We start from the raw sequence: 101,017 nt of genomic DNA, 5'->3' as shown, positions 1-101,017 counted from the left end.
GGGTGGGGGCTGAGGAAAAATTGGAGGGGAGGGGGCAAGAATCCTGGAGGGTGGGCGGGTACAGGCAGGTCCTGAGAGGTAAGATCCGGTGAGGATCTTGGGAGAGCGGATCTGGAAGCCTGGCTCCTGGCTCCATTTGATGAAAGATGGGTGCTACTCTAAGGCTGATGGATGGAGAGGAGCAAATCCCTGGCTTGGATCCGCGGGGAAGGGAGTCTCTCCAAGGGCAGCCTAAACAGTAAATCGGCCAGCTCGTGCAAAGTCCAGGCTGAATCTTGGCCAACATGGAGGAGGCAATTGTTGGGGGGTGGGGTGGGCAGGGAGGGTAGACAAGTCTGTATCTGGATTCTAGAGGAAGGAGACTGGCTGAGGATGGGGAGAGGGGCTAGCCCTGTCCTCTGGTCTCCAAGGAAGGAATACCTTGCCCCCCTAACTTGGCTCTGAAGAATGGGTGACGAGTAGGGAAAGTGTGGAAGTAACAGGGTTGGGGTGGTAAATACACAAAACTTGGGGCATGCTTGGATGGGAACTGTGAATATCTAAGAACGCTGAACATCTGGAAGTGAATTAACCTGTCCTCTAAGAAGCCCTTCCAAGAAGCAGGTCCTGGTGGCTGAATTTAGGAAAAGGCGAAGACACCAGACTTCTAGGCTGGCTGGGTAACTAGGGGCTACATCTATGGCCTCCCCTTTCCGCTTTCTGTGGACAGCCTTCATTTCAGGACTAGGCAGGGATTCTTACAGCCTGGACAAAATTCGGCCCCTAAACTTAAGGGGTGGAAAGTGTAGGTGGACTATCTTCATTCCTTCATCATGCCCAGGATTCCATGGCTGCAGCTTGGGCCTTTAATCTAGGTGACCAGGCCCATAAGCTGGGTCTGAGGGACCAAATGTGTATGAAATAGAGGTGGGTGGGTGCAAAAAGGATCCCATCCATCTGTGGTTGGTGCTGTACAGGGGTGGGGGGATGGGAGAGGTTCCATCTCTTCACATCTCAATTTCCCATTTTGAGATATCTCGACACCACCTGGTAGGACCCATGGAAGGCTTTGGGATGCTGGGGAGACAGGGCGGTGCCATGGGGGCAACCAGGACACCCTCCCCTATGTCCACACGGCCAGGCTTCTATAAACCCAGAAGGACTGAAAGGGGGAAGAATGTGCAGTTCAGGGAAAGCTGAGCATCTCCAGAGTCCTCTGGCTCTAAGCATCTTCCCACCACCCCACCTTCCAGCCCTGAGCAGTCCACCCACCTCCCTCTGTGGAGCGACCCTAGGAACCTATGAGTGTGCCTGGGAGATTGTTCTAACTTGCATTCTTAAGTGGCTGCGAGAGGGGTGTCTTTAACTTATATGAGGGGAAGGGGTAGCATGCTTTAAGGACTCCCCTCCCCCTACCCGGCTCAGTTTGGAAAAATCCCGGCCAGGACCCCCTCCCGGCCCCTCCTCTTTCTCCCAGAGCCGGTGGTCAGCGGAGCGCCCCTGGTTATGGCCGGGATCGGTTCACTAGCCTTCATTCTATCCCGGCCCTCTGGCCTCGCGGGCTCACGAGGCGAAGAATCAGTAAGAGGCTGGCTGCGCGAAAGAGCTCCAGCGCCCCTTCTCCCCAAGACCCTCGGCTGCGCAGCCGCAGTGGAGGCCGCGCCAGCAGCTCGGCTCTGGGAACTAACACGTCCGCGCGCGCGCAGTCTCGTCCCCGCCCCGAGTGCCCAGTACCGCGAGTGTCGGTACCCGAGCCCAGGACGCCCTACACCCTACTCCCGGGGCGCTCCTCGCTTTGAGCATCCTACCTTATGCCTCGGGATTTCTACGCCCAGCGTAACCCAACGTCCTGTGCATACCACCTTTCCGTGCACCCAGTGCCAGAAAACCCCCACACCCAGGTTGCCCCACGCCGAGGACACCTCACGTACCGATCCCCCGCCGTCAAGGGGACCCTTCAGTCTGAGCGTCTAGCGCCTAGAGCACCCTGGCCTCAGACCTGATAGCTCCGTTCACCGTGCGCTCTGCCCTCTTCCTGTGCCCTCCATGTGTTGTGCCCACTGTTTTCAGGCCCCTATGCTACTGTTCTGGTGCTACGCTCCCCGCCTCATCCCCTGTCCGCAGTGCTCTGAGTCCTCTGCCACAGGCCTGGTGCCTTCAGTCACGGGTGTCCTCCCTTGGGTTCCCTTAGGTCTTGAGGAGGAGGGGAAACCTGGAACACGTGGGGGGGGGGTAGTTGGGGTGGGGATGAAACAGTTTCTGGGCTAGAGGAAACCAGGGCAACTCTACTGCCCAGAACTCCACTGCCCACTGGGCCCACTGGGCCCCTTCTCCCCTTGACCATCGGCTGATTCTTCCTAGAACCCACTAGGCATTCCTGTCCTCATGGGTAAGGCAGACGCAGAAAGCATGTTGGAATTAGCCCTGGAAAGGGAGCAAGGTGTTAGGGGAGTGGATGGTGAGCCTGTCCAAGCCTTGAGAGCTGGGTTGGTGGGGTTCTGTGTGCCCCTGGCTCCCCTGGAGGCTCCCTGTATCCCCATCTTGGGCAGTGTCTCAGCCCCATCCCATCCTATGCCCTAACCTAATTAAAAAGCCAGGTAAAGAAGTTTCAGAACTGAACTGGGAAGATACTGTGTGGGCAGGGATTCATTCCAACTGCTGCCTTTGGGGCAGAGTGGTGGGTGTGCAGTCAGTGATGTGTTGAGCACCTACTGTGCGCCAGGCACTGTGCTAGATGCTGGGAGCACAGCAGAGAACAAAGCAGATGAGTTTCTCTGTTCCTGGGGCTGACATTCTAATCAGGAACACAGATGAGAAATCAGACAAAAGATACAGGATGTGAGATGTTGATAAGTGCTATGGAAGAGAATTAAGGAATGAAGGCAGAAGACGTGGTGATGATGGCTGCAATTTAGATAGAGGAGGTCAGGGAAAAACTCTCTGAGAAGATGGTATTTGGATAAAGACCTTGAAGCAACGAGGGAGGAGTCATGGGGAGGTCTAGGGGAAGGGGGTTCCAGACAGAGGGAATAGCTCATGTAAAGGTCCTGAGGCAGAAACATACTGGGTGTTCAAAGGATCAGTGAGAGGGCTTGTGTGGCTGGAAGGAGTGAGTCAGGGCAAAAGGAGGAAGAGGTGAGAGTCGGGAGGTGATAGGCCAGGTCATGATGGCCTGGTGTGCTGTGGGGAGAACCGGTTTTTGCTCAGTCAGCTGGGAGAAATGGAAGGTTCTGAGCAGAGGGAGGAATATGCCCTGACTCAGATGTTCACAGGTGCCTTTTGGTCATTGTAGGGGAACAGAGTGTGGGGGTCAAGAGCAGAAGCTGGGGGACCAAGGAGGAGGTGACTGCACTGGACCAGGTGCTTAATGCTGGGGTAGGACCAGGGAGGTGATAGTGGAGGCGAGGGTAGGTGAATTCTGGGTGTATTTGAAGGTGGAGCAGATCTATTGGAAGTGGGATGTGAGGGAAGGAGGCAAGTCAAAGCACTTGGAAGGATGGAGACCCTGGAGGGAGGGGCGGTTGTGGAGGTTAGATCCAGGAGTTCCACTTGGTTTAACAAATATTCAAGGGGAGGTGTCAAGTTGGTGGCTGGGGAGAGAGACCCAGGCTGGCTGAGAAGTGATCCGAGTTAACATTACGGGTCTCATTTACTCTTTATGATCACCCCAGGATGTGCTTACTTTCTCCCCATGTTATAGGAGGGAAATCTGAGGCTCCATAACTTGCCCAAGTAGTTAAAATTGGAGTCAGCTTCTGAGCCAGGACTGCCTGACCCAGGACCTCGCTTGGAGCTGCTGCCCTGCTGAGCTAGTGTTGGCGGTTGCCTGGCTCCCAGCTTCCCTCTGGCTCAGCCATTCATCCTCAGACACCGACAGATGGAGGGAGAGAATCCGAGGTTCCAGGCAGGGCCGGTGCTGGGGTGAGGCGAATGAGGCACTTCCTGGGCCACAAAAAGAGGACACCAAAAACCTCAGTGATCAAGAGAAATGATATTGCAGTGCAATATTTTCTATTGTTATTTGCAAGGCAATACTTCAGAAACCACAAATTTCATGTAAGAAATCCACATGGACCAAAATAATCAACTTTTAAAATAAAGGCAGGATCAATAAGAGTGCCGTGTGGAGCCACGTTGAAGCCTGAGGGGAAAATGAAAGTTGGGAAAACGGATGCTGCCTTTTTCTTGAAGATTTTGACATTTGGTTGTTCATCATGAATTTTCACATGAATTTTGATATTTTTAAGTATTGCATTAAAATATGATTTCTCCTAAGGGCTGAGGTTTTTGCCTCACCCTGGTCCTGGTTCCAAGCTCTGTTCTGGAAGCTGAGGGTCTGACAGTGAATAAGAGACACAGTCATCGTCCTTCTGGGGCTGACACTTTATTGGGGAGGCTGATGATTCACGATTAACGAGAAGAAAATTTTAGGGTGTGATCAATCAATGAAGGGAAAAACAATGAGGAATCATGAGGTAGGATGTGGATGAGTATGATTTAGGCTAGGATGGCCAGAGGTGGTGGTGGGGTGTGTGTGGAGACATTTGAACAGGGACCTGAAAGCTGAATGGAGCTCAGCATGTGAAATCTGGGGGAAGGGTGTTCCAAGAAAAAATAACAGCATGTGCAAACGTCCTGTGGTTGTAACAGATGGGAATATCTGAAGAGCAAGAGGGCCAGCTTGGTGGGACCACCAGCCACAGCCTGAGAAGCTGTGGGAAGGGTCTGGATTAGATTTTCAGTGACCTGGGGAGCCAAGGGAGGACTATAAGCAGGGGGATGGCATGTTCTTATTTGAATGTTTAACAGATTATAGGAGCAATTCCTCAATAAATACAACACAGAATTACCCATATGACCCAGCAATTCCACTCTTAGTTATGTCCCTAAAAGAACTGAAAATGGGTACTCATACACCAGTGTTCACACCACCATTCACATAAGCTAGAAGACGGTAACAACCCAAATATCCATCAGTGGTTGAACAGATAAATAAATGTTGTATAATCATACAAGGAAATACTATTCACCCATAAAAAGGAATGAAGTTCTGATACATGCTACAATGTGGACGAACCTTGAAAACATTATTATGCTGAGTGAAAGAAATCAGACCTAACAGGTCATGTGTTGTATGATTCCATTTATAGGAAATGTCCAGAATAGGCAAATCCATAAAGACAGAAAGCAGGTTGGTGATTGCCAGGGGCTGGGGAGAGGGGAGGAAGAGTGACCGCAACTGGATACAGAGTGGCCTTTGGGGATGAGGAAAATGTCTTGGAACAAGATAGAGGTGGTGGTTGCACATTTTAACATTGTGAATGTACTAGATGCTACTGAATAGTTCACTTTTAAATGGTTCATGGTTAATTTTATTTTTATGTTATGTGAATTTTACCTCATTTAAAACAAAATTACAGGGAGGATTTGGGAGGTAGCCAGGAGACTGGGGAGATGGCCTCCATAATCAATCCAGGTGAGAGGCGATGGAAGCCTGGAACAGGATGCTGGGGAGAAGTGGTCAGATTTGAGGCATATCCTAGGGACAGAGCCAATATGACCCCTTAACTTTTGCACCCCTCCCGCCATCAGGACTGCTCAAGTGTCCCCTCTTGATCATACTACTGAAAACTGCGAACACTCCACCCTCCTCACTCCCAGAAAGCAAGAGTCCAAGAAGCCGCCAGGGTCCAGTCTGAGGAGCAGCAGGCAGGCAGGAATGAATGGTGGTCCATTCCCAGTTGGGCTGCGCTTCCCGCCCCAGCCGCTAGGGGCCGCTGCCCTGCCGCTCTGCGGCCGCCAGGTGAGGAGGCCCCGCCTCTTTCCTCCCCAGGTGCACTGGAAGTGCGGCCGCGGGGCTAGGGGAGTGGGGGGAAGAGCGCAGGGCTAGGTGAGCGGTTGGGGGTGAGGGGACGAAGTGGGGTTGAAGGGTGAGAGCTGGACGTGTCCGACGTGGGGGCTGCTGAAAGGGAGAAGGAAAAAAGCCCTGCGGAGTTTGGAGAGGTGAGGAGGAGAAGGAGATGGTGGCTGGTGCTTGGGAGAGAGAAGGGGTGAGGAGGGAGAGCTGAGGGGGCTGGCAGAGAGAGGAGGTGGCATGAAACTACCGAGGGCACAGAGCAAAGTTGGGGGCGGGAAGACAGGTGAGCAGGTGAGGAGTCAGGGGGAGTCCTGGACGTGAAGGGGATGAGACTGGGGGACATTTGGATGTTTGGGGGGTGGGCCTGGCCTGTGGGAAATTAAGGATCCCAGGGAGGGGGCCCTGCACTTTGCCAGCCTTGGCTGGTAAGGACTGTGGGGGGCGGTGCTGGGAGGATAGTTTCTCAGGCCTTGACTGGTTGCGCCAGCAATGGGGAAAGAGCTTATGGGGAGTGAGGTGTGCGTGTTAAGCTCCCAGCAGCCCAGCTTGCTTCTGCAACCTGGCACGAGGGCTCACCCCTCTCTCTCCTTCATGCGCAGGCCTCATGGCCAGTAGTCACTGTGCATTGAGCTGGATGCTGGGCACGTGGCAATGAATGAGACAGATGCAGTCTGGTTGACTGGACACTGGCATGAATCCACGATGTGAGGGGTGGAAGACAGGTAGTGGCTGTTGGAGAGTTCAAGCGGGAGGTCCTCCCCAGCCAGGGGCTCAAAGAAGGCTGCCCTGGGGAAGTGACTTGTAAGCAGAAAGCAGGAACCCACCGGCTGAAGACAGGAGACCCTGGTGATCCCGGCAGAGAAGAGGTTCTGAGGGGATTCCAAGAAAAATCCCAGCAGGGCCCAGGCTGCAGCAGGGGAACAGGAAGGTAAAAAGTGATTCCTGACCTTGCATGGGCCCAGGCTGCAGCAGGGGAACAGGAAGGTAAAAAGTGATTCCTGACCTTGCATGGGCCCAGGATGGGGGCTGCAATGCCAAATGCCATCCAGGGAACAAAACTGGAAATGGGGCAGGTGTGAGGCAGCAAGGAGGCAGGGTGACAGCTGTGGGGAGCTGGAGATGCACCCCCTTTTAAGCCGGCAGCCGCTTGCTACTACTCAGCTCCAGCTGACAGCTACCATGTGGGAAGTCAGGCTTGGAATAGTCAGCATGGATTCTTTAAGAGAAGCTAGAAGTTGGGGGTTTGGGGCAAAATTCCTGGAGCTTTAACTCTCACAGACTGATCTACCTAAAGTTCAATTGCTCTGACCCAGAAATTCCATTCCTGGGTTTATTCCCAATGGGAATGGGCACTTACGCCACCAAAAGACAGGTACACGGATGTTCATAGCAGCTTTACCGTCGCCTGATGCCGGATACCAGCCAAGTGGCCATCAACTGGCAAACGGAAATCAATTGGGGTCTATTCATTCAATGGAATATGATGCAGCAATGAGAAAGTACGAACGCATACACAGCCCCATGCAGCTAAGCGTGATGCACGCAAGACACAGATGGGATGCACTGCGTGATCACATCCCTATGACATTCAAAGGTGGGCAGAAGTAATCTGTGGAGCCCAAGGTTTCCTAACTATGGACCATCGACATTTAGGACTAGACGTGTCTTTGTTGTCGGGGGCCTATCCTCTGCATGGAGGATGTTGAGAAACATCCCTGGTCTCTCCCCACTCAATGCCAGTAGCATTTGCCCAGTTGTGACAAATGTCCCTTGTAGGGGGCAGTGCACAATCACCTTCAGGTGAGGACCGCTGACTGGGAAAGTGATATTTTGGGGCAGGACACTCACCAGGAAGTGGCCTTGGGAAGGTCCTGAGGGACTGGAATATTCTATATCCTGAGCTAGGTGGTGGTGATCAGGGTGGAGCATATTTTAAAAATTCACAGAGCTGTATTCTTAAGAGGTCTGTGCTTCACAATAAAAGAGTGAACCTTGCAAAGTGGATGACCCTCAGAAACATGATGCGGAGTGAGAGAAGCCAGACACAAAAGGCCACATATTATATGACTCCGTTGATATGAAATGTCCAGAACAGGCAAATCCATAGAGACAGAAAGCAGATTAGTGGTTGCCGGGGGGCGGGGGTGGAGGGGGTGGGTAATGGAGATTGACTGCTAATGGGTACGGGTTTCCTTTGGGGTAGTGGGAATGTTCTGGAATTAGATACTGGTGAGAGTTGCATAGCACTTGAATATATAAAAATGCACTGAATTGTACACTTTAAAAAGATTTATCTTAGTTGAATTTTACCTCAAAAAAGAAATTATTAAAAAAAAAAAAAAAAGAGTTAACCCAAACAGGCAGAACAAGACTGGTCCCTGGGCCAGCTTGGCCACTTTGCAACGGAGGGAGGGGATGATGGGAAGTGAGGTGATGGCGGGCCTCTGTCTGTCCGGAGAAAGTGCAGAGGAGAGCTGTGGGCCTTCTTGGCGAGGAGAGGGCTGAAGCAGCTCGGAGGCAAAAAAGTATGTCTCGGCTCAGGGGAGCGCTCCCTCTTAACCCAACCTGTCAGCCCTGGAAAGAAATCGCAGGCAGGTCAGAGGCCAGCCTGCGAACTGTTGAAGGGAGTGCAGAGTTCTGACGTGTGGAAGAGAAATGACAAGCGCTCAGCCCAGCCTGACGCCACGGAGGGATGATAAACACCCCCGCAGTGCTTGCAGCAGGAAGGGGGGTTCTCTTCGAGCTGGGGGGAAGGTGGGGGCTCACCCCAGCTTTTTGGCAGCTCACAGAGGAGCAGGTTTCCTGAGGGCTCGGCCTGCACTGGAAATAGAGAGCTATCAGGTGACATTTGGACCTATGTTCTGCCCCCTCATTCCCACCTCCAGCCTTGGGGCGGGTGGGGAGGTGGGAGGACCATCCACTGTGGGCCAGGGGCTGGGCTTCTGGGGTCTGAGTCTCCACAGGCTTCCACAAATTGGATGAGTGAAGAGAGAAAGCAAGCTGGTGGGCCAAAGGAGGGCCCCCACAAGATACGTCCACAGAGAACCTGGGACTGTGACCTTATTTGGAAACAGTAATTAGGGCTCTTGCGATGAGATCACCCTGGATTAGGGTGGCTCCTAAATCCAAAGACACATGTCCTGAGAAGAGAAGGGGCGAGGACAGAGGAGAGGAGGCCATGTGCAGATGGAGGCAGAAACTGGAGCCACAAGGCCACAAGCCAAGAACCACCAGAAGCTGGAAGAGGGAAGGAAGGATCCCCCCCTTAGAGCCTTTGAAGGGAGCACCGCCCGGCCAACACCTTGATTTCAGCTTTGGCCTCCAGAACAGTGAGAGAATAAATTCCTTGTTTTAAGTGCTCCCATTTATAGTCCTTTGTAACACAGCCCTAGGGAGCTAATACAGGCCCCGATATTCAATTCTCCAAACATTTATGAAGGCACTGGAGGGGCTCGCAGTCCAGTGGGGAAGGCAAATACATGGACAGATCACTTCAGCATGCTGGGGTCACCATTCATGGAGGACAGCATGGATAGATGGACATGTGGTGGGGTGGAGGAGGGCCTGGGAACTTTCGACAGCAGAGGTGACAACACAGAGCTGAGCCTGGGGCACATCACAACCAAGAGAGGACAGCAGCCAAGTCAAGGAGATGACCATGTCAGCAATGGTGCAGGTGACCTTCAGATGGGTGTCGGGGGGGGGCATTAAGGAGTGGTGAGGACTGTGGCAAAGAATCATACTAATTGTTGACATTGATCAGCACTTGCTAAGCCCTCTCCTGACACCGTATTAATTCATTTATCCTCACACCAACTCTAGAGGCAGGTATTGTTCCCATTTACGAGGTGGGTCAACTGAGGCAGAGAGGCTGTATCACAGTCAGGGCCCCAGGCAGGAAACAGATGGTACATTCAAGTTGGGTAATTTGAGCAGAGTTCAGTGAAGGGATGGATTTACAAAATGGGGACAGATGGTAGGGAACCACAAGGAATAATACCATGCCTTGGGCTAGTAAAAGTGGGGAGTCCTGAGCACCCCAAGGCCTGAAAGGCAAGGGGAGGGAGCCATTGCCATAACCTGGAGACACCGCAGGCTGTGTGGATGGGAAGACCTGTGACCTCTGACAGGCATGCAGGTGGCCCACAGAGGCCACAGGGTGGGGGGTCCAACTGGGAAACGAATATCCCCCTCAGTCCCCCACCCCCACCCTCTGCACTGGCTAAACCCAACCTGAGCTGGAGGACCCGGAAGCCTGTGGGTGGGGTCCACCACAGCCCAGCCTCCCGGGACACCAGGCTAGGTGCGCAAGCAGAAGATTCCAGAACAGGAAAGCTGAGTGATTCTGTGTGGGTCCAGAGTCCCCTTAACTACTCACCACATGAGAATGGGCAAAGCTGTGCCCTCTCCTCAGGGTGGGCTGCCCCTCTCACTGGGCATGTGCCCTCAGCTACGCAGAGGCTGCCACTCTTGATGGAAAGCCAAGAATACAGATTTTCATGCAACAGCCGCCTGATATTTAAAAGCTGACAACTCATTACCATTTTTTAAAACGCTGCATGGGCCAAACAAATCACCTCTGTGGGCTGGATTGGGCTCTGGGTGTCACACCCTCAGGCTCCAGAGGTGGACACGGAGGGGTCAGGGCATCCAAGTGCCGAAACTGCTTGCTTCAGAGAGGAGGCTGCACAAAGAAAGCATTGTGAGTGAGATGAGGACCAATGATCAACCAGCAGGTTTGACTGGAAAGCGCCTGGGGCCCAGGCAGGTGTGGAGTGTTGGGATGAAACTGAACAGGTGTTTTGGGTCCACACTGGGAAGGGCCATTGGAGCCACGCTAACAGGTTTCAACTTTGAAGGAGAGAAGTCACTGATGGCTTTTAAACAGCCAAATGACTCAGTCACGTTCGTGTCTCCCCCCACCCCAAAGCTGGCTGTGAATCAGGCTTTCTTTAGGGGGTAGAAGGACCGTGGATCCATAAATGAGTGAAACAAATGAAACAGCCCCCTGCTTTGCGTGTGCTCACAGCTTGGTGGGGAGGGCGGGGTCATAAATACCAATGTCAGGACACGGTGCGCCGAGTAATAGCGGGTTAGCCCACGTCTGCAGATATTTGAGCAACTGCTGTGTGTTCCGTTCTGGCGATGAAGGCACAGGATGTGATACTGCCTTCAAGGAAAGGGGCAATGGATGAGGGAGGAAATAAAGGAAGAGGGAAAATCCAGGTGGTGATAAGAAAACGTAAAGCTTAAAAGAAGTGGTTGGGGGAAGGGGCTCAGATCCGGCGGCCCAATCACCCAGGTGACAGAGCAAGAAGTGGGCAGAGGGACAGGGGATCCTGGGTGGGTCCCAAGCCCCTCTCTGCTCCCGGGGCCCAGCAGCCTGACAGGGCCTCCTCCCAGAGTCACCCGCATCACATGGAGAACAAACCCAGGGCTGATGTGGATTCCTGACTCGGAGCCTGAGCAGGAGTGGAGAGGAGAGAAAAAAAAACCACCCATCTGTTCTTCCTCTGATGGAACGCGATTCTTCACCCAGTGCTTAAACCCCACGCTTCTCCTCCCATTTCCTGTCGGCAGCCGCGGTGACACGATATAAATCGCTGCAAATGGGTTCCCCCAGCGATCACCGTGCTGTTTTAATAATGGTTCATTTTCTGCCCCGGGTGGGGGGAGGAATCCGTCAAGAAATTGGGGACTAGGGGCTCATTCTGAGTGTGTGCGCATGTGTGCACGCCCCATGTTCCCATCACCTCAGAGAAGACTCCAGAACATCCACTGAGACACCAAGTCACCTGTCTGGTTGGGTGGTGACCAGCATATCCCCCTGGACAAAGGCATTCCTTCAGAAACTTGGGCATATTTACTGAGCACCTTCTGTGTGTGTGTGTGTGTGTTACACCTGAGCTAGGTGCAGGCGACACAGTGGTCTCCCAGGCCCACATTCTAGAAGGGGGGAGATTGACATCTGAAAATAATTGTGCAAATGAACTTATTTTCAAAACAGAAATAGACTCACAGACATAGAAAACAAACTTATGGTTACTGAGGGCACAGGGGGTGGGAAGGGATAAATTGGCAGTTTGAGATCTGTAGATACTAACTATTATATATAGAATAGATAAATAAGTTCATACTGCACAGCACAGAGAACAATATTCAATATCTTATAGTAACCTATAATGAAAAGAATATGAAAAGGAATATCTGTATGTGTATGTATGACTTAAACCGTACACTGTACACCAGAAATTGACGCAACATTGTAAACTGACTATACTTCAACTAAAATAAGTAACTCTGAAGTGAAAAAAAAATTTTAATCGTGCAAGACTAGGTAATTACAATTATGGAAACCGTTTGGGAGAGTGTATGGGGTGATAGAATGGATAATGGAATCTTGGCATAACTAAGGCCCCACCCACCAAGGAAGAGACCCTCAAGCTGAAACTGGCAGGAGGAAATGTCATCCAGGTTGGGGAACTTTCTAGGCCAACATCTTGAGGTTTCAAAGAATGTGGTGCAGGCTCAGACCCAGGAGAAAAGTCATGAGGTCCAGTGTAGGTGAGGGCCAGGTGGGTGCCAAGGAATGGCATGTATCTCGGGCCTGGGTCAGTGGCCACAGACCTGGGGGCATTTGCCCTGTTTCTGGGCAGAGAGGGTTTCTCTTGTATTGAGACGTGGCCGTGACTATTCCATGTTTATTCAACCTCTTAGTCTCAAGGCCAGTGACAGTCCTTGTTTTGCTGATTTGGAAAAAGCAGCTCTGAGAGGTCATGTGGATTGTCTAGGTCACCCCCTCATCCCTCCCCACCCCCAGCCCTGTTCCTTTCCTCCCTGTAATGGGTTGAATGGTGGCCCCCCAAAAGATATGTCCAAATTCCTTCTGTCAGTACCTGCAGATGTGACCTTATTTGGAAAGAGGGTCATTGCAGGTATCATTAAATTAAGAATATTGAGATGAGATCATCCTGGGTTAGGATGAGCTCTAAATCCACTGACAAGCATCCTTGGAAGAGAAGAGGAAGGGAGACAGACACAAAGACATACGGGAAAAGGCCACGTGAAGAAGGAGGCAAAGACTGGAGTGATGCAGTCACACACCAGCCACCATCTTGGTTGCAGCTCTGTGGGAGACTCTGAGCCAGAGGCACCCAGTTAAGCCACATTTGGATTATTATTCCTGAAATAATAAGTTGCATGTTGTTTTAAGCCACTGGGTTTTGGAGTAATTTGTTACATGGTGATAAGTAACTAGAAATGCTGAATGCCACAGGGACATAGAAGGCACATAAACAGAGACCATATCTACCTGATCCATCTAGACTCCCCCTTTCTCTCACCTCTTATGTCCAGTCCTTTAGCAAACCCTGCCAACTCCAACATCTATCTTGAATCCACAGACCTTTCTCCATCTGCACTGCCACCAGCTCATGCCAAGCTATCCTTGTCTTTGCCTTTCATTCAAGCAAGGATCCCTCTTCCCCACCAGTCTCCATCCAGCTGATTCTCCACAGCCAGAGAGGGCTTTTAAATCATAAGTCAGATCCTGGCGCACCAGTAATGATGGAGTGAAGTCAGGTGTCAAGTCAGGCTAGACTGGGTCTCTCATAACCCGTAGGTCAGTCAGCCCTTTTGCCTTCCTGCACCTGCATAAGGAAGGGAATGATATAAAAGGATAGTTCTTAGGCCACTAGTGTGACCCTTCTGGCCCCTGGGGGCAGCCTGCTGGCCTTACATCTTCCTCCATGCACACATTCAGCCAGTGCTGCCCACCTGTGCGTGGCACCAACACTCACTAAGAAATTCTTCCTGTGCCTCTGACTTCTGAGTATCTGACAGGCATGATTTAACTTAATTCTTTAAATGAGCTGGAGAAATCCTGAGAAAGAACAAAGCTGGAGGCATCACCCTATTTGATTTCAAACTATATTACAAAGCTATAGTAATCAAAGCAGTATGTTACTGGTATTTAAAAAAAAAAAAAGACACATAGACCGATGGAACAGAATCGAGAGCCCAGAAATAAGCCCATGCAGGTAGGATCAACTCATATTTGACAAGGGAGCTGAAAAGATGCGAGGGAGAAAAGACAATCTCTTCAATAAATGGTGCTGGGAAAATTGGGTATTCATATGCAAAAGAATGAAACATACACTACTGGCAAAAACGAACTCAAAATGGATTAAAGACTTAATCTTTGAAATAGCACTCTAAGGTAGGGCTGTTCCCCATTTTACAGTCAGAGAAACTGAGGCACAGAGCAACAAAGCCACTTACCTACAGGTGACTCAGCCAGTCCGAAGCAAAACTGAAATTTGAACCCAGGCAGTTTCAGTGAAGTCTTCATTGAGATTCGGCTCAAGTGTCCCACAAGTGAATGCTCTTGCTTTCCACCAGATGGGGCATTTCTGAGTGCCTGAGACCTAAGCAGGTTTGCATACCTTGGTTTTGTCCAGAAGAGGGTTCTGTCATGCTGGGCTGCATTGATGAAAAGGCCATTCTCTGCCTTCAGGGATCTTCCCGCCTTGCTGGGGAGACAAGGACATCGATAACCTTAAATCTGCAGCAATGACAGCAGCCACCTAAACCTGTGCTGAGGGCACCTGGGATGTGTTAGTTCTGCCTAGGGAGATTCTGGAAGTCTGGAAGGGCTTCCAGGCACGTGGAGTGATGCTGTATCTGTGGACCAAGGACCCTTGTTGTCCCTCTTTGTGTCCTGGGCCTGCAGAGGGTGATAAATATAACAAATGCCCCGAGTGGACAAATGATTTGCTCCAGGTCACAGAGCTGAAAACCAGAGTGAGCCTCCTGCATTAGTTTCCTAGGGCCAGCCATCACAAAGTACTACAAATGGAGGGTGCGGGGGTGTGTGTGGGGGGGTGCTTCAAACCACAGAAGTGTATTGTCTCACAGCTCTGGAGGCCAGAAGTCTGAAATCAAGGCATGGGTGGAAACATGCTCCCTCTGAAGGCTCGAGGGGAGGATCCTTCCCTGCCTCTTTCAGCTTCTGGTGGTTGTCAGCCATCCTTGGTGTCCTTGGCTTGTAGACACATCACTCCAGTCCATCTCCATCACCACATGGCATTCTCCTGTCGTGTACCTGTGTCTCTTTTCTTATAATAAATTTATAGCTCAGACATATGGGATTAAGGTTCCACCCTTCTGCAGTATGTCATCTTAACCAAACACATCTGCAACATGGAAGGCTCTCTCCAGAGATCACATCCTGAGGTACTGGGGGGTGGTGAGGAAGTCAACATATCTCTTTTGGGGGACACAATTCACCATGTAACACTCTCCCTCCCTGATACACAGTCTGTAGCCACCTCTCCCTGGGCTGCACGGGGGCCCAGTTAAATGCATCCACTTTCCCATTTTTTAATGTTGCAGTGCCTGAGCCTCACTCCGCATTTTGTTAACTTAAAAAAAAATTAATGAACAGCTACCCTAGGCTGAGCATTTTTGGAGATGCAGAAAAATTCAGTATCATCATTTGGGAATGCAGTGGGCTGCAAGTATCAGAATAACCTGAGCTGCAGAGGCTTAGACCAAAAGGTTGCTTTTTCCTAAACAATCTGGAGTTTGGTGCCTGGTGCTGCTGCAAGCCAGTGGTCAGACGGCATCAAGGCCAGCACCACCCAGGTCCCCATGGTCACCTAGATACCCCTCGAGACCAGTGGTGTGCTCCTCACCCCAGCTGGTTACTGGTTTTAATCCCCATTTTATAGATAAAGCAACCAAGTCTCAAATAACATGCTCACCCTTCCCTGAATCCCCCAGCCAACTTCTGTGTGGATCTCATTGACCAAAAGTCTGTCACTCAGCCACCACTAGAAGCAAGGACACATCTCCATTCAACGAGCGAGTGCTCTATTAGCAAAAGAAGCAAGCAAGAGAGAATGTTGGAGGCAATAAAATGTGTCTCCCACAATTATCCCTGTCTCTACATCTAGGTCAAGTACATTGAGCATCCTCTAGGTACTAGGCAGTATGGAGTAGGCTCATTGTGAATTATTGCTAAAAATAGTAACACTAGTACTTATTTCATGAAATCATCGGCATCTCTGAAGTACATGCTATTATCATCTCATTTTACAGATGAGGAAACTGAGGCTCAGACAGGACCTCATTTATCCATCCCTTTAACAAATAATTATTGAACATCTATTGTCTACCAGGCCATTTGGACCGTGAGAATACGGCTGTGACTAAAAGGAATACTGGGCCCTGAAGTTTTAACCCTCAGGAGGGCCTACATTCTAGTTGGGGCTGGGGATTGGAGGGAAGGGGAGAGGGTACCCAGAAATAATAGAAACAATATTGGTTCTAGGGATAACACCTAGTGTGGGCCAGGCACTGTTCGGAAGGCTTTCCATTTACTAAGTCGCTTATTCATCCCAACAGCTGTGAGGTAGGTTTTATTACTGTCCCCATTTTATAGATGAGGGAACTGAGGCTCAGAGAAGTTAAGTAACATGTCCAAGATCACACAGCCAATAACTGTGAAACCATGATTTGAAGCTAGACCTTTGCATTCCAGGCCTAAGCTCAGGTAAGTAATAAAATGTCAGGTGGCAATAAAATAGGTGACAGTAAACAATGTGGTGATCACTAAGTGGCCAGGGAAGGGGCTTCTGAAGAGGTGGCAGACTAGCAGAGATGTGAATAAAGGGAGGAGCGAGCTGTGAGGATATCTAGAAGGAGCCAGGGGTGAGAAGCCCAGAGGTGGGAGCATGCTGGGTGTGTTTGGGGCTTAGTGAGGGGCTGATGTGGCTGCAGCAACAGGCCTAGGGATTCTTGTACCCACTTTGCACATATGACCTCCTTTCGGCATCATAAAAGCCTCATGTCATAGGTTTTCATAATGATCCTCATTTGACAGGTGGGGAAACTGAGGCTCTGAGTGGTTAACTGAGCTGCCCAGGGGCACACAGTCAGAAAGAGGGGAGGCCTGGATCTGAACCCAGGTAGACTGACCCCACTGGCAAACCCCAAGGGAAACAGTTGGGGGCCAACAGCAGGCTGGGAGGGCTGCTTGGAGGAGGTGTGCGTCACCAGGACCCAGAGGGGCAGGAGAAGCAGGGAGTGGGGAAGGGAGGGTCCTGCATGAGGACCCCCACTGAGCACGGAACCTGAATCCATCGGGGGCAGTTCATCGAGGACAAATCTCCAGGCACGTTCTGGCATGGTCGGGTCCCCCTAGGCTGGCTCTGCTTAAAGAAAAGGCAGCGACAGGAGCTTCATTAGCACCTTGGAAGCCCCAGGAGCCCCTGGGGTGGGGGATGAAAAGGACCTGAGAAGGGAGCCATCCTAATTTTGGCACACCTGGCAGGGGGCACAGGGACACTGAAAAGGAAGCAGCTGGGGCCGGCTGGGCAGACCCGTCATTGTTCCAGCCGGATCCGCTGTCTGGGCTTCAAATGTAAAACCAGAGTAAAGGGGGAGTGGGGGCACCAGTGGCCTCTGCTCCTCCTTTAATAGACCAAAGGACCCTGGCGGCTTAGCTCTTTTTCCTAATTTAAAGATATTTTCAGGCGTTCAGGAGCTCCCCTATGGAGAAGCAGGAAGGTTGGAGTGGGGAGGGGGGGCTTGCAACTCTCATCGTGGTTGTCAGGGAGGATGGGGGAGTTGGCTAGGGGGAGGTGGCACTGAGGGTGGTATGGGGACCAAGGGCAGGACCCTTGGAGGGTAAGGAGACCATACTGAGTTCTTGGCTCGCTTCTGCCTCAGTTTCCCCTTTCTGGAACCTTGGCATGCCTCTCCTGAAGGTAGGACGGATGCTGATGGACCCATACATCAGTCCCTGCTAAGGAAGGCGGAGCTCCTTGGGGTCATCCCTGGAGACCTTGAGTTGGGAGACACGGGGGGTACTGTCCCTTGCCAGCCCCCGGGCATGGACGGGTGGAGGAGGTTTGGATGCAGAGGTGTTTCCTCTCAGTTTGGCACTCCTGGTGCCAGGATGGGAAGGAGGGTAGGGTGCCAGGCCAATGCGGCGCAGCCACCTCCATGTGGGGCGGGGCTGGGAGTGGGGTGGGGGCTCGTTCCTTTGCTCATCTTCACCGGGGTTGGTGCCCAAGAACCAGGAAGGAGCCAGCGAGGGGAACCGGCTGGAGGGCGGGGTGGAGCCCAGCGGCAAGCTGGGGGCGGAGTTGCCCCTTCCCTCCAGTCCGGGCTCCCCTCACTGCCTTTTACTCCGATTTTCCCTGTCTCTCTCCTTCCCTCGCCCCTCCCACTCCAGCCTGCCTCCCTTCCTGGCTCCCTGCCCTCCCACCTCCTCACCTCTCCCCTGCCTCCCTTCCACCCACCCCCACCCCTGGCCTGCGCTCCTGCCTCTCTCAGTGCCGCCTCCTTGGGCTGCCTTTCTCTTCCCTCCTCCGGGTTCCCAGCCATCGCCGCCCCCCTCAACCCCCGCCAGCCCCCCCCCTCCCTCTGACGGGTTCCCGCCTCCCCATCATTCTCCCAGCCTCCCAACCCCCTCTTCCCTCCCTCCCTCCCTCTCTCCCTTCCCTTCCTTCCTTCATCCCAGCCTCTCATCCCACTTTCCCCAGCAGGAGAGAGGGCCGCACTTCCCCCCTCCCACCCCCTCCCCGGGCCGGCGGGCTCGGCTCCGCGCCCTCCGCTGGGGCCGCCGCCATCTTGCAGGATGCAGGGGAGGGAGCGGCGAGCGTGCAGGCGAAACAATGCATCTTTTATGAAGCGTCCCCCCACCCCCGCCTGGAGGTCTTACATTAACGCGGCATTGATTTCCCTCGGAACAGAGGGGCCTCGCGGCCCCCCCACTCCAGGGCTCGAGGGCGGGGCAGGACTTGGAGGAGAGAGGGGGGCCACCCCAGGGGTGGCGGTAGTCGTCGTTCGAGGCCGAGAGCCCGGCCGCCAGGACCCTCCCACCCCCAGATCCCCGAGCTCCGAGGGGCAGCCCCCGCAGGTGGACTCGCTCCGCAGGGGGACGCCGTGAGCGCGGCAGCCAGCCTCGGGGTTCCCAGAAGAGGTTTCGGGCTTGAGCTTTTCTAGCAACTCCTGGACTGTGAGCACCGAGCATCGGCCTTGACATTGGCCAGAAAGGGCTCAGAAGACCCTCGGCTGCCCCTGGGGCCCGCTCTCTGTGGCCAAGCCATCTGGGACACGTGTCTTCCCCACCCTTAAATCCGCCGTGACTCCGCCTTCCTCCCAGCCCGGTTTTCTTCCCCTCTTCTCTTCCATCTTGCCACCTCACTCCCATCCTTTCCAGTTTCCGCCTCCCTTCTCCTCTCTCGTCCTCTCCCGGTCCCCCCCTGCTGACTGCTCCCTCCCCCCCACCTTCCCTGCGTGCTAATGGCCCGGTGGCAGGCGACTCCGCGGCTGTTTCCGGGGGAGTTGAGTTTGCAGCCAGGGGAGATGCTGGAGCGACTGGGGAGGGGAGAATTATACACATAAACCTGGGATAATGACGGTGGTGCTAATGGGGCTGGCAGCCGCAACGCCGGAACCCCCCACCCCCTCCCCACGCAAAGACCAGCCAGGGCTTCCAGGCTACAGTGAGGACCCATGGTCCCCGTCATCTCTCCGCATGGGCCACGCTGGGTATACCGGGTCCTGGCTAGTTTGGGACACCTCTGATGCATCTCCCCGCTGGATCTCAGTTCAATGTGCAGCTTGCCACTTGTCTGCCGTGCAGTCCAAGGGCCAGTAGGGACCAACAAAGGGAACGGTGGATTTTTCTGGGTCTCAGGCCCCCTCCCCCTAATACTCTACCACCACTCTGGATCCCCACATCTCTAGGTTTCCTGAGGTCATGCCACCCACAACAGGATCTCTTGCATACAACTGAACAGTCAGACTTGGATTTTCTTGCCTTTTCTCCCGTTTCAGAACTATGTGACCTTGGACAAGTCACTTAACCCCTCTGAGATTCTGTTTCCTCTACGTTTAGGATGATAACAACCATCTGCAAAAAGAACCTGAATTCACACGCTTCTGTGGCCTCTACCCTAGTCCTGCCCCCGTCATGGCTCACCTGGATTACTGTGGTTAGGTTGCCTCTGCCTTGAACTCCTTCCTTCTGCCTTCACCCCTCTCAGGGCTGAGTATTCAGGATGCTGCGATCCATCCATTCCTATGGCTCTTAGATTCAATCCAGATCCCTCACTCAGCCTCTTCTGGACCCCTCTCCCCATTGCTTACTCCACTCCAGAGCCACTGAGCCTTTCCACTAGCTGTTCCCTCCTCTGGGAACACCCTTCCCCCTAGATCTCACATGCCTGGTTCTACCTCCCTTCATCAAGCCCCTGCTCCATGTCACTTCCATGGGCTCTTCCCCACCACCCCTGGTCACTTTCCATCCACCACCTTTCCAACACTTCCCACCTTCTGTATTGCCTTGTTTTCTTTGTTTTGGTTTTTGTGGGGGGAGGTAATTAGGTTTATTTATTTATTATTTAGTTTAACATTGTGCATACTAAGCATGTGCTCTACCGCTGAGCTATACGCTCACCCCCTGATATTGCCTTGTTTTTGTGTCATGTTTGCTGCCTGCCTCACCACTCCCCACTAGGAAGACAGTCTCTTTTTAGACCCTGATTCTTGTTCTCAGTGTGTCCCACAATATCTGGTATCTATTTGCAAATATGTGTTGAGTAAGTGGACTCAATAATTGAGTGTTGTGACTATGTAAGGGTATGTCTGATGTAAAGTCCTTGGCATATCACAGGTATTCAATAAACCAGGGCACCTTGCTTCTTCGTGAGGTTGGAACCTAAAAAGGATAATCTGGCTGCATGCTCTGTGGCCATTCCAGTCCAAAACCTGGGGAGATAATTTGCAGTAGGACATATTCCCTCAGAAGGAAAATGTTTGCAATATATCTGACAGGTATATCTGACAAAGGAGTCACATCCAGAACATATAAAGAGCACTTACAAGTCAATAAGAAAAAGACAGCCAAATTTATAAAATGATAGAAGCCTTGGACAGTTATCAAAATGACCAATAAGCACATGAAAAAAAAAAAGCTCAGTGTCATCAGTCATCAGAGAAATGCAAATAAAACCACAATAAACTATCAGACACACCCACCAGAATGGCTAAAGTGAAAGGATGCTGATACCAGGTGTTGCCAAGAGCAACTGGAACTTGTATGTACTGCTGGTGGGAACGTAAAATGGTACAACCACTTTGGAAAACTGGCAATATTTCGTAAAACTACACATAGACCTGCCTCGTGACCCAGCAGTTCCAATCCTGGGTATTTATTTACCCAACAGAGAACATGAATTTGTGTTCCCCAAAAGTCACATGCAAGAATGTTCATAGCAGCTTTAATCACAGTAACCAATCACTGAAAACAATTCAAATCTCCATCCACAGCAGAGTATGTAAACAAATTGTGATTCATCCCTACAGTGGAATACTACACAACAAAGAAAAAGAACAGGCTAATAAAACTTGCAACAGCAAGGATGAGTCCCACAGGTTTAATGTAACATGAAAGACACCAGACACAGAAAAGGACACACTGGATGGTTCCATTTATATGAAATTCAAGGACAGACAAAACTAATCTGTGATGACAGAGTCAGATTGGGGAATACTGACTTCTAGGAGAGAACACGAGGGAACTTTCTGGTGGGATGGACCTCTCTTGATCTGGGTGGTGGGTACACAGGTATATAACATGCAAAAATTCATTGAGCTGAAACTTAAAATCTGAGCCCTTTACCATATGCAAATTATACCTCATTCGAAGGAAAAATAATAAAAGGGAAAAACAGAGAAAAGAAAACATCCCCTAGAGCAGTATGTGACTCAGATGCTGGGTCAATCCTGACACTTCCCTCCTCAGACATTTCACAGCAGTCTTCCAGTGTGGACAAAAGTTGGAAAATTTAAGCAGCTGCCTCAGATTCAGGAGGGAAGTCCAAGGGTGGGCGTGCCCCACCCCCATGTCCCTGCGGTGACTTGAGCCTCTAGTCTCCAATGGCCCTAGGTGGTCCAGTCTGAGGGCAAAGGGAAGCTCTTGAGGTCTCCTTTCTTCTACTTCCTCATTCTCTCCCAGCCCAAGCTGTGGGTCCAGGCAACTCCTGTACCAGAAACTGTTAGTGAGTCTGGTTGCCATGGTAGCGGGGCTGTGAGGCCCCAGGAACCCACTGCTCAGCCTCCTTGTCCTTGCATGGGGAGCTTTTCCCCCTTAAAAGTGAAATGGGACAGGGAGGGTATAGCTCAGTGGTAGAGCGCATGCCTCACAAGCACAGGGTCCTGGATTCAATCCCCAGTTCCTCCATTAAAATGAAGAAAGAAAGAAAAGCTAATTATCACCGGCCCCCAAGAGTATACAGTGCTGTATGTCAATTATATCTCAATAAAATCTGGAAGATAAAGATTTTTTTTAAGTGTAATGGGAGCCAAGAGAGGAGTACCCCTTCCCTCTGATCTTGAAGATGCTTCCCCCACCTGTTTTGCCACAAAACTCCTCTAGTTTGGAGACAAGGGTCTGAGTGGAACCCAGACAGTGGTTAAAAATGGAGAGGGAAGGGGTACATCTGATCCCTGGGTTTTACCAGCCCTCGTAGGTCCTAGAAAACCCCCTCAAGATATATCATTTTTTTCCCCAACTTTGACGTCCTGTTTGTTCATCTGTTTTTTTTTTTTTTTTTTCCTAAGGGAGATGGTGGGTGTAGGTAGAAAGGGCATTGCATTTGGAGTCAGAAGGAAAGAAAGGTCAAGGGTCCAGCAGCCTCACTGTGTGGATTCAGCTCATTCCCTAACCTTTCTTTTTCCTCTTTTATGAAGTCAAGACAATAATTCTACTTTATAGCATTACTGTGAGGACTTAAATGGATTAACACATGAAAAGCGCTTAAAACAACTTCTAGCATGAAACTGTCACTCGATAAATCTATTATTGTTTTTATGTTCCTGGTCCTGTGCCAATCACTTTCATGTGTAATAATGTATGTAACCTTCACAATGGCTTTGTAGGAGAGCCATTATCATACCCATTTCATGGATTAGGTAACTGAGGCTCAAGTTCCCTCAAAGATGAGAGCATTCTCCAGGATCCCAGAAATTCTGGACCCTTGAACTATCCAAGCTTTCAGCTCAGATGTGAAACGGGCTGGTGGCTTTCCACTGAGGATACAGAGCAGGAAATACACTCAGTATGTACCCAAAGACAGTAAAGTTTGCCCACATTTCCAGCCTTAAGGAAATCCCTGTTGATTTTTAAGTGTTTATCCTTCTAGTCTTTCTCAGGGCAGGACTTTGGGTCAGGCAGAACTGGGCTTAAGTCCCAGCCTGACTACTATATGCTATGTGATCTCGGGCAAGTTTCTTAACCTCTGTGAGCTTCAGTTTCAGCATCTATTTATGGGGTTATCATAGTACCCACTTCATTGGATTGCTGGGAAGGTACAAATACCCTGTCAGCTCTTATTATGTATATCAACAGTAGTTTTTCAAATACCTATTCAGGCTTTCTGTAGCTAATGGGATGTCAGCCCTCCTTTATGTGGCAGAAACAAGTTCTGATCTCATTCCAATAGTCCTAAAACCTCACAAGGTTGTTTGTAGGCTGCCATGCTTTTCTGAGAACTTGTATCTGTTTTTCTAGTTTTTCCATTGGCCCCCTCGCAAATTCAAGTCAATGCTTAAGTTATCTGAGCACAGGCACCATGTTAAACTCTTGACAGACATAATTTTCTGTAACCCTCATAGTAACCCATTTTATTGCTGGAGGAATCAAGGTACAGTTAGTAAGTGGTGCAGGCAGGGTTTCTTCCCATCTCTTGCCTTTGTCACTGTTGGTTTATCCACCTTGAGTAGCTCCCTGTACCCATTTAACAGAAACAATTACTATGGTAGTTATTATTGTGTCTAAACTATGGGTAAATAGGCCATAAGTAAGGCCCACACCCATCAGTCCAATTCAACTACACAAAGATATATTGACCATGATATATTGACCAAGATATACATGCCAGACATAATGCTTCTCCAGACAATATGAATGGGATCCCCATCTTCCTGGAGCTCACAGCTGATGCATAGACTTTGTGGAATGTGCCTCAGTGTATAGATGCTTTTTCCTTGCATTGGGATGCTCAGTTGAGTTCCAGATGGTTAAAGGTGCCAGAAAAATGATGGGGGACAATATGGTGGTGTTATGGGTGTTACTTTGTCTAGGAGTTGGGGCAGGTCACGGGGTGGGGAGAGAGCAGAAGAAACTGTAGTCCTGAAGGGTGAGGGCCCAAGCTTTGGACCCCAAAGGCCTGGATTTGAATCCCAGATTCGTCTTTAAAGAAAAAAAATTTTATTGTAGTATAGTCAGTTTAAAATGTGTCAGTTTCTGGTGTGCAGCATCATGTTTCAGTAACACATATACATAGATTTGTTATCAGATTCTTTTTCATGATAGGTTACTACAAGATATTGAATATAGTTCCCTGTGCTAGACAGAAGAAACTTGTTGATCTATTTTATATCCAGATTCCCCATTTACTTATGATGTGACCTGAGACAGGCGGCATTATTTTTCTGGGCCTGGGTTTCTCCATCGGAGAAGTAGACCTGGTGAGAGCAGCCTGCTTCCCAGAATTGTGGTGAGAGCTATGCAGCTAACTAAAGCTTAGCGGCACACAGCAAGCACTCAATAAATGACAGTGACTATTTCAATGATCCCTCCAGACTCCCGGGGGAGTCGCCAGAAGAGAACCCAGATTCTAACCCTGCAGGGCTGGTGTGGAGGAGGAAGAGGGAGCCAGGACTCCAGCCCCAGCTTTGGAGGGACTGCTGGGTACAGGGCGGGGGTGGGGGGTGGGGGGCTCTGGCCCAACCCCAGCAAGCCTGTTAATTACCTCTCAGGGTCATGGGTCTTAAGGAGCCCCTCTGAGGGGATCTTGGAGCAGCCCTCTGAATATTGATCTCATCTAATCTCTCAGCAGGCGGGCGGGTCTCTAAATCCTCCTTAACTCTCCTTTCCTGCCCTTTCTGGGCGGGGAGCCCCAGGCAGGGTTTAACTCACAGGAATGAGGGCTGGGAAGCGGAGCGCTCCGTGGGATTTCTCGGGCCCCCCGGTAACAGAGGAGGGGCAGTGTGTGGTGGGTACACGGGGACATCCCCCTGGGGGTGAGGGCCAGGCTGGCACTCCTTCCCCACTGCCTGTCAGAGCTCCAGGACCCCACTGCCCATTTCTCTCCCCTATTTGGGAATCTGCCATTGTGGCTATGGAACCCAGGTCCCTGGCCCCTCCTGGCCAGGCCGGCCGTGGCCTCCCACCAACCCCACTGGAGCTGGATGAGGATTTGGGAGCTGGCAAGAAGCCAAAGCTGCGGGAGGAAGCCGCCTGGCCTGGGGCCTGGCTGGACTCTGCTGGGGGAATTAGGCTGCGTCCATGGAGGACACCTGGACTTTCACTGGAGTTGCCAGTGCTTTGGGGGCCCTTGTGACGTTGATCATTCTTGGCAGGGGGTGAAGAGCTCCCTGGGTTCCTGGGAGGCCTCTGTTCCCACCTTTGAAGAGCTCTCTGGCTGGGTGATGGGAAAACCGGGAGCTCTGCAGGGCTGCCTGCTCCCGTGGGCTGGGTCAAGGGGGAAGTGTGCTTGTGGGAGGGGGGTGGGACAGGTGGGGAGCACATGGGGGGCACAGAGGCAGCCTCAGAGAGGCCACTGGGTGACATTTTGAAAATCTCTGAAGACAGAGCAGCCTGGGTTTGAATCCTGCCTCCATCACTTCCTGGCATTCCCACACTAGAGCATTTAATTGTGCACGAAATTTCCAAACTCTTACTTCCTTCTGGCGTGACAGCCAACAATGATTCAGAACATTCCAGGATGCGAATGCTTCACTAGTGACTGTGATGAGCAAAGCCTCCCCCCAGTAACCCTAAAGGGATGTGAAGCATGAGTGAGAACTAAACTTTGTGACTTTCAGCCACTGAGATGTTAGGTTTCTTTGTTTCTGCAGCCCAACCTGGTCCATACTAACCAGTAGAAATTACACACCCATTTTACAGATGGGAAAACTGAGACACAGGTACTCAGCCCTCAGGCACCCAGCTAGTGACTCTGACAGAGTCAGAGTTAGAATCTAGGCAGTCTGATTCCAGAGTCTCTGCTCTTATTTCTAAACTCTTTCTCTGGGTGAGACACAGTCAACCTGGGAGCCTGGAATGTATGGAAAATTCATAAACTGCAGTGGATTCTGAGTGTGGTGGGTTTCTCCTATCCTGTTTCCTCTGACTGGGGCTCTTCTTGTTTGTGGCTTTTCATTTCTTTCTCTTTTTAAAACTTTTTTGTGGGGAGGTAATTAGGTATACTTATTTATTTTTTTAGGGGAGGTACTGGGGATTGAACCCAGGACCTCACACAAGCTGAGCATGAGCTCTACCATTTCAGTTATACCCTCCCCCCTCATTTCTTTTTCCCTTGAGCACTGGCTTTCCTGGAAGGTTTTTCTCTATCATGTCCTCTGGGGGAGACACAACAGGCTGAATGAGGGGACCAGGAAACTTTCTCCTCCCGCAATCCTCACTTAGAAAGTTTGATTTATTCATTGCAGCCTTGACCTTCTGAGAGACCAGTCCCTCAAGTCCTTGCAGACCTCCACCCCATTTCCCAGCTCCTCTGACACCCTCCTTGTAGAAGTCCCAACCCCTCCTCCACTGCTGCCTCTAAGAGCCAGAGGTCAAATATGACAAGGGAGGAAAACCCCCAGGCCAGACAGCGGAGCCCTGAGCTGAGGTTCCAGAAATGTCTTTTCACCTCTTCACCCCAGGCTGCTTCCTTTCATCTTCCAGGGTCTCTGAGGTCCCCCTGCTGTCTCCAGAGAGCCAAAACCATGCCCCTTACCTGCCCTCGCTGGTTCCCAGGGAAGACTAGCCAGGCAGGGCCCAGGACGCCTCCACGCAAACCTCAGCAACTCCTGCCCTGACCAGTTAACTTGACACTTACTCTACGTTAAATACCAATTGGGCCAATTTTCTGCTGTAATTAAAACCTCTGCAGATGTGTTCCCTGCTCCTCAGTGATGAGTTTATTAACCTCCAGCTCTGAAGAAATGTGGGGCAGGGAGGAGAGAAGGACAGAATAGGGCTTGCTCTGGGACAGGGAGAGTGGATGCTGGGAGAGCCTGGGTTGGGAACAATCCGGTTGTCTTCTCTGGCGCCAGGCAGGGGGCAGGTGGCCATGTTTACAAAAGTTTCAGCAGCTCTGGGTTTGCTGCTTCTACAGTGGGAGACTCAGAAATATCTGCCCTGTCACGCTGACCTGCCGTAAACTTGGACCTGCCATATAACTGTCTTTTGAAAGTCCCATTTTCTGTTTGCAAATGATGCGACTAACAAGGGCTTAACTTCCAGAATATACAAACAGCTCATACAACTCAACAACAAAAAAACCCAAATAACCCAATCAAAAAATGGGCAGAAGACCTAAACAGACATTTCTCCAATGAAGACACACAGATGGCCAATAGGCACATGAAAAGATGCTCAATATTGCTAATTATCAGAGAAATGCAAATCAGAACTACAATGAGGTGTCTCCTCACACCAGCCAGAATGGTCATTAAAAAGTCCACAAATGATAAATGCTGGAGAGGGTGTGGAGAAAAGGGAACCCTCCTTCACTGTAGGTGGGAAAGTAATTTGGTGCAGCCCCTATGGAAAATGGTCTGGAGATTCCTTTAAAAACTAAAAATAGACTTACCATGAGATCCAGCAATCCCACTCCTGGGCATACATCCAGAGAAAACTCCAGTGTGAAAAGATACACACACCCCCATGTTCGCAGCAGCACTATTTACAACAGCCAAGACATGGAAGCAACCTAAATGTCCACTGACAGATGATTGGGTAAAGAAGATGTGATACACACACACACACACACACCCTGGAATATTACTTAGCCGTAAATAAGAATGAATGTCATTTGCAGCAACATGAATGAACCTAGAGATTATCATACTAAGTGAAGTAAGTCAGACAGAGAAAGACAAATATCATATGATACCACTTACCTGTGGAGTCTAAAAAAATGACACAAATAAACTTATTGACAAAGCAGAAACAGACTCACTGTCACAGAAAACAAATTTATGGTTACCAAAGGGGAAAGGGGAGGAGGGATAAATTAGGAGTTTGGGATTTGCAGATACAAATTACTAGATACAAAATAGAACAACAAGGTCCTACTGTACAGCACAGGGAACTATATTCAATAGCTTGTAACAATAACTAAATCACTATGCTGTACACCAAAAACTAACACAACATCATAAATCAATTATACTTCAATTTTTAAAAAGTTCCATTTTCTTGATTACTGACAAGCAGCATGTCTGGAACCTGGAAACACAGCCTTTTCTAGCTCAGCAAGCTGGGCTTATTTGTTATGTAGCATAACCTAAGCTGTCCTGACTACTACATATTATATCCCCATTTATAGATGGTGAAACCAAGGTCCAGTTTGCTTACTAATCTAGGAGAGACCAAGGTAGTTCTTGCCAAGGGCATTCAGGTATTGGAGACAGATCCTCGACGTTGATAAGGGAAGCAGGCCAGGCTAGTCCCCAAGTTTGCCCAAAATGAGAAGTTCATGGCTGCCAGCCGTAGGGCCTGGAAGCTCAATGCCTGGTACACCCATGGCAGCTCAAGCAATCAGCTCATTCTATTCATCAGAGAATACCTGCACATTGGAGCAGGATCCAGCCCCAAGCAGCCACTAGTTACTTTTTTTTTTTTAATCAGTAGATTTTATTTTTTAGAGCAGTTTTATGTTTACAGAACAGAGTACAGATAGCGCAATTTCCCTACCTCCCCAATTTCTCCTATTATTAACATCTTGCATTAGTGTGATACATTTGTTACAATTGATGGACCAACACTGATCCATATTACTAACTGAAATCCACAGTTGACAGGAGAGTTCATGTGGTGTTGCACGTTTCATGGGTTTTGACACCTGCAAGATTTCATGGATCATCATTACAGCATCATACGAAATAGTTTCACTGCCCTGAAAATCCCCTGTGCTCCACCTGTTCATCCCTCCTTCCCATCTCCTCCCCTATGCACTCCTGGCAACAGTGGTTCTTTTGACTGCCTCTATAGTTTTGCCTTTTCCAGAATGTCCTATAGTTGAAATCACGGTCTATAGCCTTCTTGGACTGGCTTCTTTCACTCATGCATTTAAGGTTCCTCCATGTCTTCTTGTAGCTCATTTCTTTTGACTGTTGAATACTGCTCCATCCTTTACTTTAAAAGATCCCCTTCATCAGCAGGGCTCAACATTGTCACCTAACGTCTGTTGCCTTGTAGGGAAGGCCCCAATCTAAGAGACATCTGGGAAGGGATAACCTCATGGAATAAGGGGGCTATTTGGGACATCTGGAGCGGGGTCCAAGTCCCACCATGGCTCAAGATCACTTCCAACCTCTCCTTGCCCTGAGTCCTTCTGGCTACCATCTCCACGTTTCACCCTTTTGGGTGTGCTGAAGTATCTGCTAGCAAGTCTGCACCTCTAGGAACTACATGTCCAAAACTCTGTTGTCAGCAGGGCTATAGGGTGGAATCTACAATTAAGAGGCATTCATGCAAGATTTATCAGGCAGAAGAGAAACAGAAGCCATCATTGTTCTGGTCCATGGAAAGCAGAGAATCAGGCCTTGGCAAATGACGGTTGTAAAGTTTGGCTGACACTTTCTGGGCACCATCCTTCAAATTGCCCACTTTGATGTTGAGAACTGGGAGTTGAGATAGCCAACAGGAATTCTTCATGGTTCCTGTATGCTCTGCCTTCTTGGTTGCTGGTGGGACGTCCCTCAGACCTCCTAGTGAGTTTGCAGGCTCTGATTTCCCTGCATTAAATCCCTTCCTGTAGAAATACCTAGGGTGGCTTCTGTCTTCCTAGCCTGAGCCTACCCAATACTATGGGATTCTGGGGAGGAATGGAATATCAGGCTACTGAAAGGAAGATCTCCAGCCTGGCCATGTGGACTTTCACCTGCTCTCATCTCTCAGTTCCTGGCTCTTGTCTAGGGTCACCTGTCCACTGCCTTTAGCAGCCATCAGACCAATGCACAGGAAAGTCTTAGCATTCCCCCATCCCTACCTTTACAGTCTACTTTAGAGGGTTATTATCTACCCAGTCACTAAACATTGGGTTTGTGGCTCTCCACCAGTGGTTAAGTCATGACTGCTATTTTCCACATATTTCCAGTCCTCCTCATTCTGGGAAGAATCACATTTCCTGGCCCCCTTGTAATTAAGTGGTTACATGGTTTCTGGCCAATGAATTTTGAACAGAACTAACACGTGTCACTTCTGGGTTAGATCATGTTATTACCTGTCTCCCTTTCTCTTCTTTTATGAGAATAATTGTCATTGGATTTGGAGCTGGCCCAGGCAATCCAAGATGACCTCATCTCGAAATCCTTAACTTAATCACATCCACAAAGATTCTTTTTCCAAATACGGTCACATTCATAGGGTCCAGGAATTAGGACATGGACATATCTTTTTGGGGCCACCATTCAACGCACTATTATTAGCTCCATTTTACAAGTGAAGAAACAGAGACAGACAAGAGCCCAAGCATCTTGTTAAACATCTCACAGCCTGTAAGAGGGGAGGGCAGTATGCAAACTCAGGCACTCTGTTCCAAAGCAGGGGGTCACAACTACCTCTCCTGTGAAAGGAAAGCAGAATTAAACCCCTGCCCTAATGGACTTTCAATTTTGGTGGAGGAGGTGAGAACAAATAAGCAAATAAGTGGACATATAGCATCAGGGAGAGCTGTGAAGAGAAATCAGGCAGGATAAAGAGCATGAGGAAGAGCTATCTCTTTAGCTAATGTGGTTAGGGAAGGCTTCCTGGAGGAGGTGGAAAGGGAGCAGAAACCTGAATGAAGCATTGGAGGGAGCCATACAGCTATATGGGTAGAGGGACAACTCAGAGAGACAATAAAGCAATAAATGAACCAGGAATAACCCTTTCTCAGACTCCTCTGTGTCCCCAGTACCAACAGCAGGATCTGGCATCCAGACAGCGTGGACAACTGTTTGTTGACTGAATAAATGGAAGTGTAAAGTCTTTTCCACAGACCCAAATATCATTTCTTTAACTCCTTAAACACATGATCTAGAGACAAAAGCTCCAGAGCAGCCTTGTGCAATAGAACTTTCTGTGATGATGAAGATGGTCCATTTCTGGGCTGTCCAACTGAGTAGCCACCATGTATGGCCACGTGCAGCCACTGAGCTCTTGATACCTGGCTAGTACAACTGAGGGACTGGATGTTTAACTTTGTTTCATTCAAATGAATTTAAGGATAAATAGCCACATGTGGCTTGTGGCTACCATACTGGGCAGTACAGCTCTGGACCAGAGGTTTGCAAACTAAGGCCCCCAGGCCAAATCCAGTGGGCCGCTTGGTTTTGTAAATAAAGCTTTATTAGCACACAGACACGCCCATTCCTTCCCGGGTAGTCTATGGCTGCTGTCAGTCTACAATGGCAGAGTTGAGCCTTGCAACAGAGATCCTATAGCCCGCAAAGCTGAAAATATTTACTCTCAGATCCTTTACAGAAAAATCTCCCCCACCGCTCGGCTGTTCTAGACTCTTATTTGGTCATTCCCGTGACTAATAAGTTAGCTTTATGATCTGGAGCAAAGTCTTCCTTCCTCTAAGCCTTTTCTCATCAGTCAAATGGGTGAGTGCTTCCTACTATTGCATGAGCGAGCTGGGCAATTAAAATTGGATGCCATGGGCGAAGGGGCTTTGAAAGAGGTACAGCCCCTGCCTGGGGTTGTAGCACCCAAGCCTCCCGGGGACCCCCCCACCAATGCCTTTCTCAGTGCTGCCCCTAATTTTCCTTTCCTCCTGTTCATTTTTTTCTCCACCCCCCCGCCCCTGCTCCCTCCCCCGTCTTTCCGTCTGTTCTCTCTTCCCGTCTTCTCTCACTCACCCCTCCCCTGCTCTCCACCGCTTTCTTGCCCCAGACATGGGGATGTGAGAAAGTTCCGGCAGAAATTGCAATCTCCTCTCCTCTCATGTGGCTCCTAGATAAGACAGTAAAAATCCGATTTTCAGCAATTTGCTTCATTTGTGAGCTCTCCCGCGTCTCCCTTTCTCCCCCTGACACCAGCTTAGCAAAATTGCCTGGGCGGAGTGGATATTTTTAACCACTTAGTAGTCAGGGGAGGTTCATAAAAAGTTTGGTGAGAAACTGGCCCTGGTCAGGGCAGCTGGATGCTAGCCGTATGCTCACTGCATTAGTAGCGGGGAGTTCAAGGAAGGGACAAGGGCAAGTTGAAAGGAACCAGGCAAGAAGGGGCACAGGGAGGAAACACCATAACCAGAACCAGAAAGAGAGAGTGAGCTGTAGGGAGAGGGTCCGCCAGATGGGAGCTGTGGCTGCAGAGGAAGCCAATCTGGGGACAAGGCATCTTGTCTGGAAACAAAAGAGATACCAAAGGCTTTTCCCCAGGCAGTTTGGGAAGGAACATCTCCTTTCCTAACCAGAGGCGGTGGTGGTGGTTGGTGGGTAACAGTGAACATTTATTGAGCACCTACTATGTGCCTGGCACGTGCTGGGTGCTTTACATGTGTTCCCTCATTGAAGCCCCTACCATAGTCAATGAAGGAAGCAGTTTTCTTTTGTGGGTATTAGCTCAGGTAAATGTTAGGCTGCTGTAACATCAAGCCCCCCTCCACCACTGCCGGTTCCCTCACTGTCCAAACGTTTGCTGTTGGAAAATGCAGTCTTGATCACTGTCTGAACTTGCCTTCCAGACTCTTGCCTTCTGAACTCAGGAGCTGAATGGATATAGAGAGTGAAGGAAACATTGCTGTAGCTTAAAGGACACCCAAGGTTATTTCTGACTCACATAATAGCCAGAGCTGGTGCATGACCTGTTTTCCACAAAGCCAACCCCTCTCCCTAGAGCTGCAGGCTGTCTTCAAGGATATCACAGATGGCAGGTGTCTCAGTCTGTTGGGGCTGAGAATACCACAGACTGGGTGGCTTATAAACAACAGACATTTATTTCTCCCAGTTCTGGAGGCTGGAAGTCCAAGATCAAGGCGCTGGCAGATTTGGTGTCTGGTGAGAGCCTGCTTCGTAGATGGCTGTCTTCTTCCTGTATCTTTATACGGTGGAAGAGGCCAGGAGCTCTCTGGGGTCTTTTTCAAAAGGGCACTAATCCCATTCACAAGGGCTCCACCCTCATGACTTCATCACCTCCCAAAAGTCCCACCTCCTAATACCGTCACATTGGGGATTTGGTTTCATCATCCGAATTTGGGGGAACTCACACATTCAGTCTATATCAGCAGGCTTCCTAAAGGTTTTATCCCTGCATAACAAGAGCCGTCAGCTTCCCAGCCTGTCATAGCCAAGTCCTCCCCAGCTGCCCACTTAGTAAGGAAATGCCATGTATTTTAGGTTCTGTTACCAAATTTGTGTTAGTTCCAATATTATTTTGGCTGCTGGAACAGAAACCCAACATTACAGTGGCTCAAAAAGAGATAACTTCAGGGAGGATATAGCTCAGTGGTAGAGCTTGTGCTTAGCATACACAAGGTCCTGGGTTCAATCCCCAGTACCTCCATCTAAAAAAAATAAGTAAAACCTATTTACCTCCCCACCCAAAAGAGAGAACTTCATTTAGCACTCAGTTAGTAATCCAGATGTAAATGGTCCAGGGCTGGAATGGTTAGCTACATTGTTGGGGGGGGGGGGGAATAAGGCTCTGTCTTCTGATCTTCCATCTCTAACGTGGGCCAAGATGATTCCTCACATTCACCTTCCAGCCAGCTGGAGGGGAAAGGTCAGGTGAAGTCTCTGTTCCTTCCCCCTCAAGGGCATTGCCCAGAAGATGCACACATCACTGCTGCTCACATGCCATTGGCCAGAATGCAGTCACATGGCCACAGTTTCAAGGAATGCTGGGAAATGTAGTCTTTTTCCTGGATGGCTGTGTGGTCCCTCTTAAAAATGGAGTTGTCCTATTAATACAAAAGACAAAGAAAATGGAGAGGTGGATGGGAAGTCACTACTTAATGAATGTGGGGTTTCCATTGAGAATGACAAGTTCTGGAGCTAGACAGTAGGGATGGTTGCACGACATTGTGAATGTACTTAATGTGCTAAAATTTTACATTATGTGTATTTTATCATAATGAAAAATAATTGCTTACCAAAAAGAAAAAGGAAAATTTGGAAATGTTCTGTGCCCCAAGCAGAAACTTGAATGAAGAGAGAGAGCAAGCCCTGCAAATTCCAGGGGGTAGATTTTTCCTGTTGGGAGGGAAAGCATATGCAAAGGCCCTGAGGCTGAAACTCATTTGGCATGTTTGGGAAACACCAAGGGGGCTGGAGTGAGGTCAGGGAAAAGGACAGTGGTAAGAGATGAGGGCAGGGAGGCAACGGGGTCTTATAGGCTGTGGGGAGGGGCCCATTTTTTTCTAAGAGTGATAAGAAGCCAATGGTGGGTTCTGAGCAAGAGAGTGACTGGGTCCAATTTAGAGTTTAAAGCAACCACTCAAGCTGCAAAATTTTGGGGTGATCTTGGTCCCAAGCAGGTTGAAGTTCAGGTTTCCCCAGTCTCAGTCTTCCTGGGAATAGATCAGGCCACTCCCATGATCCCCACCTTCCCTCCCTCATCCACTCTCCCTTCCCCTCTGCAGGCTTTCTGCAGCTCCATTGGCTGTAAGGAGCAGTGGGTAGTAGCTTGGGTTTGAATCTCTACTCTAGCACTAAACAGCTCTGTGATCCTGGGCTATCGACTGAATGTGTTAACCCCAAATTCATATGTTAAAGCCCCAATCACCAATGTGACTGTATTTGGAGTCCAGGTCTTTATGGAGATAATTATGGTTAAATGAGGTCATAAGGGTGGAGCCCTGATCCAACAGGATTAGTGTCCTTTTAAGAAGAGACAGGAGAATGCTCTCTCTCTACAACTTGTGAGGACACAGCAAGAAGGTAGTCATCTACAAGCCAGAAAGAGAGCCCTTACCAAAACCCAAAGAAGCTGACAACTTTATCTTGGACTTCTAGTCCCCAGAACTATGAGAAATAAATTTCTGTTGTTTAACTCACCCAGTCTATGGTATTTTGTTATGGTAGCTCAAGCTGATTGATGTACCTTATTTAAGTGGCTTAACCTCCCTGTGCTTCAGTTTCTTTATCAGAAGGATAGGCTTATTAATAGACCATGGGGTATCTTGAGGACCCTAAGGAAATAAAGGGCTTGAACAGTGCCTAACACTTACAAAATTCTCAATAAATATCAAAGTATTAGTCAGGACAGGCTGGATGAACAAACACCGCGGGTGTCCTGCTCATGTCCCCCTGACATTGCTGTGCCAGCACTGCCAGCGCCTGCCACTCTCTGTCTGAGGGCTTTTTCTCACGAGAAGTCACGTGGGAGTTAATGCCCTTGGGAGAATTCTCAGCCAATGACAGATGAGAGTTGGAGCATAAATACCCCAGCTCTATCACATCTCGGGTGGAACAACTCTGAGGTGCATTGTTGCAAAGTTTAAGAGTCCCCAAGACCACTCTCACTTCTACCAGTTGCAAATATTGGGGTCCCCCAAACCTCACTTCTACCAACAGCAAGTTTGGGGTTCCCAAGACTTCCTTCAGTTTTGATCATTCTCACTGAGAGCTCTCGTACTCATGGTTATGGTTTATTACAGGGAAAGAACAGATTAAAATCAGCCAAGGCAACAGGTGCATGTTCTGTTAATTTTGCTCCTGAAACCAGAAGCAAACATTCCATTGTTCCCTCCCAGTGGAGTCAAGCATACAGTGCTAACTTCTCCCAGTGTGATGTGGGACAGCACCCATGGTATACTGCCAACCTAGGAAGCTCACTCCAACATCAGTGCCCAGAGTTTTTAGTGGGTCTTGGTCACATAAACATGGTTGACCATCTATATGGCTGAACTCAGTCTCCAGCCCCTCCAGAGGTCAAGCTGATACTGGGTGGTCCAAGGCCCCCACCATAGATAACACTGTTACTATCCAGTGTGGCTTAAGCCTCTGAACATAAATCACAGTGTTAGCATCAACTATCTGGCATCACCAAGGCCCCCAGATAAACAAAGATACTCTTATCAGGCAAGACATTCCTAGGGCTTAGAGGTCACCTACTGGGAGCTAAGGGCAAAGGCCAGACTTGTCTTTTTGGTGGATGGGGGGGGGGTGTTGGGGAAATAATTAGGTTTACTTATTTATTTATTTTTTGAAGGGACTGGTGATTGAACCCAGGACCTTGTGCGTGCTAAGCACGCACTCTTCCACTAAGCTATATCCTCCCCACCAAGGCTTGTCTTTGGTTGAGGTTAATCCTTTACTGCACAGTTCCACACTCTTTCCCAGAATTCTCCAGTAGGATTGAGCCTCAGTTGTCCATGGCAGTAATCTCAGTAACATACCCATTCTTGGTTTCCCCATTTCCTCACTCTCCTTCCCGGAGTCACTTCCCAAATAAACAATTTTCACCTGAATCCTGGCTTCTAGGGAACCCACTGTTGTAGGCTGAATGATAGCCACCCAAAGATACTGGTTCCTGATCTCTGGGACCTAGGAATGTGACCTGCTATGGCCAAAGAAGCTTTGTGGATGGAACTCAGTTAAGCCTCTTGGAATGGGGAGATTATGCTGGATTAGCTGGGTGGGCCCCAAATGCAATCACAAGTGTCCTTATAAGAGGGAAGCAGAGGGAGATGAGACTACAAAAACAGAAGAGAAGATCATGTGACAATGAAGCAGACAGAGAGAGAGCTGACGATGCTCTTCAGCGGGCTTTGAGGATAGAAGAAGTCTCCGTGAACCAAGGAATGAAAAGGACACGGCTCTAGAAGCTGTTAAAGGCCAGAAAACAGCTTCGCCCTACAGCCCCTCAAAGGAGCAGGGTCCTGCTAACACCTTGGTTTCAGCCCAGTGAGTATTAAGCCATTAAGTCTGCGGTGACTTGTTACAGCAACCATGGAATTCAAATATACTAAGTGAGATGCTAGGTTATGCTACAATAACAAACAACCCCAACATCTTAGTGACTTAATAGTTTCTTTCTTGTTCATGCTACATGACCATTTGGGGTCACCTGGGGTCTCTTTTTGGGTCACCCTTCTGGCAGGACTCAGGCTGATGAGGCAGCAACTCTCTGGAATGTTCCTAGTCATTGTGGCGGAGAAAGAGAGCGAAGGGTCTTGCACCCGCAATTAAATGCTCCAGCCTGGCCAGTGACATCATCACTTGTGCTTGCAGCCGATTGGTCAGAACTCATCACATGGCTCCAGCCAATCACAAGGCAACCAGGAAGTGCCACCCATCATGTGCTCAGAAGGTGGAGAACTGAGAATATTTAGGGGGCAACAACTGTGATCCTCAAAGTTGGATATTACTAGAGTAACAGGATGCTACTAAGATGGACGTTTTCACTGAGTCCTGAAATAAGTAGACACAGCCAACAGTGGCAGGTGCCAGACCACAGAGAAGATTTCTAACATTGATGGATCCCAGTGGGTTTCGTGCCTTTTGCCTTGACCAGGGTCTGAAAGGTTTGGGGAAGGCAGGTTTGGAGAGGATTTCTTCAGAGGGGACTGTGCTATAAGTCTCATGCTCTCCCCCTCAAGAGAAAGGGGACAGGCCCGGGTGCCTCCCTCACCTCAAGCCAGGGTAGGAAGGACGTCTAGCAGGATGGCCTGGAGAATCTACTGCGGGTCCCCTGGACTTTGGGGACTTCATGACCTGTGAAGGGCTGGAGAAAAGTGACTGCTCTGGTGGATCCAAATATGGGGTGCATCCAGGAGGGCTCCCTGGAGGAGGTGTTGGGACTCCAGTTTCCAGTATATGACTGGTTTCCATGAGGGAGAGAGTCACACTGAGCAGAAAGCAGGTCTCAAGGGAGTGCCAGGGGCCAGGTCAGAGGGTTCCTTCAAAGTATATACAAGAGAAAGGCTCCACTCTGAACACCTGCTAGGCCCTGAAAGGCAGTGTCATTTGACAGCAGAAGCAGTTCACAGGAACCATCTGACCCCAGGAAACCAGGACCATGAACAACAAGAACGTATTCTCTCACAGTTTTGGAGGCCAGAATGTGAAGTCAAGGTGTCTGGCCAGCACGTGCTCCCTCTGAAGACTCTAGGGAAGAATCTTTCCTTGCCTCTTCCAGCTTCTAGTGACTCGGGCGTTCCTTGGTTGTGACTGGATCGCTCCAATCTCTGCCTCTGTCTCCCTCTGTGTCTGCTTTCTTCTCTTCTGTCTCTTCTAAGGAGGCTTGTCACAGAATTTAAGCCTGCCCAGATAATCCAGGAGGATCTCAAGATTATTAACTTAATCACATTTGCAAAGACCTTTTCCCCAAATAAGTTCATAGTCGGAGGTTCTGGGGATGAGGGTAGGGTAGGGCGTGGGCATATCCTTTGGGGGACCACCACTCCCCTCCCCTCCCTGAGCTCAGATCCTGGGTCTTGACAAAGATTGTCTCCTTGACCTAACTTCACTCGGGCTCCTCTGAGCGATCTTTTCAGCTAGGCTTTGAGAAAGGACCAGGGTCCTTCCTTGCAGAATCTAGCTTTCGCAAGAATCCAACGAAGTCACTGGAGCCAGAAGCCCTGCTACCTCTGACGTTTCCTCTTAGTAATTTTCCAGCCACTGCCCCCGACCCTGCTCCTTGGCTGCCAATCCCCACACGCCCAGGCTGTGCTCTGAACTGAGCCCACCTCTATACCGAGGTCTCTTTTCCTCTCCTGCGAGAGTTGTTTTAAAAAATAAAATGTATCTTCACCACTTTGTGCATCAGGCTCTGGTTTTCTTTAACAGTGTGACGGGAAAGATGAGGAAGGGCAGAGGTGAGGATGAAGCCAGCACCACTCTGGGGACCCAGAACCTGGCCCTGGGGATGGGGGAGAGTATTTAAATCTAAACTCCATCGCTCTGGGCTTGGGTCTGAACATTCTGAATCCTGCCCAAGCTGCCATGTGACCTAAGGCAACCCCAGGAGCATCTGTTACCTGAGATGAGCGGGGGAAGCCGAGAGGTGGAGTTTATTTGGTGGTGGCAGGCGGGGGAGGTGCTCCGCCCCACCTCCCCCAACCTAAGCACATTACAGGGGCAGAAGTAAGCCAAACTAGGGTTGCGATGGATCTCACAACGCGAGTAGGACTGATCCGTGCTGGTTCATGTTCATTACAGAGTTCTCTTGACCTCTAGGATTTTTCAAGGGCTCATTTTTGCTCTGCCCTCCCTCATACTGACCCCTCTTGACCTGTCTTCCTGCCTTCCACGGGGCCCCTGAGTCCCTCTCTGAGCTGGGGCCCTGCCTGCCAACCCTCATTCACTCAACGAACTCTCATTAAGCACCTGCTGTGTGTCAGGGGCTGGAGTGGGGGTAGAGGGCGTTGAGGAGTCTGCAGGGAACTTCCCAGATGGAGCTGATACTGGAATGAGGGAGCCAGACAGGTGCCAAGACAAATAACAAGTAAACATCCTCAGCATATCCCTGGGTGGTGAGTGCAATGGAGAAAAATAGAGCAGTGATGGGAATCTGTGGTGGTTGTAAATTGGGGCGAGGGGGGTTGTGTGTGTCAGGGAAGGCTTCCCTGGGGAGAGGACATGTGAGGGGACACCTGGAGGGGGCGAGGGTGGAGGCATGTGGATATCTGGGACAGGAAGATACAGGCAGAGAAAACAGCCTGTGCAAAGGCCCTGAGGCAGGAATGTGCCTGGCAAGTTTGGAGAACAAGGAGGCCCATGTGGCAGGAAAGAGGGATTAAGAGGGAGAAAGTGGAGGGAGATAAGGGGAGAGAGGTGATGAGGGCAGAGTGTACAGGGCCTCATGGCTTCAGTCAGGACCTGGGATTTTGCTCTGAGTGAGGAGCTTGGTAGACAGAATAATGCCCCCTCAAAGATGTCCTAATCCCTGGGACCTGTGAATATGTTACCTCACCTGGCAAAAGGGACTTTGAGGATGTAATTAAGTTAAGGATCTTCACACAGAGTTATCCTCATTATGGTGTGGGTCCAATCTAACCACACAAGCCCTTAAATGTGGAAGAGGGAGGCAGAAAGGGAATGAGAGAGACGCCCTGTTAGAAGGACTCCCCTTTGTTGGCTTTGACGATGGAGGGAGGGGCCACCAGCCAATGAGTGCTGGCTCGGACAGCCAGCTAGAAAAGGGAGACCTCACTTCTACAACTGCAAGGAGCTGAATCGTGCCAATACCCGAATGAGCAGTTAACAGAACCTTCCCTAGAGCCTCCAAGTCGCTGTCACCTAGATCTTAGCCCACTGAGACCCGAACCAAACTTCTAACCTCCAGAACCTGAGATACAGGTGTGTTGGCCATGGAGGTGGGAAGAAGTGAAGTCCAAGGTTTGGATGAGAGTGGACAGAGAGAGAGAGAAAGGAATCAAGCCAAGGGTGACCTCAGGCTTCTTTCTGAACCCCCAGCCGCCTCCAGCTTTCAGCTTCGCCAGCATGCGCCTCCCTCCCGTGTCTCCCCAGCCTCCATCAAGCCTTTTCAGGTGGAGGCCATATGCTGCCTTCTCTGAGTCTGTGATCCTGCCCTGAGGCCCCTTACTCAATGCATCTGAGCTCTCCGTTTCAAGACAGGAAGTCAGATGGAGGCTGGAGAGGAGCTGGGAGACCCCAGCCCCCAACAGGATTGGGACCTGCCTCCTCCTTTCATGTGAGCCCAGCCCAGCTTCCTGATCTGTGCCTCTCTTTCTCTCTGAAATTTTCGTTCTCTTTTCGGTAACTGAATTATCCCGTCTCTGCCTCTCACTGGGGGCCCTCCTGCCACGGCATGGGCGAGAAGGGGCCCGGGTCGCAGTGTGAGATATTAAGCCATCAATCACCCTCCAACGCTGACTCCCTTGAGCGGGGGACCCTCCGCTGAGCTCGGCCCCTCCCTGAGCCCCCGGAAAAGAGGCAGCTCCAAGGCAGGAATGGAGGCCTGGGGACCCCCATCGAGGTCTGGCCTTGGAAGAGGCTCATAGACCTCACCCACATGAATCTGCACACAGGCGTCCTGAGTTCAAACCCAGATCAAATCCAAATCAATCCTGCCTCTTGTCATCTTGGCCAAGACAGTTCATCTCTCTGTGCCTCAGTTTCTGCACTTGAAAAATGGAGATAACATTTTTGATGTCATTGGGGTTCCCTGTGAGGATTAAGTCACAAGAGCAAATTAGATAAGACTTCTTGTCTTATCTGCCACCCTATTCACTCATTTAATAAAAAATGTTATCCCCATTTTTCGAGTGCAGAAACTGAGGCACAGGGAGATGCTGTTGCGACTATTGTCCTGGTCCTGGCATAGACTGTGGATCATGGACCTCTGATATAAATGCAAGACTTTTGGCTTTGGGGGAGATTTGATGGCATCATGCCCCTTGGCACTAGTCTTTCATTTCTCACTGGTCCATGATCCATAGTCTATCCCAGGACTTGTACCCTTGTGCAGTGAACAACCTACACAGCTGTTCATGGCAACCCTGCCTATGTGGTGCATCACCTGAGCAGTCAGGAGGTAGGGACTATAAGAAATCAGGAGTTGTACCCCCTGACCTAGGCTTTCAGATGGCCATTCCCCAATCTCCATGCCCCAATAACCCCTGTGGAAAATCTGCCAGAAAACTGGGCCACTCTGGGTGGTGCCCCAAACTCTCCCTTCCTGTTTCCCCCTAGCTATGCAGCCCAGGCCCCTCCAGACTCTGGGGGCCCTCATCTTCCCCAGCCCCTCACCCCATCTCCCCTCTGCACGTGTCTCCACCTACCTGGAGTCCCACACCCGCCTACCTTTTCCAGCCCTCTCTCTGTCTCTCCAGCACAGTGGCTATTTTTATTTTTCCTTCTTATTAAATTTCCAACTTCTGCAAACACCATGGCCCATGCCTCGCCGCACCCCCCGCCCCTTTCCCTCGGAGCGGATTTGATTCACTTGCGTTTTATTAACAGATTAAAAAAAAAAAAAAAACCCGCAGCTGCCACCACACTCTGCTTTCTTGGAGGTTTAGGGAAACTAGAAGGAGGGGAACTAGGCTGCAGTTTCCCTCTGGGGGGGTTAAATTCGCTCTCCTCCCCACACCTGAGGATGTCTGGACCTTTCCATCGCAGCCTTAATGGGAGGGGAGGGGCTGGGGAGTGAGCTTGGGCCACTGCCTGGGTTTGGGAAAATCTGATGGATGTCAGGCCTCCTGTGCTGTCTCCCAGCCAGTGCCCTGTCCCAAGGAATTGGAAATAAAACTGGAAAAAAAAAAAAAAAAAAAGGAATCCATATGGAGGCCCAGCCCCTCTCCCGCCAACGAGGGGTGTAGAAGGCTTAGGGTGGGGAGCACGCAGCTGCCCTGGTGGGCCTCAGAATTGAGGGCTTAGATTTAGAAACCTCCACATCAGAGCCGGAGATGCCCTGGACCCCTCTCCCTTCGGATGGCTGGTGGGAGCTACGGAAGGCTCCAGACTCCTGGACCCTACCCTGGTCGGGCTCGCGCTCTCTCTCTGCTTTTTCCTCCTCAGGAGATGCTCATTAGCGTTCTCCCCCCAACCCCCTGCTTCCCAAAGCTGAGAGCAAATTGCTTCTTCATGCCCCCAGGGTGTTCCCCCCCAAATTCTTTGTGGCAGTCGCCATGGCAACCAAGAACCCAGCTGCACTTTATTTCCCCGGGATAAAGGATGGGGGTAGGGATGGGGAAACTGACTGGGTCGGTTCAGCTGGGACCTTCCTACTCTACTCGCCCTTCTCTTGGTCCCCCTCCCCTCCGCAACAGGGCCTGGTCCATCCTTGGTCCACAGAAGCCAGGCTGTCTGTCTGGGTGGGTTTCCCTCTTAGGTTGCTGGGTTGCAGCTCCCCAGGGTCCCTCATCAGTTTGAGGAAGGCCCTTCATTTCATCAGAGGGCTAAAGTTAAAAAGTGCCCTGGTTCCCAGTGGAATTCCTTTCTCCTTCTTTTTCTCTCCCCCTTTCCTCTCCAATCCCCTAATCAGGGCTGGCTGGTATGGTTGTGCAGGTTGGACACTGCACAAAAGGGCACTGAGCGAGCTCAAGCCATGCTGCAGGGCACCCTATGGACTAACTTCTGCCCTGCCGTAGCTGACACCGACTCTCAGTTCACTATTAGGAGAGCCAATTATGTCAGTAAAAAAATCCCAGTTCCGGTCATACCCCAAAGTGGAGGAGGAAGGGAAGCCTTGTCAGGAGCATGGGTTTTGAACAACACAAGCTACAGATCCTTCAGGACCTTAGAGATTAAACCTGGGCAGGAAGAACTTCTACAGGGGCCAAGCCTGGGGGCAAGGACTGTAGACTGACTTGGAATGACCAGGGAGGGACAGGGAGTGATTATCAAAAACTCCCAGAGAAGAAAGAGGGGTGGTGTGGATTAACTGCAAAACGGACCCAGTTCTACGCCCCTACTACCCTTGTTCTTTGCTTCCTCATTGGGTAGCTCCTCCCATTGGGAGGAGGAGCCTATTTCCACATCCCCTTGAATCTTGGCTGGCCTTGTGGCTTGCTTTGGCCAATCAAATGCAGCAGAAGTACTAAGGCAGTTCTGAATCTGGGTATTAAGAGATGCTGCCCGTTTCTGCTTGCTGTCTGGAAAACCTTGCTTCTGTCACATATCCAAAGCTGGGGCTAGCCGGCTGGAGGATGAGGGACATGGAGGAGAGACCTATTAGCCCAGCTGAGGCATCCTAGACCAACCAAGCCCCAAACATGGGAAGAGCCCGACATGGGTAAACCACGTATGCCTCTCGCGCCCACAGCTGACCACAGACTCATGAATGAGCCCAGCCAAGACCAGAAGAACGGTCCAGCTGACCCATGGACGGTGGAGCCATAATTGATGCTGATTGTCTAAACCTCTGGATTTGGGGGTTGTTTGTTATGCCGCATAATGGGCAATAGGTAACTGACTGGGGGTCTGACTGGTACACATGTGCGTTGGGCACAACTTGCCCCTCCTCATGAAAGAGCCAGATTCAAATCCTGGGGCCTCTCTTTTCATTTAGCCACATCAGCCTCCTGGCTGATCCTCACACTTCCCAAGCTTGTTTCCACCTCTGGGCCTTTGCACCTGCTGCTCCCCCTGCCTGGAACCCTCTTATCCCAGATCTTCCTGTGGGTCCCTCTCTGGCCTCCTTCAGGCTCTACTCACATGGTCAGTGCTCCCAGAGGCCCTTCCTCGCTCAGACAGGTATGCTGCCCTCTGATCCCTCACCAACCCCTTTAACTTCTGTTGTTACTCACAGGACTTACCCCTACCTGAAACTGTCTCCTGCCCTCTCCTGTCTCACTTCCCTGCGCACCTCCTGGACACCTCCCAAATAAACTACTTGCCTGCAAATCCTTGTCTCAAGGACAGCCTCTGGAGGAACTCAACCAAAGACAGCTAGAGAAGATTCTAGATTTGACGCAAGGACACTTGGCGGTGCAGGATACCTTCTGCTGCTCCCACCAGAAGCCACTTCCTGTCCAGCTGTGCCACATTTAGGGATGCTAAGGTCGACCCAGGGCCTCAGATGGGGGCAAAAGAGCCCTCCACGAATACGTTCCTCATTTGCCTCTCCCCTAATGATTTCCCCGTCCACAGATGATCATGTCCCAGAGCCATGATTTCACTACCAGTTGCATAATAGTGCTATTCCCAGTCTATCAGTGCATTTCCCAATTTATACAGCTGTCTTCTCCACCAGGCTGGAAATCTCACATTGCCAGAGACAGAGCCACCAGATACCACGGAAACATTTGCTAAAAGAATTTGAATTCAGGAGATGGAGCCTGAAATTTGGGAAAAAATAAAACAAATAGGTATTTATTATTTAGGGGAAAGGAACAGGGCTCCACTCCTCCTGCTTCTGGGATCAGAGACTGCCCAACTTCAGCCTCCTCTGGACTCCAGTCTTGGCCAAAAGTCCCAGGACAGAGCTTGGCCCTCCGCCCATCTCCATCCCTGGAGTCATCTGATGGATGGGCTCAGGAATTGATGGGGGCTTTGGGGAGAAGAAAGATCATCTGTCTATAGGTATCAACATTGCTTTCCTTTAAATTTTTTTTAATTTTAAACCTCCCTACAATTCAAACGTTTCTCTTATTATCTTCTGCCGAGGGAAAAAAATTAGTAATATGGCGCAATATAAAATACTAAATTAAAGGCATTTTGGAACCAGCAATTATTTCATAAGCTTCTCTTTTATTGCTGTGCTAATGTGCCTAATTGCTGTCTTAATGAGGACATTAATTTCTTGCTAATGTGATGTTATTATAGAAATTGCAGTCAATCTCTTAAAAAGGGGAAAGTGCTGGAAAGCTGTCCCATGAGGCAGGGGTTCTGGTCACCCTGGGGCTGAGGGGCAAACGAGAGAGGAGGAGATGGCACTGGAACCTAGGCTGGGGGCAGAGGCACCTGGGCGCCAAGGAAGGAGGAAGGCAGGGGACTCTCGCCTGTAGCCTGTAGCAGGCAGTCTGGGGAGGCCTTGGTCACAGAACCAGCTGTTGCCATGCCTGGGGACCTGGGAGATGAGACCAAATAGGGGAAAGTGTTAGAACAATAGTAAAACCTAAAACATCAGTGGCAGGCAGTGTTGGAGCATTTTATATCTTAATTCTTCCAACAACCCTATGAAACAGATAGCATTGTTATCTACATTTCATGGACAAGTAATCTGAAGCACAGAGAGGTTAAGTAACTTACTCAAGGTCACACAGCTCATAAATGGGGGAGATGGGATTTGAATTAGCTCTTCTGGCTTAACCACTGAGTTACATTTCCTCTTGGCCAGTGTCCCACCGCCATCAATGATATGTTAATAATCTCAAACATTTATTAAGAGTTTATTCTTTGCCCAGCACTGCACCAAGCCCCTCCCACATCAGATGAGGGTGGGTTCCTTTTAGAAGAAGAGCGGCAGGTCAAGGCACATGTGCACACTGCCTGATACAACAGGAAGATGAGGCTGGGGTCTAGGGCTCCCAGGAAATCCACTGTAGAGCGAGAGACCTCAGGGATCAGGAAGGAGAAATTTCTTTGTGCTGAGTTTCACCTTCTGGCAGGTTACTGTGGTGGGTCAGAGTGGGCTGGGTTAAAAATTTATTTTTCTCATCTCCTGTGTGATCTGGGGTGTGTGGCTGACCCTCTCTGTGCCTCTGTTTCTCATCTCTAGATCAGGGATAACAATGGATCTTACCTTAGAGGGCTGTTTTGAGGATTAAACAAGTTCAAATATTGCATTAGCCAGAATAAGTCCACTCCAGTGGCTGTGACAACCAGTCCCCAAGTCCTGACAGCATAATGCACCACAGGCTTATTTCTCACTCACATGGCAGGTGACTCTGCTCCACTTGCAAACCCAGCCTCCCTGTGAACTGCAGTACCATCTCCTTCCAGCACCTCAGAACCTTCCAGGGGACCCTCTCTGTCCAGCCAGCAGGTGACAAAGGAAGAGAGAGCACATGGAGAGAGGAAGTGGTGGGGAGTTTTGGAGGCCTAAATGTAGAGTGTTTACAGGCCACTTCCAGCCGGACAGAAACTGATGGGGAAGGAGAGGAGGAGTGGGTGTGAGGGCAAAGCAGCCCAGGTCAGAACCCCAGTGTCCCCCAAAGTTCAGCCACTCACCTCCATCTTCTGCACATCGTCTTGTCAAGCACACGACAGGCACAGCCTGATGGATTCACCTGGTGAAAACACAACAAGCCATTTAAAAATTCTAACAGTTTATTGCTTAACATGAATAGTGAAAGGAGGAGAAGCTCCTCACCCCGCCACCAAAGCCCGTATCCCACATTCCAAAAAAAAAAAAAAAAAAAAAAAACAACAAAAAACCAAGAATGAAATAAAAAGGGGCTGATTCTCTGCAGTTCCAGCCTTTGCCGGCACGACCAATGGAGATATGTTCAAAGTCGCCCAGGCGCCATGGTGGAGACGTTTGATCAAACATTATTTGGGATGTTTCTATGAAGGTGTTTTTGTTGTTGTTGTTGTTTTTAAAAGAGAATTAAGCCTTTATTTCCTTGTTTCACAAAGAAAGCTGGCTGTGTTGGTTGTTTTTGGTGATTAGTCAAAGAGACCAAATCCCATATCCTTGTCCGACTCCTCTGACTCTTTCTTTGCTTCAACCTTGGCTGGGGCTGCAGTGGTGGCAGCAGGAGCAGCAGCCACAACTGCAGATGGATCAGCCAAGAAGGCCTTGACCTTTTCGGCAAGTGGGAGGTGTTTTTTGAATGAGGTTAACATTTAAATCAGTGGACTCTGTGGAGAGCAAATGACCCTCTGTTATGTGGGTGGGCCTCATCTAATCAGTTGATGGCCTTAAGAGAACAAAGACTGCTGTTCCCAGAGTAAGAAGGAATGCCTCTTCACACTTCTAAAATTTTATTTATAAAATTGACTTTACTTGGTCTTAAGCTGAAACTAATTCACTCATGAAAGGAAACTTCTCTCTGGACCCACTATGAGTGGGCACAAATACAAAGTGTAAAACAAATATAATAAAAGCTAAAGAGTGTTGTCAAACTCTCCCTAGGGATAGAAAGTGTCCTGGATCTCCAAAGGTCCCGAGTTATCATTCCCTTCTGTGGGCCTCGGTTTTCTCATCCATTAAGTGGGGGTAATGGGTTGATGCAGACTAGAGAGACAATTTATAAAGTTCTGCTGTATTAGTCAGGGTTCTCCCGAGAACAGAACCAACAGGAACATATATATTGAGACAGAGAGAGATTGCTAAGAAATTGGTCCACACAATTGTGGAGGCTGGCAAGTCCAAACTCTGTAGGGTAGACCAGCAGGCTGGAGACCCAGGGAAGAGTTTCAGCTCAAGTTCAAAGGCAGTCTGCTGGCAGAATTCCTTCTCGCTCAAGGAAACTCAATCTTTGTTCTCTTAAGGCCTCCACATTATGGAAGGTCATCTGCTTTCTGCAAAGTCCACTGATTTAAATGTTAATCACATCCAAAGACACCTTCACAAAAACATCCCAAATAATGTTTGACCAAATATCTGGGCACCATGGCCCAGTCAAGTTGATGCATAAAATGAACCATCACACCTGCTCAGCTGTGAACTTATTTTCTATTATGGTGTCGCCATTGTGGTAGGTGCTCTTTCTATGTCCCTGTGGCCCAAACCCTCCTGGGTTTCTCTGCCTGAGGCTTTTACACAAGCATATATGACCTGCAGGCAGAAAATGCTGGGAGCTGCCATTTCCAGAAATGACTGTCATCAACAAGAGACAATTTTAGAGGATAAATACCTCAGCTCTCTCCCCCATGGGTGAGATGGCTCTGAAATATGTGTTCTCTTCCACCTCCCAGAGGTCCCCAGTGGAACTGCATGCCTGTTTGCCCACATTGGGAACCTGCTCAGCCACACACGCTGTACTGGCTGCCTTCTCTTCCCTGCCTCACTCCACCTCTCTCCCACCTGTGTTCCTTGGAATCACCTGGCAGATTAAACTTCTTGCACCTAAATCCCTGTCTCAGGGTCTGCTTTGGGGTAACCCAGCCAAGATCTATGGGATTCTCACTTTAACCTCTGTCCCAGCCCTATAGCAACAAAGTATAAGTGGGAAAATGAATAGACTACCTTTTCTCCGAAAAGCAATACACGCTCATGATAAAAGGAAAAGGCATTTGAGCCCTGTTGAATGGGGAGCATGTTGAGTTGAATCTCCCTCTGTGCTGCTCCCTTCACCCTGATATAGCCCTGCTAAGACCTGCCCAGTGTACCCACCCAGACGTTTTATATTCACACGCCAGCTTCTGTATGAATAGCCTCTCTTTTCCTTTCACAAATGGGGATTGTTGCAGATGCCCTGCTCCACACTTGCTTTTTCTCCAGCTAATTATATACTTTGGACACCCTCACCACATTGGTACATCCAGACCTGCCTCACTCTGCTTAATGACTGCAGAGTATTGGAAGATGTGCTTTAAGAGAAAAAAGGACTTGTCTGGAATGCTCCACCTGGGAAGTCCCAGACCTGAACTAAATGAGATGGAAGACCACACTCCAATGCCTCACATCTTTTCTGTCTGGGGAACCTCCAAGTTCTCTGGCCGGTCCCACCTGAGCGGGACAGACAGGCTGTGTCTGGGTCAGAGTGAGAGGGTCTCAGGATCTTGCTCCAGCCACCAACAGTCTGTAGAGAAACAAAGCCAAACTAAACTCCAGAGATGGGTATCTGCTCTGTGGGCCTTGTCACTGTGGGTAGTTGGTGTATTTTTCTGGCCTTGCCCATCCCTGACTCACAACAATCTAGGAAGGTGCAGGGAGGCCAATCCACTTCCATTTCGAGTCGTCATGTGCTTCAGAGGGCTTCCCTCGATTGGTCCAGATCCATCAGGCACTCCCTTCTCCTTACTGATGATTGGTCGGGCATCTGAAGCATCTGAAGCCATGGGCACCCTATGTCCACTCAGCACTGAGTCCACTCAGCCAATGCAGTTTTATTGGCATGGAGCTGTGCTCATGATTTACATATTGTCTATGGTCGCTTTTGCACTACAATAGCAGAGTTGAATAGTTGCAACAGAGATGGTCCAATCCGAAGAGCTGAAAATCTTTACTATCTGGACTTTACAGAGTTTGCTGCCCTCTGGGCATATGTATGCTGACAGCATTCTTAATTACCTGCAACTCTCCCCCTGGGAGCTTTCTCCTGACCTACAGGCAGCATAGGTCAGAAGTAGCCCAGTAGCAGCCTTCAGTTTATGATGGATGGGAACAGGAGGATACATTCCCCAGCTCCTTCTCCACCTGGGTGCGCCATTCCTGAGGTGTGTGTCCTACACAGTCTCTGCAGCATACCCCAGTGGGATTGAGCCCTCATTGCTGGCAGGAACTACTCATTTACACTTTGCATTAGTTGCCTTCCCTTGATCTCACTTCCCTTCTCTCCATCAGTTTTTCCTGGAGTTACTTCCCTGATAAATTTCTTGCTTTCAAATTCCTACCTCCAAGCGTACTTCTGGAGGACCCCAAACCAAGACCACATGTGACAGATTTCAGGTTAGGGGTAACCAGGAAAGGGTTCTTTCCTATTGAAAAAAGACACATTGAAGACAGTCTTTTCTTCTACTGGAATCTGTTATTTCTGCATGTGATGCCTGGAGATGTGGAAGCTATCTTGGGACCATGAGGAGAGTCAGCCTCAGGACAAAGCTGAGATGTGAAGAAGGCAGAAAGAACCTGAGTTGATAATGTCATTGGGTGACTGAATAACCAACCTAGGAGCTACCCTGGCTCTGAACGTGTTGTTCAATTAGATGGTGACTATTGTTATATTGCCTTAAGTGGGTTTTTTTTCTTTTCCCTTTCAGATAGTCAGGGAGACCTGGTTTGGGAGTGGGGCTGGTCATTCTATTGGAATAAACACTAGGCTATCACCCTTCTGGTTGGGTGAGGTCAGAGGACAGGTCTTTGCAGCATCTAGAACATTTTTTGTTTGTACATAAGAGAACTCTTAATTGCCATAACAAATTTAGAAAGGAAAAGACATTGGCTCATACAACTGAAAAGCACAACAGTAGTATAACTTCAAGCATGGCTGGATCCAGGCACTCAGATTGTGTCACCAGGTGTCCAGTTCTGCCCACCTCTCACTCAGTTTTCTCATAGTAGCCTCTCTCTCAGGCAAGCTCTCTACAGATGGTGGCCAGATAGTCCTCCTCGTTCCTAACTCACATCCTAGCAGATAGAAAACATCTCTTTCTCAACAATTGCAGCAAAAGTCTAAGGGCTGACTCTCACTCACCCATCTTGGGTCACAGGTCCATCCCTGAACCAGTTGGGAGGGTGGAATGTTCAGATTGCCGCTTGCTTAGGTGAAGTGGGGCTAGTATTTCACCCTGCTGGCTGAATCTGCTCCATCTGGGAGTGGGCTCTACCACCCAGGACGACTGGCCCCAAGGAGAGGGATAGGCCATCCCCACTCCACACCCCATATCCTCTCTCCATGCATGCAAATTATGTGATTATTTATTATCATTTATTTCAAATTTTAATTATTTAAGTTTTTATTTTAAAATAATTTATTATTATGTATTTGCTTATTTATCATTATTTATGTATTGATGAGTGCTGAACAGGATAACATGGATAAAATACCTGGCACTTAGTAGGCTCTCTTGAGATATGGCAAATACAGAGTCATGGTCTGAGCAAACCTGTTTCCTCTTCCTATACACCCAGGAAGACTACATTTCCCTTATGGCTGGGTGGGGTCATATGACTGAGTTCTGGCCAATGGGATACAGAGGAAGTGATTGTTCTACTTTCAGAACAGGACCCTAATGTATCCTTGCCAGATTCTCCCCTCCCCTTCTCATCATGCATCAGCCAATCAGCCAATCACATGTGGAGGATGCAGGGGAGGACTCTGAGGCTCTGGGGTTTGGGGAGGAGATAGTTGTCTCTGGACCTCTATATCCTCATGCAGAAAAGAGGATAATAATAACCTCTACCTCATAAGACTATTTTGAGGATCCAATGAAATGAATTAATATTTGAAAATTGAAATGAATTCATTGCACTCTTAATTCATCTCCCTAATAATTGAAAAGTGAAATCAATTCATCTGAATTCAGTGGAATCCACACTTGAAAAATGCTTAGATTAACAGGGGTTCAGGGCTCTCTAATGTGTTCAACATATTTTAAAAGGTATCATTTAATAAATACACACCTATATACCTGCAACCCTGGTTAAGATATAGAATGTGACTGATAAACCAGACACTGATGAAATAAATACCCAAGTGACACAAATTTGTCATTAATAAATTGTGATAAGTGCCTCAGAGAAAAAGAACAGGGAGCTAGGAGAATAACCCTGGGGGCTCATTTAGATTGGGAGGGAAGTCAGGACAGACCTGTTCAAGACATCGAGTTTGAGCTGAGGTAAGGGGAGCTAAGGGTGAAGGAGGGAGGGCGTAGCCTTCAAGGGGGTGACAATGAGTGGAAAGCCTTGAGATGGGCTAACATGTGGCACATCCATGGAAAATGGTCCGAGAGCCATGAGGAAGGGAAGGTGGCAGAGATCAGGGATGGAAAAGGCCAGCAGAGGCCAAATGTCATGTTGGTTTGGACTTTATTTGAAAAGCCACAGTCATAAAGGCCTTTGGTCTGATTTACATTTTGGTTGATGGCTCTGCCACCAGAATCCCACACACTGGCAGTGGGAGGGTATATGATAAAACCACTTCAGAAAACTGTTTGATTACATCTACTAAAGCTGAATAGTCACCTCCTTCATGACCAAGCAATTCTGTTCCTGGATAAATAGCTCCAAACTGGAAACCAGCCAAATGCCCATATTAGTAGAATGGATGGATTGATTGTGGTGTAGTCAGATCATGGAATATTACAGAGCCATGAAAAAGAGTAAACATCACTACCTGCAACAACATGGATGGATCACACAAACTTAATATTGAAGAAAAGGAGAAAATACAGAAGAAGACACACTGTCTGATTCCGTTTGTATGAAGTTCTTAGAACAGGCAAAACTATTCTGTGGTGACAGAAATCAGGATAACAAGGGGGGAGGGTATAGCTCAGTGGGAGAGCATGTGCTTAGCATGCACAAGGTCTGGGGTTCAATCCCCAGTACCTCTATGTTTTAAAAAAATCAAGATAATGGTTATCCTTAGACAAGGACGCAGGGGCTGGAGGGGAACATGGGGTAGCATCTCTCAGGGCTGGGAATGTCCTGTTTTTGATCTGGTGCTGGTAAAACAGGAGTATTTCTTTCATTAAGATTTATCAAGCTGTATGCTTATGATACATGTGCTTTGCAGTATATTGGTTATGCTCCCCCCAAAAAAGGATTTTTTTTTTAGTTAAAAAACCAAAGATGGCTATGGCCACTTTGAGGAAAAAGGATGGGGAGGGGCTTCTATTTTCTCATTGAATCAAGAGGTAGGGGTGGAAGGTCAGATGTCGCCAGTGCAGGAGCTGGCTCCTAGGGCACTCAGCCCTTCCTAGCACTATGTTCAGTGACATCACATTGGCTGGAAATCATCCATGGCAGGAGTATTTACATCATGGAAATTGGCAAAGGCTACAATATCAGGGCATTTTTGATTTTTAATTACGAGCCAGTTTAACATAGAAAACAAACTGATGGTTACCAAAGGGGAAGGGGGTGCAAAGGGATAAATTAGGAGTATGGTATTAACAGAATTAAAGTAATTAAGAAAAAAGAGTCAGTTTACACACCACTCATGACACCACTGGCTGTAGATAACATGATGGGTGTGGCCAGGGCATGTTGTCAACCATCTCTATTTGTGCTGTGTCATGCCAGCCCTGAATAGAAACCTGAGGACAAAGAGCTGAACAAGACTCACAGAGAAGGCCTCGGCAAAGTTCATAGACTGCTGGGGGGAAGAGACAATTCAATCTGCTCAACAAAAGAAGAAAATATCTAGTAGGTGTTCCAGGAGAGTTTGGCTTTGGGTAATTTCTGGGTTTTGCAGGATGAATAGGAGTTTTCCATAAGATTAGGTGGGCAGGCCAGGCAGAGGGAAAAGCCTGTGTAAAGCCTTGGAGTTTTTAAAGGGTATGTCAGGTTCTTCGAACTGTAACTCAAGTGGATTGCAGAGGCTGTGAACTGGTCCAAACCAGCCCAAAGAGGTGCTTTAAGAGCTATTTGGACTGACTGCCAAGATCTAAATAGTTAATGGTTTCGGTTTGGTATAAAAAATCCAGATTTCTGGGGGTGGTCATAGCTCAGCGGTAGAGCTCATGCTGAGCGTGCATGAGGTCCTGGGTTCAATCCCAAGTCCCTTCATTAAAAACAAACAAACAAAAATTAAAAATCCAGATTGCTGGCTTTTTTTTACAAAAATCGGCACAGCTGGGGAACTCTGGGCCTGCGTTCTCACAAAACATGATGGAAATGTGTTCTCTGGTTCTCCATCGTCCCCACCACTCCCCCTTGTCTGCCAACACAGCGGCCGAGGTCCCACTCCCATCTTACTGTCTTACAGCATTTGCTACTTTCCTTACAGTAGAGCAAGATCTAGCCTTACACACGTCTCCATTTCAAAAGGGAAAGTTTTTACAGAACGGGAAAGGAGGTGGGGAGGGATAAATTAGGGGTTTGGGATTAGCAGATACAAACTGTTATACATAAAATAGATAAACAACAAGGACCTACTGTGTAGCATGGGGGACACTATTCAATAGCCTATAATAAAGCATAATGGGAACGAATCTCAAAAAGGACATGTATATGTATGTTTAACGGGATCACTTTGATGTACACCAGAAACTCACACAACATTGTACATTGACTATACTTCAATTAAATAAATAAATGAAAAGGGAAAAATTTTAAAGTACAGGGCGACTACACCCTTGACTGGCTTTGCCCTTTGTCTTTCCTGCCTAGCGGCTTCTGTAGATATTTGAGTTTGTCATCCCTGGTGCAGCATCGGGACGTGAAGCTGGGTCACAGTGGTTTTATGTGCCAGCTCAGAAGTGTGGGTTTTGTCCTTTAGGCTACGGGAAACGATTGAAAAATTTCTATTCAATTATTCAACTAATAGTTTGGAGCAGAAGCTATTGATGCCCCATTCATATCCCTCCGGCCTTACCATTTCAACAGGCTCCTGCTGCCGTCCAGCTGCTGCAGTCAGCAGCAGCTCTTGGCCGGAGGGCTTTCTCCAAAGCTTTGGAAGGCTTCTCTGCCCTGAGGATGGCGGGCTGGGAGCGCCAGGGAGTGATCTCCCTCCCCCAGGAGCGCCCCGCAACCTGATGAGAGAGTTGGCGGAAAAATGGGCCACCTTCTTCACCTCCACTGCCTCCCAGAGGGTCCCTGGCACGACTGAGCTTCGGTCGTGTGCGCAGTGATCACTGATTGGATGACACACCCATCGCCAGCTGTTTCCCTCTCCTGCTCCCCCACTGGCATTTCCTGGGGTCACCTCCTAGACAAACTACTTGCCTTTGAACCATTATCTCAGGCTCTGCTTCTGAGAAACCCAAGCAAAAACCTAGTTCTTAAGCAGGTGTTCTGTGCTGGGGAACAAAGAGGACAGTTTCTGCTTTGGGGGAACTTATACTGTAGCTGTAGACGAGAGAGCCCACAAATAAGGAAATACATACATATTAGGTGACTATATGAGAAGAGAATAAAAATACCACAGGGTGTGTGGGGGGGTTTATTTGCATGTTTTGTTGACGTCTAGTCAGTTTACAGTGTTGCGTCAATTTCTGGTGCACAGTATAGTGTTTCATTCAAACATATACACACATAGATTCGTTTTCACATTCTTTTTCATTATAGGTTACTACAAGACATTGAATATAGTTCCCTGTGCTGTACAGTAGAAACTTGTTGATCTATTTTATATATAGTAGTTAGTATCTGCAAATCTTGAACGCCCAATTTTTCCCTCCCCCCCCTTCCCCTCCAGTAACCATAAATTTGTTCTCTATGTCTGTAAGTCTTGTGGTGATTTTAAAATATGTCCCCTCACTCCCATTTCGCCCCTGGATGAAGGTAGTCAAAATGTACAAACTACTAGTTATAAGATAAATAATTCCTGGGGGTGGAATCTCCAGCACAGTGACCAGAGTCAACAATAACATATTGTATACTTGAAAGTTGCTAAGAGAGTAGATCTTAAAAGTTCCCCCTCACACGCACACACACTTTTTAACTTGTGTGGTGATGGATGTTAGCTAAATTATTGTGGTCACAATACCTGGGTTGCTTACGGCATTTGGATGTAGGGGCAGGGGCACATAACACCCCACACTGTAACAACCCGTCACAGATCATGAAGGACTGTCCTGCCAAACATGCCCAGATCAAGGCTTAGGAGAATTTTGAGCAGGGCAGCCCCATGATCCTAGTTATTCTTTTAAAAGATTTATCTGTGCAGAACAGAATGTAATGTCTACTACCTTATTTGAAAAAAAAAAAAGGAGGGGACAGAAAAATCAGAAAATATATTCATGTGCATAAAGACATTACTGAAAAAGACATGTGCCTCTGACAACAGTGAGCATCTGTGGGGGGCTGCAAAGTGGGCCAGCGGGGGCTTGGGGTGAGAAAGGAGATCTTTCAAAGAACTCCTCTTTGTATATTTAAACGTTTTGAACATGTGAACATATTACTGATCAGATAAATAATTAGAAATCAGTAAATCGATTACCTCAGTAACAATTTTTTTAAAGATTAAAAAAAGGGCTCAAAAAGGATCATTTTGGCAAGCAAGAATTCAAAGAGGATGAGGGCGGGGGGAATTGTGAGTTGGAATAGTGGGGGCCTTGGGAGGTCAGCTCAGAGCCGGTAAGGGGTGGGGTTCAGTTTCGGGCTGGCATTCAAGCTGGTGTGTGAATAGCTGGCTTTGCGTAGGAAGGTGACCATCTTATGAGGCTAGGTTCCCTGCTGTCCTAGTCAGTTCAGGCTGCTATAACAAAATACTGTAGATGGGGTGGCTTAAATGACAGACACTTATTTCTCACAGTTCTGGAGGCTGGGAAGTCCAAGATCAAGGTGCTGGCAGATTCAGTTCCTGGTGAAGGCTCTCTTCCTGGCTAGCAGAGGGCTGCCATCTCCCTGGGTCCTCACATGGCAGAGGGAAAGGGAGTGGGAGAGGGGGAAAGGGAGGTGGAGGGCAACAGAGACAGAAAGAAAAAGAGAGAGACAGCAAGGGAACTCTGGTCTCTTTTTCTTCTAAGGACACTAATCTGATCGCAGGGGCCCCACACTCATGGTCGTATCTAAACCTAACCACCTCCCAAAGGCCCCACCTCTGATTACCACCCCATTGCAGGTTAGGGCTTCAACATACGACTTTGGTGGAGGGACACATATATACAGTCCAGTCCATAGCATCTGCCTAGAAGCAGAACCTGAATGAGGACTTGGATGCCTATAGTTGGGGTGGGGGGAGGATTCTCAGGAGAGAGAGAGAGAGAGAGAGAAGCAGGATGTGACAGAGGAAGGGGCTAAGGCAGGATGTGGGTTCAGCTGGGTCCAGCTCCAGCCTGATCCCTTGGTGGGCAGGGAGCTCTGCAATGTGAATTGCATCATTCAGTTGTCTCAACCAGAGGCAAGAGGGCTGGCCTTTAGCACCCCCATATCAGACAGCCCCTGGCTGTGGGCTGCACGTGGGGGGAGTAGCAGCCCCCCTTAACACCCCCACCCCCACATCTCCAGAGAAGGGGACACTCACGAGCACAAGGCATTCTCCAGAGAAGGGGCAGGTGAGAGCCACTGGTCGCCATCGAGGAAGCAGGAAGTAGGTGAGTGTGCTGGCCCAGAAAAGGGGATGTGGTCTGGGGTGGGGGGGCGCTTGCAGTGGCTCCAGAAGAGGCCAGCAGCCCTATATAGCTGGGAGGGGCGTTGCTGAGCCCCATCATTCGTCTTATTTTTGTTTAGCAAACACTTACCTACCATCTTCAGTTTGCCAGGCACTGTTGTAAGATCTGTACACACTGAAATCTTCACAACAGCCTATAAAACAGGTACTGCTTTACCACCACTCGCGACCACAGTCTCAGGGACCCCCCTCGCCCCTGCCAGTCACCCCCATCTATCTTGCGGCCCAGCGCCCCCAGCTCTCACTGACTCCGCCTGGCAAATCCTCCTTCCCGCTCTTAATTGATTCTTAATCTGCAGCCTTGGGGCAGCGCTGCTGAGAAGGCAGGTGGAAATCATTTCCTTCAGCGCCAGCGCTGCTTAGGGCATCTGAGCGGGAGCCCCCACCCCCTTTTTTTTTGCAGTCCTGGTCCTGCAGCCCCTGCCAAGCCGGGTCCCACTCCCCCTCTGTTCCCCTACTTACTCTCCTGGCCCCAGGGGCTTTGGGGGAGGATGTGGCAAAAAGAACCCTTCCCCCAAGCAAGGACCAGAGCTTTCTGGGGATACTGGGGGAGAGTTCTGGCACCCATCCAGGCCTGCTTGTCCCCCAGGTCCAGAGGTGCTCAACGGGGCGATTCTTCCCCCCAGGAGCAATTTGGCAATCACAGAGCCATATTCGGTTGTCACAACTCAAGGTGTGGGGGCTACTGGCACCTAATGGGTGGGAGCCAGGGATGCTGCTCGACACCCTACAGAGCAAGGGACCGTCTGGCCCCAACTGTCAGTGATTCCGAGGGTGAGACTCTACTTCCAGATTCCGGGTACAGCCTTCCCACTGGGATGCAGCGGGGTGGGGGGCCAACAAGACACCAGAGACCTTTTGGAGGTCCCCCTGTTGCCTCCAATGTCAGCCGCAGGGAGCCACGGGGGGCCGCGGAGGGAGGGTGGGTTTTCAGGGTCCCGTTCCCCTTTCCTCATCTGTCAGCAGAGGGCGGGGAAGAATCTGCGGGTGGAAAGAGTCCCACAGCCCCGGGCTTCCGTCTCCTTCCACCTCCCTGGTCCCCGGACCTCCAGGGGTGCAGAGGACTCCACAGTGCAGAGCCTCCCCACCCTCCTGGGAGGGGGGAGGTGATGGAGATGGGGGATGAGGCAGACACAGACCCCAGTAGCTCAAGTGTGAAGTCAAAGTGCAAAAGTTAAAAGAAGGGAATAGGCGATTGGGAGGAGGGAAGAAGACCCGGGGAGAAGGGATGGATTTAGGGAAGGAGAGGTGGCAAGAAGGGAGGGAGCCTTGTGGGTCGTTCCAGAGGGGCCGAGGCTCAGGGTCCCTGGACGTCCTGAGCAGGCAAGTCACTTCGTCCCCCAAACACAGCATCACACACCCAGTCACATATGCACACACACTCACGCTCATAGTCACACACTTACACCCCCTCACGTTTCCATGCAGTCCCACATTCTCACACGCATTACACACACAGTGACACCCTCACACACTTCTAATTCTCACAGTCACACATTATCACAGTTTAGACATTCACACGTACACACTCACACAATCACACAAACCCACAATCACACCCTCACACAAATTCTCATGCATCCTCACACACATTCACACACTTACACCCTCAAATTCTCACAGTCACACAGTCTCACAGCTCTGCGCTCACACACATCCACACACAATCACACACCCTCAAATTCTCACACCACCCAGTACAGGCAGGGATTTTTATCCCATTCACATGGGTGCCCAGAACTGGGTCAGACACACAGGAGGTCCTTGGCCAAATATGCCAAAACTCACACAGCCTCCAGTTCTCACACATCACCCTTTCACACACATTCACCCCAGTTCTCACAGTCCCACATTCCCACACTCTCACGCCATCGTACCCAGTCACGACCCTCTCACACGCTCAGCATCCTCACATGCGCACGCACGGGCTCTGCAAACACCCGCGGATCCCCCTGCCTGGGCCCCCCACCCCGCTCCGCCAAAGCCACCCTAAGACTCTGTAAATGTCACCGGCTGCGCTGCTCTGGCCCAGGCAGAAGTAGGCCGGGGGAGGCCCGGGCGGGAGGGGAACAGTGAGCCGGGCCCTGGCCCCCTCAGCTCCCCACAAGCTTGATGATGCCCAGATCCCTCTGCTTTAGGACCCGGCAGATTTAGAGAGCGAGCCACCCTTCTGGAGCCAGAACCCACCAACTTCAGCACCCCGTGGGCCTCAGGGGTGTGACGGAGCTGGGAGAAGCTGGAAGGAGGACCAGTCCTGCGGATGGAGTGATGAGGACGACTGAGGTCCTCTGTCATTGTTCACTCACAGATTCATTTTGCATATTTAATTGAGCACCTCTGGTGTCTGACCCCATTCTGGGCTCTGGGGGCACCCAGGTGAACGAGGTAAAAATCCCTGCCAAGTGGGGCTGACATCCCGGAGAGACAGACATTACATAAACACGTGTGAGTCTGTGAGGTCGCCATAAGGGATATTAAAGAAAAATAAAGCCAGAACAGAATGTGATGGAGGGAAGTAGGCTGAGATCCGAGTGAGGAGAAGCGGGGAAGAGCCACAGGCAGGAGGGACAGCACAGACAATGGCCAAGAGGCAGGTGTTCAGGTGGCCACAGGGAAGCCCATGTGTCTGGAGCCAGAAGGAGGGACGTGTCGGAGGAGGCCCGGGCACGGCTGAAGGGGGGTAGCGGGGGTGGGCAGGGGGGTGAGGGGCACAGCCTGGAGTCAGCCCTTAATTCTAAGTGAGCCGGGTCTGTGGAGGGTTCTAGAAACAGGGGCTTCCTGGGGCTGCTGTAACAAATGACCACAAACCATGTGGCTTAAAACAACAGAAATGTATCCGCTGGCAGTTCTGAAGGCCAGAAGTCCAAGATCAAGGTGTGGGCAGGGCCGTGCTGCCTCTTCCAGGTCCCGGTGGCTGCAGGTGCCCCTTGGCTTGTAGCCACGTCACTCCAGTCTCTGCCTGCGACCTCACCCCACCTCTTTCTCTCCGTGTCTCTCTGTGTCCAAAGATCCCTCTCGCTTTTCTATTCAGGACACAAGTCCTTGGATGCAGGTCCCCTTGTTTAAGGATCTCATCTCCAGATCCCTAGCCAATTTCATCTGCAAAGACTATTTCCAAATAAGGTCCCATTCTGAGGTCCCCATATGATAGGAATTTGGGGAGGGAGGGAAACCATATTCAATCTGATACACTGGGGTTGAAAGAGTGGGGTCCCACTCTCAGGTTGGGTGCACCCCTAAGGGGGGTCTCCCTCTCTGATGGTCTCCTTCCACCCAATCTGGATTCCCTGCCTGGGGGCCCTGTCCCTTGAGGCCCCAACCTAGACCATACCCAGCCTGGTGGGATTCAGCCCCGTGGTTCCTTTTCCTTTCAACGCTGGACGCCTTCTGAGTGGGCTGCACCCCATCCCACAGCCCCCACCAGGAAGGACCAGGGGCACTTCAATCCTGTTCTCCACCCCAGAGACTTTGCTGGAAAAATTGCTAATTATACCCTTCCCGTGCAGCCGGTCTGGTGGGGCTAGGGTGGTGTTGGGTGAGCATGCCCTGTGTCCGCAGCCAGCGGCCCCCGCGCCAACACACAGAGATTTCTATATATTTTTAATTCCACAGCAATACTTTGATTAGAGAGCCAATGTGTTGTGTACGACCTCGGGGACCTCATTATTTTTCTAACTCAAATAAATACGGCGTTCGGAAAGCAGGGAGGGTGGAGGGAGGTAGAGGAAAGGAAAGACTTGGGAAACCTCATCTATAAAAAGAATTCAGGCCTTAATGAGCTTTTAAAACTTGCCAGCCCCCCTCCCCACTCACTGATCTATAAACAGAAGATGAAGCTTATGGCTTCAGCTGTGGGATTTACGGGTGCAGGGTGGTTACAGCAGGGGATGGGGCTCAGCTGGGTATCTAAGATTTTGGAGCGGTTCCCAGCTGCTGGGAGGATGGAAGTGGCCCAGTCCGACGTCAGTGGGAATCACCCTGTTTGGGCACCCAGCTTTACCAGAGCGCTGATCTGAGAAAGTTCTAGAATTTCCTGATCCCTTGGGCCCACTTGGGCTGGACCCTCACTGGTATGAGGAGGAACAAGGGAGAGGTGGCATTGTATCGTTCTTGTGTGTCAGGAAATTCCTCTCCAAAGCCTCCTCCAGGAGAGGCTGGGGTGAGCAGATGGGGAAACTGAGGCAGGGCAAAGCGAGGAAGGCTGGACCATGGTTGTGTACTTGGTACCCTTCCCAATCCACTCTCAAGCTTGGACAGACAAGCCTTGGGTCAGCACAGTGGCTATTGGGGAGGGGGGATACCACCAGCCTAAGAAGCCCCTTCAGTTGTTGTGATACTGGGATAGATGGAGTGAGACAGTGACCATGTAGACCCCAAAAGTGCAGGGTAACCTTCAAGTCACTGTCATATGTGTCCTTTCCAACAGGAGCAAAGAGGCTTCCCAGAGCAGGCAGCAAAGCCAATCTCAGGTGAAAGATGAGTTCTTTGGGTGGAAATGAGCTTGGATCTGGCACATTTCTGTGTGATAAAAATTTCAGGGAGCAGGACAGACCCAGGGCATCTGTACAAGGGCTTTGAGAAGGACCCGGGGGTGGGCAGAGGAGGGGAAAGGGTTCAAAAAAAAAAAAAAAAAGATTCAGGGCATGCAAAGACATGTGTGGCTGATGGGGGAGGTGTGGGATGCAGGAAGATGCAGGGCGGGTGGGGTGGAGCTACATAAAGGGCAGAAAAAGATGCTCAGTCTAAACTAGTAGCCCCTTATATACCCAGAGGAAGCTAATTCAAAAAGATAGATGCACCCCAATGTTCATAGCAGCACTATTTACAATAGCCAAGACATGGAAGCAACATAAATGTCCATCAACAGATGATTGGATAAAGAAGTTGTGGTATACATATACAATGGAATACTACTCAGTCATGAAAAAGAATGAAATAATGCAATTTGCAGCAACATGGATGGACCTAGAGATTATCATACTAAGTGAAGTCTTTCTGATGGAGAAAGACAAATACCATATGATATCACTTATATGTGGAATCTAAAAAAAGACACAAATGAACTTATTTATGAAACAGAAACAGACTTACAGACATAGAAAACAAACTTATGGTTATGAGGGGGGAAGGGTGAAGGATAAATTGGGAGTTTGGGATTTGCAGATACAAACTATTAAATGTAAAATAGATAAACAATAAGGTCCTACTGTATAGCATGGGGAATCATACTCAGTATCTTATAATAACCTATAATGAAAAAGCATATGAAAAATAATATATATGTATAACTGAATCACTATGCTGTATACCAGAAATTAACACAACATTGTAAATCAACTATACTTCAATTAAAAAATAAAATAGCAGCCCCCATCCCTCACTTTCTCCTTACCCACTGTTGTTTTCTTCACGACATTTCTTTTGTCACTCTCTGACACGATCTTTGTCATCTGCCTGGTCCACCAGGCTGGCCTCCTGCCTTGCCCCCCTGAGGGTGAGGGGTTTTGCCTGTCTTGAATCGTGGGTGAAAAGGTGTCAGCTAGGGTGGCCGTCCTGAGTGTAAGCAATGATGTGTGGGGAAACCAGCTGGGGTTTGTAATGTTTGCTGATTTCCATGGTGTAAAGTCTTCTACTTTGGTCAGTTTCAAGCTGTAAAAGTCATGTCACTGAGGGGGTGAGGGGGATGCTAGGGACTGAATGTTTATGTCCCCCCAAAATTCACATGCTGAAATTTCAACCCCCAAGGTGACGGTGTTTGGAGGTAGGGCCTCTGGGAGGTGATTAAGTCATAAGGGCAGAGCGTTTGTGAATGAGATTAGCGCCCTTATAAAAAAGCCCCCAGAGACATCCCTCACCCATTCCTTCATGTGAGGACAAGGCCCATTTATGAACAGGAAGAAAGTTCTCACCAGACACCAAATCTGCCTGTGTCTTAATCTTGGACTTCCAGCCTCCAGAACTGTGGAAATAAACGTTTATTGTCTAGGAGGGTGGGTATGGGTCAGTGGTAGAGCATGTGCTTAGTATGCATGAGTTCTTGGGTTCAATCCCCAGTACCTCTGTTAAAAAATAAAACAAATAAACCTAAATACCTCTACCCAACAAAATTTAAAATAAATAAATAAATAAAAATAAAATTTTAAAAATGTTTATTGTTTATAAGCCACTCAGTCTACAGCATTTTGTTAGAACAGCCCCAGTGGACTGAGACAGGGGTGTGAGGAGGTATGTGTAAGCCGGAGTGTGCTGGCAAACCAGCTGGGGCGAGGGGACCTGATTTGTAGTGTTTGCCAATTGCCACGGTGTAAATTCTCCCAACTTGGTGGATTTCAAGCTGTGAATGAAATATCCCTGGGCCCTGAGCTAGGAAGAGATGTGCACAACTGGCTCTTGTGAGCCAGTTTGATCCAACTCGAGAACACCCCTGGGTGTAATCTCCTGGCCTGGAGTTGGTCCTTTTGCAATTCTGGCTCAGGAAGAAGGGCGGAGAAGGAAGGTGAAGCAGGCTTTCCTGCCTTCCTTCCATTCCAGGGCCGTCGCAATCACTGTGCCCTCACACTCACTGTGCCCTCACCTGGCATGCTCTTCCTCCAGGTAATAACTGAGTCTTCCCAACCCACTCTGGGCAGACCCCATCCCACCCTCCTGCCAGCCCTGCCCACTAAACAGCCCAGCGCCTCTGGGCCCTCTGCAATGGCTACCCATGCCTGCATTACTGCCATGGCCCCATTTTATGAATGGGGACACTGAGGCACTGGGAGGTGAAGCTATAGGCTTTAAAGTCACAGAGCCAGAGAGTGACAGGCTGGCAGCTAAATCTGCCTGCACAACCACTGGGTTTTATTACCACCCACCTCAATTCTCCCCAGTACCCCGTGGGCACTTTTTGCCGCTTTGTCTGCTAGAGAGCAGTGTGAGCACCAGCTCTGCTGTCTGAGCATAGCCAAGTCACGTCCTCTCTCTGAGCCTCAGTTTTCCTTTCTGCAAAATGGGTACAGAATAGTACCTACCCCCGACGTGGTGGTGTGCACCTTCACAGAGGGAATACTTGGCTCACGTACCTCTAGAGGAGGGTTTCTGGACTTTGGCAACACTGACGTCTGAGGCTGGGTCACTGTTCGCTGCAGGGTCCTGCCTTACGCATTGCCAGATGTTCAGCAGCATCCCTGGCCTCCGTCCATTAGATGTTGGCAGCATCCATTCCCCAAGTGTGACAACCAAAAATGTCTCCTGGGGACCGGAGTGGGCAGAGGCCCCTCTGGTTGAGAAACGCGCCTCTAGATCAACGACTCTTCAGCCTGTCTGCACATTAGAATCACCTGAGAGTTTGAAAACTCCCCAAAGCCAGCTTCACCCAATTGCCTTAGATTCTCTGGGGGTGGGTCTGGAGTCAGCATTGTTGAAACTCCCCAGGTGATCCCAGTGGGAGGCTTAGGTTGAGACCAGTGGCTGGGGACAAGTGATGCACCCAACACGGGCCAGGGAGGAAGCTCAGTAGAGGTGTGGGCCACCTCCAGGGAAATCCACAGGGGTGGTGACGTACCCCTAGGCTGCCAGGAGCTGGGGCTGTTACCACCGTCTTCGTCAGCTCGGGCTACCATAGTAAAGGGCACGTTGCTTAAGCAACAGGTCTTTATTTCCTCTGTTCTGGAGGCTGAAAGTCCAAGGTCAAAGGGCCAGCAGCTTTGGTTTCTGACGAGTCTTCTCTTTTTGGCTTGCAGACGGCCACCTTCTCACTGTGTCCTTACGCGGCCTTTTCCCTGGGTACGTGCCGAGAGAAAGATCTCTGGTGCTGCTGCTGCTTCTTTTATAAGAAGGGCACCAGTCCTATCAGATTAGGGCTCCACCCTTCTACCTCATTTAACCTTAATTACTTCCTTAAAGGTCCTGTCTCCACCTACAGCCACATAGGGGATTAGGGCTTCAACATACGAATTTGAGGGGAACACGATTCAGTCCATAAAGAAGGCACACATCCAGACTGGGGCCAGACTGTGAGCTCCAGAGACACAGGGTGTTGGGCACGCAGCCGTTTTGTGAATGTGGGCTGTTGACTGAGGGCAGGAGGGCTGAGTGGGGCCTGCTGGGCCCTGCAGTGGCTGATACAACTTTGGACGGGGAGTGGGGGACTGACTATCAGAGGTCCCTCCAAAGTGTGATTCATGCAGGACAGGGTCCCAGAGCTGATGACCACACCCCCAACCCACACACGGGTTCCCAGATCCCTGCCCCTCAAGGCTGGCCAGAGACAGCTGCAGAAAGGGACAAGGGACCGGGCCCAAGCCAAGTTCTCCAGCTCTCCAAGTCCACACTCAGTAGACAGAGATGAATGCGGTCTGGTCCCATATTTGAGCAGGAAGGGGGTTTCCCATCCCTGAAAAATTCCTGAGAAGTTGGGAAGATGGGAAAGGCAGGAATGATATTCATACTGTTCCACTCAACAGAAAGATGGGGGACACCCAGGACCCCAGCCCATGACATCTGACTGTAAAACCCAAAGCTGATCACCAAGCCCCACCCCCAGGGGAACAGGATGCCACAGTAAGTGTATCTTTGTGTGTGTGTGTTTAAATACATATAACATAACATTTACCTTTTTTGGTAAATGTCTGTTTGTTTGTTTTTTCTTGTTTTTTTTTTTTTTTAGAGGAGAATTAGGTTTATTTTTATTTATTAATTTTTAATGGAGGTACCGGGGATTGAACCAAGGACCTTGTGCATGGTAGGCATGCATTCTACCACTGGGCTATATCCTTCCCTCCCCAACACTTACCTTTTTTAATTGTAACCACTTTAAGGTGTACAGTTCAGTAGTATTCAGTGTGTTCATGCTGTCGTGCATCCATCACCACCATCCATCCCCAGAACTCGTTTATCTTGTAAATCTGAAACTGTATCCTCATTAAACAGCAACTCTCAATCCCCCTACCCCCCAGCCCTTGGCAACCGCCATTCTCTCTTCTGTCTGTATGATTTTGACTAATCTAAGAACCTCGGATAAGTGGACTCATACAGTATTTGTCTTGTTGTGGCTGGCTTATTTCACTTAGCATAATGTCCTCAAGGTTCATCCAGGGTGTTGCATATTGCAGAATTCCCTTCCTTTTTGAAGCTGAACAATATTCCATTGTATGAATGCACCACATTTGAATAATCCATTCATTGGTCGATGGACACTTGTGTTGCTTCCGCATTTCAGCTATTGTGAGTAATACTGCTGTGAACATGGGTGCACAAATAATCTCTTTGAGGCCCTGCTTTCAGTTCTTTTGGGTGCACACCCAGAAGTGGGATTGCTGGGTCAATAGTAGTAGTGTGTTTTTAGATCTAGTGAGACCTACTATGAGCCCAGCAGTGTTCTAAGACTGAGGATGCAGCAATGAACAAAACAAACAGAGGCCCTCGTCCTCCCAGAGCCAGTGTTTCAACAGAGAGGGGGAGGCAGTGAATTAGTTCAATAAAATAGAAGGTGGTAAGTTCTAGAAGGAAAATAACGTGGAGAAGAGGAATGGGGACGGGTTGCAATTTTAATTGGGTGGTCAGGGAAGGTCTCATGGAGAAGTTGACTTTTGAGTAAAGAGCTGAAGGAGGTGAGAGGGTTACATGAGTTATGTATTGCTGCATAAAAAATGACCCCCAAAATCTAGTAGGTCTAAACAACAACATGGATGATCTTGTGATGATTTGGGGTCAAGAATCTGGGTGCCACTTAGCTGGTCTTCTAACTCATGAGGCCACAGTCAAGGTAGCCACTGGGGCTATGGTCATTTCAAGGCTCAACTGGGGAGAATCTCACAGAGGGCTGATGGCAGAATTCAGCTCCCCACCGGCTGTTGGCTAAAAGCCACTCTCTGTTCTTTGCCATGTAGACCTCTCTGAACGATGGCTCACCTCATGGCCACTGGCTTCACTAGAGCAAGAGACAAGAGAGAGTGCCAGCAAGAAGGAGAATCCAGCAGGACAGCAGTCCTGGAAGTGACATCCCATCATTTTTGCCGTGTTCTACTAGGTAGAAGTGAGAAGTCCAGCCCACATGCAAGATGAGAAAATTATACAAGGGCATAAAAACCAAGGGGCAGGGACCATTGGAGACCATCTTAGATGCTGCCTACCACAGGAACCATGCAGTTATCTGGGGGAAGAGCATTCAAGGTGGCAGGAACAGCATATGCAAAGGCCCTGAGGCAGGAACAAGCTTAAACTTTGGTGGGGAAAAAGGACAATGTGACTGGAGCAGAGACTAAGGGGAAAGAGTAGAACATGACGGCAGAGACCTGCAGTCATCCCAAGGGCTGTGGGAAGAAATCCTACATTTTTTCTAAGAGCCATGAGAAACCAATGAGAAACTGGCCAATTTCAAGGCAAGACATGAGCCATCTGATTTACATTTTGAGAAGATTCCTATCATACTTGCTGAAGTAGTTTGATACCTGGGGTTTGCTTTAAAATATTCCCTTAAAAAACAGGTTGGAACCTAATTACTGCCCCTCCTACCCACCCCCCAAAAAACACAAAAAAACAAGTTGGAAGGTGAGAGATGAAACAAAATGGCCAAAATGTGGATTATCATAAAAGTCAGGCAATGGGACCCATATAGGCTTTGCACACTGTTCTCTCTACTTTAGCATGTGCATGAAAATTTTCTATACCAAACAGGGAAATCTTACAGACAAACCATGTATCTAGTTTCTGAGGAGTGAAAGAGAACTGTTGGGGAGCCAGGGCAAAAGCAGGGGTTCAAGGTAGGGGTGACAACAATGGTCCAGGCTATAAGACACCCACATGCCCAGAATTAGAGGCTGACGATACCAAGTGTTGACAAGACATGGAGGAACTGGAACTCTCATCCACTGCTGGTGTGCATCAAACAGTCTGCCAGGCTGGTTTGTTGGTTTTTATAAAGTTCCATGCTCACCACACAGCCCAGCAATTCCATTTGTGGGTATTTACCCAAGAGAAATGAAAACATGTCTGCACAAAGATCTGCTGGCAAATGTTCACAGCAGCTTTATTTGTTTTTGAAAAAACAAAAAACCAAAAACCCAAACTGGAAACATTCCAAATGTCTAGGACAAGAGAATGGATAAACAAATTGAGGTCCATTCATACCAGGGAATACTCTGCAGCAGTAAAAAGGAACAAACTTCCAACAGAGTTGCTGGATAGAGCTCTCAGAACACTCAGTGTTGAGAAGAGGCCGCCCTGTGTGGTTCTATTTGTACAAAATTCTCCGAAAGGCTGCGCTAACCCATGTGGATAGAAGTCAGACTCAGGGTTGGGGATGAGAGGGATGGAATACTTCTGGGAACTTCTAGAGGGAACGTTCCATACTCTGACGGGGTGGGGCCCAGGGCCAGAGGCAAGTGCAATGCAGGCGGACATCTGACCTTACAGGATGTAAATGATCTCTCAACAAAGGGTCAGGAATAGCGATTCCAAACCCGGGTGAGAAGCAAGTGGGATTTCATACTCGGTTCCGAGGCAGAGCCTGCGAGCCTTGCTGGTGGGCGGGACGTGGGGGTGCGAGGAAGCCCCGTGGCCTCCCCCCTTTAGGGGAGAGGGAAGCCCAGACCCCTGCCCCTGGGCGGGATGTACTGGCAGGTCTAAAAGCTTCCCTGCAGTGGCCCAGGAGGTCGATAGCAGACACCCCGGCTCCGTCCTGTCCCGCCTGCCAGGCAGCCCAGCCCCTTCCCGCCAGCCCAGCCCCAGGGAGGGGACCCCGCCGGGGTGGAGTCAGCTCCGCAGCCCCGCGCCTGGCTCTGGTCCCCCTCCCCTCACGCCCCTCCTTCTCTATCCCCAGAAATCCCAGCCACTGAAACTTGATCTTGTCTAGGGGGCTGGAGGGGGTACCCAGGCAGCCGCACCTGGGGGTGCACTGTGGACGGGCCCGCCCACTTCCCCCCCCATACACAGGGAGCCCAGGTGACTCCGCGAAAGTGGGAACTGAGGTCTTCATGTGAGAGCCCCCAATAAATCTTGACTTAAAGCCACCTCTTTGATGTCATTCAGGCTTGGGCTCGTTTGTCCATTCATCCATTTATTCATTCATTCATTCATTCATTCAACAGATATTTATTGAGCATCTAAGACCCCCGCACCTCCTGGAACCGACATCCTAGACCAGCGCCAACCAACGTAAATACGATGAAGCCACAAACGAGGGCACAGATGTAATTTAAAATTTTCCAGTTGCCACATTTTAAAAAGTAGAAAAGAATTAGATGCAATTGCCATCATACATTTTATTTAATCCAACAGAGACAAAATATCCTTTCAATATGTAATCAATATTAAAATTTTATTTATGAGATATTTTACATCCTTGTATGAGTCCTAAGTCTTTGAAATCTTGTACATTTTCAATTAGAGCATACCTCAATTTGGACCAGTCATTTTTTTAATTGAAGTATAGTTGATATTACATGCTACAGGTGTACAATATAGTGAGTCACAATTTTTAAAGGTTATATTCCACTTACAGTTATTGTAATATATTGGAACATACAACTATATTCCCTGTGTTGTACAATATATTCTTACAGCTTACTTTGTACATAACAGTTTGTACCTCTTACTCCCCTACCTCTGTATTTCCCCTCCTCCCTTCCCTCTTCGCTCTGGTAACCACCAGTTTATTCTCTAAATCTGTGAGTCTGTTTCTTTTTTGTTATATTCACTGGTTTGTTGTATTTTTTTAGATGCCACATATAAGTGATATCATACAGTACTTGCCTTTCTCTGACTTATTTCACTTAGCATAATACCCTCCAAGTCCATCCGTGTTGTTGCAGATGGCACAATTATATTCTTTTTCTGGCTGAGTAGTATTCCATTGTGTATATATACCACATCTCTTTTATCCACTCATCTCTTAATGGACCCTTAGGCCAGACTAGTCATCTTCAAGGACTTAGAAAGCACACATGGCTGGTGGTGACCACGTGGGCCATTGTAGGTCAGGAGGATGGTGGGAGACAGGGGAGAGGGGGTAAGGGGGTCCTGAGGGCACAGTGAGTCCTTTGAGTTTCACTCAAGTGAGACAGGGATCCTGGGGAGGTTTTGAGCAGGACTGGAGCTTGACCTGACTGTTAAAAGATCGCTTTAACTACTGTGTTAAAATAGATGGGAAGGAGGTAGGGTCTTACCTTGAAATGCATTAAAAAGTGAGGTGGGGTAAATGTCCTTCAATAGGTAAATGGGTAAACCGCAGTGCATGCAGACAGTGGAATATCGTTTGACACAAAACAAAAATGAGCTATCAAGCCACGAAGTGACCTAGGGGGAGCTTAAATGCATATTACTAAGTAAAAGAAGGCGATCTGAGAAGACTGCAAACAGCATAATTCCAACTGTGTGACATTCTGCCAGAGGCAAAGCTACGGAGACAGTAAAAAGGTCAGAGGTTGGTGCCGGGAGGAGAAGGATGAACAGGTGGAGCCCAGAGGACTTTTAGGGCAGTGAAACTCCTCTGCAGAGATCACAATGGTGGGTTCACATTATTATCCCTTTGTCCAAACCCAGAGGGTGTATAACACTGAGTGAACCCTAGTGTAAACTGTGGACTTTGGGCAGTGATGTAGGCTCCTCAGTTGTAACAAATGTACCGTCCGGTGGGGCTATTGATGGTGGAGGAGTCCGTACATGTGTGGGGAGGAGGGGGTCTTTGAGAAATCACTGCATCTTCCCCACATTTTTGCTGTGAACCTATAATTGCTCTAAAAAATAAATCCTTAATTGAATGAGGTGGGTGGATAAACGGAGAGCAGGACAGAGAGTGACAAATAGAGCCATGCGTCAACGGTAGCCTCTAGGTGGTGGGCGTGTGAGTGAGTATTCACTGGACAATTTTTGCAATTTGTCTGTAGCTTTGACAACATTGATGCTAAAATATGGAAAAATCGACTGTATTTGTTTTCTGTGGCTGCTGTGACAAATGACCACAGACTGGGTGACTTAATCAATTGGGTGTATTCTCTCATGGTTCTAGAGGCTAGAAGTCTGAAATCAAGGTGTGGGCAGGGCTATCCTCCTTCCAGAGGCTCTAGGAGAGGATGCTCCCTTTCTTCTTCCAGCTTCTGGAGGCTCCAGGCGGCCCTTGGCTTGTGGCTGCATCATTCCAACCTCTGTCTCCATCATCACATGGTCTTCTGCCCTTCTTGTGTCTTCTCCCCTTCTGTCTCTTGTAAGGACACTTGTCAGTGGACTTGGGTCCCACCTATATAATCCAGGATGTTCTTATCTTACTGTCCTTAACTTAATAGCATCTGCAAAGACCCTGTTTCCAAACAAGGCCACCACCACACAGTCCAGGGAACAGGACTTGGACACGTCTTTTGGGGAGCACAATTCAACACATCACATAGGTAGAGTCTTGTGTATCAGCTGTGGGCCCCCAGCACGGCACAGCCTCTCTAAGCCCCTCTCAGCGGCATACAGCAGGGGCTCAATAAACTGAAGGTACTGTTTCCATCATCCCCAGGGCCTCTCCTGGCAGCTGGTCTACTTGTAAGCAGCCTCGGGGACCCAGGTACAGAGGCTGGTGCCATCCAAGGGAGAGGGCAGTCTCCTGGCTGATGGCTCGGACTCTGGCCTCAGAATGACAAGCACTCAAATCCTGGTCCCATCACCTGAAAAACACAGTGACCTTGGACAGGTGGCTTTGAACCTCTGAGCTTCAGTTTCCTCATCTGTAATGGGATGGGGGTGTCATTCATGTCTTCAGCAAATATTTATCCAGCACCTACTGTGTGCCAGGTGCTGAGTGCAAGGGGTGGGGAGACAGTGGTGAATAAAAGAGGTGAGATCTGTCCTCACCTGGGAGAAGAGGGATGAAAACAAGAAACATACTATTCAGAAAATTTAAATGGGCAGATGGATTGGTGTAGACAGGGCAATAGAGAGGGCTTCTGGGAGGAGGTGACATTAATTGAAGTCTGAGTGACAAGGAGGAGCCAGCCATGTGAGGGCATTCCAGGCTGAGGAAGAAAAGGCAAAGTAGTCCTGGGTCCCGGGGATGGATGATGGAGTCACTTATTCATTCACTCATTCATTCAGCAAATATTGTTCAGCACCGTCCATCTGCCACGCATACAGCCCTGGACGAAGAACACTTGCTACAGGTCCTGGCCACTGTGGAAGTGCTCAGTAACCATCAGCAGTTAGTGATGGTCAGTAAGTTCAGGGATCTCTCCGTCCTCTCTGTCCCCGGGGCTTTCCTGAGGGAGGTACCTCTGCCCAATGGCCTTCTTTCCATAGTGAAAATGGCTTTCTTGTTTTTATTCTGGTTGTAAGATGACACATTCCAGAAGGAGAAAATCCAGACAAGTACAAAGAGAGGGGAAATACCGGAATTCTCACCTCCTGGAAGGAAGTATCGGTAACACTCTGAGAGCATCTTTCTGGATGTTTCTGTGTCCATGCTGGTGTGCACACACGCATACGGGCACATGCTTGTGCTCCCGGGTACATACCACACACAGGAGTGCACACAAGCATGCAAACACACCTGTGTTCACACCCAGGGGGCCCCATGTGCGTGTGCACAGGCGTGTGCAATCACATGCAGGTACACAGGACCAGGATTAGGGTCAGGTGGGTGTGGCTGAGTCTTGAAAATAGGGTCTTGAAAATAGGCTGTATTTTAAACTGCGGTGCCTTAAAAAATAATAAATAAAATGTGGTGCTTTGTTCATATGAATTTTATTATTATTTTGCTTTTTGAAAATATAGCATTAAATGGAGTATAATCTGTAAGAATAGTGAGTCACTATGTTGTACACCTGAAACGAATATAATACTGTAAGTCAACTATACTCCAATTTAAATATATATATAATGCAGTAAAATATTTTTCTTGATGACTGAGTTTTTCAATACCTCCTTAAATTTTGCTCCTGAGGTCACTGCCTCACTCCCCTCACCTTCGTCCCAGCCCTGGTGCACACACACATACACACGCACATCCACATGTATGCACACACATGGCTGCGTGCACACACGTACCCAGGCAGTCACACATAGACACTGCAACCCACTAGTGGGGGTGAAATCAAACCGCTGCATCGGCCCTGTCACTTCTTCTGTTCCCTGCACCCTTTTTAAAATCACTGTTTAGATACCACCTTTTACTGGGGGTCCCATGACATCAACCAGAACGCTGGAGAGAAAAACATTGTACTTATGAGGAAGACCTCCTTTCAAACGGAACAAAGGAGAAAAGAAAATATCAGAACCCACTGCACTGAAAAAGGATAAATACCCCTTCATAACACTTTTGTTTCAGTTCCAAACCTGGGTAGACTGCATTGCAATGTGGAAAATTAACTCCTCAATTCCGGATCAAAATGCTTGAAATATGTGGCTATACATGACGTTGGAAATCTGCTTTCTTTTTGTTTTCCATTAATAGATCACTGAGGTCACGTGGTGTCAGTGAATATAGGTTTGATCATTTTCATTTTTTACTGTGTATCTGGGCAACCCCCAAGGCACAGACATTTCCATTGTTTCCCAGCTTTTCTTAAAGGTTTTCACAATGAAGATAATAATAGGGAGCACCTGTTATGGGCTGGGCAAGAGACTGTATTTCGCACACATTACCTTGTGGAGTCCTCAAGATACGCTGATTGTACAGGTGAGAAAATGGAGGCTCTGTGACATCAAGTCATGTGCCTGAGGTCAAACAGCTTGCAGGTAGTAGAGACAGGATTTGAACCTCTGCTATCTGACTCTGGGACTCTTAGCCAGCCTTCATTACTCTTTACAGATCTTTGTGTCTTCCTAGAGATGGACTTCCTGGGTCAGAGAGTTCACACTCTTATTAAATGTTTAACGCGAATATCTGCATTGCTCACCAGTGTATCAGTTAACAGTCCTCTGAGAGTGCACGAGTGTGTGTCCCCAAAATTTCACATATGCTTGTTAAGTTTGACAAGTAAAAGGGCTTCTTTAGCTGATGAATGGTCAGATGGCACATCCTTACAGGGGTTTGTGGAATTTTTGTCATTCTTTTGTAAGCCCCATGCCAATTTCACACTTGGGATGTTTGTCTTTTTCTTATTGATTCATAAGTGCTCTTTATATATGAAGGCTCTCAATGCTTTGTCTGCCATATATGTGGTCAACAATGTAATCTCCCTTGACCTTGGACCACTTCAAAAGGCCAGCCAAATCTGCTTTTATTGGACTTCTGGCCCCAATGAATGTTTCTGTTCTGACAAGACATCACTGCAGCCTGCACTTCATTGGTGGGGTCTCCAGAAGCAAAAGTGGAGACCGTGAGACATAAACCTCAGTCTTATCTAGACCAACATTTGAAGGATCCCTCGCCTTTCCACAGCAAGGAAGTTCAGACCTGGGCATCAGGAGCCCCAGCTTTGTGTCCTAGTTCTGCAGCCCAACTGATGATGTCTCAGCTCCTGCTTCCTCTAGGTTCAGAGGGATCGGTAAATCCAGTCACGCCCACCTCGCCATCAAGCCACACCCACTGTACAGAAGGTCTCCCATTCAGCTCCACCCATCTCCTCTAGTAGACCTAGAAGTAGCAGATAGAGAGGAATAGTGGCACCTCAAACTCAGTCAGGGAAACTGTACGAGGGTGAGACAGGCAAGAGGGGTCCTTGGGCAGCCCCTTGGGGCCCCCTGCACCCACCTGGTTAAGGAAAGGAGGCTCTTGGCTAATTGAACCTACCTTTCTAACCCACTCTCTAATATATTCCCATCAGGGCCCATGGTTTCTCTGTGCCTCAGTTTTGCCATCTGTAGAATGGAGATAATTTTAAGGAGTTCATGAGTTAGCATCTGTAAAGGGGTTGGAACAGTACCTGGCACATAGTAGGCATCTGGAACCAGCCCCATGGGGGCAGGTGGTGCTCTGCACAACATCTTTACCTGGTGTCATCTGAAAAGACCCTCTAGGGGGAAACTGAGGCCCCCAACAACACCCCTCCTCCTCCACGTCCCTGTCCCAGCCCCTTGGAGGCACAGAAGGGTCCCCCTGGGAAAATGGCACCATGAGGACTGCAGCGCTGCCCAGCACAATTACCGTTTTCATCCTCATTAAACCACATTTTCATTCTAATTAGAGTTTCACCGCCTCCCAGAGAGAAGGGCCGATTACTTTTCACATCATTACCAGCCTCTCCCTCCCTCCCTTCCCACCCAGCCCAGGTGCCTATTCCACACCAGCTTGTCTCTCTACTCTCCCCCAACCCTACATCTCTTTGAGGACTAGACAGAAGTGCAGAACATTTATTAGTCGCCTACGGGACGCTGAGCTCAGAGTTAGGAAATTTCACCCACAGCATCATCACCATAGCTTTGCCCTGCTCTCATTGCCCTTTTTCTCTCCAACACATACCCCCTCCAAACATGCCCTGCCATTTACTTGTTCTGTTTAGTGTCTGTCTCTGCTCCCCCTGAATGTCAGCATCCACTCGTATCCTCACAGCACGTCACTCCTGGGCACACTAACCCTACAGCTTCCAACATCCAGCCCCTGGCTGCTGGACATCCCCAGGGTGGGCAGAAAGGGCTGGAAAGCAAACACACTGCTGGAGCAGCCCTTGCCCAATGACTGGCAAAGGTGGGGTACAAATACCCCAGCTCCCTTGCCTCTTCCTGGTGGGAAAACTCTGACATGTATGTTCCACTCGGTGTCTCAGTATTCCCCAGTGGGACTGAGCCACAGTTGCCATCATTGGAGACTCACAAACACATTTTCATGCCCCACTCTCCCTTCCCTCCCTCAGTCCCACCCCAACACCACCACTGCCACCATGCTTCCTGGGGTTACCTCCCAGATCAACCACATCCTGGATCGCTCAGCCTTCTTGGAGTCTGGGGAAACCAAATCTCCAAGAGAGTCACTTCAGTACTCAGCACCCAGGGGATGGGTTAAGAAAGCTTCTGCAGCTCTCCCTGAAACAGAAGCTCCATTGCAACTAGAACGCAGCATCATTGGTCAGCCCTGACCCACGGGTGAAATAAACTCTCCAGAAGCTCCCGTTTGCAATGGGGGCAAACTGCCCAGCACTTTGAGAGAGCAGCTTGACAGCTTGCATTAAAATGTAAAGTGCACAAACCCTCCACCATCATTCATTCACTTTCTAGGTGGTCTGCCACCAGGAACAACTGGTCTCAAGCATGGAGGCAGGAGCCAGGATGTTTTGGATAGGCCTGTTTGTGATCATGCAAAATAAGAATTTCTTCTTCCACGGTTTTGGAGGCCAGACACCCAAAATCAAGGTGTGGGCAGGGTTGGCTCCTACTGCAGACTCTGAGGGGGGAAGTGGTCTCATGACCTTTCCCCTGCTTCTGGTGGCTTCCGGCAATCCTTGGCGCTCCTTGGCTTGTGGCGTCATCACTCCAACCTCTGCCTCGGTCTTCACACGGCCTCTCTGTATTTGAATCTTTGTGTGCCTGTCACCTCCTCTTCTAAGGAGGACACCAGTCATATGGGATTTCGGGCCCACCCTGATCCAGGATGACCTCATTTTAACTTAAATAATGACAACCAGAAAGATCCTATTTCTGGTCTAGGTGTGTAACGTGTGTAACACGGTCACACTCACAGGTGCCGAGGGTTGGGACTCGAGTTTATCTTTTGAAGGGACACAACTCAATCTGCAACAGTACCCAAGGGACCAGTCCTAAGTGTTCTCTGCTTCCCTTTATGTGATCACAGTCAGCCTTCATCAGGAGGTGAGCCTTCTCCACACACCCCTGTCTCCAAGCTTTAGCCCCATGAGAGCTGTTTCTTTTCACCCTTGCTTTAGCCAGTGTTCATCATGCACTTATATTCAGCACTGTCTTAAACATTTCAAGGACATCACTGTATTCAATTTTTGCAACAACCCCATGAAGCCAATACTATGTTAGCCCCATTTTACAGTTGAGGAAACTGATACCCAGCTACACTGAATCCCTCTTTCCAGGTCACTCCCCTGGTAAGTGGCAGAGCTGGCCCCAGTGGCCCTTTGTCACTACTGTGGCTACTGGTTACTGACTTTCCTGGTGACAGCATGTACCTTCCAGGAAATACATCTGGTCATTTATTTTTTTAAAAACCCAGCAAGGCAGAAATTACCCTCATGTTGACAGATAAGCAAATGAGGCAAAGAGAGAGTAAGCAAGTTGCCTAAGGTCACACAGCAGTGCCAGAGCAGGGATGGAAGCTGATCATATGAACTTTAGAGGGCCCATGGGCTCCATCTCCTGGTAAATGGGGTGAGGGTCCCCTCAGGCCCAAATGCAGTGACAGGAAGACACAGCGCCTGGGTCTTGGCCTCCTGGGTTTGGGCTGGGGAGCAGCCCAGACTGATTGAGGCCAATCAGGGATGCCATCTGTGGGTCCAGGTCTTGGAGCATCTTGGGACCAGTAGCCCTTGCCACATACCAGGGACCCAAGTCAGACTCTAGGTCTTTCAGAGCCTGGGGAGCCACAGGCACCGCCCTCATCCCGCAGGGGGGTATTAATTAATGTTAATTAATGTCTGTGTTCACAGAGCCAGCCAGGCCCCTGGGCCTGGAGCATCTGAGGAAGGAAAGTATGAGAAAGCTGGCACCCTGCCAAGCCATGTGGATTATTCAGATTGCCACCAGCTGGCTCGCAGGGAAGGGCTCATGGTGACCAGAGGGGAAACTGAGGCACGGGTGAGGACCAAGCAACCCTGGCTAGCTTCAAAAGTGGTCTGCCATTTTGAAAGAATGAGTAGACAAGCCTCGGAAACCCAGGAGCCTATGGCTTCCTGTGAGCTCTGGGTCCCACCCGGAGTCTCAGCTTCCTTATCTGTAAACAGGCGAGAATTCCTTTTCTTCCACGTGCAAGGAGACTCCTCGAGCTTTCATGCAAGTAAAACGCTTTACACATCAAACTCCCTTTCTCTGGCTGCCTATGGAGAGGACTTCCGCGGCGGTGTGCCTCAGTCTCCCCTGTGTGCACACAAGGAGCAGGCAGGGCACCCCCCAACCCCCGCCGCTGCTCCTCCCTTTCGAAGCTTCCCAGCACAGGGCCTGACTTCACAGAAGGCTCTGAAAGATCACTTCTGATTGGCCTTAAATTAATGTCGCCTTTGTGAATGTGGCGATGAGGCAGTTCCCTGGCCACTGATTAAAAACAGAAGTTTCCCCCCACGTTGGCGGAGACGGAGCAGAAGGGAAAACAAAGACGTGCACACTTGCGCCAGATAAATACAGACGCAAACACATGCACGGCAGATAAACACACACTGGTGCACCAAATATACACACAGCCGGCTGCAGAATTTCGGGTGGGCTGGCACAGCCTGGCTCAGACAGCCCAGAGACCCCTCCTAGGAATGGCCACACGGAAAGTAAAGAAACCACCACTTTCTGGCACAACCCGCCCCTTGCAGAGATGCTGCCAAGCCTGGACCACATCCGGGCCTGACCTTTGCAGTACACATGGCCAGGAGCCAGACACGCGGGAATGAATGTCCCTGGGAGCAGTCCTTGGCTGAAGGTGGAAGGGACTTGGGGGATAAATACCTCTGCTCCCTCTCCCAGCACATGGTCCATGGGTCTCCCAAGGCACTAGGGGTTCTGCCAGCTCTGTCTCCCCTTCTTTCTCCCCTCATCCCCCACCCCAAGTGTCCCTGATCATCTTCTGTCTTAGTCTGTTCGGGCTGCTATAACACAATAGCATAGACTGGTGACTTATAAACAACAGAAATGCATTTCTCACAGTTCTGGAGACTGGAGTCCGAGATCTCAGTGGGGTGTTGGTGAGAGTTCTCTTCTTGGTTCGTAGAAGGCTACCTTCTCGCTGAAAGAGGGTAAGGGACCTCCCTGGGGTCCCTTTTACAAGGCACTAATCCCATTTATGGGGGCACCACCCCCGTGACCTAATCACCTCCCCAAGTCACCACCTCCTAACACCATCACATTGAGGGTTAGAATTGCAACATAGGAAGGGGGAGGGGGGAGGCAAACATTCATTCATCTCCCAAATAAACCATATGCCCTCCACCTTTGTGTCAGGGTCTGTTTCTTGGGGAAGCCAGACCAAGGCACCCACAGAGAAGCAGAGATGCACAAGTGTACACTGACCATGTATGCGTCTACCAGAAGGGATTACAGCTGTGGATCTCAGTGCGGGTGATTTTGCCCCTCAGAAGATGGGTGGCAAGGTCTGCAGACATTTTTGGTGGCCACAATTGAGAAGATGCTACTGGCATCTAGTGAGTCAAAGCAAGTGAGGCCACTACACCCTGCAGTTCGTGGAATAACTGGCCCCAACATCAAGAGCGCTGAGGCTGAGAGACCCTGGTTTACAGGAACCCATCTGCCTCATACACCCTGTCACCCGAACTGACTCTCAGTAGAAACACATCAAATACAGACAGTAGGGTTCACAGGCAGCCTCAGCCCGCACAGATATGGTATGCACCAGGCCCTCACACTAGGGAAACAGCAATAACACTCAAGAATGGTGTGTTTCCCACCAGGATATATAGAGAGCCACAGGGTACCCGCAGTCTGGGTGCAGCCCGTGTGCCAAGCTCTGCTCCAAGAGCTTCTCATGGGAGTAACCCATTCAATCCTCACAGCCAGCCGGGAAGATAGTTCAATGACCATCAAGCCCATTTCACAGATAGGAAACTGACTCCCAGAAAGAGGAGTTTATGCCCAGTGACCCAGCTAGAAACCCAGAAGCCTGGCGTGGTAAGTGTAGACACCTGTGAAGACAGAGAAAGTAGGCTTTGTGGTTAAGCCCCTGCCTCCCCTCTCCCCACCGGCTAGGGTCTGAGATGAGGCTTTCTAAACAGATTCCTGTATCACCTTGGGTAACTAAGAAATCCATTATTTAATTTGTTTTTTAACCGGCTGAGCCTAAAGTTGGACATACCTAGGGCTCCAACCCTAGCCTGACCATTTTCCAGCTCTGTGAATCTGTGAGAGCCACGTAGCCTCCCTGAGCCTCAGTTTTCCCACCTGTAAAATGGGGACTCCTCCATTCACTCACTCACTATTCCACAAGTGTGCTCCGAGGGCCCGCCGAGGACCAAGCGCTGTGCCAAGCTCTAGCCTCTAGAGGGCTAAGGCAGCACATGCGCATAGTAAGCGCTTTTCCCCCACCGTCCCCTTCCCCAAGCGTGGGGCTGCTTAACTACTTTTGTGCGGAGGAGGAACAAGCGTGAGGTGGAGGGAGGGGTGGAGCCCTCAGCTCCCCCACCCCTCAGCCCACCATCCCCGTACCTCTCAGACCCGCAGAAGTTGGGACCCTAGGAGGTGTCCAAATAGAGGCTAGGGCTGACCCCAGGGGGCGGAAGGGGGCGGTTAAATCTGCAGGTGCCTGCCCCCATCCCCCACCGCCACCCAACGCTCGCGTTTCCCCACCTCTGCGTCCCGCCGCTGCAGCGCGGGGAGCGAGCGCCACCTGTGGGCCGCCGGAGGGAGGTGCGTGCGACTCCCTGGAAAGTGGGTCGCCCCTCCCTTTTCTCCCCACCCAGGGCACTGGGGGAGGAGAGGAGGGGGCTCAGCAGTTTGAGACGCAGCCCACGCCTACGAAATTCTCCTCCACGTCCTGCTTTTCCCAGCCGCTGTTTCTACACTATAAACTTGTCCATTTATTCGTCACTACCAACAGTTATTGAACACCTACTGTGTATCAGGCTCTGTTCTGGGTTTAGTGGACACAGAAGGAGCATAGCAGGTAAAATCTCCTGCTATTCTGGAGCATACAGTCTAGAAGAAGAGGGGCAAGGAAGGGGACAACAACCCAGGAGGCCACTGCTGGCTGATATAAGTGTTCTGAAGGAGAAAATAAACAGAGGGCTGTAACGGGACAGGGAGTCTGCTCTGGATAAAGTCAGTAGGGAGGGCTCTCCCAGGGGGCAACGTTTGCCCTGAGGCCTTAGAGGGATAAGGCCCCAGCCATGCCAAGACTGGGGCAAGGTGTCCCATTGCGGGAATAGCAAGTGCAAAGGCCCTGGGGCAGGAAAGAGCTTGGGGTGCTGGACAGCAAGAAAGGATCAGGGTGCCCAGAGCTGAGAGGTGGATGGAGAGGTGGGATGGGATGTCAAGGCCCCTTTTAAAGACAAATCCGATCCTCCACTTTCCCCTAAGAAGTCATCTCTGAAGAGCCTGAGGGGAAAAGAATAAAATGCACACTGAGTTGAAAGCCCTCTCTCACCACTTGGCTCCACAGACACCCTCCTGTCACACTCTCCCCACCCATCATGAAGACCTGGGACCAAGTGTCCCCAACAGGGTAACACCCCACTCCATGTGCCCCGCATCCCTCTCCTGGGCCTTTGCCCCTGACCATATTGACTTCAGTTATGCTGCCAAGGGGCATGTGTAGTGGAGAGGAATGGGACATGGTGACTGGCTTAGGGCTGTGGGGACCTAGAGTTGGCCTCAGACGGCTCCTTGGGGCTAGACTGATGGGGCGGAGGCAAGCAGGGGGTCTATGTAGACCTGCATGTCCCAGCTGACCCACAGCAGGCACTCTTGGGGCACTGGCACAGGGGGTTGGCTCTGCTGGCAAAGCCCCCTCCTTCCCCCTTGCCGTCTCTCTGGGAGACCTGGGAACCACACAGCCAGTCTGACTCCTGAGACCCATGCCTCTCAGCTGTGGTGAGCGCCCCACCAGAGGGCATCTCTGTCCTCTCTGAGCACCCCCAGAGCTGTCCCCATCCTCTCTGTGGTCAGCCTGCATCCCTGGCCTCCTTACTCCCCTTTAAGGCTGGGCTCCCTGCTCCAGCTCCCCTCAGCCAGAGAGAAGAGCCCTTAGGGTTGCCGCCAGCCCCACACCCCAGACCCCTGCCCAGCCCCGTATCCCCGTCTTCATGCCCCCCAAAAGCAAAGTCCCCTTGTGTGGCCTGACAACCCTAAAAAGGGACTGTGCAGGGAAATGCTTGGATTCCACGAGTGCTGTTCCCTGGGTCTCTGCCTTGGGGGGCCTGGAGGGAGGCTGCGAGGCTCACTCATCCCCGAGAGGGGAACAGAGCCCTGTCCCCAGTGCCGGCTGGCCTCAGCTTTGGGGACTGCCTTCCTCTTGGGGAGGGGGCGGAGCCTCCTGGAGCTTCTAATTGCGGTTTCAGAGGCACAGACTTAATTACTGCCTTGCGAAGGGTTAATTACCCCTAATCGGTTGGGAAGCAGGCAATTCTCCTGCCTTCTGAGAACCAAAATATTTCCCCTCCCAGAAGCTCCCCCGTCTCCCACTTTGGATGTCTCAATTTCCCTGTGTGGTGGGTTGGGCAGAGTCGAGGCTGGGTGGTGGAGTAGGGAGGAATCTGAAACCACCAGTCTGCCAATAGAGCGACCACTTTATGGACAGAGAGGAGACCCAGGTGGGTGCAGCCGTGACTCACCCCACAGAAGCTCACTCAGCACCTGGGGCCAAGCTGTTCCTCCCAGAGCCCCCTGCCTGGGCTCCTGAATATCAGGACCTGCCCGCCTTCCTGCTTTTCTCCAGACCCCCTTCCTGGTCTCTAAATACACCCACTGCTTCCCACGTCAGGCCCTTTGCCCTACCAGGTCCCCCTACCTGGCTTACTTCCCCTGCCCCCCCCCATGGTGTTGTGTCTGGGAAGCTCTGGCTCTAAAATGTCATCTCTTCCAGGGAACCCTCCCTGACCACTGTCTCTCCAGCCACCATTCCCTTCCTGGAAGTTCTCCAGCACATCGTGCTTTTACCCCTCTGAGCAATTACCTTCTTTATATCCTGGCTGGGTGGCCAGAGGCTCAGTTTCCTCATCTGTAAAGTAAGGGTGATGTCAGCAGTCCCATCAGAGTCTTGGGCTGTGACGGTGGTGACCTCAGGGGTCAGGGTGCATTGGACCTTCTGCAGGGTCCCATGGGATGGACTCAGAGATTCAGAGCAAAGCTCAAGGGCAGTGGGCCGAGGGCAGGCAAGAGTAAGGTTCAGGTAAACAGACAGTCAGAAGAGGTTAGAAAGGAGGCAGACCTGGGAACAGTGGTCAGGCTGTTTGCCCCTGTTTTACAGATGGGGAAACGGGCTCAGATAGGTGAAGTCACTTAGCCAGGGCACAAAGCCCTCTAGTGGGAGAGCTAGGCTTCACACCCACATCTGGCAGAGTCCCAGAGGCACTGAGTTAGGGAGGGGTGAGCCTGAGGAGGCAACAATGGGAGAAGAGTTGTTTGGAGAGAAGGTAAAAAGTAGTTTTGATTTGGCCATGGTGGGGGTAGGGCAGGAATGGTGGTTCAGGGCAGGAATGGTGGTTCAGGCCAGGATGGGGTATGGATTAAATTAGAGATAGAAGGAAAGAAGGGAGAGAGGGAAAGGAGGAGGGAGAAGAAAAGAAAGAAAGAAAAGAGAGAGAGAGAAAGAAAGAAAGAAAGAAAGAAAGAAAGAAAGAAAGAAGAAGAAGAAGAAAGAAAGAAGAAAGAAAGAAAGAAAGAAAGAAAGAAAAGAAAGAAAGAAAGAAGAAGAACGACAAGAAAAGAGAGAGACCTGCGCGCTCAGCCCGCCAGCCTCGCACGCCAACTCCCCCGCAAGCACTCCAATCCCTCCCTCCGCCCCCGAGACCGAACGCCTACGAGGAGAACCAAAGAAACAAAGGAGGGAGGAAGGAAAAAAGAAAGGAAGGAAGAAAGGAAAGGAAAGAGGGAGGGAGAGAGGAAGGAAGAGTTGTCAGGACTATTTCAGTTGCAAGGGAAAATCCAAACCCACACTGACTTAAGAATAAAAAAAAATAATAATAATTTATTGGTTCATGTAACTGAAAAGTGTAGGGTATGTTGGCTTCAGGCACAGCTAGATCCAGGGGCTCAAACAAAATAATCTCCCCCTCTTAACTGAGCTCTTCTCTAGGGAGCTTCACTCTCAGGCAGCCATGTTCCATGGGGATTAAACAGCCTCCGCAATCCCTGGCTTATATCTTATCAGCCCAGAAACTCCAGGGAAGATGGCCACTTTACTAAAAGCTCTGGCGAGAATCCTGGGGCTACCTCTCCTTGGACAGACTGGCATCCATGTTATATAGGTACCAGTCACTGCAGCCAGAAAAAAAATGGAATGTGTCCATTGTCTAGGCCTGGTCGTGTGATCACTCCTGGTGATGGGGGTGGGGCTGGCCTCACCAGGTCTAAGTGGACAAAGGGTGGAAGAGAAGGAGGAAATTCATTCAACAAATGTTTATTGAGCACCTACTGTGTGCTTGGCTCTGGCCTTGGTGCTGGAAATACAGCAGTGAACAAGGCAGAAACACCCCTGCTCTCATGGGGCTGATACTCTAGGTAAAGATGTGAATTACAGTGATTTTAGAAGGTGTGATAGAAAATTAAAGCAGGGGCAAAGGACAGAGACCACTGGGGGAAGGGAGCTGAGACTGTTAAATAGGAGGTGGTATCTGAGCAAAGACTTGACTCAGAAGGGGGAAAATATCTGGGAAAGTGTATTCCAGACAGAGGGAATAGCCTGTGCAAAGGCCCGGAGGCTCGCCTGTGTCTGGTATGTTTGGGAAACAGTGAGGTGGCCTGTGTGGCTGGAGGGAGTGAGTGAGAGGGAGAGTGGGAGGGGATGGGGCAAATTGTGCAGAGCCTTGTGGGCCAAGGGAGGACTTTGGAGTTTTCCCTGGGTGAGGTGGGAGCTATGGAAGGTTCTGAGCAGAAGAGGGATGGGACCTGACTGGACTCAGGTGTTCAAAAGAAGAATCATGATCAGACCAACAAGGCAGCCGTCATATATACAGAGATTAAGGCTGGGTCTCTAACCACTCTACCCATCTGCCCACTGTCATCCTCAATAATAATAATAAATTATTATTATTGTCTCCCTCTAGTTAGGTTTGTTACCTTTCCCCACGACCCACGGGTAAAGGCACAGGTCGGGTGAAGGGCTGGGGGGACAGGGTACCTCAGGGTTCTCCTTCCCGGGAGCCCCCAGTCCCGCCCTAATCCAGGACACACTTAGGCAGGGCTGCAGGGGAATGTTTGCCTTTTGCCCTCTCTTGGTTTGTGGGAACAGGCGTGGCTGAGGCCACAGGGAGTCACGACCGAACTTGACTGGGACAGGGCTAGGGGAGAAGGAAGCCGGGTCACCGAAAGGACAACCCAACCCGGGAAGCCCTGCGGAGACAGGAGCTGCCCCCTCCGAGAAGGCACCGGGGTCTGGAGGCCTTGCCGGTGCCTTGCTCTATTTGGGTCTCAAGGCTCTTGCTGAAGCGGGGAGCCGTAGGAAGGAGCAGGAGCTGGGTAGCAGGCCCTGAGGTCAGGCTTGGTCAGGGCCCTCGATGCAAGTGCTGATAAGGACCCTTGAGGTTGGATTCCAGCGCTGAGAGTGATAAGCAACATCCCGTTTGAGCAGTTCTATGGCTTTGTCTCCCTCCTCCCTGCCCTGGCCCTGGCGGGAGAGTTACAGGAGAACTCAGACTCTGCTTAACGTTCTACACGAAAAGAAACTGTAGATAGATTACAGACCGAAAACTATAAAACTTCTGGGAGAAGACAGACGAGGCCCTCATCACGACCTTGGCTTAGGACAAGGTTTCCTAGCTACGTCGCCAAAAGCACGACCCAGAAGAGAAAACACGGATAACCTGGATTTCATCAAAATGAAAATGTTTACTCTTCAAAAGACATTCGGAAAATGGAAAGACCAGCCACACACCGGGGGGAACTGTTTGTGCAAATGATATACCTGGTAAAGGACTTGTGTCCAGAGTATGTAAAAAAAGTTCTCCAAACTCAATAATAAGTTGTAACATCCACGTTTGAAACTCTAAGTGAGGTAGAAATAGAAGGGAACTTCTAAACTCTCATATAAGGCACCTACTCCAAAACAACACACAGCAAATACCAACCTTAATTGTGAAATAGTGAAAGATTTCCCCCTGAGATGAGAACCAGGAAAGGATGGCCGCTGTCACCGCTTGTCTTCAACGCTGCGCTGGAGGACCTAGCCAGGGCAATGAAGAAAGAAAAGACAAAGAGGATTTAAAGATTGAAATGCAGTAGCTAAAACCTTTGCGATTAGTGAATGACACTATATGTACCTAACATATAGAATAAAATCTTCTTTCAGACTATTAGAACTGAGTGAATTCCAGATTGGCAACAAGTTGTTGAAAAACAATTTTTTAAAAACTCCATAATAAGATATTGTACAGCATGGGGGAATATAGACAATATTTTATAATAACTATAAATGGAGGGTAAACTTTACAAAGTGTGAATCACTATATTGTACACCTGTAACATGCAATACTGGACAGCAACTATACTTCAATAAAAAATTAAAACATTCAATGAAAAATAAAAACAAAAAACCCTCAATAATAAGCAAATAAAACCCAATTTAAAAAAGGCAAAGGATTTGAACAGATAGTTCAGCAAAGAGGACATTTGAATGGCAAATAAGGACAGGAAAAGATACTCGGCGTCATTAGCGATTAGAGAAAATGCAAATGAAATCCCCCATGAGGTACCACTACACACACCTTTTGGAAGAGGTAAAATAAAAAAGACTGACAGTTTCTAGTGCTGGTGAGGATATGGAGGCACCGGAATGCTCATCCGTTCCTGGTGGGGATGTACAATGGCACCATCGCTTTGGAAAACAATCTGGACAGTCTCTTAAAAAGTTAAAAACATGTTTACCATATGATCCAGAAATGAAAGCATGCTCTACACAAAACCTTGCCCATGAGTGTTCAAAGCAGTCTTATTCGGAATAGCCAGAAGGTGGCAACCACCCAGATGTCTACCAACAGATGAAAGGATAAAAAAATATGGTAGATATTTTTGGAATATCTGTAATGTATAGTAGTATAGTAGACTACTACTCATCAATGAAACAGAACAAAATTCATAAACACAGCAATGTGGGTAGACCTCAAAAATATTATACTAAGTGAAAGAAGCCAGACACAAAACACTACCTCTTTTTTTTTTCTTCTTCAAGCTTTTTTTTTTTAATTGAGGTATAGTCAGTTCACAATGTTGTGTCAATTTCTGGTGTACAGTGTAATGTTTCAGTCATACATATACATACATATATTCATTTTTATATTCTTTTTCATTGTAAGTACTATAAGATATTGTATATAGTTCCCTGTGCTATACAGTAGAAACTTGTTGTTTATCTATTTTATATGTATTAGTTAGTATCTGCAAATCTCAAACTCCCAATTTATCCTTCCTACCCCCTTTCCCCTCTGATAACCGTAAGTTTGTTTTCTATGTCTGGGAATCTGTTTCTATTTTGTAAATAAGTTCATTTGTGTCTTTTTTTTTTTTTTTAGATTTCACATATAAGTGATATCATATGGTATTTTTCTTTCTCTTTCTGGCTTACACCACTTAGAATAACGATCTCCAGATCCATCCATGTTGCTGCAAATGGCATTATTTTATTCTTTTTTATGGCCGAGTAGTATTCCACTGTATAAATATACCACTATTTCTTTATCCAATCATCTGTTGATGGACAAAATACTACCTCTTGAGTGTTCCCACTTATGTGAACTTTTTAGAAAAGGCAAAGCTAGAGAGAGTGAAAGTGGACCAGGAGGCAGTGGAGATGGACTACAAAGGGGAACCAGGCAACTTTTGAGGTGTTGAAAGTGTTCCCAAACACCAGATTGTGGTGATGGTTGCACAATTCATACACAGGCTGAATTATACACTATGTAAATTACACCTAGGTAAAGCTATAAAAGAAGTTGCCTAACAGTCTGCAGATGGGATTGTCACCATTCGGTCAACTAAATCAACAAGTACCTGTTCCGTGCACTGGGAACTCGGCAGAGAATAAAACAGACAAAAAGCCTTGGTCTCCTGGGACTGACAGATAGGCAGAAAGATCAAAAACTAAAATCTACAGAGTTGTTGGATGATGATGTGTTGTGAAAAATTAAGCAGGGATGGTGAGAGCGCAATTTTAAGTCGGGTATCAGGGAAGGCTCTCCTGAGGAGGTGATGTTTGAGGAAAGGAGGTGAAGAAAGCCATGTAGAGCTCTAGAGGAGGAGGGTACCAGGCAGAGGGAACCACAGGTGCAAAGGCCCTGGGGTGGGAGCACGCAAGGAATGGTGAGGAAGTCAGCGGGCCAGAGGGAATAGTGAGCGGGAGAGAGGGAGGAGGTAAGAACAGGGAGGGGACGGGGCAGATTGTGCAGAGCCTTGTGGTCAGGGGGAGGACTTTGAGTTTTGTGCTGAATGAGGTGGGAGCCATGGAGGGTTCTTGAGCAGAGGAGGGACAAGACCTGGTGTTCAAGGGTGTCCTCTGGCCACTGTTTGGGGGAACAGCCTGTAGAGGGGGAGAGTAGGAGCTGGAAGATCAGGGCAGAGGTGACTGCACGGGTCCAAGTGGGAAATGATAGGGCTGGACCAGGGTGGGTCCCGGAAGGAGATAAATGAAAAGAGGATGGATTTGGGGTAGATTTTGAAAATAGAGCCCTCAAGATTTGCTGATGTCAGAGGGAGGGGGTATGGAGAAAGAGAGAAGGACAGAGACAGAGAGAGACACAGATGACCCCAAGTATTTTGACCTAAGCACCTGGGCCATAGGAAGGAAACTGAGGTTCAAAGAGAGAGAGGAGGTATCAGGTTGCACATGGGTCCCTGGTGGCCCTCAGCTGAGGTGTCTCCCTGATTCGAGAGTTCTGGGGTGCGGGTATTGTTAAGGGCAGAGGCTGCTTAGAGCCAGGCACCTCCTCCCCGCTGCCTCCCAAGTCCTCATCCCAGGACCCCCTCTGACTGTTTTCTTCTTCTTAGTCTCTCTTCCAGAACTCCCCCCTGGGGAATCCAGCCCATGCACTTCTGATTCCTTTGTCCTGAAATCATATGGCATCAGCACCCCCCGAAAGCCTTATGTGGAAGAGTGTAGAGGCAGGGGATGGGGAGCAGGGCTCATTCCTTCCAGGAGAGGGGAGCAGGGCCGTGTCCAGCAGCCCAGTGGCATCTCCAGGGTGTCCAGCAGCACGGGAGGCATCTTCCCAGGCCGGGCCAGACGGGCTGCCGCCCAACACAGCCTTTCTTTGGGGCCTGGCCGGCACCCGCCCACAGCCCCGGCTCCAGCTGCCCTGACCCCCACTCGGCCTCCCACACATTTCCTCCAAGGAGCCATGACTGTGGGATTTGGTTTCCCCCACCCTCCCCTTCTCTACCCCACTCTGCCAATCCTGCTGGCTGCCTCCCTGGTGGCCACAGTGGGCCTGGCTTCCCAGCCAGTCCCAAAGAGCTGTGGCAGGATCTTTGTGTGGCCAGAGCCACAAGGCGGGCATCCAGCTCTCCCTGGCACCTCTCCCATCCTCTGGCCTCTGTGCTCCCTCCGCATCCCCACCATCTGGGCGTCTCTGGTCCCCTCCTGCCTCTCTCTGTCAAAGGTTTTCGGAGGGGTCACTTTAATTCATTTGCTCTTTGCTAAACACTGACCCACCAGACCCTGCTCTCACGACTGGGGAGACAGAGTGACAAAGACGTAAAAGCTAATACTTGTAGAGGCTTTTCTGCGCATAATAAATCAGCCCATCCGTCTCCTGATGACTCTAGGAAGGAGGAACGTGGGTTCCTGTTCCCGTTTACAGACAGGGAGACTGTAGCACACAGAGGCGATGCTGCCTGCCCAGGGTTACACCGCCAGAAAGTGGCCACGCTGGGATGAGCCCTTGACCACTCTGCTCTTCTGCCTCCCATAAGAGCGACAGGCAGGGTCCTGCCCTTCCAGAGCTCTCGATCTGGGGAGAGAGACAGGAAACAGCAAATGAGCAAGAATACCATCCAGTGACCAGGGTGAGGACGATCTCAAAGAGGGTGGCTGGAAGGATGGAGGCTTGGATTGAAAGTCCCCAAAACCACCCTCGGGGTAAGTGACTCACTAGGACTCATAGAACTCAGAAAAGCTGTTCTACTCACAGTTACGGCTTATTACAGGGAAGGGAGACAGATTAACATCAGCAAAGGACAACGGGGTCAGAGTCCCAAGAGGCCAGGCACAAGTTTCCAGTAGTCCCCTCCCAGTCACACAGACAGCTCTAAATTCTCCCAGGAATAATGTGTGACAACATGCATGGAGTACTGCCAATTAGGGAAACTCACCCCAGCCTCGGTGTCCAGGGTTTTACTGGGAGCCAGTCACGTAGGCATGGTTACCATCCGAGGGGCTGATCCCAGGCACCAGCCCCTCCAAGCTGATAGTGCATGGTGGCCCAAGGCTCCCACCATAGATCACATTATGAGCATTGGCTGTCATGACTAAGGTCCCAGGTATACAGACACTTACCCGGCAGGACATTCCAGGGGCTTAAAGATGACCTTCCAGGAGGAGGGCAGGGGCCAGTGCTGCAGACAGGCCTTTCTGTGAAACGTGCAGGACTGGAGCACCTCAAGCCCGCTGAGTTCGCTCTTTACTTCGCAGGGCTAAATGTTACAGTGGACCAGGAATGCATCTTTAAGGAGTTTGTGTTAAAGCTAAGGTGGAAAAGAAGTGGGTCCTTACCTGACTGGTTGAGCCTTCATATAAGACGGCAGCCCCAGCTCTCACCTGAGTGGCAGCCTTGTGAGAGAGCTTGAAGGAAGAGCCACACAATGTCTCTGGGCAGAGAATTCCAGATTGAGGGAACAGCAGGTGCAAAGGCCCTGAGGTAGGACTGAGCTTCCAAGAAGAGAAGGAAAGTCAGTACAGCCATCGCAGGATGAAGGAGATGAGATCAGAAGGGACTTCTGGAGTCAGGATAGAGGGCCTCATGGACAGAATGACAGAAAGAGGGAAGTCCAGGAGGACACCCTCACTAAGGGCTTGAACAACTGAGCTGAAGTGGAGCCATGCTCTACAAAAGGGGAAATCAGTGGGCAAACTCCAAGATGGCCCCCATGATCCTCACTTCCTGGTATCCACATCCTGTGTGACCCCTTCTCCTTGAGTGTGGGCAGGATCTTGTGACTCACTTCTAAAAGCAGAATAAGACAAAAGTGATGGCACGTGCTTAGCATGCAGGAAGTCCTGGGTTCAATCCCCAGTCCTCCATTAAAAAAATAAAAAAAACAAAAGTGATGGGATGTCACTTCTCAAATTTGGTTACAAAAGATTAAGACTTCCCTCTCTCACTCTCTCTCTGCCTCTGATGAAGCCGTGTTGTGAGCTGCCCTGTAAAAAGGCCCACATGGCGGGTTGCTCAGAGCCACTTTCTCAACAGCGCATGAGATACTGAAGCCTGCCAATGACACATGAGCGAGCTTGGGCATGGATCCTGCCCTTAGCAATCCTCCAGAGGACACTGCAGCCCCAGGCGACACATGGATGGCAGCCCATGAAAGACCCTGAAGCAGAGAACCCAGTGAAGCCACACCCAATTCCTGAACCAGAAATAAAACCCTGTGAGACATAACTTTGTTGTTATTATAAGTCTCTGCATTTGGGGTGACTTTTGCTTTGATCACTCATCCAGCAGGTATGGCCAGAGTTCAGGAGGGGAATCAGGGGTTATTGGGCTTACTGTGTTAAAAAAAAAAGAAATTGTAATAGGCCTCGGCTTTGACTTTATGTCCCCCAGTTGCCGAGACTGAGACAAGAATCTGAGTGCAGGTGCTTGTTAGAAAGAGGTCCTAGAAAGCGTGAGTAGAGAAGAAGGGAAATGAGATAGGGAGGGGCGGGTGGAACATCCTGAGGGTTTGAATGAGTAGATCTCTGCTGTGAACACCCGGGACATATTCCCTCTGGGGACCTCTGAGGACACACACTTCAGTTATCCCACAAGAGGGGGGAGGGAGCTGGGATACTGATTCATCCAAAGTGATTGAGGATTATTCCCAGGAATGTTAACTCCCTATCAATTTAGACCTGCGGCTGTGTGGTCCATAGAAAGCTCCCAGGCAGAGCATCTTAGGTGTTTACCGGGGCCGGGACTAGAGTGAAGAGAGTGAGGTACACAGAATGATTTTTTTCGTTTGCCACAGGCTCCAACATGTCTAAGCACATCACTGTGACAGATCGCATCTTCATTTAAAATTTTGCTATTTTATTCCTTATGGATGTTTTGCATTCATTTTGATTATTTAAAACGTTGCATCAGAATAACAAATTGCATCACCTTGACTATTAAGTGGACGCTCCCTTCCATTTTGCTGTCTGTGGATAAATGCCTCACTTTTCACCAGAGTTCCAGTCCTGGGGTTCACAGTCCGAGGCCATCAGTGCACACAGGAGAGGGCTCAGATGCTGGCCACCATATCAGAGTCAGGGAAGGCTCAGTTCTGCTGCAGTAACAAGTGAGCCCTGAATCTCAGGGGCTTAAAACATTGGAGATTTTACTTCTTACTTGGCCACCATCTGGCACATTCCCCATCGCAGAAGGAAAAGGAAACACAGGTGAGCCAGCACCAGCTCTTAAAGCTTCCTCCTGGAAGTGACATGTGTCATAACTGCTCACTTTTCATTGGCCAAAGCAAGTCACACAGCCACACAAGTGGGCAGGGCAGTGCCCTCTTCCTTTGTGCCAGAAAGGAGAGAGAGCTGGGATGCTAGTAACTGACCCCAGTGACCACTGTAGGAGCCCCGGGCGAGGTCAAGGGGGAGCTGGGTGTCTGAAATTAGGTGGGAATGTCCAGGTAGTGTGGAAGTGTCTGAGGCTTCTGGGTACAATTGGTGTTGACTCCGTAGGGGACCTGTCGCAGACTTCGTCATCTGATGAACTCATGGGACTGGCGGGTCCAGCCTCAGTCCCATCTTAACCTGCCACCTGGATTTTTTTTTTAATGTCGTGAAATACACATAACAAAATTCACCATCTTAACCATTTTCAGTGTACAGTTCAGTGGCATTAAGGACATTCATACTGTTGTGCACCCATCATCACTGCCCATCTCCGGAACTCCTTCCATCATCCCCAACTGATTCTGTCCCCATTAAACACTAACTTCCCACCCTGCCTCCCCGGCCCCTGGCAGCCACCCTTCTGCTTTCTGTCTCTGTGATCTTGACTGTTCCATGTGCCTCATGCAAGCCGTGTCATACAGTCTTTGCCTTTTTGTGACGGGCGTATTTCGCTCAGCAGAAGATCCTCAAGTTTCATACAAGTTGTACCCTGTGTCAGAATTTCCTTCCTTTTTTCATTTTTAAGTGGTCAAAAAACACATAACATAAACGTTACCATCGCAACCATATGCAGTGTATAGTTTAGTAGTGTTTAGTGTATTCACACTGTGGTGCAACCAACCTCTAGAATTTAACTTCGCAAAACGGAAACTCTGTACCCACTAAACGACTTCCCATTCCGCCCTGCCCCCCAGCCCCTTGCAACCACTACTTTCTTTTTCTATGAATTTGTTGACTTTAGTTACCTCCTATGAGTAGAATCATGCACTATTTGTCCTTTTGTCTGGCTTATTTCACTCAGCATAACGTCCTCAAGGTTCATACACGTTGTAGCATGGGTCAAAGTTTCCTTCCTTTTAAAGACTGAATAATATTCCATTGCATGGATAGACCACATTTTGTTTATTCATTCAACCATTGATGGAAACTTGGGTTGCTTCCACTTTGGGGCTATTGTGAGTAATGCTGTTATGAACATGGGTGTACAAAGATCTCTTTGAGACCCTGCTTCCAATTTGGGGGGCTACATACCCAGAATCGGAATTGCTGGATCAGATGCTAATTCTATATTTAATTTTTTAAGGAACTGCCATACTGGTTCCCACAGCATCGGCACCATTTTACCTTCCCACAAGCCATGCATGAGGGTTCCAATTTCCCCACATCCTTGCCAGCACTTGTTATTTTGTTTTCTTGACAGTCACCATCCTAATGGGTGGGAGGTGGTATCTCATTGTGGTTTTGATTCACATTTTCCTATGATTAGTGATATTAAGCATCTTTTCATGTGCTTGTTGGCCATTTGTCCCGCCAAGGTTTTTAACAACTTGGTTTCAAAGGAAGCTCAGGGCATGGTTGCCAGTCTCCTTGTCAAGGCCAGGGCCTCCTGGCCTCGTGAACATCAGGCGACCTGGGAGGTGCCCAGAGCTGGCTCCTTGAGGCAGGCAGAAGCTGGGGACGAGAGGCAGGCATGATGGTAGCATATCCACAAAGGGATTGCCACTGAACTCTGTTACTTGGCACCAAGACCCACGCCAAGGGCCGTGGAAAACCCGTGATACCCTCGCCCCCAGTATGGGAATACCAACAGGAAATGATCTCAGAAAAGCTATTCCTCCGACCACTCAGAAAAGACAATGCTATCTGTCAGGAGGGACCCTCTCCCCACCCCCTCCAGCTCCCAGTGGCATCACCTACAATTTATTAAAAATTTTAATTTATTTTTTATTTTATTTTTTTTTAAACAGAGGCAGTGGGGATTGAACCCAGGACCTCATGCATGCTAAATATTTGCTCTGCCACTGAGCAATACCCACTCTCCTACAAGACATTTTTGACTGAGGTGGCATCACTCTTGCACACAGAACCCAGGCACACCACCCCATCCTCACCTCCTGCAGCGTGGAGTTAATTGGCAGCTCATAAGCACCATTCATTCCTCTCTCCATTGACCACAGATTGTTCTTTCAATCAACTTTTTTAAATTCTTAAATGAATTTATTTTGAAAGGAACCTTTATCCCACTGCCACAAAAGGAAAGCAGGGCCATTTCTTATGCAACAGGGGCAGCAGAAAAAAAGAATTACCCTGGTGGGGGCAGTGGGGAGGTGATATCAAATTCGGTTCATACTGCTGCCTTCATAAGACTCAGAGCTAGGACTGGGGTGAGGAGAATGAGGCACTAGGGAGCAAAATTTAAGGGGTCACTCGCTCGCTCTCAGGGTGGCACCTGCCCTCCTTAGAGCCCCAGCCTCATCTGCTAGTCCAGCCGTGGATCAAAGACTACTCCCTCTGTTAAAAAAAAAAAAAAAAAAAAAAAAAAAAAAAAACAGAAAAAGACAAAAAGGAGAATTAATGAAAACAGAAAGCGGTCAGTAAAATATTGAAAGATGTCAAAGATTTAACCACACTAAACTCAGACTTTGACCTACATCCATGCAAACGTTAATGAGCACAGCTGTGGACCAGGTGTGGAGTTGCGGGGGACACAGCCTTGACCGCAGCAAGTACTCTGGACAAGGAGGACCGTGAACAGTGAATACCACAAGCGGAAGGCTCCAGGCCCCCAGGCACTCAGAGGAGGCTGTCAGTGATTAGGGGGACAGAAGAGAACCCACATGGGGTTAACACTGCTCTATGTGGTCAGCCTCCACACCTTGCTGGGTATTAAAAATATTTTGAATGTCACCTCTGACTTTCTGACAGCTGCTGCGTGCAATCTCGACCCATGATCTCTCTCTCTCCAACTCCCCTCGCCTTGATCATTCAGCTCCAGCCACCCAGGCCTCCTGGCTCTTCCACACCAGGCCTGCTCCAGCCTCAGGACCTTTACACAGGCCATCTCCTCTGCCTGGACAGCTCTTCCCCAGATTACTTCATGGCTCCTCCCTCCTCACCTCCTTTAGATCTTTCCTCAAATGTCATCTTCTCAGTGAGGCCCTTCTGACCACCTCGTTTAGTTCAGCAACCCCCCAACATGCCCCCTCCTTCATGAACCTACTTAATTTTCCCATTCCATAATGTTCTTTCTTTAAAACACTTTTAAAATTTAAGTATAGTGGACTTACAATGTTGTGTTAGTTGCAGGTGTTCAGAAAAGTGATTCAGGTATACATATATACATATATATTCTTTTTTCAGATTCTTTTCCATTATAGGTTATTACAAGATACTGAATATAGTTCCCTGTGCTGTACAGTAGGTCCTTGTTGTTTATCAATTTTATATATAGTAGTGCGTATATGTTAATCCCAAACTCCTAATTTATCCCTCCATCCCTCCCACTCGAGCTTTCTCCTTTGTCATAATGTTCTTCTTTGTCACATTCACAGTCTTCTCCTGGGCTGAAATGTCAGCCCCACAGGGGAGAGATTTGGGTCTGGCTTGTTCACATCTGCACCCCCCAGTGCCTAGAACCATGCCTGGAGTGCTATGTTTGTCCAGTGAATGCATGACTGTCAGATCTGTAAAAGGAGGAAGGTAATGCCTAACTCACCTCAGTGAAAAGATGAAATGAGGGGCAACCTCTGAGAGGTTGTGGCAAGAGAGATGCCCACAGTAGGGTTGGGGAACACCATCATGACCTACTCAGGATTTTTTAAAATTGGGGTGAGAGTCACATAAAATTAACCATTTGAAAGTGAACAACCCAGTGACGTTTAGTACATTCACAACGTTGTGCAACCACCACCTCTACCCATGGGGCAGCATGTATCAGAACTTCATTCCTTTTTTTTTTTAATTCTTAATTTTTATTGATGTGTAGTTGATTCGCAATGTTAGTTTCAAGTGTACAGCAAAGCAATTCAGTTTTACATTTATGTACATATATATTGTATTTTCAGTTTTTTTTCCATTATGGGTCATTATGAGAAATTGAATATAGATTCCAGTAGGTCCTTGTTGTTTATCTGTTTTATATATAGTAATGTGTATCTCTTAATCCCAAACTCCTAATCTATCTCTCCACCCCTCCTTTCCCCCCTGGCAATCACAGTTTGTTTTCTATGCCTGTGAGTCTGCGTCTGGTTTGTAGAACTTCACTCCTATTTAAGGCTGAATAATATTCCACTGTGTGGATGGACCACGTTTTCTTTATCCATTCATCCGTCGTTGGACACTTGGGGTATTTCCACCTTTTGGCGATGTCTACTCACACTGCTATGAATGTGGGTGTGTGAATGTATATTGGAGTTCCTGCTTCCAATTTTTTCCGGTATCTACTTAAGAGTGCAATTGCTAGGTCATAAGGTAACTCTATGCTTAACTTTTTGAGGAACTGACAGAATGTTTTCCACAGCTTTTGTTTTTTTTTTCAATTGAAGAATAGTCAGTTTACAATGTTGTGTTAGTTTCTGGTTTCAGCAGAGATTCAGTTTTACATATATATATATATATATATATATATATATATATATATATATATATATATATATATATATATATATATCATATTCCTTTTCATATTCTTTCTCATTATAGGCCATTACAAAGTATTAAATACAGTTCCCTGTGCTTCCACAGCTATGGAAAGCAGACCCCCATCTGCTACAGCGCTGGAGATCGGTTTATTCTTACGAAGCCCCTGTCTCCAGGAATACATCACTTCATTCCAGGACTGGTCATGACCATCAGCGGCATCCGTGGCCTCATTACCTCGGACCCTGGAAACCTGTGTCATGGAGGCCCATATGGGGAAACTGAGGCACGGGGAGAGGTTGACTGGGGCACTCAGCCTAAACCTCCTTTCATCCCCGCCCTGCCCCACATTCCCGGACCCCCTTGCAGTAACCCTGGGACCCTGAGCCCACTCTCCCTGGGCACTGTCAGCCCCTAGCTAGCGGCTCGCAGAAGCCCTTGCAGAATGGGGAAGAAGCAGAGATGGAGAAAGAGGCGGAAACGCAAGCGAGCGAGAGTCAAGAGTTTCACGCTGTTCCCAGCTCAGCACTGCAGAGCTTCCTGTGGGGGCTGCCAGTTCCCCTCCCCACCGCCCGCCCACCGCCACCGCCACCCACGCCGCTCCCCCTCCCCAGCTGTCCCAACACCTCGGCCACCTCTGGCCACCTCTCTTTCCTTTGCTTCCTCTAACTGCTTCTCAATAACATTTAAACATTTTGAAATTTCGAAACAATTTTTTACAGGGCCTGGTTCACAGAATCAATGAAACAAAACGTCATTCTCAGGGCGGACTGTCTATCCATGACCCATTTTACTTTACTTTATTCATGAATAAGGTATCCGGAAGCCCCTCCCCCCAACAAGAACGGGGACATGGCCCGTCTCCCTCCCTCCACCACTCTGAATTCTCTCGCTCATTTATTTTATTTATTTATTTTTTAAAATACGTCCTTACCCGTGTTGGTATTCTGAAAACTTGTTTCATTTTCTCTGTATCTCAGCCTTATGACTAGGGTGCCTTTCGTGTGGGCTTTGGGGACTTCTTTGTTCAAAATTCAACTAGAATCAAATCCTCAGGTTGTGGGCTTCAGGTATGTTACAGTTTTGTCAGTTAACCTCAATAAAGCAGGGGGAGAATAAAGATTCAACTGTGAAATCCGTCCAGCAGCATATTGATTTTTGCACGGCACCCAATTTTTAAAATTAAGAAAGGAGTGTGTTAAAAGACATAGAAAACAAATTTATAGTTGGGGAAGGGGGGAGAATGGGCGGGGTGGATAAAGTGGGAGATTGGGATTTGCAGTTACTACCTACCACATATAAAATAGATAAACAGCAAAGCCCTACTGTATAGCAAGGGAACTATATTCAATACCTTGTAATAGCCTATAATGAAAAAGAATATGAAAAGGAAAATATATGTATAACTGAATCACTATGCCATACACCAGAATTAACACATTGTAAACTGACTATAATTCAGTAGAAAAATAAATAAGGAGTTTGTTGTCACAACCCAACCCTCTGGTGGGCTGCCCCTGGCATTCTCTTATTCACAGCTGTGTAATATTCCACTCACTTTACCCAGTTGCTGCTAAGGCAGCATTAAGATGCCATTAAGGTCTTTTTTTGTTGTTAATGGAGGTACTCGGGATTGAACCCAGGACCTCATGCATGCTAAGCATATGCTCTACCGTTGAGCTATATGCTCCCCAACCGAGGTTCCATTAAAGTTTTAACAGCCATGGTGTTGATTGCTCCCTTAAAGAATCATTAGTGTTGCTCCTTTTAAGCAACTCACCCCCTCTGTTCTCCCTTACGTCCCCAAATTTGGGGATCCCTAGGAGGGGGTGAAGCTGGGGACATTTTGGGGTTTAGCTACCCCTGAAGCCCTCTCTGACCTGGGGCCAACCCCTGTCCTGCTGTCCCTGCAGCTGCTTATAAACCGGCTATTTATAGCCCCACCTCCCCAGCCCTCTCGTCACTGCCCCCTTCCTGGGGCCACCAGTGAGATCAGTGCCCATGGGAAAGGGGAAGTGGGTTGCTAGGTGCTGGGGTTTGTTTGGAGTTTGGGGGTGCCCCTGCACTTCCTGAAAGCCTCCATTTCCTAGAAGCTGAGAACACTGAGGTGATGGCTCAACCCACTTTCCTTACCTCAGTCGGTGGCAGTTGAGAGGGAGGAAATTGAACAGGGCACTGGGACCCTGTGCCCTCTCCTCAGCCCTCAGTGCACCCCTCTGAGGCATCCCAGCCTCTTGCTTCAGCTCTCATTTGCTTTGGGCTCCTCTGCCATGTTTCTCTCTGTACTTCCATTCAGATGGGGTTAAAGAGTGCGCCTGAGACCCCCATGGCCCTAGCTCCAGGAGACTGAGAGGCCGGCAGTCTTGGGGGCCCAGGCTAAAAAGCACATGTGTGATGTCCCGCCCCTCCTCTGCCCCAGGGCCAAGGCCCCAAATAGTTCAGCTTCTATATTTAGGGGTTTGCTCAGCAGCCCAGGGAGCTATAAATACGGCTCAGCGCAGTGGCCGCCTCCCAACTCCCTAGGCTGGGCAAGGCCGGGTGGGGGCCAGGGATTAGGGGATGCCAGCTGGGGTTGGGCGGGGCCTGCCGGAGGAGCCCCTGGTCAGGTAGACTCTGGAGGCCTGGCCTCAAGGGAACCCAGGTGTCCAGCCTGCTGGAGGAGACAATGGCCCATTGTTGGGCCTACCCCAAGTTTGAGGGTCAGGGCTGGCCACCCCCTTCCTTCACTCCCTGGGGTTTCCTGGCGCAGGGACAGCTGTCTGGCCTCACAATAGCTGTGCCGCCCTCTTGGAGCCAGCAGCTGGGCTCATCCGCGTGGGGGCCAGCCGGCCTCTTCCTCTGCCATTGTCTCCCAACCAGGGGGCTTCCTGTTACGCGCCCCCCACCGCCCGAAGACCCCATCTGACCCCCTGCCTCAGCCTGGGCTTGCAAGGGTGCTGGGCTTGGGTTGGTGGCACAAGAAGCCAGGGGGCAAGACATTAGGGTCCCCTCATCACCCTCCCCACCACAGAGGGCAGCGAACATGGGGATCATCCTAACAACCTCTGCTATTAAAGCACCTGCTTCCAGCTCATTCACTTCTTAATGATCCTCACTGGCCCCCCTGGCAGGGTTCTGATCATTTCACAGGTGGGGAAATGGAGGCCCAGAGAGGTCACATCACCCACCCGAGACCACACGGTCCAAAATAGGAAGAGACTGGGTTTGCCCAGCACCTCTGATGTGAAATGGGGGTGCCCTGTGACTGTGCCCTCATTTCACTACTCCGTGCCTCAGTGTCCTCACCTGTCAAGTGGAAATCACAGCACCTGCCTTCAAGGGCTACCAGACAGCTGAGTTTAACCCCTGTGAGGTGCTTAAAAGGAGGCCAGGTGCTGGATGAACGTGGCCACGCCCTGTGATGATCTGTTACCATTGCAACTATAATCATGAAAACAAAAATCTAATAGCATTAATAATGCTATCACGTTATGGAAGCATTACATTAACATACATTTGATATACCCACAAACTGTGCATATGTATTCATGCTGCCGGTCCATGCTGTTTTTGGTTTTCTTACTTCTACTGAAAATTTCCAAGTAAAATGTTTTGGAGCATATAAAATAAAAAAAAATATCCCCCCCCCAATTAACAATAAATAAATAAATAAAATAAATAACACCATCATGATTATCGGTGACTAGTCCTGGATGAGCAACTTCCCAGCTGAGGAATCTCGGGTCAGCGACCCAACCTCCCTGACCAGGGCCTGCTTTCCCATCTGAGGAATGGAGACCCATGTCCCCGCCTCATACCCTTGTGGAACAGAGGTTACAAGATTGTCCAGGAGCTGTGGGGCTGGAACTTCAGGGCAGAGGGGAGAGGGAGGAAGACCGTTGACCCCTCAGCAGGGGCAGATCAGGAAACCTGTAGGGGATT

The 101,017-nt window shown here is 49.3% G+C and overlaps 3 long non-coding RNA genes across 3 annotated transcripts; all 3 read right to left on the bottom strand.

Moving 5' to 3' along the window:
• Positions 1-10,389: 10,389 nt before the first annotated feature.
• LOC116659121 lies at positions 10,390-17,270 on the bottom strand. Its single transcript, XR_004314429.1, has 4 exons — positions 16,972-17,270; positions 14,281-14,367; positions 10,895-11,006; positions 10,390-10,520 (listed from the first exon to the last, which is right to left on the bottom strand). It is a non-coding gene; the product is annotated as an uncharacterized LOC116659121 (long non-coding RNA).
• Positions 17,271-28,031: 10,761 nt separating this feature from the next.
• LOC106728905 lies at positions 28,032-57,097 on the bottom strand. The gene is made up of 3 exons (XR_001365189.2): positions 57,010-57,097; positions 46,439-46,497; positions 28,032-33,816 (listed from the first exon to the last, which is right to left on the bottom strand). It is a non-coding gene; the product is annotated as an uncharacterized LOC106728905 (long non-coding RNA).
• Positions 57,098-80,818: 23,721 nt separating this feature from the next.
• LOC116659027 lies at positions 80,819-91,079 on the bottom strand. The gene is made up of 4 exons (XR_004314300.1): positions 90,584-91,079; positions 85,950-86,044; positions 82,838-83,256; positions 80,819-81,261 (listed from the first exon to the last, which is right to left on the bottom strand). It is a non-coding gene; the product is annotated as an uncharacterized LOC116659027 (long non-coding RNA).
• Between the last annotated feature and the right edge of the window lie 9,938 nt (positions 91,080-101,017).

This window comes from Camelus ferus, chromosome 22 (genome assembly GCF_009834535.1).
Source record: "Camelus ferus isolate YT-003-E chromosome 22, BCGSAC_Cfer_1.0, whole genome shotgun sequence".
In the NCBI taxonomy this organism is placed as follows: domain Eukaryota; kingdom Metazoa; phylum Chordata; class Mammalia; order Artiodactyla; family Camelidae; genus Camelus; species Camelus ferus.
The sequence above is the reverse complement of the archived record's forward strand: the minus strand, read 5'-3'. Positions and strand labels throughout refer to the sequence as shown.